Genomic DNA, 144,179 nt, shown 5'->3' with positions numbered 1-144,179 from the left:
GATTTGCAAATCATTGTATTCCGTTTATATTTACATCTAACACAATTTCCCAACTCATATGGAAACGGGGTTTGTATATGCCATCAACGTGCCGGGGACCATGTCTTTGCAAAGAAACACGCCCAGGGCTCCCACATCTTCAGCGTTACACGTGGAAAGCCGTTTGGTGAAATTAATGCATACATTAAACCGGTTCCTGGTGGAAAAAAGGTTGGGGATCCCTGCTCGAAAGAAAATCCACATTTACTTCCCATCGTCTTGTCCCTTAAGATAATAATAAAATGGTTGCGGAAATGTAAGGGTTGTTCTTTCTTTTGTGAGGTACTGTAAATATGTGGGATCTGAGCTGATGATGTCGTTGTGACTTGTGCAGCCCTTTGAGACACTTGTGATTTAGGGCTATATACATCAACTTTGATTGATTTATTGATATGCAAATATTACACAGCTCTAAGTATGATTGCTGCACATACACTGCAAGCCATATGTTGTACTGGATTGCATTAGATTATGCATGAGTATTAATGTTCTCAGGGTGACTCCCCATCACCTGGCATGTAAAGTCCACACCCCTAACAGTGACTAATTGTTTGTTATGTCAGTGCCCGTCGTACCCGTTTGCCTTAATGGAGTTTAGTGTGGCGATCCATCAGGCGGCATGTCACTTCAAGTGGTTGCGTGTCAGTGGGGCGAACATGCCGTCCACATGTGATTTACTGGCTTGCCCATTGTGGTGTGTTGTTTCTTCCATTGCTCTACTTTCCTGTGTTCCATGTACCTCCCCAGCCCAGATTGATTACCGGCGCCGCTGGCTTGCGACACTCGCCATCTTCTGGCAACCTTTAGTGCAATTTTATAGATGTTTAGCGCCCCTCGTTTGGCTATTTATACATCTGTAAGTGGCCATGAAATATAGATTTGTCTTGATGGGTGTCAGCTACGGAGGTGCGGAAGCAGAGCTCTTACTGGCACGTCGTTATTTTAATGGCGCGAGATGAAGAGGCCACATGTCGGGAGTCATTTTCAAACATGCATAAATGGCACTGTTTTTATTTTCAACTAATGCCCAAGCCCATTTTTCACTCAGAGCAATAAGGCAGCTTCTGTTCATGAAGTGTTTATGGGTGTTGGGAGATGGAAATGGAAAGAGGAGACACACACGCACACAATCAGACATACACACTGTGTGATGTATTTTATGTGGATGTTAAAGTTCTCCTCACTAAGAAAAGCAACCTGCTGTGAAAGCTGTCATTCCACACACAGTCTATTCACAGGCAAGGTCTCACAGGTAATTAGGTGCTGGCACACACTCAGTGTGACGTGTCGCCTAATTGAATAGTTAACACATCAGAAGACGGCGTGCACACATCACCAAGCTGTTCTCTTCCAGGCCCTCAACATTTTATTGCCGTGTTCGTTTGGTACAACATGTCAACTTTGGGACAAATCTAAATTAGGGGCAGGAGGCCTGATTGACTGCTGTGCAGCAGGTGAGGTTATAGCTTGAGGGTGCGGAAAGACAGGTGCCCCGTTCTGTCCTTACGTGGAGCTCCAGGATCCTCACTTTCCCTCAGGCCATTTTTACAAGGGGATGGGACAAGAAACTGACAGCTGTGTGTGTGTGTGTGTGTGTGTGTGTGTGTACATGCATGCGTTTGTGTGTGATGGTAGATAGCCCAGTCTCCACCATACTCCAGAGCTAACTATGTGGTGGGACTCAGATGTTTAATTCAATGACATCGGGCAGTGTCAGAATCTTTTTGTCCCTACATATAATGAACATACATGTCTTGTCTGCATGGTTGCACTTTTAGCAAACAGGCCTATCCATCAAGGGCAGCATGAAAGCAGAAAATGTCCACACTGTTGCAGCAGAACCTCCTAAAAGTCACATCCCAGCAGGTCACCAGCTTTGCTTTTGTTACTGCTCCCTTTGTAAGAATGAAGTCAATCTTTTCTGCATCATGAACTGCTGACATGAAAGACAGTTCTAACCAGACTTCACATAATTTAATATACATGGGTGTAAAATAAACACATCTTACCATAATACCGAATTGTGGGAACCCAGATAATGGTCTCCATGGGATCATTTTTGAAGACTTCATTGGTTTGACAGTCGTCACTTATTGAACCGAGTGGGGTTGGAGCATGTGTGTAGTTGAAGTAGAGCTACTGGTATTTTCTTCCATCTATCCATCCATCCATTTTTTACCGCTTGTCCCTCTTGGGGTGTCGCCGGGGTGACTGGAGCCTAACCCAGCTGCATTCAGGGTGAAGGTGGGGTACACCCTGGACAAGTTGCCACCTCATCACAGGGCCAACACAGATAGACAGACAACATTCACACTCACATTCACACACTAGGGCAGTGGTTCTTAACCTGGGTTCGATCGAACCCTAGGGGTTCGGTGAGTCGGGCTCAGGTGTTCGGCGGAGGTCAAAACACACCCGACTCATCGTGTAAATACAAACTTCTCCCTATCGGCATATTACGGATACGGCAACAGCTGACTGGTTTGCAGGTGTGTAATTTGTTGTGAGTGTATGCGCTGTGTTGGTTTTGTTGTTTGAACAAGGTGATGTTCATGCACAGTTCATTTTATGCACCAGTAAAAAAACATGGTAACACTTTAGTATGGGGAACATATTCACCATTAATTAGTTGCTTATTAACATGCAAATTAGTAACATATTGGCTCTTAACTAGTCATTATTAAGTACTTATTATTGCCTTATTCGGCATGGCCTTATTATAACCCTAACCCTCTAACCCTGATCCTAACCCTAACCAAATGACTCTAAATTAAGTCTTTATTACTTAGAATATGTTCCCCTAGTGTCCAAATAACTCTAAATTAAGTATTTGTTACTTAGAATATGTTCCCTATACTAAAGTGTTACCAAAAACATATAACTTTGTCTTGCATTTTTAAAAAAAATAAAAATGTATTTTTCACTAAAGAAGGGTTCGGTGAATGCGCATATGAAACTGGTGGGGTTCGGTACCTCCAACAAGGTTCAGAACCACTGCACTAGGGCCAATTTAGTGTTGCAAATCAACCTATCCCCAGGTGCATGTCTTTGGAGGTGAGAGGAAGCCGGAGTACCCAGAGGGAACCCACGCAGTCACGGGGAGAACATGCAAACTCCACACAGAAAGATCCCGAGCACGGAGATTGAACCCAGGACCTTCTTACTGTGAGGCACCAGCACAAACACCTGGCCCACCGTACCGCCCTGGTATTTTCTTAGGAATGTTAATTTATTTTTGTTTGCACTGTTCAAATCAGCTTTACTTTGCAGGTCATTTGTCAAAAGTGTTACAGACACTAGTGTGGGAAAGAGGCAGAGACATAAAAAGTTTCATTTTTTTTTAAAGGGGACTTATGATGATTTTAATTTACATTTAACACACTTCTTTGTTTTCATGGGGTGGCGTGGCTCTGATGTTTGAGCGGCCGGACAGAAACTTGAGAGTTGCTTGATTGAATCCAGCTTGGGCCTTCCAAGTCACAGCCGTTGTGTCCTTGGGCAAGTAACTTCACCCACCTTGCTCCGAGTGCCACCAACACTGGTTTAAAAATAGCTTAACTGTAGATAATGGGTTTCTCAATGTAAAAGCGCTTTGAGTCACTAGAGAAAAAGCGCTATATAAATATAATTCACTTCACCTTGTGGTCTGGATAATATGTATTGAATATGCTGTGGTGTAAATGTTGTGAAATGTCATATTTAAAACCTAATTTCTACATACGTCTGCAAGATGTTCATTTGTGGAGGTGTTCCCAGATGACAAATGAACACCTCCACGCCCAAGCCTCTTCAAAAGTATCATAATCCATCTTTTGAAAATGTACATAGTTTAAATATATATCTTGAAGACAAACATCACCGCAATTTATTTTACACAGCAAAAAAATTAATGAACAATATATATATTTACTTGTCACAACATTAGGTGCACCTGCACATTCTCGGATCGATACAGAGCCGCATAAACAAGTTGCTCATAGCAGTATATATGTCACTGCGTGTTGCACATCAGTGTTTTTGATTGATTGATTGAGACTTTTATTAGTAGATTGCACAGTACAGTACATATTCCGTACAATTGACCACTAAATGGTAACACCCGAATACGTTTTTCAACTTCTTTAAGTCGGGGTCCACGTTAATCAATTCATGGTACAAATATATACTATCAGCATAATACAGTCATCACACAAGTTAATCATCAGAGTATATACATTGAATTATTTACATTATTTACAATCCGGGGGGTGGAATGTGGAGGGGGTTGGGGCGGGGGTGTTAGGTTTGGTTGATATCAGCACTTCAGTCATCAACAGTTATATCATCTGAGAAATTGACATTGAAACAGTGTAGGTCTGACTTGGTAGGATATGTACAGCGAGCAGTGAACATAGTGAGCTCAGAAAGCATAAGAACAAGTATATTAGGCGCATGCCATGAAAATAGTACTTTACCCTACCTTTTCTTATGGTCCCTCAAACTAAGTATAAATGTCACAACTTTTACTGTCATTTATTAGTGGCTTATACAATGTCATATTGGCCTATCTTGACAAAACAGTGCAGTGTAAAATAAACAAAGACAGAGGTATTTATTTTATAGACATTGGAGCAGGTGGGAGGGCATTAGACAGGAAGGAATAACCCAAAAGGTTCCAGGCAGAAGCCATAACATTTTCACAGCCTGTCCAAATGTCCAAATAAGTACGTCCACCACACTGTAGATACTGTTAAAAAGACACCATGGATGTCCAGATGCATCCAAAACTGCTTGTAAGCTTACGCCCAAATGCATGAACATGATGATTTAATGCTTTGGCATTGTTTAACACAAGTATCCAATATTTTTAAGTCAGAAAAGAGGAAAATCATCATAGGTCCCCTTTAAATAATCCTTAGTCAATGTTTTTTCTCAAACCACAGTGGAGGTAGTAGTTAGCACCTGCCTTACAGTCAGATGATCCAGATTTCAATCTCAGTTAGAACATCTTTGTGGAGTTTGCATGTTGCTCGTCAGGATTTTCACCAGGCTTCCTCTCACGTTTCAAAAACATGCACACTGCTGTACAGTATTTTAGTTGCATGTTTCACACACATATCAGTGTCCTGTGCTGTTCTAGGTTCCATGCTTTGTTGAAGGCCATCTTAGGAAGTTACTGGTATTTCCACAACAACTTGTCCCAATTCCCATATTTCTGTCATGCATTGCAAGATTGCAATCTTCTACCTTTTCTGTTTCAAATATTTTTCTAAGAAGCCCAGTACTAAATGACGTCAGCGGATAGACTCACTCACTATGTTTCCATGCACTAAATTAGTCTGATTTCTCAAATAGTTATTTTTCTTGTATTTTCACAATACATGTGAAGTCCAGGTGTCCATGCACTCTTTCTAATGCGACTATTGGTCATACGCCGGGTGCCTCCCGTTTATTTCCTTTTAGCGCGGATTCTTTTACAGTTGACCAATGACGTCAGACTAATGGCTCCATACAAGTTAGCAGCCTTAGATGTTCGCTGTAATATTGACACAGATTAGAAATAATATGTCTCTAATTTCTATACTGATGTTAAATAGCAAACAGCATCAGTAAATGATCTCGGATTGCGCTACGAACATGAGACTACTACCAAGAATGTATCGGAGCGGATGCAGGTCTGAAGCAAAGAAAGACCGATGGCATTTTTTGGACCGAGAATCATGAAAACAAAAGTTTTGAACGTCTCAGAGTTCATTCATAAGGCAGGAAAGGCTCTTAAATGCGAAGGTAAAGACTGTTCGTGCCCTGACTAACTGTTCCAGTTGCTTTTTTTGGACTATCTTGCCAGTTATGTGAAATACAAAGTTATTGGTAATCAGTTTAGAGTGCACAAATGCTTCATGAAGAGGTTTGTGTACGCTTTATTATTCTCCTTGGGAAATCTAATACATGCTTCATTCTCTTTTATCTCTTTCGTATTTTGTTCGGTAGTCCGAATTAATTCTACATTTCCTTAGTTACCTTCTTATATCTTAGTTTCTTTTTTTTCTCTCATCGATAAACTTGAAAATGTTCTGTTCTTTTAATTTGTGAATCAAATAAACAGTCTCCTCTTCATCACAATTGTTGCCTATTTTTTTTATTAAATAGTATCTGCTTTTAAGTTATATCTTGCACGTCTAGACTGGGGCATGCGTGACATGAAGCATTGCCTCGGGCGCACACACCCCCTCGAGAGATCTGGTTTCCAATCGCATAATCCAGGTTTGTTACTCCGACTTTTCAAAAACCAAATACTCATGCTGACTGGTACACACAAGCTATGGAAATGATATATAGTAGAAAAAAATGCATTTAGTTTAGATAATTGATTGATTGAGTGATTGATTGAGAAGTTTATTGACATCTTAAAGAATTGAATCCATGTAATGCTTTAAAAAGGCAAATGGATGGCACAAAAAGCCAAAAGGCTTGTTGCCATTGTGAGCCATTAAATATTCATCACATTTGATACAATCAATAATAAAAGATATATAACCTGTGACATGTAAATAAAACATTACGTTAAAAAAATGGATACATTATGTACATATACGCAGTATACATGTCAGGTGATTTGAAAAACAATATATACAAAAAATGGGGGGGTATATACACAATGTACATGACACTATGTACATGACTATGCACATGTTGACTCCAAGAGTGTGCAAAAGAGAATGAGAAAATATATATACACTATAACCACAAATAAACCTGTTTGATGCTTCGAAGAGTTGCTGGGGATCAATTTTGGTTCAGATCCGGTACAGGTTGAGCTGAGCTATGATTTTATGGCAGTTTTAAAATTTAGTAGGGAAGTTTGAATTTTAAGGTCTGTTGGTAGTGCATTCCACTGTGTGGTGGCAAAATAGTAGAATGCATTTTTTTCCCATGAGAGTCTTGAATTTGGGGGGAACGAGGTCTGAGGAACTCCCTCTCGTGTAGTACCTGTGAGCATCACTTACTCTGGTGAAATAGTTGGCCAGGTACTTGGGGACAGTTTCTCTGAGTGTTTTGAATACCAGGCACATTGCAATTTGGTGTACTCTTTCCTCAACTCTAAGCCATCCCAATTTGGTAAAGTGGGTTTGAGTTAGATGAGTCCTGTATGGGAGGTTGAGCAGGAATAATAATGAGTCATATAATGGAACATGGGATTCATTATTTAGATTTGTTTTACCTATTAAAGGAACCTAAAATATGGGTTATTTTATCTTTGTGGAAAATATTGGACACAATGTGACAATGCTTATGAGATGTGATGCAAGTGTAAGCCACTATGACACTATTGTTAATTTTTAAAAATGTTTTAATGTTTTTTTTTTTTTAAAGGGCTGTGATGATAATGTAAATGAGGGATTTGTAATCACTGCTATGTTGGAATTCTTATTAATATTGATACTGTTGTTGATATTATTCATTTTTGGATTGTTTTGTGTCCTGTTTGTGTGTCCTCTTAATTGCTCCTTTGATTGCTATTCTGAATGTTGCTGGGTCGGGTTTGGTTTTGGAATTGGAATTGTATAATTATGGTATTGTTGTGTATAATGTAGGTGTATTGATTAATTTAAAAAGAACAAAAAACAAAACCAAAACAAAAACAAAAAAAAACAAATATAATCGGTGTACGGTGTTTCAATGGGTTGTACAATGCTTATTTGGAGCCAAACTATTCGTGAAACCGGACTAATTTAGTGAATATCTCTTTTCCTCTCTCAACATTGAATGCTAACTTGAAGAAAATTTACTGAGGTAAATGTTAACAAAAATGGTTGTAATCATACAGAAAATACATGTATGAGACAGTTAAATGGACATACTAATATTTATTTTATGGTTTTATTATTTGTTTTGTTTATTTTTCCTCATGCCAAGTGAGGCTCTGCCTTACCTGTCTTAACTTGACCACAAGTCCCTGATCTTGAGTATACAGTATATTTGGTTTATGGGTCCGAAATCACAATTTTTTCATAAGCGTTCATCGATCCAATTTAGTAAGATTTTTGGCATGAGGCTTAATACGCTGCAACAAGTGGGGGTTTTTCGGCGAAAACTTTTTCAAACATGTTTGTCTTTTATCATATTACGCCTATACTGGCACTTAAGATGTGACTTTAAGGTTTTACTACTTACGTATAAAATACTAAACAGTCTAGTTCCATCCTATCTGGCTGATTGTATTGTACCATATGTCCCGGCAAGAAATCTGCGTTCAAAGAACTTCGGCTTATTAGTGATTCCCAGAGCCCAAAAAAAGTCTGCGGGCTATGGAGCGTATTCTATTCGGGCTCCAGTACTCTGGAATACCCTCCTGGTAACAGTTAGAGATGCTACCTCAGTAGAAGCATTTAAGTCCCTTCTGTTATTGCTCTGGTAAAGAGAAACTGCCATTGTTTAAAACATTCTTGTCACACCGCGGTGAGGGAAGTCTTGTCTTTGTTTTTTCTCTCTTGTGATCTACATGTTTTATTTTGAAAAGCAACTCCTCTTGTTTCAGATCACGGGTCCTTCCTCTTGTGTCACCAGTCTGACGTCATTCCTGACCCTTGATTGTTTCCACCTGTTTCCCATTACCCTCATGTTCTTTATAAGCTCAAGCCTCCCCTTGTTCTGTGCCAGATTGTCTCGAGCTTTCGTGCCTGTCTTGCGTTCCATGTCCCTGTTCATGTCCATGCCTTGCCTTGTCTCACGTCTACGTCCTTGCTCCCAGAATATCCCACGCTGTAATTTTGAATTGACTTTTTTCCTCCCTCAGAGCGACTTTTGTTATCCTACCTTTTTCTACCGCAGTGGTGAGTTATTATTTTTCCTTAAAGATTTTTTCCTCAAAGTTTGTTGAGTGATTTTTTGTTTACATTGATTAGAGTAGTTAAGTTTTATAGTCTTTATTTTCTTCCTCCTGTTTGGAGCGTTTTTTGTTAAAGTTTTTGATAACAGATAAGGTGCTAATTATATTGTCCTTATTTTTGTATTCCTCCTTTTTTTGGAGTGATTTTCGGTTTTTCCCTTTTGGAACATTTTGTCGATAGTATTTTTGTATTTCATAGTAATTGAATTTACTCGGCTCTGGAGGCTTAAAGAGTATTTCAAAATAAAAGCTTTATTTGGAATCACCTCTCTGCATCTGAGTCCCTTCCTCCGTCCAAGCCTGACAATTCTGGAGCATGATGCAAAAAATGTTGGGGAAAATGAGTGTCTCCATGGTGACAGCAGGCAGCAAATAGGGGCGAAACACAGCAATTTTGCACACAGTCATAGTACCGTATTTTTTGGAGTATAAGTCGCACCGGAGTATAAGTCGCACCTGCCGAAAATGCATAATAAAGAAGGAAAAAAACATATATAAATCGCACTGGAGACGAACTAACTTCCAAACTATGAAAAAAACTGCGACTTATAGTCTGAAAAATACGGTAGATCATCCACAACATGGCCATTATTTTAGTTTGCACACGCTATTTAACCCTAGTTATTTGGGATCTTGGTAGACGAGGCCGTATGAGAGTAAATGCGTCAGACAAAGATCCCGCTCACAGTCCTTTGGGTTGTGTGGGCCAGTTGATCAATAGGCCAATCATTTCCCATGCAATCTGATGTTTAACTTACTCAGCTGAAGTGGGATGGGAGCATCTTAACCAACACCTTAGCAAAGGTCTCATGTTCATTCAGCCACTGGGGCTTGCGGACGATCACCCGCCATCTGCCAATAGAAATTAAGGACGATTTAGTAATTAAGTGATAGGCTGAGGACTAAATTGGGTGTTTGCGGGCTGACGAGCCACCCCAAGGTCCCTCAAGTCATGCAGATAGGGAATTCTAATTGCCAGGAATATTGATTGGGCTGGTGAGGGGTGTGCATGGTGAATGTATATTGATTAGATGTTGCCTCTCACTTATCAGTGGAGAAATACCCTATGCCAGTGTCCCTTTCAGCTACATTCCAATTGCAATATTAAACAACAATATTTCTACATTATTATTGGAAAAAAAAGCACATCCTACAGAAACTGTGGACTCTTTAGCCCTTTATTGGACAAAGAGCCATGTTTGGTAAGCTATAATTACAGTGTTGATTTGAGAAAATATATACAGTAAATATCATCTTTATCATCCTCAATGTTGACCAATAAAAGGTATAATCTTCCCTTTGACCCAGTTCACCAGGATAGGCTCCAATACCCCATGGTCCTGAACTGAACACGCAGTAGAAAACGGCTCAACTGCTTGACATGATTCATCAGAGAAAAGTGAGTCGTCCCTGCAGCCAACTTGTGCTTGTGCTTCAAAGGATTTCAGAGCAGTGTGAAGGTTTTTCCGCACAGTAGTCTCTAACCTGAGTCATTTAGACCCTATTACAAAGCGTCAATATATTGATCGAAGCAAGTGTCTCAGTGTACTCCTCTGTAAACACACGAGTGCTGCTTTTATCTGCTTGAATCTTATCTAAATTTAAATCTTTTCCTCCTAAATTCACAACATTATGCTGCTATAGATGTGTAGCTGGATGTTTGAATAATTCCACCTTAATTCACAAGGGAATTCCAAGATGTTTTTATACGTTTGGCTTGAAAGTTGGTCAGGTTATGTAAAACCCAATCATAAACACAAATAAACACATTTGTAACAATTTTTGTATTGCATAACTCTGACTGGATATTTGACCAGTCATCTTGGCAGAACTGATTGAGTTCATTTAAAAATGTTAAGATTTTATGGAACCACAAACATTACACATGACATATAAAGCAAAAAAAAAGTGTAAAGTAAGTGGGTAAAAGATCATTGATAATATATTTTATCAAGATCAGTAAATGTTTTCATTGTATATAAGAATAATGATGATAAGAAAGCTAGTTAGTTGATTCATAAAATAAGGGGTGAAAGTAAATAAGTTTAATTTCTTCCAACTCCGTTTTGAATATGAAATAAACTAAAACATTATGTATTGTTTTAATTTTTACGTGTTTTCATTGTGAAATATTTTTTTCTATTTCTGTACCTTACTGTGATGTTATCAAGATTATTTCTTTCTTTATTTCACTTCTTTATTTCACTTCTTGGCTTCTATCTACAAAACCAGTGAAGTTGGCATGTTGTGTGAACCGTAAATAAACAGAATACAATAATTTGCAAATCCTTTTCAACCTATATTCAATTGAATAGACTGCAAAGACAAGATACTTAACGTTCAAAATGGAAAACTTTATTGTTTGCAAATATTAGCTCATTTAAATTTTGATTCCTGCAACATGTTTCAAAAAAGCTGGCACATGTGGCAAAAAAGACTGATAAAGTTGAGGAATGCTCATCAAAGACTTATTTGGAAAATCCCAAAGGTGAACAGGCTAATTGAGAACAGGTAGGTGCCATGATTGGGTATAAAAGCAGCGTCCATGAAATGCTCTGTCATTCATAAACAAAGATGGGGTGAGAGTCACCACCTTTTGAACAATTGCATGAGCAAATTGTCTAACAGTTTAAAAACAACATTTCTCAATGAGCTATTGCAAGACATTTAGGGATTTCACCATCCCAGGTCTGTAATATCATTCAAAGGTTCAGAGAATCTGGAGAAATCACTGCACGTAACATTGAATGCCTGTGACATTGGATCCCCCAGGCGGTACTGCATCAAAACCTGACATCAGTGTGTAAAGGATATCACCACATGGGTTCAGTAACACTTCAGAAAACCACTGTCTGTAACTACAGTTTGTCGCTACATCTGTAAGTGCAAAGCGAAAGCCATTTATCAACAACACCCAGAAACGCTGCTGGCTTTGCTGGGCCCGAGTTCATCTAAGATGGACTGATGCAAAGTGGAAAAGTGTTCTGTGGTCTGACGAGTTCACATTTCAAATTGTTTTTGGAAACTGTGGACGTCGTGTCCTTCGGAACAAAGAGGAAAAGAACCATCCGGATTGTTATAGGCGAAGAGTTCAAAAGGCAGCATCTGTGATGGTATCGGGGTGTATTAGTGCCCAAGGCTTGGGTAACTTACACATCTGTGAAGGCACCTTCACATATACATACAGGTTTTGGAGTAACATATGTTGCCATCCAAGCAACGTTATCATTATTATCGTTATTTCAGCAAGACAATGCCAAGCCACATACCCTATTTCCTTGAATTAGCGCCGGGGCGGTAATTAATTTAAAACCTCTTCTCACTCCGGCACTTACCAAAGGCATGCGGTAAATGTAAGCATGCGCTAATTATTTTAAAACCTCTTCTCACTCCGGCGCTTACCAAAGGCATGCGGTAAATTTAGGCATGCGCTTATAAATTTGAGTGTGATGTAAGGATACCATCATGAAAAGCACATTTAATAAAAAAAACGTTATTATGGTCTTACCTTTACTTATAAATGAAGTCCATGCGCCGCTCCTTCTGACCAAAAGCATCGATAACTTGTTTATAGAAGTCTTTCTTATCTTTCTTCAGTTTTAAAAGTCTTTCTGTCTCGATAGAGATCTTCCTTTAATTATTACCTTCTGCTTCGATTGAAAGTCCAGTTTAAAAAACTGTTTTATTTTAGATAGGTAATCCTCCATGTTAAAAGTCCAGGCGAGAGGAAAAAATAAACGATCGCTGCTAACTGTTGCTGCTTGTTGTCACTTCTTCTGCAGCCGAGTAGTCGCAAAAATGCTCCCTGGGATCACTAGCGCCCTCTACCACCATGAGGCGGGAGTTATTTAATGACTAATATTTGACACACGCAGCTACCGGTATATTAATAAATCATAGCTGCTTACTGTTCTTTTTAGCATATTCAATAGCTTGGACCTTAAATCCTACTGAATAGCTTTTTATCTTCTTACCTTTATGCGATTTTAAATTATTGAAATTAGCCTCCTCCATTTTGGAAAATGATGCTTTGAAAGATGAAGTGTCACTCGTGACATGACGAGTTTGACCCGGCGGTAAAACGAGGCATATGCTAATTATTCTGCGAAACGAGTTTGACCCGGCAATAAAACGAAGCATGCGCTAATTATTTTGCTAAACAAGTTTGACCCGGCAGTAATTCTAAGCATGCGCTACTTCTAAGCATGCCCTAATATTTTGCGAAACGAGTTTGACCCGGCGGTAATACGAGGCATGCGGATAATATATACGCGGCAGCAATTCAAGGAAATACGGTATTACAATAGCGTGGCTTCACAGTAAAGGAGTGCGGGTACTAGATTGGTCTGCCTGTGATCCAGACCTGGCTCCCATTAAAAATGTGTGGCGCAATGTGAAGCGTAAAATACCACAACGGAGACCCCGGACTGTTGAACAAGTTAAGCTGTACATCAAGCAAGAATGGGAAAGAATTCCACCTGAAAAGCTTCAAGAATTGGTCTCCTCAGTTCCCAAACGTTTACTGAGTGTTGTTAAAAGGAAAGGCCATGTAACACAGTGGTAAAAATGCCCCTGTGCCAACTTTTTTGCAATGTGTTGCTCCCATTAAATTTTAAGTTAATGATTTTTTGCCAAAAAAAATTACTTTTCTCAGTTCGAACTTTGAATATGTTAAATAAAGTTTGGGGACCCCTGATTTATATACTAAATATATGATGCTCATCAAAACTTTCACAATAATGGGAGGATCATACAACAAGTGCAATGTGATTTATCAACACTCATCACTGTTTTGCAAGCACAATTTTGCATTGTATTTAACACACCTAAAAAATACATGCAAATTGAAGCGCACTCGGACGTCAAAGACATGCAAAGACATACGATTGACAGAGAATCCTCCATAGTCTGTCAAAAATAAAATATAAGAAAAATATTAGATACGTTGTGTATTTAGCAACATCCTTTTATAATTTTATAGCTGCATGCTGGGTGACTCAAGGGGAAAATTAAAACTAATTAAATGTATGCGTTTTGGTGTGTGCTATTGTTTTTCTTTTTTTAATGCTGTTCATTTTTTTCTATTTATAATATATATTATTCACATATCTCCTATATGAAAAACAACTTTTTGAAGTATGCATTTATTTTTAGGATTTAAGCACAGTAAGCACAGCCTGTCTCCCAAGAGTAAAAAAAAAAGTGGGTTCTGTTGTAGATGCACTCAGGTCGGAGCATGATAAAATTAATTTGCAGTAAATGATCAAGTGTCTCTGTGGTGATGCCCCGGTTATTACATGCAAAATCCTTATTAAATAAGGCAGAGTTTTAGGATCTTAGTAAATCAGGTCCCACCACAGATTTGCTCATTTGTTTTGTTGTTTTCTGTTACTGCTAATCAGAATGGCCTGTTAGATGAGCATGCAGTCATTTTGAGTGAGTGACCATTGTGATTGCGAAGGTCATTTCCTCATCTCTAAAATAGGCTGTTTCCATGCACATGTCTTGCAAGTTCACACCATTTACACACCGCTAAGTGTCACCCTCCAGTCATGCTCACAAATTGAATTAGTTTCAGTGTGAATTTACGCTTCCAAACTAGTAATTATATTTTAATCCCAGAAGAAACAAGAGAAATGAATCACATCTTCAGAAGTGGTGAAATGTGGAGATCTATAAATATGCAGCAACCAAAAAGACACACACAATTTACCAACCATTGATCTGTTTGGAAATTAAATTAAGCCACACTTCACATCTTCCAAAAAGTTTGATTGAACTAAAGAGATGAAAAAAGTTTCTCTCTCAATTACCATTCTGAGATGAATCTCTTTAATCCCAATTTGATCTCTTCCATGCGTAGTAAGAGGTATCTTTAATCTGCCCACCTATGCGTTTTAAATCTTCGTCACAGTTAGAAGTGACTGTCAAACTTAGTCCAGCATCTTTGTAAGATTGAGGATCTGATTTATGGTAATGAGGACAAAATCTTTTATTTATTTATTTTTGTTGTCCTGTCCAGCTTCTCAGGCAAATCATATTGTTGATGTAGATGCTCATATCGGCTGTTCAGATTTCCTTTACAAAAGAGAAGTGTGAGATACTTCTCTTGTTTCCTTATTTGTATTTGACTTTATTAAATGGATTTATATTAGCCGGGCCGTAGCAGGAGGGGATAGAAAGAGGAAAAGACATCGGACATCTCTAATAATAAAAAAAAATAATAATAATAATAATAATAAATGAATAAAAGCCTCACAACCTCAGCGAGGTCTCTGCCCGGGAATGGCAAGCCACCAGACTGCCGTCCCCGCAACCCGCGCCGGCCGAGGAGGCAATGAGGGGTGCGCCGTACTCTGGAACTCCAACCCCCCCATGCCTGTGTACAAGGTCCCCAGAGTGTCTATTGTGTAGTTAAAATTAGGAGGTCAGCTGTTACAGCCGACCTCCAGTCCCTATTGATGTGTGTACTGTAGCGTGAGTGAGATATGTATGCTTGTGGGAACTAATAATGCGATTAAAATTGGGGGACATCAAGGTCATAGTGGGTCCCAACCAAGCCGAGCCCCCCAAATCCTAAGTGTCTAATATGCAGCTAAGATTGAGGGATGGACTAGCAGGGGACAAGACAGGAGGACTGGAGCCCCATAGGAGGCATCCTCACCCCTAACCCCCCCCCTGCCATGCCTCCCCGCAGGACAATCCCCAAAGTCTTATATATGTGTGAGTGTGTGTGCTATAAGTAGGAGGAGTAGAGCGCCCGGACATACCCCCCCAGCCCCCAGTCCATGCAGGCGACAACCAGGAACTATGGCCAGGAGCCTCCCCCCCCCCACGACTCATGACCCACATGCGCACCAGACCACTTTAACATGACGCCACGCAAGTCCACCCGCTGTCAAACAAAGCCAGCCCCCGCCCGCCAACCCAACACGGCATAGTCCATACCAGCAACCGAACGCATATATATATATATATATATATATATATATATATTGTCCAAGGTGTACACCACCTTTGGCCCGAATGTAGCTGAGATAGGCTCCAGCGCCCCACGTGACACCGAAAGGGACAAGCGGTAGAAAATGGATGGATGGATGGATATATATACATATATCAGGCACGGTATATTCATGATCATAGGAACTCTAGTAGTTGACAAATGAGCGGAAAACAGGCAAAAAATAATATGTTTTAGGAATCATGTCAATGTCCCACCACTTCTGTCTCAGACAGCTCGTCCACATGCCCTTCGGAGCAGACATCGAAGCAAATGACCCACAAACTGCGAGACCCAAAATGCCTGCCCTCTACATTTTTTAACTTTTACGTGCAATAATTTGGTTTAGAAAATGTTGAATTTAATTGCAAAAAATCCTTGAAATTGCCACAAATGTACCAGGACTGAGACCTACTTGTGACGATCTGTCACTTCACATCTGGTTATGTTTTCTTAGTTGGTGTTTATTTCCTGTCAGCGATCTTATTTTAGTTCCATTTCCTGGATGTCTCCCCTGAGCGCTCGTTCCCTGACCTGTCCCTGATTGGCAGCCTGGCACACCTGGTTGCAGTTGCCAATCAGGCTGTTTTTTATGCCTTCCTCGCCCTCCAGGTTCGAGGATTGTGATTATGTTATGGACTTTTTGCTGCATGCATGACTGCTCCTCTCTCGTGTTGAGTATAAAAAAAGACTCTTACTTGCCTGCCGTCCTGCAGTCTCCTGCATTTTAGGGTCATAACCACCGCAGCCATGCGAGTTCCTGACAGAATCCTCGAGCCGGAAAGTGACCTAGCGGAAAACGCCTGTCAACAACGTGCAGCCGAAGTGCTGGAACGCACATTTCCTGGAGCACATGTAGGCCAGGTTTGTGCGGTCCCAACCCATGGCAGGCTCACTCCTTTTCCCCCCAGCTCGGCCGCCGGCTGCGGCGCACCCTCCGGCTCAACTGCCGGCCCCAGCGCTCTGTTCGGCTCGGCCTCCTCTGCCTGCTGCGCTTTGCCCACTGCGGCCTCCTCTGCCTGCTGCACGAGGATTGTGATTATGTTACGGACTGTTTGCTGCATGCATGACTGCTCCTCTCTTGTGTTGAGTATAATAAAAGAGTCTTACTCGCCTGTCGTCCTGCAGACTACTCCATTTTGGGGTCACAACCACCGCAGCCATGCGAGTTCCTGACACTACTAGAACTGGAGCCATGTACTGTATACTTCCGTAAACCAATGGCACACGTGTGGCGTCATAACGCCATGTCTGCATGCAGATCACTTTGAATTCACATTAGACATTGCCTTTTTTTTGTGATGTGAATGACGACATGAAAAGATCAGATTTGACAAAAATATCTGAATTGGACACCCTGTAGTGTGAACATAGCCCTTGACAGGGCCACAAATATTCTGTCTATGGGTCTCTTGTCTTGTTCCATCTGTTGGCTTTTTAATATATGTGTAACTGTTGTACAACTGTGTTAATATACAGGTATGGTTTTTTTTTACTTTACAGGCCACAGAATGTGGTTTACCAGTGTTGTCCAAGTGTTGCTGAGCAAACTCGGAAGGTTGAAGTTGCCTGGGGTTGTTCATAAAGGTTTGACTTTTTCAGTTAAAATCTTAATTATTGAGATAAAAGATGTGTCTTAGTTGAACTATGATGTCTGCTGAGGTATATTTATTTAATATTATTAGTGGATGCTGCTTATGCTTCAAATATGTCAGTGTACTGTACACATTTTGTTATTCAATTTGATAATTAATAATTTGACATTGATTTTATTATATAAATTGAAAATATCCAACAGTGATTTTTATATCCATTTTTATTAATCTTATGAATAGTTTCCGCAAAGGGTGCCCTTTTTTCTGGCTTGAGCATCTCCCCCGTAAGATGTATGTGCACATAAATGATAAATGATAAATGCTATGGTTTTATGGTTGAAAAGTGCTTGTGAATCATAAAATTTAGTTTGTTTCAACACTTTGCATGTAGTTTACTATCACTTTTTTTTTAACATTGTAAGATTCATGAGCACAATCCAGAGCGGTAATTTTGTTGGTAAATGAGAGACGATGAGAGATTATCATCATTCGTTTACATCTTAACAGGAAAGTGAGTATGTGGGTGAGCGATGCAGTTGACATATAAGTTAGAACGCTGCTCAGGGACAAAATGGATTGGCCAAAATGACGTTATTTGGCCAAAATGCGTGGAAAAGTTGCAAGGCTATGCAAGGATTTGTTGAATTTGTGTAAACTGACGGGATTGCAACATTGCCAATTCTTGGAGGGACAGAAGAAAAAGAGCCTAATCTTTTCTTTGAGCAGCATGCAAGCATTTAATATGACTTTGAGATGGGAAGGGTGCACAATGTCAGCTCCTTCACAATGGATTCTGGTCATTAGCGTGGACAGTACAGCCTCTCTCAAGTCAAGTTGTAACCTCCAGAGGTCACACTGTTCTCTAATTGTACACTACAGGCAGGATTAGATTCTGATGTCAAAAAGAGTACAGACTCTTAGCTTTGCTTTTTCTTTGTGTTTCTAATGCGTTTTAGATAACAAGGTCTTTTTTCCAGGTTGAGGCCACAAGCCTACAATGTTCCATGTTACCTGATGGGATCAACTGGACAGGTCGTATTCTCATTCATTTACAGACCTCGGTATGTCACACAATGTATGGATTGCTGCTCTGATATATAATCACAAACCATTTCATTATGGAAAACCTACAGTTTATATGATCCAGTACAAAAGCTGGAGAAATTGCCATAAAAGCTAAAAAAGTTTTTACAAAGATACCGTTTTGTAGGCATTTGTGGATCGATACTGAATTATACCCTCAATACTAGATCTTTATGCTCTAATAATGATTCTAAATACAAAATATTGACACTTTAATTATTTGAAATATTCTATATATGTCATGATCCGTTGCCCGGATCGTAGTTTGTTTCACTTGTTGGCTTAGTTCTGTTTCAGCACCCCTGTTTTGTGTCTCTTTGGTTGCCATGGCTATTCATTGTTTTCACCTGCCTCTGATTAGTGTTCGGGACGCTCACCTGTTCCTGGGCGCTAATCAGATAGCTATTTAATCCTGCCTTTCGCCACACTCGGTCTGGTGCTTTTGTTTGCTTCCATGCGACAGTTTACGTTGAGTAAGTTTATGTTCTTTGTAATTCCTGCGCTAAGTTCCGCCTTATGCATACTTGTGAAATTATCCCGTTAGATCCCTGTGCTATAGGCATGCTCTTCTTGTGTTTGTGTTGTCCCTGTGTGATTTATGAGGAATAAATCATTTTCCTCATCTGCATTTTGCCTCCGGAGTTTCTGTCTGCATCTTGGAAGAACAATCCGCGCATCACCATGCGACCTCAACGCAACAATATAATTAACTGGAACGTTGTGTAAAGTAGCTAAATAATTAAGATCTGGTCAAAGGCCCTGTTTACACTGCACACCGAATCAGATTGACACATAGATCGGATATTTTTTAATCTTGTGAAAAAGGCTGCATACAAAAGTGCACCCAGGCGTCATACTGAATAGCGGACCTTCATTGCTCCTAACAGCTTGGATCCACTGCCTCCTTACCGTCGGGAAAGCGTGGTAAGATAGGTATGGCTGTTTTCTTGCCCCTCACGAGCAACCAGGAACCGAACAAAAACAACGACGCTGAGACGGAGCCATTTTTGTTACTGTCTAATGTTAGAGCAATAGCTACCGGATGTCGTAGCACACCAGTTCTGGTTTAAAATGCGGAAGTGTGAAAAAGGTCTATTGGTAGGAATATGTAAATATTGTTGTAGCAAATTTTTTTGCAAACATGTATATCTGTGAGTGTGTAATCCAATTCACGTGTGTGCGGGTACTAATGTGTGTGTCTGTATATCAATGTGTGTGTGTGTGCGTGTGTGTGTGTGTGTATGTGTGTGTGTGTGTGTGTTTGTGTGTGTGTGTGTGTGTTTTAGGTTGTCTGTTCCTAATATGATTTGTCTGTGTGTAAAAAAAAATATCTGTCTTTCCGTATTTTGATTGGCCTGTGTGTAAAAAAATAATGTAGGTAAAAAAGTGTGAAACAGGAACTTTTACATGTGACTTTTGCAACACTTATGCCGTGTACGAGTTGTCTGTCTGTACAGTGATTTAAACGTGTAAAAATAATTGTCTGTTTGTTACTCATTTTCTTATACTCACCACGGGTCAGCGCCTTGCAGCCACTCACACTTGTGTTGCTGTTGAAGCCAAGAACAATGGACTTTTCGTTACTTGTTGTACATAAAAGTTAATATTTTAGCAGTAACTTAGTGATCAGAAATATTTTTGTATTTAAATAAGTGATCATGTAATGATACAGGAGCCGAAATTATCACGTTTCCTCCGTCAGAGCTTTGAAAGGCTGCAATCACTTGTATCCCAGCACCATTTAAATAATATTACCTTGAGCAACACAATGAATTTCCAGAATAACAAAAGCTTTCATTGAGGTAGAACTATCACGTCTTATATTATCTTACATCTTTGACAATCTGCAGGATTTTGTAACAGTCCAATTTGTATCAATATGCTGAAGTTTAGCGTACTAAACAATTTCAACATCATTAAAACACAAATTATAAACCTTGCCATGTTTTCAACTATGAGGGGGGATCAAACCCATGACCTTCTGTTTGGCAACTGGGTATTAATGACCATATTCTTATCAGTGACAGAGCATGACGTGGCCAAGAATACGTTTGTGGTAATATTTTATATGAAGTGCCTTGTCATCCAATAATTTACATTTGACGTGTGCTTCTTTATGCAAAGAAAGAACAGAAATTACAGCGTTTCATTTTCCTATATTTGTCAGAGTGGACAAATATATCAAATATACTTGTTAAATAAAGCCTTTGCCTTGTTTTAATGAGTGTGTAGGCCTACTATGCTACTGTATTTTTATGTTGGCCATGGACTGGACTCTCTCACTATTATGTTAGATCCACTATGGACTGGACTCTCACAATATTATGCTAGATCTACTCGACGTCCATTGCATTGGTCGCCCAGGGAGGCGGACATCTGCGGTCCCCTCCAAGGTTTCTCATTGTCATCCCATTGGGTTGAGGTTTTTTTTGCCTTGATGTGGGATCTGAGCCGAGGATGTCGTTGTGGCTTGTGCAGCCCTTTGAGACACTCGTGATTTAGGGCTATATAAGTAAACTTTGATTGATTGACATTATGGTGGAATTTGGAGAGCCAAGTTTTTTTCTGAGGTGGTACTTGGTGACAAAAGTTTGAGAACCACTGATATAAGGAACAAGTAATTAAATTTTGGGTCTTGATACAAATGTGTCAATAGATACAAATGTGTCAATAACCGCTCCCAAAATGATCACGTGTGACTTTGAATATGAACCAAACCAGTCGAACACCGAGTCGCGTTTCTTGACATTCCCCACCCAATATCAACAATCCCCCGGACTATGCCGATGCGACTGCACCCTCAAACCTCTCTGACTTCTCTTCATTTTGTCAAAGCAAAATTTTGTTTTGTATTGGATCTCATCAAATTGTACTTAAAGACGTGGCTGGGAAGTGTGTATCCTTGTTAGTCTCAACCTTCTGCTTCAGCATAAATGTGTTATCCACATGTCAATGTCCAAATCTGTACATTTGTCTACATGTGCTGCCCAGATATCTGAGAGTAATCATTGAACACTGTGTCCTTAACTGCTGTCAATGTCACACGGCAGCCTCTGCAGTCTTTCATTTGGACCTGAAAAACTAACCTTTACATATTGGGGTCACTAAACTGCAAGTGAGACAAAATGTGGCCCACAAGTCTCATATACACTAACACTTTTTACTTGTAGCTTTTAATGATAAATGCTGATGCTTGTGCAACTATTTCAGAGCGAGGGCATTAAAGATATTTACTGGCTGTAAGGAAGCAATATGCTGCAAAGGACAGGATATTATTTTCTTGAACGAAATGTGTGAATGTGAACCTCAATGTTTATTGCTTTTTTATGTTTGTGGTATCAGTTTATATCGAACATGCCTGCAGTTACAATGTGGTGCATCACATTAATTACAGCATGGAGGAGTAGGAAGAAGCAGAGCTTATTCAATCCTTTTCCTATTCTATTTCAAAGCAATTGCTAACACATTTGTTCACTTCCTGTTCTCAATCCAACACAAACAAATAAATACATAATCAATAAAATGCACATGAAGGAATAGTTATTAATAGTTTGGGATCCACATAATTTGCGATGGATAATAGATCATGTCTTATTTTTCTATTAGGTTCAATATGCATCTCTGTCTGGACTGGAGCCTGCAATGCCTCAGACTGGAAATCTCTGCAGAGAGTGGTGAGGACGGCGAAAAAGATCATCAGGACTCCTCTTCCTCCTACCCAGGAGATCGCAAAAAGACGCTGCCTGACCAGGGCTCAGAAAATCTGCAGAAACTCCTCCCACCCCCACCAAGGACTGTTTTCACTGCTGGACTCTAGAAAGGGGTTCCGCAGCCTCTGTAGCAGAACCTCCAGGTTCTGTACAGCTTCTTTCCTCAGGCCATCAGACTCTTGAACGCATCAAAATAACCCCCTCAATTCTCCCCAAAAATGGATTAACTCGCTGGAATATAAAGACAATATAACATGCATCCATAAACGTGGATGGATATGCAAAAGTGCAATATATTTATCTGTACAGTAATCTATTTATTTATATCTACACCTTATTGCTCTTTTATCCTGCACTACAACGAGCTAATGCAACAAAATTCCGTTCTAATGTGTACTGTAAAGTTTACATTTAAATGACAATAAAAGAAAGTCTAAGTCTAAGTCTCTAAGTCTAAATATGTCTATCTTGATTCCTTTTCATTGAATTTTGTAAACACTTTGAGCTTAAACAGTTTCTTAAAATGAATCGTATAAGTATAGTGTTTGATTTATTTGCCTAATCCATAATTTAATTCCACATCCTGATATAGGCATATTAATGGGTTTAAGTGGGAATGTGCCAATCGATCGGCCACCGATCAGTATTGTTTTTATTTTGAGTGACCAGCTAGCAGCTAATTGTGTATCTCCATACGCAGTCTGAAGACATTTCCTTAAGATAATTATAACCACCTCAGGACGGCAAATAAACAGCATTTCTTAGTATCTCAAGTATCATTATCAGGTACTTGTATCATGTATTAGGACACGGCTAATGGATGGATTAACATGTTACACACTGGGAGCAAGCAGGAGCAGATATGCTCCTAGCTGCTAAGGTAGCTTGAAACAACAACAAAAAATATGTACATTGTAAAATTTAAAAAGTGTAGATGAAAAGTAAGCAGAAAATAATAAATGGATAAATAAGAGTCTAAAGAGAAAATAATATAACAGCTCTGAGAGAGGTCATATTATAATTTTTTCCCCTACATTTAAAAATACTTTCCTGTGGTCTATATAAGATGTATTGGTGGTTCTTTGGTCAAAATTTTACATAGTTTATGTTTTGTAGACCATCTTCGAGCCGCTTGCTGGCTGTCCCTTCAGACACGCTCCTTTCACAGCGCATCCTGCGATACGGACCACTCTCTGGTCCGCTGCGAGATGAGGCTGCAACCAAAGAGGATTCATCGATCCAGGAATCGGCGCATCGACATCAGTAAGATATCGCAGCTGAGTCTTGTAAAGCAGTTTACTGCCGCCTTTGAGCAGGAAATGAGCACCTTCCAGCCATGTGACGCCTCTAAAGAGAAGTGGGAAGTACTGCGGGATATTACACATCGCACAGCTATGGCAAGCTTCGGGAAGAAGACCTCGAAATCACACGACTGGTTTGATGCCAAGTCGACCAAGATGTCGCCGATGATCGAAGTCAAGCGCCTCGCCCTTGCCAAATATAAGCAGTCACCCAGCAAGCAGAACCTGCAAACCCTCAGAGCTGCCAGGAGCAAGGCACAACATACTAGGTGTTGTGCAAACAAATACTGGCAGAACGCTGCTGCCTCAGGAAAACATCAAAGGAATGTACGACGGCATCGAGAAGGCACCGGGACCAACAAAAAGCAAGACGGCCCGCCTGAAATCTACCACTGGGGATCTGATCACCGATAAAAGCCAGCAGATAGAGAGATGGGTGGAACATTACATAGACCTCTTCTCCAGGCAGAACACTGTGTCCAGCTCAGCCCTTGATGCCATCGGGTTCCTGCCAACCATGGAAGACCTTCGCGCCGAGCCAACACTCGAAGAGCTCAGTAAGCCCATTGACAGCCTGGCCTCGGGCAAAGCCCCCTGCAGTGATGGTATTTCACCTGACCTCACCAAGAACTGCAAAACTACCCTACTACTTCCACCGCACCAGGTCTTATGCCAGTGTTAGGAAGAAGGGGCCATGCCGCAGGACATGAGGCACGCCAAAATCATCACCCTCTCCAAGAACAAAGGAGAGAGAAGTGACTGCAACAACTACAGAGGCATCTCCCTCCTCAAGTTTTCGCCAGGGTCATCTTGATCCGTCTGCAGAAATTGGCTGAGCGAGTCTACTTGGAGTCTTCAGTATGGTTTTTGTGCCAAGAGATCTACCATAGATATGGTATTCTCCTTGAGACAACTACAAGAGAAGTGCAGAGAACAGCATGTCCCCCTATGCCCCCTTCTACGACCTCACCAAAGCATTTGACCTGGTCAGAGACTTTTCAAGGTTCTCTCCAAGATTGGCTGCCCACCCAAACTCAAGAGGTTGATCAAGTCCTTCCACACAGATAGGGACAGTACATTTCAAAAGCAGCTCATCCGAACCTTTCAGCATCAATAGCGGCGTCAAACAAGGCTGCATCCTCAATAAAACACTTTACGGCATCTTCTTCGCTCTGCTGCTCAAGCACGTATTCGGCACGTCAACAGAAGGAATCTACCTGCGAACCAGATCAGATGGTAGGCTCTTCAACCTCTGCCGTCTCCGGGCCAAGACCAAAACAAATCTCGGCAGAGACATGCTATTTGCAGACAATGCAGCTATAGCAACACACACAAAGCAACAATTATAGTCCCTGGTGATCCGCTTCTCCCAGATCTGCAAGGACTTCGGCTTAACTTCTTAACCCTTAAGAAGACCAACGTCCTTGCAAATGAGTCAAATTCACAGCCAGCCATCTACATTGATGACTACCAACTCGACGATGTCCAGCAGTTCACATACCTCCGCTCCACAGTCATCGATAACCTCTCCCTTGACGCTGAGGTTGACAAAAGTATCATGAAGGCAGCCACCACACTTGCTCACCTTACAACACGAGTGTTGACGAACCCCAAGCTGATTGTTGTGACCAAGATGGTCGTGTACAATGCCTGTGTCGTCAGCACGCTGCTGAATGGCAGCGAAACCTTGACAACTTATGCAAGACAGGAAAAACGTCTCAACACTTTCCATATGAGAAGCTTACGATGCATCCTAGGCATATCTTGGCAGGACAGGGTGACCAATGCCGAAGTCCTATCCTGCGCCGGTGTCCCCACTATGTACACCCTGTTGAGACATCGCAGACTCCGCTGGCTGGGATGGATGACGGAAGAATCCCCAAGGATAGTTTCTATGAGGAGATGAAGTCGGGAAGGAGGAACATTGGGCGCCCAACGCTGTGCTACAAGGACGTGCTAAAAAGAGACATGAAGGCTGTTGGTATGAATAAAAACTCTTGGGAAAACAACGCAGCCAACAGATCCAAGCAGAAGAGTACCCTGACTCAACATCTGAGGGCACAGGAGGAGAAACTGATGCAGACAACAGCAGGAGTGACCTTCAGTAGCGCCACCACTCCTACAGACCAGACACCTTTCATCGCTGTGACCTCTGCGCGAAAGACAGCCAGTCCTGCATCGGTCTCTTTGTGCACAGACGACGCTGTTCAAGTCGAGCAGTCAGCCAAGACTCGGACAATATCCATGGTCAACACTGACTGATGGAGGCCTTGAAGTCCTGTATGCTACTTTTGATATGGTTGTATGTCAACATGACAGAGTCAGAAGCATAGCAAGTACAATGTCGGACACATATTTTTACTAATGAATGCTAAGTACACTCGCACACATACACACACACTACTTCTATTATGTCGGAATAATGAACAACAAATCAACAATTGGAAGTGACAAGCTTGGATTCCTACAATACCCCGTTTCTGGGCAAGAAGATATGGCAGCCATCGAAGCACATTCAAACTCTTTATCAACTAGCGCTAACACAGTCCAGCGTAAAGATTCAACAGAGCTGTCATAACTGCCGGCAAACTGCCGCTGCTAAACTAACAAACAGAGCTGAGCTAAAATACTTTCTCTTTCTATCACAAGCTCTCGTCGACGTCACACATTACTTGGCAACAGGAACTGACTTTTAAAAGCATGCGCACACACTCTGCACTCATAAAGCGTCTCGCAAATGCATATCCTTTTCTTTTTTTTCCCCCAGTAACGCATTAATTACTTTCACTAGTAATTAATTGCATTTATTAAAGAATAATTCTGTTAGTAATTTAATTATATTTTTTGGTAAAGTAACTATAATTAATTACTTTTATGAACGTCTTATCACGTCTTATGTTTCCTTAGTTTGTCTTTATTTCCTGTGTAGCGCTGTTATTTTTGGTTCCTTTTCCTGCATGTCTCCCTGAGCGCTCTTTCCCCTCACCTGGTGCTGATCGGCAGCCTCGCCACAGCTGGTAGTGGTTGTCAATCAGCTGGCTTCTATGAATGCCTGCCATTCGTCACTGCTCGAGGATTATTTTGTGTTAAATGTCACATACTGTCTGGCTCTCCTTGCATGCTGTTTATTGCTTTCATGCACTTCCCTGCTGCACCTCGTGCCTTTTTGTGGACATTAAAAGACTCTTACCTGTACATCGTCCTCCTGTCTCCTGCATCTTGGGGTCACAACTACCGCAGCCATGCGAGTCCGTGACATAATTTTCAGAAAACTGTTTCTCACTATAGCTTCGGTGTGCCTAAACGTTTTTGCACATTTTTGGATTACCGTATTTTCCGCACTATAAGGCGCACCGGATTATTAGCCGCACCTTCTATGAATTACATATTTCATAATTTTGTCCACCAATAAGCCGCCCCGGACTAAAAGCCGCGCCTACGCTGCGCTAAAGTGAATGTCAAAAAAACGCTGCGCTAAAGTGAATGTCAAAAAAACAGTCAGATAGTTCAGTCAAACTTTAATAATATATTGAAAACCAGCGTTCTAACAACTCTGTCCCAAAATGTACAAATGTGCAATCACAAACATAGTAAAATTCAAAATGGTGTAGAGCAATAGCAACATACCGGTAATGTTGCTCGAACGTTAATGTCACAACACACAAAATAAACATAGCGCTCACCTTCTGAAGTTATTCTTCATTCGTAAATCCTTCGAATTCTTCGTCTTCGGTGTCCGAATTGAAAAGTTGCGCTAGCGTGGGATCCAAAATGGCCGGTTCCGTCTCGTAGAAGTCATCGGGAGTCAGTGTCGCTGTTGTTCTGTGAATCCTGCCTTCCGGAAAGCTCGGACCACAGTTGTGACCGAAATATCTGCCCAAGCATTTACGATCCACTGGCAGATGTTGGCGTATGTCGTCCGAGGCTGTCTGCCCGTCTTAGTGAAGGTGTGTTCGCCTTCGGAGCTGTGTGAAAAAAGCCACCCGGCCTCTTCGCGTAAACTTCCCTTAACCACTCGCTCATCTTTTCTTCATCCATCCATCCCTTCGAGTTAGCTTTTATGATGACGCCGGCTGGAAAGGTCTCTTTTGGCAAGGTCTTCCTTTTGAATATCACCATGAGTGGAAGTTAGCATGGCAAGCTAGAACCACAGTGAAGGATGACTTCATTCCCTGTGGAGCGAATATTCACCGTACGTGCTCCCGTTCCACAGTGCGGTTCAGTTGCTGTGAAATACGGTAGTAATCCGTGTGCGGATGGAGAGATTGCGTCTTTTTATGACCCGGATCGTTTAGTAGGAGCCATTTTGTGGTCTTTACAGATGTAAACAGGAAATGAAACGTACGGTGATATCCGCGCGTTTTTTCTTCTTCTTCCGGGGGCGGGTGAAGCGCTTCCTGTTCTATGGGGGCGGGTGAAGCGCTTCCTGTTCTATGGGGGCGGGTGCTTTCCTTGGCGGTTGCTTGCGTAGAAGAAGAAGCGCTTCCTGTTCTACCGGGAAAAAAGATGGCGGCTGTTTACCGAAGTTGCGAGACCGAAACTTTATGAAAATGAATCGTAATAAAGCGCACCGGGTTATTAGGCGCACTGTCAGCTTTTGAGAAAAATTGTGGTTTTTAGGTGCGCCTTATAGTGCGGAAAATACGGTATTCTCACTTACCGTAATTGTGCAATAGATTGCTGTCCAAATAGTAGTGTGGAATTATTCTTGTCTCCCTAAATTGCTCCCCTGTGTGTTTGTGTGTACAAGCAGCACGTGTGGACGTCTGTCCGTTTGTACGGATTAGGGCGTTGAATGCTGCAAGAGGATGATCAGACTGAGAGCACACCAGGATTGCACTGCGATCACAGAGGGATTATGGAGGCTATGGCGCTGTAGTGCATTGCAGCGCCGCATCCAGTTAGGCTCATCTCCGCCACGCTCCCCTCACACACACCACTTTAATTGCCTTTGCTTCTTTCATTACTTTTATTGCCTCTCCTCTGCATTGCGTGCTCCCCGGGCTTGTGGAAAGGTCATTGTGATGGTGGCGCGCACACACACACACACACTTTGTCCCTGACAAGCAGAAATTGGCTGACACAACAAAGGTGGCGGCTAACACACTGAGCAGATTTTAATCACATCTATAATTCACTATTTCATAGTAAGGCGATAAAGAGACCAGAATTATAGTTGTGAATGCAGTCTAAAGAACGGACTCCAGTTGTTTCTGGATGCAGCTTTAGTAACGCCGATAAAAATCACTGCTCCTCTATGGGGATGTGAAAATAAACAAATAGTGGAAAATGTCATTGCCACAAAGGAGGAGCAGTGTTGAAAGGTATTATGTGGGTTGTTGGGATGGCCAACAAGTTTGCTCTGCCAAGTACTCAGATTATTAAAAGTGTTTCGTCCACCACTAATCTTTTAGTTCTGGAGCAAAAAAAAAAAAAACCTTGCTGGGATGTTATTGGCTATGTATATACTTATACTGTATGTGTTTGTGTGAGCAACATTCTAATTGTGGCTGTGAAATCAGCATTTTGTTTTGTTGATGCACATATTTTCATATTTCACATGGCACCCGCTGTAATCACTCATTGAGCATCGTTGGCCATGTTGTGTGGCCTCCCCTGATGGCCAAAGGTTGTTCACACGAGTACTCAGTTGTTTTTAGCTGATGGTCACATATAAAGGGTTAGTTTGAAAATAATATTATTTTTGCTGCGTAAACACTAAGTGCAATTATTTTTGATGTGTGAAGTTTGAATAGTGGTATTTAAGGAAGACACCTTGTTAAATTACCTTGTTTTCACTGGTTTATTATGTAGCTTGCCCAAAGCTGACAAAAAAGTCACAAAGTTGCATTGCCGTTTAGACTGAAGTCACATTTAAAAAGATCAGATTCCAATCGGATTCGGGCTACCTTCTTATGTGGCCTAAATCTGATGTGACAAAAAATTCAGATTTGAAGCACTTTGGAGCAATCTGCGTCACTTTAGTGCATCGAATTCAGATTTGGTGTGCAGTGTAAACGAGGAATAACAAGTAGTGATATCCCATTTCATCAGGACAAATTTACAAGTTTCACATAATTCACCTTTGCTTGAGTCTCTAACCTCCAGGCGTGCATAAATTACAGTTCAGTCTAATAATAGACATAAATAAGTTATCGGTTATCGGGATAGGTCTTGAGAAATAGGAAGTTATCGGTATTGACTTGAAAAATGAAATCAATTGTTCATCCCTATATCTACTTGGTCAGAGAAGATAAGTACAGGCCCACACATGATCCTTACAATTAAATGTGCTACTCACACCTGCCTACTTCAACTTTGAGGATTCCAAACACACTAAATAAATTATGAGTGGCTCACGTTGCCTGAGAGATGTTTATGTGTTGATGGAAGCCTGTCTCATCGTTAAAGCCATCTCAGCAGGACATCACCTCTAAGTATAAGCTAGCTTTTTTCTAACGTCCTCTAAAATGGAAAAGGAGGGAAATCTGAGCTGATTGAGGGGATACTGCTGTTGTGGAGACCGGGTTTGGGGGGGAATGTGAACCCAATCTTCCACATGTTGACTGTACTGATGAGGGGCTTGAGCTAAGACCAGCCTCTCGATCCCATCAGTCCTTGTTTACTTTGAGCCTGACTATCCACACACCGCGACCTGGTCACACTTCTTCCTTCAGCTTTATCAGTAAAACCTGCATCATGAGAGCCACAAGCCCTTTGGATGCTGCAGTGGTCCTATGTGCAAGTTGGAGAATGACATGGGTCTGGTTGTGTTTGTTAATGGAGGAAAAGTAAGCAGTGCATTTTTAGGGTGGTACAGTAGGTGGGATTACAGTTAAGGAAATTATCCTACTGAGTGTTTGTTTGGTGCTGGGTAGAGGTGCCCCTCTGAGCACACTCCCATGTCTCCATTACTTGTCATGAGTTGTATTTTCAGAGACCCACCCCCTGCCTTTGTCAGATAGTAAGCCATGCATATGCATGTATTTTTGATCCCTGTCATCCACCTCTGAGGAGGGGAATTTAGGCCAGTGAGAAGAAGAGTAAGGGGCTTAAAAGGAGCACCAGTGTCTGACCTTAATGGCAAAGATGGAGCTATTATTCCCGCTAACTAAAGGGCTGCGCTCATGCTTGGATCGCTGTGGTCTATTGTGGTGTCACACAGGTGATCAACATTGCGAGAGGGTCACATTTTATGACTCTTCTGGGTCGTGTGCACTAACATCCGTGCGTGAAAAGAGATGAGACGCTCCCCTGCAGAGATGTGTTTTTAATTCCACACAGTAATACGATGATGCCATTTTAAAATGTGCATTTCTCGCTAGACGGTTTCATTAGCAGTTTACTCTTCCGCATCACTTACGTCGCCTGCGCCCCCTGATTGATGGGGGGCTTGTTTATTTGTATATTAGAGAATGCAATATTCATGTTGCACGCTTTTCTGAGCAGACGTTTGCTAGATTCAGTGGAATGGTATTTGGGATTAGATTTTCACAGCAGATTGCTGTTATTAAAGGGGGGAAACTCCTTTGAGCGGTCCTCTTCCAGGGGAGGCAATCATCCTCGCCGCCAGAGTGCTGGACCATGGCTTTTAATGCACTGAAGCAAAAGAGCTTTGGTCCGCAACCTTTCACGCCTTCATCTGTCCTTTTTGTGATTGAATAGTTAATAACTATATGTCGCTTCTAAAAGCCTGCTCCTCTTCGTTTTGTCTGTTTGGCCACTGCACCTGTCCAAGGCATGTCTGGCTTTCTTGTGGTCCTGGTGCAGATGCCAAGTCAACTGATAGGCCACCAACTACTCTTACTTCCACCTTTTATATACCTAACTTTTTTGACTTAACATTCACAGTCTCTGAAGACAGCAAAAGTAGCCACAAACAAAACAAACTACAGTGGAACTTCTGAGCTTGAACACAATCTCTTCCGAGGCCCTCTTTGACCATTGAGTTGTTAAGATGTTAAATACATTCATTCCGAGCCATTTTGTGTTTTAAATCTGTATCTTTATTGCTAATGTGTTTGTCTCTGACAGAGTATGTGGCTCCAAGGATAACTATTGTGTACTTCAGACTCTGTAGCGCTGAACCTCTAATGTAGTAGAGGTCATATATCACATACAACAACGTAACATTAAAGGACCCATTTGTAACCCAGATGACAAAACCCCATTAAATATCCTTTCTATTTATTTTCGTCGTCGAAGCTGTCCTTGCGTGCGTCATTACGTCACGCGGTCACGTGACCTAACGCGGCTATCAGACTAGCATAATACCCGGTAGTGAGCTGCTACCAGTAAGAGCGAGAGGGACACGCTGTGTGAGGTTGCTGCAGGTATGTGACTCGGTTTTAAGCTTTAATTATTAACTAAGCCTTCTAAACTGAAATGTAATAATGTCGAACTGTAGGAGCCGACTACCGGAGCCGTGGGTCGTCGCACGAGAGTGTTTGAGTGTGAATTATCTGCGGAACTGGTGAGTTGCATTTGTGTAGTTTTACGTAGCCTAACCGCTGCAGTCGTTTTGAATAGAGCTGTTATCATCTACTTATATGCCCGGTTTCTCTGAATATAGTTAACCTAATGAATGAAACGTTATCACTGTCAACAATTGTCTGATTGTTCCTGGTTTGTTTTACTTGCTTTGATGGTTATCAGTGCTATGCATCCAAGGCACTTTAGGATGCAGTCCAGTTAACCACTGTCTGCTATGCACCTTATTTGTGGATGCAGTGTTTACATTTTGATACCATTAGAGAAATGAATATTTTGATATAACAATTATTATATTATTTAGTCTTATTGGATTTATGAATTATTTATTGTACAATATTAAGGAATATACTTTGCTATTTGAATTCAGTAGTATTATTTAGTATTTAGTATTTGAATGTATTTTCTTTTGTGTGCGCACTGGAAACTTGACTGGCCCTGCCCTTTTATACAGGCCAGGTTGGATGGCGAGCTTAGAGCCCTGAACTAGAGTCTGAAGCTTTATGCCTGGAACCAAACCACCTGAACTGAACTGAATCCACCCAACCGAGCCCCAGGCTGGTAGGAGGTTCCTCAGCAGCCGCCCTCTGTTTTCTCCTTTTCTTTACCAAAACGCAACGTGTTCATTGCGGTCCTCCTGAACATTCACTTTCCCCCCGTCCCTTCACTAAAACCTCTCTGGACACTGCCACCACAACGTGGACTTTGTGGGGCCCGTTTAATGAACTCTGAACTCGTGTTGCGCTTATACCATCGTTGGTAGAAAACAAGGACTGAATCAAGAACACTGATATTGTAAATACTGAACGTTCTGTGAATTGTTGAATATGTGAATGGCCATTCGAATTTACAAAACCTGTGTTCAGTCTTCATTACTCTCCATTCTTAGAGCCGAGTTTAGTTTCTTCTGATCTAGCCCAATCATATCATTCACTGTTTTACTTAGTACTTGTACAGTGCTTTATTAGAGTAACATACAGGTTACATAACGTGGCGAGCTAGCCAGGAGTGGAGAAAAATAACTGAACAATTTTTTTGTGATACTTATATTATTGTTTTGGAAAAATGGAAATATTCGAGAAACGTGGCAATAAGATTCCAAATGCAGTTTTGATCGAAGACGCGACAAAAACTAAAACCGACGACAAAGTAGTTAATTTTTTACAGCAGTACGGGTCTATTTAAAAAAAAAAAAATTATAGATGAACCCGAATCTGATTTTCATTGTTCGATAGTTGTAGAGTACAGCTCGGGCGCCACATTGGTTGTGTTACGTCCACTTCTGCCGTATACGTATGTGTGCGATACGGAAAAAGTGGCTTATGAAATTTCAGACCTCGCTACAGTCTGCGCGGACGAGTTAGGGAAGCGAAAGACCAATGATTACCTCTTCGAGCTAGAAAGAGTTGCGAAACTGACCGGCCAAGATTTTTCGGTCATTCTAAGTGGGGTGATGTCTCTGCTTGGTCAGAAGGTCAACAAGCTCCACACCACCGCCACTGAGGACGAGGCTCTTTCCGAAGACAGTAAAAAGCATTCGGCTGATCTTGCCGCTTCGAACCAGCACGTGGGACTGTCGCCACGAGTCCAGCCAGATCCTACAGCCCAAACCGGCGCAAGACCCCCTCTGCCAGCCATGTTGCACGGTAATCTCAACCCACCTGAAGTTCAACGTTATGTAGTCGAACATATCGTGAAGAACGACGATAGCGTTATGAACCTGTCAGCGCAGCGTCTCAGAGCCTTCTAAGGAAGATCGCCCAGATCTCCAACAGAGTCAGATTGTGACACATGGCGTTCCGGGGTAGAGCTGCTACTTACGGATCCTGCCGTGTCCGACCTACAGCGCTCACGCAAGATCTTTGATAGCTTGTTACCACCTGCTGCGGATATGGTGAAGCACCTGAAACCGGACGCTCCTCCAGCCGTGTATCTACAGATACTTGACTCAGAATACGGCACGGTCCAGAATGGTGATGAGCTATATGCCAAGTTTATGGACACGTTCCAGTATGCTGGAGAGAAACCATCTAAATATCTGCAACGTCTACAGGTGGCGCTGAACCAGGCTGTGAAACGAGGCGGGGTACGGAACAAAGACTTTGAAAGACATCTTCTGACTCAGTTTTGCCGTGGCTGTTGGGACAACTCCCTAATAACAGAACTCCAACTGAAACAAAGGAAAAATTACCCCCCAACATTTGCTGAATTTCTGCTCTTGCTGCGAACTGAAGAGGATCGTGAAGCAGCCAAAGCCATCCGCATGCAGCAACATCTCGGCTCTTCACGCTCCAGAGCTGCAAACCATGCGCAGTAGGCCTACACAAATAGTGCAGAGAGGGGAGAGATTGCTGCTCTCACTAAAGTTACGCAGCAGCTCGCTAAACAGCTGGCCGACGTCCAGAAGCAGCTCGCAACACTCACTGCTGCCCAGTCAAGCTCCAGTCAGTCTGCTGCTTTCAAGCCCACGCCTGGTGGTATGTCGGGTAAAGGCCAGGGGGTGGGCAAGCAACCAAAGAACCCGTCTTCTGTTCCCAAGCCTGGCTACTGCTATCGGTGTGGTGAAGATGGCCACATAAGAACATACTGTGATAACCCCCCGAACTTTGAATTTGTCGCTGCCAAGAAGAAACAGTTCGCAGAAAAGCAACAAAGCTGGCAAAGATCTAACTCCTCGTCCAGACCATCTTTAAACTAGAGTCAGTTCCAGTTGTGGGGCAAACCGGAACTGTTGTAGACCCACAATGTCCCAATCCGAAGAAGAAATATGTCAAATGTCAGGAAATGACCCAAAGCACTACTGCTGCTCCATCCCGGTTACCTAAAGGCTTGGTCGGATCCTGCTGTACAGAAAACATCAACATTTCTGGCAAAGAATTCAACTGTTTGTTGGACACCGGATCGCAAGTAACTACGATCCCAGTCTCGTTCTACAACAGGCATTTTGCGGACCAGCCGGTGAAACCCCTGCGTGACTTACTCCAAGTTGAAGGAGCTGCGGGACAGGTCGTTCCGTATCTCGGATATGTGGTGATGGTGGTCACCTTTCCAAGAGAGTTCCTGGGAGCTGATTTTGACGTCTCAACGCTAGCACTGGTTGTTCCTGACGTCAAAGCTCATCAGTCCCAGGTGTTAATCGGCATTAATACACTGGAGCCGTTATACAACCAGCATTTGGGGAGTGACTTCTCCAACTTCCAGCCGACGGCAGATGGCTACAGAGCAGTGCTGCAACTACTGCAAATACGCCACCAGCAACAACAACAAGGCTGCGACGGAGTTGTGAGGTTAGCCAGTAAGTCGCCGGTCCTCATCCCTGTTGGGCGCACCACCGTCGTCGATGGCTCCATCCCCCGCTGTCTCCATCCCCCGCTGTCTCTCGGTCAGTGGGCGCTTGTGGAGCATCTCGCCTCACCACTGCCAGGTGGGCTGTGTGTCAAAAATTATTTGATTATGCCCCAAAGTCAATCCCACAAGAAGATTCCAGTTATCCTGAGTAACGAGTCGGACCAGGATATGACCATCCCACCTCTCTCCACCATCGCAGAACTTGCTGTGTCACCACAGATCTTGTCGCACAGCGTGTCAACAAGCTGTTCACCATCTGAAAGTCCTCGCATCAATCTGAAGCTGAATTTTGGAGAGTCACCTATTCCACCGGAGTGGAAGGCAAGAATCACGGAGAAACTCCATCAGATCCCGGACGTCTTCGCACTCGGTGAACTGGACTTTGGACGCACGAACAAGGTGAAACATCACATAAAGCTGGATGACGAATCTCCGTTCAAACACAGAGCCAGACCCATTCACCCTCATGACATCGAGGCCGTCCGACAACATCTCAGAGACCTGTTGGAGGCTGGTGTCATTCGTGAATCAGAGTCGCCATTTTCGTCACCAATCGTCGTGGTCCGTAAGAAGAATGGGGACATACGCTTGTGCATCGATTACAGGAAGCTGAACTTTCAAACGGTTAAAGACGCCTACCCTTTGCCAAATCTGGAGGAGTCTCTTTCTGCTTTGACCGGTTCAAAATGGTTCAGTGTTCTCGATTTGAAATCTGGATATTACCAGATTGAAATGAATGAAGAAGACAAAGCTTAGACAGCTTTCGTGACGCCCATCGGATTTTGGGAGTTCAACCGAATGCCCCAAGGGGTAACAAACGCTCCATCCACATTTCAGCGGTTAATGGAGAAAAGCATGGGGATCTCCATTTAAAGGGGAACATTATCACAATTTCAGAAGGGTTAAAACCATTAAAAATCAGTTCCCAGTGGCTTATTTAATTTTTCGAAGTTTTTTTCAAAATTTTACCCATCACGCAATATCCCTAAAAAAAAGTTTCAAAGTGCCTGATTTTAACCATCGTTATATACACCCGTCCATTTTCCTGTGACGTCACATAGTGATGCCAACACAAACAAACATGGCGCATAGGACAGCAAGCTATAGCGACATTAGCTCGGATTCAGACTCGGATTTCAGCGGCTTAAGCGATTCAACAGATTACGAATGTATTGAAACGGATGGTTGTAGTGTGGAGGCAGGTAGCGAAAACGAAATTGAAGAAGAAACTGAAGCTATTGAGCCATATCGGTTTGAACCGTATGCAAGCGAAACCGACGAAAACGACACGACAGCCAGCGACACGGGAGAAAGCAAGGACGAATTCGGCGATCGCCTTCTAACCAACGATTGGTATGTGTTTGTTTGGCATTAAAGGAAACTAACAACTATGAACTAGGTTTACAGCATATGAAATACATTTGGCAACAACATGCACTTTGAGAGTGCAGACAGCCCAATTTTCATCAATTAATATATTCTGTAGACATACCCTCATGTCAGCAGGCCAGGGAAGCTAGGGTCGATATTCTTCTCTTGATCATCTTCGGTGGCATAAGTGACGGTGTGAGCTACCGAGGTCCTTTGTCCCTGAATTGCTCACACACTCCGGCAGATTCAATGGGGGTCTGGCGGCAGATTTCTTTGACTTTATCGTTGGAAATGCATCTGCTTTGAGTGTCACAGGATATCCACACATTCTTGCCATCTCTGTCATAGCATAGCTTTCGTCGATAAAGTGTGCGGACCAAACGTACAATATCTTGCCACTTTCGCATCTTTGGGCCACTGGTGCAACTTGAATCCGTCCCTGTTCGTGTTGTTACACCCTCCAACAACACACCGACAAGGCATGATGTCTCCAAGGTACGGAAAACAGTCGAAAAAACGGAAAATAACAGAGCTGATTTGACTAGGTGTTTGTAATGTGTTTGAGAAAATGGTGGATTGCTTCCCGATGTGACGTCACTCCGAGAGCGAATAATAGAAAGGCGTTTAATTCGCCAAAATTCACCCATTTAGAGTTCGGAAATCGGTTAAAAAAATATATGGTCTATTTTCTGCAAAATCAAGGTATATATTGACGCTTACATAGGTCTGGTGATAATGTTCCCCTTTAAAGGAAGTTCTGGTTTTCCTCGACGATCTCATCGTGTTTTCGGATTCGCTGGAAGAACATGAGCGGAGGCTGCTGCGGGTAGTGCATCGTCTAAAAGAATATGGTCTGAAGCTCTCTCCCGAGAAATGTAAATTTTTCCAGAAGTCTGTCAAGTACTTGGGACATATAGTTTCGGAGAAGGGAGTCGAGACCGATCCGGACAAAATCCTTGCTTTAAAAACCTGGCCAATTCCAAGAACTTTGAAGGAGCAAAGGTAAGTCGTTCCTAGGATTTGCTGGATATTACCGGAGGTTCATGAAGGGGTACTCCGTCATCGCCAAACCTCTCAATGATTTGACGCGGGGCTATACACCTACTTCCAAGTCCCAGAAGAGCTTGAGTCCAGCAAATTTTCAAGACACGAAACAGTCCTTCGGAGAGCGATGGACGCCTACCTGCCAGCGAGCTTTCGAAACACTCATTGAGAAGTTGACCAGTTCCCCAGTCCTTGGCTTCGCCGACCTAAAATGACCATACATCTTGCATACTGACACCAGCACCACAGGGCTTGGAGCGGCTCTTTACCAAGACCAAGAAGGCCAGCTGAGAGTAATCGCTTACGCCAGCCGGGGCCTGTCAGCGAGCGAATCGAGGTATCCTGCACACAAGTTAGAATTCCTTGCGCTAAAGTGGAGTGTGTGCGAGAAGTTGCATGATTACCTGTACAGGGCCCACTTTGTGGTAGTGACTGACAACAACCCGCTCACTTACCTGTTAACATCGGCAAAGTTGGATGCCCCAGTCATAGATGGCTTGCTGCCCTGTCCACCTACACTTTCAAGCTGCAGTATCGCGCCGGTAAGCAGAACCTCGACGCCGACGCTCTATCACGCCGCCCTCACAACCAGCCTGCTGACCTGTCAGTGCAGAAGGACTGGGACCTGATTAACAAATTCACGGAAGAACATGTTGTTAAACTAAGTGAAGTGGAAGAACTCGACCCAGACATCGTATCTGCCATCTGCCACCGCTGTCTTGTCACCAGTCAGCCCAGCAGTTCCGCAGGAAGTCAGATTACCCTGGTCAAGTCTCTGAGTCTGTCAGCCAACGCAGTCCCTGACTGCTAAGCCAGTGAAGACCATCATGGCCTACCAGTTGTTCCCGCCCTCTCACATCTGGACCTCAAGGAAAAGCAACTGACTGACCCAGTTATCAGAGAGGTCATTCACCAGATGGACACTAGGGCAAAGGTTCCCCCAACTGCAAGGAGCGAACTCCCGAACCTTGCGCTGTTGCTAAGGGAGCTGAATCGTCTCGAGATACAAGAGGACATCTTGTACCAGAGGAGGCATGACGGAGAACAAGTCTCTTTCCAGCTGGTGTTACCAGAGGAGTTGAAGTCCATAGTCCTGACAAGCTTGCATGATGACATGGGTCACCTGGGCATCGAGCGGACTTTGGACCTCGTACGCACCCGTTTTTTCTGGCCTCGTATGGCAGCTGACGTGGAGAATAAGATCAACACCTGCAATCATTGTGTGAGACGCAAGGCACTTCCTGAAAGATCTGCACCACTCGTTAACATCAGGACGAGTCGTCCCTTGGAGTTGCTCTGCATGGACTACTTGTCACTCGAACCCGGTAACAGTAATATTAAAGACCGTCTGGTTTTCACCTACCACTTTACAAAGTTTGCAATAGCCATACCCACCGCAAACCAAAAGGCGAAGACAGTGGCAAAGTGTCTATGGGAGAACTTCATCGTGTGCTACGGAATACCTGAACGTCTCCACACGGATCAAGGACCCGACTTCAAGTCTAAATTGATAAAAGAACTGTGCCAACTCGCTGGGATCGTAAAGACCAGGACAACCCCTTACCATCCTCGGGGAAACCCAGTTGAGAGGTTCAACCGGACCCTACTCAGCATGCTTGGGACCCTTGAGAACAAGAGGAAAGCCAAATGGAAGGAACACGTAAAACCGTTAGTACACGCTTACAACTGCACGAGAAACGATGTCACCGGTTTTACGCCGTACAAACTGATGTTTGGCTGTTCACCGCGACTCCCGGTAGATCTGGCCTTTGGCTCACCTGTGCGGGGAAGACAAGCCGCCTCTCATTCCCAATATGTTGAGAACCTGCGGTCCAGACTTGAAGAGAGTTTCGAAATTGCTTCGAAGAATGCTGCTAAATCTGGCAGAAGGAATAAAACTTGTTTCGATCAGCGAATCACTCCGTCGAGTCTGGAGGAAGGAGATAGAGTTCTCGTGCGAAATGTCAGGCTGCGTGGCAAGCACAAGATTGAAGACAAATGGGAGCAGGATGTTTACGTTGTTGTGATGCGTGCCGGGGACCTGCCAGTGTACACAGTTCAGCCTGAGAACAGGGCAGATAGACCCAATCGTACGCTCCACAGAGATCTACTCCTCCCATGCTCCTTTCTGCCAGCCAGTGGTGGTTCAGATCCATTGCCAGTTACACCACCACTTCGCCCTGTAACCCGGAGCCGGAAGCCAGTAACCGTTGACCAATCTGAAGACCTGGAGGAAGAGGAATGGAATCTACCTCAAGTTCTGATTCCGCCAACCACTTTTCAGTTCCAGAGTTCGCATGTTGTCGAACCTTCCGCTGAACACCACACTCAGCCGCTGCCCAGGGCTGTGTATTCCTCACCTGTGCCTTCAGTCATTCCTGTCGATCCTGTCTCGAAACTGTGCACTTACCTGCCGATGGAGAGTCCTCTGCTGAATCCGAAGCATCAGCAGGAGAAGAACCTGAAAGCTTACCTTCTGATGGGGAGTCCTCTGCCAAATCTAAAGCTTCTTTATCTGTAGAAGAAGAGTAACCCGAGCCTGGTGAAAACCCACCTGAGCCTGTCGAAACACCACCAACCGGTCTATTTGAAGAAGACCCACCTGTGAATGAACCATAGCTCCTTGACCAAGCAGAGGCATCACCCTGCCAAACCGAGCCGTTGCTCAGTCAAGCAGAATCACCACCTGAAAGCTGCGAACTTGCCTGATCGTGTCGTTGAAACTACGCATGTGATCAGTCGTCCTAGTCGACAGCGTCAACTTCTTAACTGCTTTCAATATGCGGCGTTCGGTAATCCTCTCATTTCCGTTGTTCAGACGCTATTTCATGGTTTAGTCGATGCCTATGACGAAGCGTTCACTACCTATGCATCAAACAACCTTTTGAAATCGGATGTTCGCGACGTTTAGCATGCATCAGGAGTTGCATGATCTAAAGGGGGGAGGATGTAACCCGGATGACAAAACCCCATTAAATATCCTTTCTATTTATTTTCATTGTCTAAGCTGTCCTTGCGTGCATCATTACGTCACGCGGTCACGTGACCTAGCGCGACTATCAGACTAGCATAATACCCGGCAGTGGGGTTTGGTGGTAGCGGGGTTGTATATTGTAGCCCGGAAGAGTTGGGGCTGCATGGGAGTCTGGGTATTTGTTCTGTTGTGTTTATGTTGTGTTACAGTGCGGATGTTCTCCCGAAATGTGTTTGTCATTCTTGTTTGGAGTGGGTTCACAGTGTGGCGCATATGAGTAAGAGTGTTGAAGTTGTTTATATTGCCATCGTCAGTGTAACCTGTGTGGCTGTGGACCAAGTATGCCTAAAATGATAGCTACAAATCACACTCCTCTAGGTTGATCCGTCCCTTTTTGAATCGATGAATCAATAAATTTGACTAAAGAGTTCAATACTTTCCGCACATTTCCTTCATTTGGAAATGTTTCAATTCGGGATAAAGATGCTACCACAACACGTACCACACAGTATGAAATTGCCTCCAGTCGTCTGTAGTTTACACCAGCAGGTTGATGCAGGCACGCCCACATTTTAGAGGTAAAAGTGTGTGTTCCAAAATGTGCTGAAACTTGTTTGAAAACAATCACTACTGTGTCTATTTTGAGGGAGTTTTACCTGTAGACATATTTATAGGTCCAGAACTATGAAATAAGAGCCAAAGTTGTCAGTATTACTAGTACTACCATTACGGTCACATTTTAACAGCAACATCATCATCCTAAATTTGCCTATTTGCTGAAGATAATCCAATTTATAGCTCCCTTTTACAGGTATGTAGCTGACTGATGTAGAGTTGGCAGGGCTCCAAGCTTTACTTTAAGATGAGTAGCAAAGCCATTTTCTTTCTTAGTTGTTCATGAATGAAGTTGGTTCTCTATGAAGTTGTCGGCATAAACACTGGGTAGGCTCATGTAGCTAAGGGTGGGTAAAAGGTGTGGTTGCCAACTCCCAAAAAAAAAAAAAGAGGGACACCTTGTTGGCAGTGCTGGTTTTTGTTGCCTTTTTTATTTCTGCGAAATAAAGTTTAGTTATGGTTTGGAGTAGGGATGTCCGATAATGGCTTTTTGCCGATATCCGATATTCCGATATTGTCCAACTCTTTAATTACCGATACCGATATCAACTGATACCGATATCAACCGATATATGCAGTCGTGGAATTAACACATTATTATGCCTAATTTGGACAACCAGGTATGGTGAAGATAAAGTACTTAAAAAAAAAAATAAATAAAATCAGATAAATAAATTAAAAACATTTTCTTGAATAAAAAAGAAAGTAAAACAATATAAAAACAGTTTCATAGAAACTAGTAATTAATGAAAATTAGTAAAATAACTGTTAAAGGTTAGTACTATTAGTGGACCAGCAGCACGCACAATCAAGTGTGCTTACGGACTGTATCCCTTGTAGACTGTATTGTTATATATTGATTATAATGTAGGAACCAGAATATTAATAACAGAAAGAAACAACCCTTTTGTGTGAATGAGTGTGAATGAGTGTACATGGGGGAGGGAGGTTTTTTGGGTTGGTGAACTAATTGTAAGTGTATCTTGTGTTTTTTATGTTGATTTAATAAAAAATAAAAAAATAAAATAAATTTAAAAAAAACGATACAGATACTAAAAAAAACGACACAGATAATTTCCGATATTACATTTTAACGCATTTATCGGCCGATAATATGGGCAGGCCGATATTATCGGACATCTCTAGTTTGGAGTAATACAAATACATAGGAGCCAAATATATTTGTTTGCGCAAAAAAAACAACATTGATTGATTGATTGATTGATTGAGAAGTTTATTGACATCTTAAAGAATTTAATCCATCAAATGCTTTAAAAAGGCAAATGAATGGCACAAAAAGCCAAAAGGCTTGTTTCCATTGTGGGCCATTAAATATTCATCACGTTTGACTATGCACATGTTGACTCCAAGAGTGTGCAAAACAGAATGACAAAATATATATACACTATAACCACATATAAACCTGTTTGATGCTTCGGAATGTTGCTGGGGATCAATTTTGGTTCAGATCAGGTAGAGGTTGAGCTGAGCCATGATTTTATGGCAGTTTTAAAATTCAGTAGGGAAGTTCGAATTTTAAGGTCTGTTGGTAGTGCATTCCACTGTGTGGTGGCAAAATAGTAGAATGCATTTTTTCCCATGAGAGTCTTGAATTTGGGGGGGACGAGGTCTGAGGAACTCCCTCTCGTGTAGTACCTGTGAGCATCACTTACTCTGGTGAAATAGTTGAACAGGTACTTGGGGACAGTTTCTCTGAGTATTTTTTATAATAAGCCATCCCAATTTGGTAAAGTGGGCTTGAGTTAGGTGAGTCCTGTATGGGAGGTTTAGCAGGAGTCTCACCAGCTTGTTTTGGGAAGTTTGCAGTTTTGCTTTTAGGGGCTTGGGGATACTGGTGAACCATGAGGTGCAGGCGTAGTCAAAATGATACTGTATGAGGGCACCGGCAAGGGTCTTAAGTGTATCCCTGTTGATAAACGCAGAAATCCTGCCCAAAAATCTAGTTTTATTATTGATCTTGGTGATTGCTTTTAATGCCATTTTTTCACCCGAGAAAGTGTTGTCCAATATATAACCTAGGTAAATTACCTTGTATTTGCTGGTGATTATGGTATCACCTGCTTTAATCGTAAAGCCCGGTGATTTACCTAGGTTGTGCTTGGACCCAAATAAGATGGACTCTGTTTTACCCAGGTGTAGTGACAGTTTGTTATCGGAAAACCAGAGACAGAGATTACTTAGTTCGGTGCTGAGTGCACTTTCAACATTCAATTTGTCCCTGTCCGAGTCCAGGATCGCAGAATCGTCCGCGAACAGGAACAAATTGCTGTTACATGCTGATTTCATGTCGTTAGTGTAAATAAAGAATAACAATGGTCCCAGAATGCTCCCCTGTGGGACACCACAGCTCACCTTGAGGGTAGAGGACAGTGATCCGTTCACCTCGACCATCTATTCTCTATCCTCAAGGTAAGATTTCATCCAGTTTGTGGCTATTATTAACATAATAAAATGTATTTATTCGTAAAAAAATGTTCCTTCTTAATTTTAACAGACTAAAACATGATATTTGTTCTCTAACAAACTTAAACCCTAACACTAACTCTCGAGTGGAGACAGTCAATGACTGAACATCCATGGCATCATGCTCCAAGCCGGGGTGTTTTGCTAAATTGTGGAACATGCAGCACACAACTATAATCTGTGCCACCTTTTCTGGGAAATTGGATGCACTCACACAATATCTAGACAGCTACACAGATTTTAGCACGCCGAAGTTGCGCTCTGAGGGATGCTGTGTTGTGCCATAAAGCGGTTGTCTGCCAGGCACTAACTATGATGGTGCACTACCTATAGTGTAATATCATAGAAAAAACAGGAAGTAAACCGATCATCAGCAAGCAGTTTTGCAGAGAGATGGAAAAGGAAACATATTAGATTAGTTTATGCGTCGCCTTACTTATTTTCAGATATGATTGGATAGTTTGTTTTACTTGAATTGTGCATTACTGTATTATGTATTGCATTGTGTATTATTGCATTCAATGTAAATAATTGTAAATATTTTTCTCACTTTGGTGGTCATAAACAGGCTCTGGAGACACTGTTAGAACATCATTAAAAAGTAAAATGTGTACAATGGGGGCGTTTAATAGGGTGAGAGATTTCTGTGTGTCTGTAATGTATAAAGTACATCTTTTATGTATGATTGCGATCCAAGCTCATATTTGCAGAGCCCAGAAGACAACATATGTTTAGGATTGTAGACAAATAATTGTATTTTTTAAAATGTTGTCAGCCTGCATTCAACACACAGACGCACGCGCGTGCACACACACACACACACACACACACACACACACACACACACACACACACACACACACACTCACACACACACACACACACACTCGAGGACAGCTCATTAGCCCGTCCCACACTCACAGCTCTGGCAGAATGTGACCCTGCCTAATTGTGTACCGTGCTCATTTGTTCTCCCTGCATGATGTGACGATTGCTTATTTATTCTCCTCTGGGCTCCAATCCCACACTAAAATGATGGGCTCACTTCATCCACTGCACAATTTTTTCTAGCTTTATTTGATAAGCACATTTTCCCCCCGGCGCTCAAATGCCTCCATTTTCCGTGCTTTGGAAAATGTGTGTTTTACTCTAGCACGTTATTGCTCAGATTGTTTCGTGGACTAATTATCTGCAAATAAAGAAGAACTTTTTGCACGTGTGATCCTGTTTATTCTAGTTGAATAGAGCAGCACAAAAGGTGGCCGACATTAATGATGCTGTGTGAATATTTGAGGAGGCAATTGTGTACACAAAGCTGGCAGACGTGCTCAACAAGAAGCTTAAAAGGGATTTGGACACCACCGAGGCTCGGGCCGAATTAACAGACCAAATTTGCATTCTTTTCTGATTTATTTTCTAGTTAGAGGCTTGTTTCACAAATAAGTCATTTTCTTTGGTTCCAGTCATGTAATAAGGGAGTGGCGAGGAGCAGAAAAGAGCAAAACATGGACTGCCTGATTGGGAATTTGCTTAACATTGTTATGTGGCTCTTTTTCTAGCTGACAGCCTGTCTTCTTTCCCTCCACCGACCTTTTAGGGACGCACCCTGGTGACATCATTACTGTTTTTACTGGTGAGTAGCTTTTCAATGGATGTACATTTTACTCACTGCTTAGTAATAACACATTTTTGTTCTTATAATATTTGGCATAGTACACTTTGGTCCTGTCCACACTCACGTATTGTATCGTTCCGGCCTTTCGTCCACATGGCAACGGCGTCCTGCGTGCCCTGAAGCAATTTTCTCACCAGACCAGGTTCCACAGTGGGAAAAATGCCGCTTTGTAGACACTCTCCCCACTCGCAACAACCGGTAACAAGAACAGCAATGGACAACATAACTGTTTGTGCTGAAGTTGCTGCTACGAACCCCGCTTCCATATGAGTTGGGAAATTGTGTTAGATGTAAATATAAACAAAATACAATGATTTGAAAATCATTTTCAACCCATATTCAGTTGAATATGCTGCAAAGACAACATATTTGATGTTCAAACTGATAAACATTTTTTTTTGTTGCAAATAATCATTAACTTTAGAATTTGATGCCAGCAACACGTGACAAAGAAGTTGGGAAAGGTGGCAATAAATACTGATAAAGTTGAGGAATGCTCATCAAACACTTATTTGGAACATCCCACAGGTGAACAGGCAAATTGGGAACAGGTGGGTGCCATGATTGGGTATAAAAGTAGATTCCATGAAATGCTCAGTCATTCACAAACAAGGATGGGGCGAGGGTCACCACTTTGTCAACAAATGTGTGAGCAAATTGTTGAACAGTTTAAGAAAAACCTTTCTAAACCAGTTATTGCAAGGAATTTAGTGATTTCACCATCTACGGTCCTTAATATCATCAAAGGGTTCAGAGAATCTGGAGAAATCACTGCACGTAAGCAGTTAAGCCTGTGACCTTCGATCCCTCAGGCTGTACTGCATCAACAAGCGACATCAGTGTGTAAAGGATATCACCACATGGGCTCAGGAACACTTCAGAAACCCGCTGTCAGTAACTACAGTTGGTCGCTACATCTGTAAGTGCAAGTTAAAACTCTCCTATGCAAGGCGAAAACCGTTTATCAACAACACCCAGAAACGCCGTCGGCTTCGCTGGGCCTGAGCTCATCTAAGATGGACTGATACAAAGTGGAAAAGTGTTCTGTGGTCTGACGAGTCCAAAATTTCAAATTGTTTTTGGAAATTGTGGACGTCGTGTCCTCCTAACCAAAGAGGAAAATAACCATCCGGATTGTTATAGGCGCAAAGTTGAAAAGCCAGCATCTGTGATGGTATGGGGGTGTATTAGTGCCAAACATGGGTAACTTACACATCTGTGAAGGCGCCATTAATGCTGAAAGGTACATACAGGTTTTGGAGCAACATATGTTGCCATCCAAGCAGCGGTACCATGGACGCCCCTGCTTATTTCAGCAAGACAATGCCAAGCCACGTGTTACATCAACGTGGCTTCATAGTAAAAGAGTGCGGGTACTAGACTGGCCTGCCTGTAGTCCAGACCTGTCTCCCATTGAAAATGTGTGGCGCATTATGAAGCCTAAAATACCACAACGGAGACCCCCGGACTGTTGAACAACTTAAGCTGTACATCAAGCAAGAATGGGAAAGAAATCTGTGTTCAAAGAACTCCGGCTTATTAGTGATTCCCAGAGCCCAAAAAAAGTCTGCGGGCTATAGAGCGTTTTCTATTAGGGCTCCAGTACTATGGAATGCCGTCCCGGTAACAATTAGAGATGCTACCTCAGTAGAAGCATTTAAGTCCCATCTTAAAACTCATTTGTATACTCTAGCCTTTAAATAGACCCCCCTTTGGACCAGTTGATCTGCCGTTTCTTTTCTTTTCTCCTCTGCTCCCCTCTTCCTTGTGGAGGGCGGGGGCACAGGTCCGGTGGCCATGGATGAAGTGCTGGCTGTCCAGAGTCGGGACCCGGGGTGGACCGCTCGCCTGTGCATCGGCTGGGAACATCTCTGCGCTGCTGACCCGTCTCCGCTCGGGATGGTGTCCTGCTGGCCCCGCTATGGACTGGACTCTTACTATTATGTTGGATCCACTATGGACTAGACTCTCACAATATTATGTCAGACCCACTCGACATTCATTGCATTCGGTCTCCCCTAGAGGGGGGGGGGGTTACCCACATATGCGGTCCTCTCCAAGGTTTCTCATAGTCATTCACATCGACGTCCCACTGAGGTGAGTTTTTCCTTGCCCTTATGTGGGCTTTGTACCGAGGATGTCGTTGTGGCTTGTGCAGCCCTTTGAGACACTTGTGATTTAGGGCTATATAAATAAACATTGATTGATTGATTGATTGATTGAAAGAATTCCACCTGAGAAGCTTAAAAAATGTGTCTCCTCAGTTCCCAATCGTTTACTGAGTGTTGTTAAAAGGAAAGGCCATGTAACACAGTGGTGAACATGCCCTTTCCCAACTACTTTGGCACGTGTTGCAGCCATGAAATTCTAAGTTAATTATTATTTGCAAAAAAAAAAAATCAAGTTTATGAGTTTAAACATCAAATATCTTGTCTTTGTGGTGCATTCACTTGAATATGGGTTGAAAAGGATTTGCAAATCATTGTATTCCGTTTATATTTACATCTAACACAATTTCCCAACTCATATGGAAACGGGGTTTGTATCAGCACTAATTACAACAAAACCTTGCCTTCTGATTATTTTAACCCCACCACAATGCCAAGCCCGAAGGGCCAGCAGATGAAGATTTTGGGTGAGACCTGAGAGAACGAATGCTTTACTGTTGTCTATTTTAATATTTTATACTACAGTGGAACCTCTGTTTACGAGCCCTTCATACCAACGTTTCGATTTATGAACCACAGACCGAAAAAAACATGCTTTGTTAAACTAACCTTGTCTCTCTGTACAAGCGTTTCATCCACCTATCGTGTGCCTCGTGGTGCCGCCATTTTGTGCCAGGAAGCAAATCCTTTGTGGGTGGACTGATCGATCTGCGGAGCTCATTCAGACAGCACAGCACTGCTGTCGTTAGCTACTCTAATACTTTCTGTGCTTTTAAGTGTTATTTAGCATTCTTACATGATGTTTCTAGTGTTGCTAGCTAAATATGAGTCCAAGGAAATCAATGGACAAGCAATGTTTGAAGTATCCACAGCGTTGTGGACATTGTCTTCCTCCCCTACCCCTTTCTTCGGCTACACAAGTAGAAGATTAACCAACAAGATAAAGTGGATTTTATTGTTTTATTCCCAATCATTGTAGCGAGCTGGTCGCATGAAGTTAAGGAGTTTTGTGATTTCAAACTGTAAGTGCACCACAGGGCTAGTGACAGTTAGTGGGCTGGGCTTGTTCAATTAGTTGTTGTTGTTTTGGCTTTGTTATTAAATAGAAAGTTGATCCATCACCCCCTTATTATAAGAACAAGAAGATCTTAATTGTTATTGCACAAGTAAAATGAAATTTCATTTTTCCCACAAACCCGTTCAAGTTTAGACAAACATTGTACAGAGTAACAGAACAGTGATGGGTCACCCCCGTAAAAGGTGCAAAAATGACAATCTCAGACTGCGCCCCTATAGGGGAGGGGGACAGACTGGGGCCAAGGGGGAAAAAAGTCGGTAGCTGATTAGCACATATACACATGTTGACACAGAAATCACAAGACTTGCAAAAGGAGGTGAGGGGTTGGGGGGCGGTCATCCAGACAGAAGCTTCTAGCCACTAGGGGCGTTGCTCCATTTTCCCTCATACCACGTAGAGTGAAGCATCGAAAGCGTGGAATGGGGTGTGGGGTATGTGCGTGTGTGTGGCGTGTATTTTCCATGAATGCATATGTGTGTGTAAGCCTGCGCCGTGTCTCTGTTCCGCAACCTTAGTGCTGTTGCAAACATGATAACACAGCCAGTCAGTTCAACAACAGTCAACAACAACAAGTGTACCTGTATGTTTATGACAGACAGAGAAGGAGTTTGTTGCGTCTTCGCTGCACTGTCTTCGAGGGAAATCTTGAAGCAACAATCTGCAGCTAGGAAAAACAATCCATATTAGAATTTCGTGTTTGAACGAGCGAAAACCAATTTTAACGTTTCACTCTAATTAATTCATACTTGCCAACCTTGAGACCTCCGATTTCGCAGGGGGGCGTGGTTGGGGGCGTCGCTAAGAGGGGAGGAGTATATTTACAGCTAGAATTCACCAAATCAAGTATTTCATTCATATATATAGATATATATATATAAGAAATACTTGACTTTCAGTGAATTCTAGCTATGTATATATATTTATTTTATTATATATATATATATATATATATATATATATATATATATATATATATATATATAAATAAAAGAAATACTTGAATTTCAGTGTTTATTTATTTACACATATACACTCATCTACTCATTGTTGGGTTAAGGGTTGAATTGTCCATCCTTGTTCTATTCTCTGTCACTATTTTTCTAACCATGCTGAACACCCTTTCGCAGGTACCCAGAAAGGTTTTGAGTACCACCAAAAAAACTGAATCTCTGAAGACAATATAAAAATCTGTGTTAAAGGTGTACAAATACTGTTTGTATAATAAGCATGTTATTGTTTACAAATGAGGGTTAAGAGTTCAGTACTAAAACAAGAAAAAAGAATGTGGCTTATGTACAGTTTTTTAATTGAGCTGCTGCATGTTTTGGTTGGGTTGTTTATTTATTTAGAGTAACTTCTACATTTCTAAAAGGGGAGGAATGTAATAGAGTGATCTATGTTTGTCTGTTGCCATCTCCTGGTGAATGTTGGCTATAGCGTACTGGGGTTACTTTTTGGTTGGCCAACGATTTATGTGGTGTTGCGCACTTGATGTCAAGTGTGTGAGTTTGGTCTGAAGTCTACAGTAAAGAGACATACTTCATCACCTCGCCTGGTTATTGCCTCCAACTCAATATATTACAACAACATTGCTGTTTACGGCAGACAAACTGCTTTACGGTAGAATAAAACATGACTGCTGTTGTTGTGTGTTGTTACCGCGCTGGGAGGACGTTAATGAAACTGCCTAACAATAAACCCACATAAGAAACCAAGAACTCGCCCTCGATCATTCTACAGTTATAACGTGTTTGGGCAGGCACGCTGTTTATATTGTGGGAAAGCGGACGTGAATACAGGCTGTTGACACGTCACTCAGGTCCGCATGGAGCTGGAGGGGGCGTGGCTTCCAGCTCCGCCTGAATTTCGGGAGATTTTCAGGAGAAAATTTGTCCCGGGTGGTTTTCGGGAGAGGCGCTGAATTTCGGGAGTCTCCCGGAAAATCTGGGAGGGTTGGCAAGTATGCTCTAATTATTTATTTTTGGTCCTCAAATTCATCATACTTTGCTATGCACAGTAGACAGTGTTTCTAAGACAAGCTTGCAATTTAGTCCAAAATCACAAAAGTCTGAGTGCCCGGAGCTCTGCCCGCATCCTCCAATCATTTGTGGAAACTTTAGGGTTCTTTGACGCTTTCTCCAATCAGCAGATGTCCTGTTGTCATGGCTCCTAATAGGTAGATATCTTCAACGTCCTCCACTGAAAGGATTGTTTAGATTTTGGAGAGCAGTGCAATAACAAATTACAAGAAAGTTATGACAAGGCAAACAAAGAAGTGAGCAGGATCGATAAAGGACAGGGAAAGAGAGTTTCTGCCTTCGATGAGTGCCAGTGAAAAATGTATGTTTGTTTAATATACAGTAATACATATTGCTTTATATTTTGTTCAAAGTGTACAAACTTTCATTAAAATATGGACTTTTGTCGAGGGAGAACCCATTATGCATGTTTACAATGTTTCTTTTGGAGAAATTTGCTTCAATATACCAACTTTTCTATTTACGAACCCTGTTCAAGAACCAATTATGTTTGTAAATCGTGGTTTCACTGTAGTTCCTTTTACTATTTCAACTTAAAGTGTAGATGTAGTTGTGTGAGTGCCATGTATAAAGAAATAACTGCAACCTTTTCCTGCATATCTTCCTGTGGACAAAATCAGATTTTCCAAAATGTGAACGTGCAAGAAAGAATCATCATCTGCCATATCCCAGCTTTCAGGACCTGATGGGATTGTGGTGATTGCCAGCGATTGACCCCAGAATTTCCCCCAAATTTCGAAAGATATTAGTGACCACTCAGACGCCCGGACCCTGTCTTATTACTGGGTTCGATCCCCGGTCGGTATAGTGTCGGGAAGGATCGTAATTGTATATAATTATGTTGAATGTATTATTTGACAATAAAATACTACACTATTGAACAATTTATTTCTCTTTAATTTGTTATACTACAAGACATGCATCTCATTACATTAAAGTTTGATTAAAATTGCTTTTATGCCAACAAAAAAGTGTAAATACATTTTGTAATTGGGGCCCTCCAAATGAAATTTGGCCCAATGTTTCAATAGTGGCAATTAGGTCGACTGGTAGAGTGTCACTTCACATGTTAAAAAATAGTGTGTTCAATAATTGAGTTCTCCGAATTGGAGGATTTTTCCACGTTTTCTCCTGTCAATAAAGGGCTTGCACTGTCCCAGAAAGTGGAAAACTGAAAAACTTAAGCCCCAGCAGGACACCATAATATGAGGAACCCCAACTCTAACTTGAAACCGGTATTAGAAACCCTTACTCTAAGTCTGGGTAAATTGGGCTTAGTCATTTTGGGTTATAATTAGGGCTTTGGGTTTAAAGGATGTGGTATCACCTTAGCATTACATGTATTATTGTTAAATTCAATAAAATAACATTGATTGGGAACATGTATGGAGTAAAATTACTGGCAAAACGCTACAAAAACACAAAAATGTTTTTACTCACAGCCAACGATTGGCAATTAAATTTGTTTTTATCTGCAAATAAAAAAAATGATTGGCAAGTATACAAACAATTTTCTTCAGGTTAAAACTTTTGGCAGTAAAATTCCACACTGCACGATCCACACACTTGCAATAGGAGTAACTATAATTGACAGTCTACAACGACAGGGGGTGCTGCTCAGTCAATTTAAGTCTGTCAGAGCAACTGTTACTTGTGCATGTTGCCATCCGCCAAAAATAACAAAAAAGATAATGATTTACAATAAGGGGATAATGAAATAAATGTGTTAACTTACAGGTTTAGCTTGTTTCCCATCTCCTCTGTCCGCCATTTTACTCCCCACCCAGCTTCTTCTTCTTTGTTATTTGGGGAGTGTGGAGTGCAAATTATGCCACATTTGCATGTGAGTGAGGGCCAGTTCTAGGCAGTCATATATGAGGGGGCAGTCAGAAATGTGAAGGGGGCATCATGTGTGCACGCCGCTCCATCATGCTACAGCACTATTTTTCTGTGTTAATACAATAGTAACATTGCCTTCTTCATTACATTTAGCTGTTAGCTACAGTACGGGTCTGATTTACTAAGATCCAAATACCACGTGCTAAACAGCGTGTGCAATCTATAAAATAGCATGTGGGCAGGTAGCGTGTGATTTATTAAGACTGTGTACAATTGTAAAGTGGTGCAGACCACCTTATTTAAATGAGGATGTTGTGTGTACGGAGCATCACCTCTGAGACACTGCACATTCATTCAAACATGCAGGAGACATCTACCACTTTTTAGGGCCATTTTAGAAGCAGTGCATCTACATTGACACCTTTTTTTTATTATTTTATTTTTTTACCGCTGAAGTTGCATGTGCCTGAAGTGTTGCAGTGTTGGCCAGAAGAGAGCATTAAAAAAAATGTATTTAAAAAATTGTATATACAAAAAATGACAAAATGTTAAACATTCTAATAAAATAAAATAGAGCAACCCTAAAATAAATACAAATATTAAGATATAACATATAAACACTCAAAAAAAAAAGGAAAAACCAAAACAACAGTACAGCAAAAGTATCAATAGCAATAATGATATCTGTAATATTTTAAGAGTTTATTCAAAAAAAATAATTTTTTGCAATCGATTCTTGAAAATTGTGAAGCGATTTAGACTTGAAATAAATAAAAATTGCGATCTGTATGTGAATTTATTTTTTTGAGCAGCCCTACTGAATAATTACTAATTCAATTTGCTGCTTTCTGACAATAAAAGGACACAAGCTTCACAAAAGGAGGCTGATATACCAAAAAAAAAACACTACAAGTGCAATTTGATTTGCATATTAGCTGATTTAGGTCTTACACGGATTCTTGTTAAAAAAAACCAACTAAAACATATTTGTTCTTTTCTGCCCTTAATTACTTCAATGGTTTGATTCTTCTATTGTTTTGTTGGGAATACAGAGTAAAACATGTTTTTTTTTAATCAAGTTAGCCTTTGTTGAGTTCTACCAAACTCCTGCTTCCACACACTCTGACAAGGCAATGCAGCCAAACTCTTAATGAAGACAAGGAATCACAGCCAAATAAAAGAATAATAAAGGCATCCAAAGCTTAACAAGTTTGCCTTTGTTCTTCCTCTCCACCCACTGAGCGAATAGCAGGCAGCTCTGAGGGCAGCTTGGAGAGTTCCATGCCCATCGGCTTTCAATCACATGGGATGTCTGGATTTGACAGTAGAAAGTATTTCTTCTAAAACAAAATAAAAGCCCTAAGCAATGGTGGATGAGCTGTTAGCAAGCATGGAGTCCATGGGGAGGGAGACTAAGCGTAATAGTTCACTGTACACAAAGTGTTGGTTTGGGATCAGACAATGGACCAGGAAAAGAACACAGGATGCTGCAATACTCTTAACTTTTTCCCACTATTGTTGTTTGTGGTATGCTACCGACATGCAAATGTAATAAAAGTGAGGAGGAGATGACAAACATGAGAAAACTCCAAAGGGCTAAATCTATAAGCAGCATTAGCACTCGCATGGCTGTCAGTGTGCTCCACGTAAGGTGAGAGGTTAACAGAAAACTGGAAAGGATATCAAATGAGCAGTCCATCACCATGGCAACATGTCACCGCATGAAAGCCTCCAGCTGTGGGTGATGTTTAACAAACACACGACTGACACTTCAGTCGATATTTCAACTTAAGTTAATATTAACACATTGTGTTTTCTTTCCAGTAACAGGCTGAGTGTGTGTGTCTCATGGGCTCTTCTATAAACGACAGTGTTGTTATTTGCGTAACAAAGCGACTTGTCCAGGGTGGACTCCGCCTTCCGCCCGAGTGCAGCTGGCAACCCCGGGAGGGACAAGCGGTACAAAATGCATGGATGGATGAATGCCCAGTGTACTCAGCTTTTTACATGGACTTGACTCTAGGTCTATACCCTAAATTCCGGACTACTTTTTTCCTCCGCTTGGCACCTGCGGCCTATAAAACGGTATGGGGATTTTACTTTGCTAATACCATCCATCTATCCTGCTTTCAACAGGATGCACAAGTGCCGTTTCGTCTTCTAGTCGTCCATGGCGTTTCTACTAGTATGAATTCTTCATTCATCATATCAAGCAACATTTGTAAGTTTTACAATAAATACATTTTACTTACTAAACTGTCCCGTGTGTGAGTGTTTTCATGCATATTTGTACGTGCTATCATAATGTAATTAAGCTAGCATCGTTAGCATTAGCTAATATGCTAAAATAGAGAACGCTCAAATATATTCCAGGAAAATATGTAGAAATAAGGGATTTTCCATTTCATCATAATGTGCTGTTAAAAAAAATTAAGTGTGAAAAAAAAAAAAAATGCACTCCACGGGACTTGAACCCTATCATCAACCGCTGCGCTGTCAGTTAGCTGGGAGTGAAAATAAAACAGATTTTAGCTCCCTCACGATGATAATAGTTGAGTAAGTTTTTAATTTCATTTTTTTTCCTCGATATTACAGAAAACATTAGACTGTGAGAGCAGTTTCTGCTTTTCTGTATATAATATTAGATAATAGTAACAACAGTGCTCCATTTTTCAAGATTTTTCTACAAAGTTTACATTTTTGGCAGAACTATTTTTGTTGTCTTCATGTCCGTCCATCTCTGTCACATTGTTGATTCGACCGAATCCCGTAACCTGCAACCTGCCGTTCTGCTACGACATGACAATGCATCTCCCGAATGTTCAAGCGGTCCCAATTGCGCCAGTGTTTGTGAGGATTTGTTTTTCACACGGAGAGCAAAATCCTGGAAAAAGACAAGACTGGGAAGACGCTGGAAAATAAGGACAAAAAACAGGATTTCCCGGCAAAAACGGAAGGTGGGCAGGTATAGCTACAGCTAGCCAAATTAAAAACGGACGCAAGTTGCGCAATTTTTAGTCTAAGCGCATTTGTATAAATGTTTTATCTCTGTGGAAACAAGTAGCTGCATCTAAGGCCAGACAAAATTAATTCAATCACTCAGTCTGCAAGTTTCACTGACTCATGGGTGCAGTTTCCAGGACTGTACAGTGCGAGCATTTTAGTAGCATTTGCAACTAAGAATAGGTTGTGCGAGTTTTTGAAAAAAAAATACGCCCACGTGCAAATACAGATTTTAACCGTTTCATCGCATTTTGCTCCCAAAATAAATCCATCCAAAGTTGATCAAGCTAAAGTAACATTTTTGCTTATTTGTATCGCATGTTTGAAATATACTTAAACCTAGCCATAACCTAATGGTCAAGTGATTGGGGCGGAAGAGCTCTGTCCCCCTTCTCCTTCTCTATGCACAGAGGGGAGCGAAGCTCCAGTAGTTCACACACATCTTAAAAACGGAATAAACAAAGTCTTAGTTGGAGGAACTGGCAAGTAAAATACCTATTTTTTTCACCACCTTAAAACTTGACTGCACGGGGTGCTAAACGAGGGTTAGTTAGTTTTAGTTTATTTCGAACATGCAATACAATTACAGCGTAGGGAATATTGAACAACAAATCACTGATTGAAGTGACAAAACTTTTCATCCAAACAATACCCCGTTTGTTGAGAAGAATTTACAGCCATAGAAGCACATGTAATCTATTTATTAGGCGGAGGTAACACAAACCAGTGAAAGATTCAAAAGAGCTGCCATCAGGCGACAAACTGATGCTGCTATCCTGCTGAGCTAACAAAAACAGCTCAAACTACAGAGCGTATACTCGCTGATGTCACACATCACTTGGCAACAGGCGCCACCTTTTAAAAGGCACACACACAGACGTATACACAAATTTATCTCCAGATATTAGATTTTTTTTTTTTAAATGGCGCCATTACCGAAGGCAGTAGGCCAGCAAGAGTCATCGTTGTGACAGCATTAATGTTGCGGCTGCTAGAGCAGTGGTTATTAGTAGCTTGTTGACAATGAGTCAGAACTTTGAATTTTATAAGGAAATGATCGGACCTTACTTTAGTGTATGGGAGTATCATAACTTTAGAGGTGGTGACACCCTGGACAAGGACTAGGTCTATCTTCTTATTGTTGCGATGCGTGGGTTAATATTTTTATTTTTGTAATACCACAGCTGTCAATTATAGTCTGGAGCGCCACACACAGAGGGTCTGATGGGGTATTCATATGGATATAAAAATCCTTCATTATATTTATATCATCACTAGTTCACCCACAAACTCTGAAAATTCACTGATAAAATCCAAATAGGGCCCGGGGTGGTGGTTAATACCAGTTAGCTCGAGAGGTAGCGGTGTGACAGATCTCATAATAAGCACCTCAAATTATTTATATTTATTACTAAGGTTAGGGGTAAGGTTAAGGTTTTCATTGGATATTAGTGCGACCCCTCCAACCCTTTTAAGGGGACGGGCCATATGTGCATTTGTATAGATAGGAGGAGATGCCTCATTAAACGGGAAAAATCTATCTGGTTTTAGGTAGGTTTCGCTGAGACCAATGACATTAAGATTGTTGTCTCTAATGACCTTATTAACTAATAACATATAATAATCGGACAATGATCTGATGTTTACAAAGCCCATTTTAGAGTTAGTGGGCTGTTTTGAGGAATTTTTATTAATGGTATCCGTAGGAGTGATATTAATAACGTTACATTTATTTTGTGTAGTGCGCCTTAAATAATTTTGATCACATCTAGGAATTGATATGATGTGGATCTTGAGATTATTTGCTTGGTGCTGCGATAAATTGAACGCGTCCTAATTTTCCACCTCAGTAGAATGCATGTTCACCTCTGACACAGTCACTACAGAAAAAAACATTATGTGAGTTGTGTATTATTCTAGGAGAAATGCTATGTGTGCAGGAATTTTTCAGCCTGGCGCTGGTTAGTTCTCTTAACTGGCTCCTCACTAACAAACACTGTAATTGCCTGTGTCCGAGCTCGCTCTAGTGTTAGTCAAGTGTGTCTCAGCCAGTAATCAATGTTCCAAGATAGAGTGATGGCACCTTCCCGGTTAGGCTGAAGGCCGTCTCTCTTCAGCAAGCCCGGTTTGCCCCAGAAAAAGGGCCAATTATCAATAAACGTTAGTCCCTGTTCTATAAAAACTAGCCAGCCACTTGTTAAGCGAGACTAATCTGCTATATTTCATCCTTGCCTCTTGCAGGCAGGGGGCCAGAGACAAGTACCCTATGCCGAGACATCTTTCTAGCGAGATTACAAGTCCTAGCTATGTTCCTCTTTGTATTCTCTGTCTCATCCTAGTGTCATTGGAGCCAACGTGTACAACTATGTTTGCGTAGCTAGTGGGGTGATTAAGCTTGTCGTACATGTTTACTAGGCCTGTTGCGATTTAGCTCCCTAAGATTAGCTTGAATGTCAGGTGCTCTGGCCCCGGGAATACACTTAATTATGGCTGGTTTGCTAAGCTGTATGTTTCAGTTGATGTGGTCCCCTATGACTAAGGTGTGGTGCCATACTTGCCAACCTTGAGACCTCCGATTTCGGGAGGTGGGGGGTTGGGGGCGTGGTCGGGGGCGGGGTTGGGGGCATGGTTAAGAGGGGAGGAGTATATTTACAGCTAGAATTCACCAAGTCAAGTATTTCATATATATATATATATATATATATATATATATATATATATATATGTATATATACATATATATAAGAATTACTTGACTTTCAGTGACTTCTAGCTATATATATATATATATATATATATATATATATATATATATATATATATATATATATATTTATTTATTTTATTTTATATATATATATATATGTGTATATATATATATATATATATATATATATATATATATACAAATATAAAAGAAATACTTTAATTTCAGTGTTCATTTATTTACACATTTACACACACATAACACTCATCTACTCATTGTTGAGTTAAGGGTTGAATTGTCCATCCTTGTTCTATTCTCTATCACTATTTTTCTAACCATGCTGAACACCCTCTCTGATGATGCATTGCTGTGTGACACGCACAAAAGTGCTTTCATCAAATGCGCTAGAGTCTGGTATCTTCCATCTCTCCCTAGCGTGGCCCAAAACCAGTCAATCTTTGCTTCCTAAGGAAGATATTCACTGCCAAGCACTTGGTAGTCCACTACTTCTTCCCGGAGGCTATCCAGGTCCAATCGCAGCTGCGGCCTGGAACTTACCAGCGTATTTCTTCAACCTACTCGTCGTCGGCGTCGCCACGGCTGTATCTTCCTCGTTCTTCTGCTTTGTCTCCTTGTTGTGTGCGCAGTTGTGCACTGCACTCTCTAAAAGCCATAGATGTTATTGTCACATATGCATGTCCAGTAGATGGCAGTATTGTCCTGTTTAAGAGTGTCACAACATTGCTGTTTACGGCAGACAAACTGCTTTACAGTAGGCAAAAACGTGACTGCTGTTGTTGTGTGTTGTTGCCGCGCTGGGAGGACGTTAATGAAACTGCCTAACAATAAACCCACATAAGAAACCAAGAACTCGCCCTCGATCATTCTACAGTTATCACGTGATTGGGCAGGCACGCTGTTTATATTGTGGGAAAGCGGACGTGAAAACAGGTCAGGTCCGCATGGCGCTGGAGGGGGCGTGGCCTCCAGCTTGGCCTGAATTTCAGGAGATTTTCGGGAGAAAATTTGTCCCGGGAGGTTTTCGGGAGAGGCGCTGACTTTTGGGAGTATCCCGGAAAATCCGGGAGGGTTGGCAAGTATGTGTGGTGCCCAGTAGACTGGGGTGTAGGACTAGCTAAAGGGCTAAATCTATTATGCATCTCAACCGGTTCACCATTGCTTGTAGGCTGCTTAGGGCTGCTACAAGCTGGGCTAGTCAGATCGCTACAGCTAACGCCAGCAAATGTGTCCGCAGCGTCTAAAGTTACGACATTACTCTGCTCTAGTTGGCAGACACGGTCCTCTAGTAGGGCCAACCTATCCATGAGAACGTTGCACAAAGAGCAGGGAGCCAGACTTACGTTGTTACATTCACCGAGTCGAGTTCTTGCTGTCTTCGGAGAAGTGGCCGCAGTGTGTGGGAGCCAATTCCTTAGAACGTAGCTGCCTTTGCCGCGCCGGGCTTAGCTTCGTTAGCTTAACAGCTAGCTAGCTGAGAAAGGGGTGGTGAGACAGAGAGTGGGTGGTTTGCAAGTTTGATAAGACTACTTAATATGTTTCGGACAATGGGGGAAACAATTAGAAGCACACAGATAGAAATATAATACTTTTTTTTGCGGAAACAGCAAGCACTCACTCATGGCAAAAAGCCACAAGCGAGCAGAAATGGACAAAAGAAAGTCAACCTTATGGAAATATCAGGTTCAAAGCCATGGCAAGTTGTTCTCCCGACAGGAAAGGACTCTTTTTCGCCATGAGAAGAGGCGACATCCCTGCAGGAAACACCTGCTGCGTGCGCAAAAAGAGGTGGGTGGTGCTTCACTGCCATGTTCAGATTACGATTAAGGTGCAGTGATAACATAACATTTTGATTGTTACTGTGACTGATTTAGTAAGTAAGATGACATACATATAAAAGCTCAACGGAAATTAAAGACTTTTATATTGCAAACAGTCGACCCGACATTTAAACATGTCAAGACACGCTCTCAAACTAATCACACACTTATCCGGCTTCAAAATAAAAGCGCTACGCTATACTACTACATTTAGGATTTCTCTTTAAATTAATTCATATTAGCCGCCACACCTAACAAAATAAAGTAATATAATGTATTGTAGCGTCTTGAAGAAAACAAAGTCTGACTTTCTTTTCATCTTTTATTGCCAATTTAATGCTAACGGGCCCAATTCCAACAAGTATTTTCCTCCGCGCACACACCATCTGTCTCAGTGCTTCACTTCAAGACACACACAACTTGTTAATTCTCTGCCAACACGGTGTGTTCACAGACCATGGGAAAATGACCACCATAACACACTAACATACACATTAACACCAGCAGGTTTTTACAGTATCAATGGCTATTTATAGTTTATTATTTGCGCACTATCGACTAATTTGGCCGGAAAAAGACGACAATTTTTCCGGAAAAAGACGTACTTTAATCACCGGAACAGTGCTCCCGAAACCGATATTGTGATGACGTAAGCCAGGGGTCGGGAACCTTTTTGCCTGAGAGAGCCATGAAAGCCAAATATTTTACAATGTATTTTCGTGAGAGCCATATAATATTTTTTAACACTGAATACAACTAAATGCGTGCAATTTAAAGTAAGGCCAACATTTATATAATATAAATATATTATATAATAAGTCTCTTATTCTTTTTAATAACATTGTTATTCTGAAGATAACCAATAATAAATAAAATACCGTATTTTTCGGACTATAAGTCACAGTTTTTTTCATAGTTTGGCCGGGGGTGCGACTTATACTCAGGAGCGACTTATGTGTGAAATTATTAACACATTACCGTAAAATATCAAATGATATTATTTAGCTCATTCACGTAAGAGACTAGACGTATAAGATTTCATGGGATTTAGCGATTAGGAGTGAATGTATAGCATGTTCTATATGTTATAGTTATTTGAATGACTCTTACCATAATATGTTACGTTAGCATACCAGGCACGTTCTCAGTTGGTTATTTATGCGTCATATAACGTACACTTATTCAGCCTGTTGTTCACTACTCTTTATTTATTTTAAATTGCCTTTCAAATGTCTATTCTTGTTGTTGGGTTTTAGCAAATAAATTTCCCCCCAAAATGCGACTTATACTCCAGTGCGACTTATATATGTTTTTTTCCTTCTTTATTATGCATTTTCGGCCGGTGCGACTTAAACTCCGTAGCGACTTATAGTCCGAAAAATACGGTACCTCTTACCATCAATGCGACTTCTTGAACAGGCGCGGTAGAAACGGATGGATGTATTAAAATGCATGAGAATGTTTTAGATTTTGAACGTTATTTTTAACACTGTGATTACCAGCGGAATTATTCATTAATTATTGTGTTAGAAATGTCAGCTAAGATTTATCTGAGAGCCAGATGCAGTCATCAAAAGAGCCACATCTGGCTCGAGAGCCATAGGTTCCCTACCCCTGACGCAAGCTATACGCACGGAGTTGTCTGGAGCCAAGGCAGCGCATGTTATATACCCGCGTAAAGTGATCTTCACAATTTAAGATGACACTGACAGGTTTTAATGCGAGAAAAGCTCCAAGCAACGCGAAGCTAGTGTTGCGTCAGGCTCACTTTTCGTTACAGACATGGCGCAACACAATCTAAACACTCTCTAAACACGAGTACAGTCTCCAATAACACCATAAATAGATGATAGATGTGTTGCCAGTCCTTTTTATTAAAGAAAAAGTGACTAAAAAGATTGGAAAAATCTCAACAAAAAAAAAATTATAAATACCTTCTCAACAAAGATAAGCAGCAACAATTTAAAAATAGAACAAAACAATATTATATAAGAAAAAGTGTATATGTTAATACTATACTATATACTATAATAATAACAGATTTTTTTTAAATGTATATTCGCTTATTTTTGCCTTTTTAAAGAATATATGCATCCTAGCAAATCAAGTGATGACATCATCTCGACCACGCCCCTAACGACACCCCCGCCGCCACAGGTATTTTGGCAATTTAGGGGGAACCCTGACATTGACAAAATAAAAATGTCTTACATTACGATCATGCGTTGTCAAAGATATTTTGTAATGTAAAGAAATGCTAGTACATCATCAACATTGCTGGCTGAAATATTGTGGAAATTATTTTATAACATGTTCTGGTCGAGTCCTCAATTACAAAAATGTTAGCAAGCTGAATATTACATTTTAATAATTAATAGAGAATATTAAAATATTGTAATGCGGCAATATGAAGACCATTAAAGGGGAATATTATCACCAGACCTATGTAAGCGTCAATATATACCTTGATGTTGCAGAAAAAAGACCATATATTTTTTTAACCGATTTCCGAACTCTAAATGGGTGAATTTTGGCGAATTAAACGCCTTTCTAATATTCGCTTTCAGAGCGATGACGTCACAACGTGGCGTCACATCGGGAAGCAATCCGCCATTTTCTCAAACACCGATTCAAATCAGCTCTGTTATTTTCAGTTTTTTCGACTGTTTTCCGTACCTTGGAGACATCATGCCTCGTCGGTGTGTTGTCGGAGGGTGTAACAACACGAACAGGGACGGATTCAAGTTGCACCAGTGGCCCAAAGATGCCAAAGTGGCAAGAAATTGGACGTTTGTTCCGCACACTTTACTGACGAAAGCTATGCTACGACAGAGATGGCAAGAATGTGTGGATATCCTGCGACACTCAAAGCAGATGCATTTCCAACGATAAAGTCAAAGAAATCTGCCGCCAGACCCCCATTGAATCTGCCGGAGTGTGTGAGCAATTCAGGGACAAAGGACCTCTGTAGCACGACAAGCAATGGCGGCAGTTTGTTCCCGCAGACGAGCGAGCTAAACCCCCTATCGACCCTAGCTTCCCTGGCCTGCTGACATCAACTCCAAAACTGGACAGATCAGCTTTCAGGAAAAGAGCGCGGATGAGGGTATGTCTACAGAATATATTAATTGATGAAAATTGGGCTGTCTGCACTCTCAAAGTGCATGTTGTTGCCAAATGTATTTCATATGCTGTAAACCTATTTCATAGTTGTTAGTTTCCTTTAATGCCAAACAAACACATACCATTCGTTGGTTAGAAGGCGATCGCCGAATTCGTCCTCGCTTTCTCCCGTGTCGCTGGCTGTCGTGTCGTTTTCGTCGGTTTTGCTTGCATACGGTTCAAACCGATATGGCTCAATAGCTTCAGTTTCTTCTTCAATTTCGTTTTCGCTACCTGCCTCCACACTACAACCATCCGTTTCAATACATGCGCAATCTGTTGAATCGCTTAAACCGCTGAAATCTGAGTCTGAATCCGAGCTAATGTCGCTATAGCTTGCTGTTCTTTCCGCCATGTTTGTTTGTGTTGGCTTCACTATGTGACGTCACAGGAAAATGGACGTGTGGTTAAAATCAGGCACTTTGAAGCTTTTTTTAGGGATATTGCGTGATGGGTAAAATTTTGAAAAAAACTTCGAAAAACATAATAAGCCACTGGCAACTGATTTTTAATGGTTTTAACCATTCTGAAATTGTGATAATGTTCCCCTTTAACTTGTACAACATGTAATGTACAGAATGTCAGAAGCATGTATTCAAGTAGAAATATCACAGATTACAGCTATATATATATATATATATATATATATATATATATATGCATAAACACACATAGTATATATATATATGTGAATGTGGTTCGTATGGTCCACAGTCTGTAGGTGTAAACAAAAGCAGTACAGCGTGCCTTGTTTCCATGGTAGACCACATGTGGTCTTCAACACAGGTGACGTGACAGCAGCAGAGGAGGGGGTTTAAGGGCTGCATGTAACATTCAAAATTCAATCAAGTGAAGGCCGTGTCCTGCAGGTTTACAGGGAGGAGAGGACAGGGGGTGTTGAGATGAGCTGAAGTTTCCATAGGACATGCTGTGCTCCTAATGTAGCCTTGGATGTAATGAGTTCCCAGTTGGCTCTTCACTTGTGGGAACGGGGAGACAAGGCAACACACCACATAAAGCGCAAGGAGAAAAAATTCTCCTGCAGCATTATGGGACAGGAGTTAATTAAAAGAACGCCTCCTCAATCTCACATGTGCGTCTGACTGAAAGGACGGGAAGTGTGTTTGAGCAAAACATAAGCCATCATCATAATCCCTCAAGCAAATCTTGGGTTGCTCGCCATGTGCTTGCTCTTTCTTTGGGGGTACGGCAGATGAGCCAATCCAAGAGGCCTGGCCTTTCACCCTAATCCCTGGACTGCCCCGGCAGGCCATTTTAATTTCCTCCATCATTACAGGGACTCCTCAAGGAGAGCTTTGGGAAAAGGTGACTGCTGACGATGTCATTCAAACAGACAATTTTCAAATGTCAGCCTGTAAGCTCACATTTGTCTCATTAAAATCGGTGCAGTTCGTCTGGTACGTGCCGTACACCCCCTCACTGCATTTCAATCCACACCACTGGGGGAACAGGAGGGAGGGACCACTCATAATCAGGAGTATTTGCATGAGTGGGAGTGAAAGACAGTCCATCAGTGGACAACAAGAAAGAAGTAGAGAATAAAAAAATCACAAGCAGATCTGAATTGATGCTTTAGTCAGGAGGAAGATCAAGAAATGTCAACATGCCTTTTTGTTCAACAGTCTTGTGACCTGAAGATTTCCATAGTTTGAATGGAGGCCAGCCCTTCATCTAAAGCACATCAACGTATTTCGCCGCTGAGGGGCTTCAAAGCAGAACATCACTCATGTAGATGTGTGACTTTTTTTTGCAAACTTCCAATTCCAATCCATGAATATGAGTTCAATTTAAATTGAGTTTGCAAGCAGGAAGTAGAATTAAAATTCCAATGATAATTTTTAAGGAATCTATAATCAACTATAGAGGTATGGCAGTGGTGTGCCGTCAGGGCCAGCAAGGCCTTCTCTGCTGGCCTAACATAACCAGAAATCATGATCATAAATAAAGAGAAAAATAATTTATATTTAATTTCCCTAAATATCTAAAAGTATTCATATTCTCTTCATGTCATATTATGCTCCTTCCAGTGCTGTTGTTTTTAGGTTATAGAGTTTTTATCCAATCAGAATTCAGCTAGCATATGTTGCCATGCTGTACCAAATCTGCCTGAGCCTTCAGATTCAGCAATGCGGGCGTCTGTCCACTGTAAGTGATCAAGGACATACAGTGACAGACAGTTAAAATAGCCAATCAGATCACACGTTGTTGTCAGTAAGGCCTTCTAGATGGCCTAAGGCAGATATATATTAAAGTTAAAGTACCAATGATTGTCACACACACACGAGGTGTGGCGAAATTATTCTCTGCATTTGACCCATCACCCTTGATCACCCCCTGGGAGGTGAGGGGAGCAGTGGGCAGCAGCGGTGCGGCGCCCAGAAATCATTTTTGGTGATTTAACCCCCAATTCCAACCCTTGATGCTGAGTGCCAAGCAGGGAGGTAATGGGTCCCATTTTTATAGTCTTTGGTATGACTCGGCCGGTTTGAACTCACAACCTACCGATCTCAGGCGGATAGCGATGTTATGAGCTAGGTAACATAAGAGCTCCATTACCCAGCATGACACAGAAGTGTAGAGCATGCGCAGTAGCCCCGTTTAGGTTGTTGCCGGCAGCTGGATGTTATTGATGAGCACGCTGTGGAGTAAACTTTAAGAACTCAGCCAACACGCCTCGTCTGCATCTTTTATGATTAGACAAGACAACACATATGTTTGCAAGGCCATTTTCAAGAAGGATATTTAAAGAGAAACTACATCTTGTGCATCTCGGCCAACTCCGGAAGCTAGCTCAGCTGTCGATGAAATGTGAGTTCAGATATTTTATTTCTTTATTTTTTCACGTTTAAAATGTTTTTGGCCATTTTAATTTTGACAGTACCACATAAGATATGTTTTAACTGCTGAAGCGGGTATATTGATTTTTAAATGCGCCAGAAAATAACCCGTTTTGTACAATGCCCTGTAGTGCTTAAATGTGTTTCTGTATAGTATTTCTCCAGCAATGGTCATGTGGGGACATCAATTATGGTATTTTGAGAGGTAATCATTGAAGTCGGTCATCACTGAAGGCCTAGGTGGGAAACGCACGGCCCGCCACTGAGGTATGGTGGTTGATTTGAGTCTTTATTGCCAAAAAAGAAAAATTCTACACTAAATTTATGTAACTGATTTTTTTGCATTTAAATAATGCTGACTGTTATGAACTCGCGTGGCTGTGGTAGGAGACAGGCGGACGACATGCAGGTAGGACAAGTTTGAATAATTCTCAAGACAGGATTGATTAGCAGCATGCAACTAACAGTCAGTAACAAAACAATCCTGGAGCCCTGACTGGAGGGCGAGGCAGGCATAAATAGAAGCCAGCTGATTGGCAACCACGACCAGGTGTGGCCAGGCTGCCTATTGGCGGCAGGTGAGGGGGCAGACAAGACGTGGAACTAAAATAAGAGCGCTGACCAAGAAATAAACACAAACCAAGGAAACAACAGAACATGTGACACCTGACATGACAGATGGTCACACTGACAATTTCACTGAATACAAATTTGCCACCAAAATGTGTGTTTAAAATTTCAGTTTGTTAAAATACAGTCTTTTAAAATTCAGTCTATAAATTCAGTGCAAAAAAAAAAAATTATAATAATAATAAAAAACAAAAGCCTCACTGACAAGAATGGAATTTCATTTGACCACATTACATTTGTTAAAAAATATAATCCTAAAAGATTGATAAATGGCAGCCCAGCCCAGCTTCTTCAGCTTGTTAAATCCTGTGTACAGGGTGAACAGATGGAGGAAGTTTCTCTAGGCTTGATGCTCGCCGAAAGAAACTTCCTGGTTCAAAAATGTAATACAAACACATAAGGAACTCTTTGAATTTAGATAAAAGTGGTCCACCAAAGGCTGTTGCGTTCTGGAGGAACTATTTCCCTAATATTGATTCCAGAAAAAACAATGGACTGAACATAATAGATTTATCACCCTAAAGTTAAAGAGGTAGATGTCTAAATATTTCACAAATCTTACCCTTGCAACTCATATCTGTCCAAATTCATTCAGGATGTTTCACCAGAATGCTCATTTTGTCACGTTGAAAATAAGTCAATTAACCATTCTTTTTTTGAATGTCCCATCTCCCAATTATTTTGGATTGAACTGGATTTTGTTCAGTACTTACATTTAGATTCCAAAGTAGAAATGTATTTTACCTTGTAAAATTCATCAAGACTTGGAGAATGAAGTCAAACTGGTATGTCTTCTAGGAAAATTCCATATTCATATATTCATAAATGTCATGCAAACCAAATATGTTTGCTTTTTTTCTGAATCACTTATAATGGCCAAGGAAAACAAAAAGGTTATGATGACCTCCCACATTCTAAAAGATATTACGATTAACATCAAAACAAAAAATTTGATAATGTGAAGCTTGATATTTTTATCTGCTTTTTATTAGGTTTTTCGAGCGTTATGCCTCTGACATGTTTACTGTTCATTTTGTTTTCTTTTCTTTCCTTATATTTGTGTGTTACAATTTCTGTGGATGGATGGATGTTGAAATTATTATTTCCTTGGTAAATTAATGCGTTAAAATGTTGTTGAAATAAAGTTGGGGGGAAAAAAAGAGACTCAAGATTCCAATATTTATTTTTCTTTCTTTTTTTTTTTTTTACAGCATTTTAGGATTTCCTTTAATTTCACTAATGCACAGCAACCTCCACATTTTAAAAGTGTTCCTAAAAAAGCGATCCAAGCACATACAGCATATTGCATGGTCAGCTGTGGTGTGCAGCTGCATATTGCCTCATTGTCTTCTTTGCAAGACCCATGTCACGTGACTACAAACTTGCCACCTCATTGGCTGGTTCTGAGATACGATTGATCGCTTCGGCCTCAATGTACGAAAAGTGGAACTTGCATTTTGAAGCAAAAAATATTTCTGCAATGAATTTTCTTGCACTGAATTTTTATAGACTGGATTTTAAAACATTGGACTTTTACAAAGTACATTTTTAAATGCACACATTTTGATCTAAATTTTTTACTCAATGAAATTGTCAAAACTTGTTGAACAAATTTACCCAATTTGAACTAAATTCAAACACAAAAAATGATGTCATATATATATATTAATCATCAAAAAAATGACCTCCATTTAGAGGCTTCTCTTATTTATCGTGGTTAATTGGGACCGGTCATGACCATGACAATTAAAGGGGAACATTATCACAATTTCAGAAGGGTTAAAACCATTAAAAATCAGTTCCCAGTGGTTTATTTTATTTTTCAAAGTTTTTAAAAAATTTTTTACCCATCACGCAATATCCCTAAAAAAAGCTTCAAAATGCCTGATTTTAACCATCGTTATATACACCCGTCCATTTTCCTGTGACGTCACATAGTGAAGCCAACACAAACAAACATGGCGGAAAGAACAGCAAGATATAGCGACATTAGCTCGGATTCAAATTCGGATTTCAACGGCTTAAGCGATTGAACAGATTACGCATGTATTAAAACGGATGGTTGTAGTGTGGAGGCAGGTAGCGAAAACGAAATTGAAGAAGAAACTGAAGCTATTGAGCCATTTCGGTTTGAACCGTATGCAAGCAAAACCGACGAAAATGACACGACAGCCAGCGACACGGGAGAAAGCAAGGGCGAATTCGGCGATCACCTTCTAACCAACGATTAGTATGTGTTTGTTTGGCATTAAAGGAAACTAACAACTATGAACTTGGTTTACAGCATATGAAATACATTTGGCAACAACATGCACTTTGAGAGTGCAGACAGCCCAGTTTTCATCAATTAATATATTCTGTAGACATACCCTCATCCGCTCTCTTTTCCTGGGGGTCTGGCGGCAGATTTCTTTGACTTTATCGTTGGAAATGCATCTGCTTTGAGTGTCGCAGGATATCCACACATTCTTGCCATCTCTGTCGTAGCATAGCTTTTGTCGGTAAAGTGTGCGGAACAAACGTCCAATTTCTTCACACTTTTGCATCTTTGGGCCACTGGTGCAACTTGAATCCGTCCCTGTTTTAGTTGTTACACCCTCCGACAACACACCGACGAGGCATGATGTCTCCAAGGTACGGAAAACAGTCGAAAAAACGGAAAATAACAGAGCTGATTTGACTCGGTGTTTGTAATGTGTTTGAGAAAATGGCGGATTGCTTCCCGATGTTGCTCCGAGAGCGAATAATAGAAAGGCGTTTAATTCGCCAAAATTCACCCATTTAGAGTTCGGAAATCGGTTAAAAAAATATATGGTCTTTTTTCTGCAACATCAAGGTATATATTGACGCTTACATAGGTCTGGAGATAATGTTCCCCTTTAAAGAATTAAAACAAAAACAAAATTTTTATTATTAACCTGTGTTGTCATTCATAGGTACAGCCTTTATTTTGTGGTGTGTCATGACATTTTTCTAGTATGTTGGCTAAAACATTCATCCATCCATTTTCTACCGCTTGTCCCTTTCGGGGTTGCGGGGGGTGCTGGAGCCTATCCCAGCTGCACACGGTCGGAAGGCGGGACACCCTGGACAAGTCGCCACCTCATCGCAGGGACAACACAGATAGACAGACAACATTCACACTCACATTCACACACTAGGGCCAATCAATCTATCCCCAGGTGCATGTCTTTGGAGGTGGGAGGAAGCCAGAGTACCCGGAGGGAACCCACGCAGTCACGGGGAGAACATGCAAACTCCACACAGAAAGACCCCGAGCACAGGATCGAACCCAGGACCTTTGTATTGTGAGGCAGACGCACTAACCCCTCTTCCACCATTTTTTAAAATAATCATTTAAAAACATTTAAAACAACTTTTTTTTGTCCAAAGATATTTGGACAAATAAGTGAATTACATTTTTATAGCGCTTTTTTTTTTTTTTTTTTGCCTTTTGGTTCGGGACCTTTGGGACTGTGTGACAAAGGGTGGCACTTTCATGACTTCTGCTGTGCTTTTTTGTGAACGTCAGGATCTGCCTCCCAGGAGCCTTTTGGCCATGGAGACCAGTATCGATCAATGGCTGGTGTCAGATGTGTCTCTGCCACACCAGAGTCCGTTTGGAGAGACTGGAGGAGATGCAGATGAAGAGACACGGCTGCGGAGCTGCCGCTGCGCGCCGGGACCATACTTGCCAACCCTCCCGAATTTCCCGGGAGACTCCCGAATTTCAGTGCCTCTCCCGAAAATCTCTCAGGACAACCATTCTTCCGAAAATCTCCCGATTTCCAGCCGGACAACTATATTGGGGGCGTGCCTTAAAGGCACTGCCTTTAGCGTCGTCTTTCACCTGAAAAGGAGACTATTATATATGTCTCCTTTATCCATAGGTTTATCTATAACCCATAAAACGGTGGCCGAATGGATATAGTCACTCATGAACGGTCAGAGAAGCACAAGGCTGGCCACAGCCCAGTATTATGGGCCACCTTGCAAGCAACATCCCATTCTCATTTGCAGATGTTTTCAACAAATCCGTGAAGGATATGTTCTTGGATTCAGAGATCGCTCGCCAGTACTCACATGGCAGAACAAAAGCTACTCAAATAGTGAAAGGTAAGTGTTATTTTTTTTTAAAGTAAGCAGCAAGTACAGTACAGTTAGTAGAACTGTGTTTTCATTACTGTACTATATATGTATACTGTATATATATATATATATATATATATATATATATATATACACTTATATATATATATATATATATAATAAGAAATACTTTAATTTCAGTGAATTCCAGCTATGAATATACTCCTCCCCCTTAACCCCGCCCCGCCCCCCACCCCCAATCTCCCGAATTCGGAGGTCTCAAGGTTGGCAAGTATGGCCGGGACAGACAATCTTCACAGTGTCGTGGCTGAATGAGCAGGTATCGGACACCTCGGTCTCTTTGGACATATCCTCACTCATCCATGCGGACTGGACACTGGCCGAGAGTTGGTGGGCGGCCGAGGGTCACTTTGTTGGGTATGCTCCTGTCTCTGGCCATGCTCCCCCCACCCCAGCAGACGATGGCGTGGAACTCCGCAGAGGCCACCACAGTGTGTATGTTTTTGTTTTGTTGTTTTACTTTTGTGGCTGGTTGCATCAGCTCATGTCTTTACTGTCCTTTGTGTTCTTTGATGTTTTCCTCTTACAAACACATTCGTGTCCTTTGTGTTCTTTGATGTTTTCCTCTTACAAACACATTTGTGTGCTATGGCTATGAGTTTTTTTTTCCTTGGCCTCAGTCTGGACCCCTCTCCAGGGGCCCAGGCTTAGACTGAATTTTTTCCCCTCCCCCTCCCCAGCGTTTACCTGTTTCTCACCTTTTTTGTAAGGGGTGCCAGAAGTTGGCAGACCTGTCAGCGATCCTGTTCTGTCTCCCTGTAATGTTTGTCTGCTTTTGAATGGGATTGTGCTGAAAATCTTAATTTCCCCTCAGGGATTATTCAAGTATTTCTGATTCTGATTTTTCTCAAGTGACTCAAAGCGCTTTTCACTGAAAAACCCCATTACCTACATTCAAGCTACATGTACACCAGTGTCGGTGGCACTGGGAGCAAGGTGGGTGAAGTGTCTTGGCCAAGGACACAACAGCAGTGACTATGATGGCTTGATTTGAACCAGGTACCCTCAAGTTTCTGGCCAACTGCACTACCGTCTGAGCCTCACTCATGCATAATTTAAACATCATTACATGAGATGCTTTCGATGCATATAAAAGACAACATTTGCTTGGTTTACAAAAACAAATAGCTGACATTTATTTTTTCCATTTTACAAAAATGGTTGCAGGAACATTCAGTCAATATTACCCCGATAAGTCACGAAAAAGTGAATATGACCTTCACAGAGCTGTAGGCTAGACCAGTTTATATGGAGCCCAGTTTGTGGGCAGCACGTGATTCATTATTCATCAACAGAAACATTCACGCACACAAACAACTGATACTACTCTTGGGCGTGAAAATAAAAGTGTTGCTGCTTATTGTGCTGTGGCGACGGTGCAAAGCTGAGCGACTTCACATTGCACACAAAGAGGAGGCAAAGGTAACTGTGTGCAGCACCGAGCACGGCGACAGAGGTGGAGAGAGCAACCACGTTTGTACACAAGTACAAGAAGAACAGTGCTTGAGTGTGTGGAGCAGCTCTTGATGGTGCTGTGGTGGCAACAACACAGGATGTTGCAGCTGGTAAATACAAGGACTCCCAAAGATGACCAATATGAAAACTGTATCAGATCTTCTGACAAATGGACACATTTTAATTTCCCCCCTTGTATTTACAAGGGCATATTTTAAAAAAGCCCTCTGTGACAGTTTAATATTGTAACCAATATTAATGTACAGATTCGTTATTGTACAGTTGCTGAAGGAGCTGGCCTTGTCTTATACAAGTTCCCTCCCTAGTGGCCTGTACATGCACTGCAGTTAAAACTACACATGTATGCACTGTGCTTGCTCCTCCGATGGCGAGTCGGGAAGACCTGTGGAAGGTGCTTTACAGTCCAAAGCGGGAGGGAGTGCGTCGAGGTGTCATGGGGGCCTCTTCTCGTCTTCCCGGTGTGCAGATTCTCACAGACCTGAAACAGAAAAGCTTTGAATGGAAGTGTTTACTCCTTGTTGTTGGTTACGCAAACAGAGCTATGCTAATAAGCAGGAGACGTCCCACTGGGGTGAGTTTTTCCTTGCCCTTATGTGGGCTTTGTACCGAGGATGTCGTTGTGGCTTGTGCAGCCCTTTGAGACACTTGTGATTTAGGGCTATATAAATAAACATTGATTGATTGATTGATTGATTGAGGAGGATAAAAAAAAAAGAAGCGAGCATGACTGAAAGACTGGCCAGAGTAAGACACGTGAGAGCCTGATGGCATCAAGGAGTGATGAGAGTGAAAGAATGAGAGGATGAAGCCTCTTGAGAGGATCATCAATCATCTTTAACCACACAGCTTGACAACCGCGTGCACCAACACATATGTGCATGTTCTCAGGGTACCTACAGTACATTAGTAAGAATATACACAAATATGAAGCAAAACTGTTTTTTTCCTGCTCAAATACATCTTCTTTAAGAGCAAGAGCATATTTTACCGCAAGGTAGGGCATAAAAAAGTTGGAAACAAGCTGGCAACACATATTTGACCAAGTGTGATGCAACAGACTTACATATGTAAGCACTAAAGACCTGCATTTATATGATTGATACAAACTACTTTCAACAAACTTGGTGGGGTGCAATTTAAAAAATAATAATAATGAATTGTATTCATAACACACTTAATATTTCTAAAATCTCAAAGTGCTACATAGGGGAGAAAAGACAAGCAAGAGATAATCAAAATGTGATAAATGAATAAAGATACATCATTTTTAAAAAGTATTATATAGCAATGTCAAAGGTCAAAAGGGGAACCGACAGAGATTTGTTTTTTAATTATATATATATATTTTTTTAAAGATAGGTTTTTAAGTTTTGTTTAAAAACAGCTGTAGTCTGTGGGGCCCTCAGGTGGTCAGGGAGGGCATTCCACAGTCGAGGGGCAGCAGCGGAGAAAGCCTGATCAAATTCAATTATAACATTTTACTGTGAATCCAGGATTTTTTTTCTTACCTATGATTGTACAAATCAATGAAAGCTCACAGACATGGCATAATAATTAATTATATAACACTTTTCTATGTAATCAAAGATGCTGAACTAAAAAAAAGCGGTAAAGAGAAAAGTACAAAGGTGTTTCTCCTTTAATTGTAAACGCAAGTGTCCTATAAAAAAACGTGTAGTTTGAGGATAAAAACAAGAAAATATATTTTTAAAGTGGATTGGACAACCTTGTAATGCATTTACGGTGCATGCTATATCACCACCTACAGGACTGCTGTGAAACAACATTGAATGCATCTTCAGCCTGCTTTCTCTGATGTCATGCTGTAAACGTCCAGGTATTTTTGTTTGAGGCATGTGCTTATTGAGTTGATATGGTTGGAAAAACTTTTCATTGTGCTTTTCACACAATTTCCAAATGAATCCTTACATAAGCATGTGTCAGTAGCTCAAAAATGTTTATTAAGTCTTCTTGTTAAATATACTTCTCAGTTTATTCTAGTCACACAAGATTTGGTTTAATAGATTTAATTTTTAACCTTAAAATATGATTGTCTGACTGGAAGAAACTGAAAAGTACATAACCATCTACCATAAATATACACTGATTACTGCAGCCAGCCAAAAACATGTTTTAAGGGGACCGTTTATTCAAAACCAACTTTTCTTACTTATTGGTACCTTTTTTCATGTATTTAGGATCCGCATAGGTCCTGAAAATTCGAAATCAAACCATGGCAGAGACAATGAGCCGTTTGAATTTGCTCCAATTTGTAACATTTTTTCCCAAGTATGACGTCAAAGGATCTCTCCATACATGGTAGAAATTTACCCAAAGTGCTTTGCGCGAGTCTGCCATTGTAGTCTGAGGCTGTAGTCAATAAGCTCCTTCTTTTTATTTTCCTCTTGTTGTGGGGAAGTCTTGTCTCATACATGCACATGCATCCTTTGCTGTTGCCATTTCGAATACAAAGTAGCGTATAGTTCTAACTAAATATATCAGTAGACTCGCTATGGAAGCACTAAAAACAACTTGGCTGAAGGGGAGAAGAAGAAGTCGAAGTGGAGGCAAGTAGGTAAAACCACCCACAAAACGGCGCATCCTGAAGAGACTGTCAAAAAGATGGTCTGTAAAACATGATTTATGTAAAAGTTTGACCAAAAGAACCCCCATTGCATGTTATGTAAACCACAAGCAAGTGTTTTAAATGTAAAAAAAAAGAAATCATAACTGTATTTGTGAATTGATGACTATACTGAGATGTGAGCATAAAAGAAAGTTGGAGGTTGATGATAGTTGCTTGCAGCTGCACTTTAAAGTGTCCCGTGTTACTAAAGGACCTAACCTTTCACTTCAGATGACACACACAACAAGAACAGACTACTTCATATCATTAATGTGATGTGAGTAGCAGCTGACAGGTGAGGAGCAGCCATATTATGAAGGCGTACAAAGTATTAGGAAGTGGTAAAAAATAATAATACACGCTAGTCAGTTACTCTGGGCTGGTGAGACCCAGGAGATCCCACCACAGTCATTATCACACATCCTACCTCCTACCTAAATCTAATTCTTAATCCCTTTCCTCTAGTGTGATTATTTTCCACTGAAATGTGGTTACATCTATGCAGATAAACTACCTTGTTAATTAACAATAAAGTTCTTTTTAAATCTCTCTTTAAAACCGTATTTCTCTCTGTAAAGCCCAGGAATGGGTGTGAAATTAATTTTTTGCTCTAATTTGAAAATGAAGGTTCCCCTGCTTTTCTGCGCTTTGCTAGGTCCCAATTTAAATTGCTGCAGTAATGGGGGTCAGCCAGGAGTCAATATTATTTCTTTTTGTCTCGTCTGCGGGGACCAGAGGTGAGAAAAGCTCATCATGAAGAGTGAGAGAGTTAGAGGAGAAAGGAGGCTGAATACGGACTGGAGGGCGAGGTGGCTAAATGAAACGGTTCCATCTATCTCAACCGCACACAAAGAATGGAGGGGGGTTATACGGAACTATTGTTGAGGAAGAGCGTCAGTGTAATGGTCGCGGACTTACTTTACAGTCCCAATGTTCTTCCTCTCCTGCTCATCTCGGCGGCTTCGTAGTTGCTCTTGAGCCAGCAACATCTCTTCCTCCATGTTGGTTATCTCCTCCTTGGCACGTCGACGGTTTTCCTGGAGGTGGTACACAAGAAGAAATGATACAAAGAACAATAGGTAACACAATGATAGCAAGCCGAATCAACTCTTGATAACTTTAAAACTACTCAATGGAAGATGATACAGAATTGGTTTCCCCTGTGTCAGAGAAGGCCTGCCGGCTCACAACCTCTGTTGTTTATCACAAAAGGTTTTTGATGCGGTTATGGTCAAGGCTCTCTTGTTCTCCAACACCAAACTTCTGCAAGCCCTACCATTGTGGAACACTCTGTCTGCACTGGGAACAGAAAAGGGTATTCCCCTAACTGTTCCCACAAAGTTGAAAGGATAAAGTGTTATTGCAGTGGTAAAGAGATAAAACTGAGGAGGAACTAAGTCCTGATTGATTGATTTTATTTAATTAGAACATCAATACTTATATCCAAACTAATGCACAAATATGAAAGCAAGAGCTATAAAGAATAACAGAATATAATTTCAGAAACAGACTAGAAATACAACTAGCACTGAAACTGTTTGTATGGCCTTACCTGTCTGCTTCTTCCAGCTTGTTTGACACTATAAAACATTGGTCCAAGCTCTGCCAGCCACTCTCCATCCACTGCAGTCACACACTGCATGTACTCCTACAAGACAAATCACAAGAGTTGAAAACCCACACAGAAAATGTTAGATGAGACCTATGATGAGTTTATTCTTTTCTGATTTACAAATGTTAGGTGGATACCCGTGTTAAACAATGCCAACACATCAAATTATAATGTTCATGCATACGGACATGAGGCTGCAAGCAGTTTTGGATGCCTCTGAACGCTGTGTTATGGAGTATTTTTTTTAACAGTGGGCAATTCGTGACATCACAATGTGACGGGCAAGGGCATTCTAGCACATGCTCTCTACCTGCCTCCTCCTCTCTCTGCTCTCTCCACTTTGCTGAGACTGTCGGCTGCATACATGGCTTAGGTATTATGATTATCTTACCATGAATTGATTTACGTGTACCCCGACTTAAACAAGTTGAAAAACGTATTTGGGTGTTACCATTTAGTGGTCAATTGTACGAAATATGTACCGCATTTTCCACACTATTAGCCGCACCTAAAAACCACAAATTTTCTCAAAAGCTGACAGTGCGGCTTATAACCCGGTGCGCTTTATATATGGATTAATATTAAGATTCATTTTCATAAAGTTTAGGTCTCGCAACTACGGTAAACAGCCGCCATCTTTTTTCCCCGTAGAAGAGGAAGCGCTGCTTCTTCTACTGTAAGCAACCACCAAGGTAAGCACCCGCCCCCGTAGAAGAAGAAGCGCGCGGATATTACGTTTCATTTCATTTGTGTGTTTACATCTGTAAAGACCACAAAATGGCTCCTATTAAGAGACACGCATACAACGCAGAATTCAAACTCAAGGCAATAAGTCATGCAGTAGAACACGGAAATAGAGCAGCAGCAAGAGAATTGAACATAAATGGTGCGTAGGTAGAGGAAGCAACAAGATGACCTGCGCCACTAAGACAGGGAGACAGCGCCGGACGACATACGCCAACATCTGCCAGTGGATTGTAAATGCCTGGGCGGATATATCGGTCTCAACTGTGGTCCGAGCTTTCCGGAAGGCAGGATTCACGGAACTGCTGGACAACAACAGCGACACTGACTCTGATGACTTCCACCAGACGGAGCCGGCCATTTTGGATGCCGTATTCGCCCAACTTGTTAATTCAGACACTGAAGAAGAATTCGAGGGATTTATGGATGAGGAATAATTTCAGAAAGTGAGCTTTAAATGTTTATTTTGTGTGTTGTGTGACATTAACGTTCGAGCAACGTTGAGTTATTGATGTTGCTATTGCTCTGCACTAATTTGAGTGTTACTATTTTTGTGATTGCACATTTGCACATTACATTTTGGGGGTGAACAGAGTTGTTAGAACGCTGGTTTGTAATATATTATTAAAGTTTGACTGAAGTATCTGACTGTTTTTTTGACATTCCCTTTAGCGCAGCGTAGGCGCGGCTTATAACCCGGGGGCGGCTTATAGGTGAACAAAGTTTTGAAATATGCCATTCATTGAAGGTGCGGCTAATAACCCGGGGCGGCTTATAGTGCGGAAAATACGGTACTGAACTGTGCAATCTACTAATAAAAGTTTCAATCAATCAATCTAACCGTGGCATGCACACAATAACTGCAATATTCAACATGCAGTGAGACATGCTATGAAGTTTATTTTCGACAATGTCTAGTTGTGATTAGGGATGTCACATATGAAAATGTCTTATCACGGTTCAAATGACCAAAATTATTAGGGTTATCATTATCATCGTGGTATTTTTAAAAGTAATACTTATACTGAAATATTTTAACAACCACAAACATCCATCCATCAATCTATTTTCTACCGCTTATCCCTTTCAACATATTCAAAATGATTTCTTAAGAAGAAGAAACATTATTGTCAACACTGTTTCATGTACCTCAAGTAAAAATTTAATGTGCAGGCATTATAGTAATACAGCAGAAACAAAATAATAACAAATGAATGTGAAAATTGCGCAAGATAGCACCTTATAAGAGATAAATAAAAACACATGTAAGAATTTTGCAAGATGGCACCTGATGGCAATAAGACGTAACTGCACTTTTTGTCTATATGGTTAAAATAGTGTTCATATATAAGATCTATTCTTACACAAAGGGCTGCACGCTTATGGCTAAAATAATAAAGATTAATTTTGATCAATATTGAAATCACGATTAATCACAATTATTCATTATGTTAGGTAAAGAGAGAAGTATTTTTTTTAAAGTTATGCACATTTTGTGTACATGGACATATACAGTACTAAATGTATGTATATGTACATGCTGTATTGGGACAGATCCATTAAGTGTTTGAGCAGAAATATGTCATAGGAATTAACTATCGATCTATCCATTTTCTACCGCTTCACTGCCTGTGTTCAATACTATGAGATCACATAACATTTTAGCTCGTATTGATGTTTTTGTAACACTGACAAAGTTAGCAGTTAAATAAAGTACGAGTGACCATCCCAGTAAACAAACGGCAAGACTTTATAAACAAGTCGTGGCAACGTTCCCCACCTGCTGCATGGAAACTCTCAGTCACAGCAGCTCAGTGAAGGACGGTGTGTGGAGAAAATGATAGCAACATCAAATATTTTTCTCCTCCGCTGTATATTTTTTGTGTGGGACAAATGTGTCTGTCTCCAATATTGTCCACACCTGTCGCCATCTAATAACAGCAGTGCGCTCTTAAACACACGCCGAGACTCCATGGAAATGAAGAGTGAAATGGAGTGAAAAAAAATCGATTGGCATCGTTTACTCGAAGGGAAAATGTCAGGAGCAAGGTCCATGGAGTTGCTGCCATGTTTTCTACAGTCAAATGGCGCAAGTGCGCATGCGCTGCTGCAACTCTGTTTCAATCAGTGTTGCTTAAAATGCATTAATAAATGACATTTTTTCGGTTATTAAAAATTCAAACCATATTACTAACCATCTGGAATTTTACAGCGGTTTATCACTATACCGTGTACTATTACATCCATAGTTGTGATGATTGTCTTCAATATATATTTCAACAGTGTACAGGGGCGTGGCATAGGCATTCATTTGCAGACAGACACACTTGGAAAAAAAAAATGTGACCGGGGCAAAATTTACACCAAAGCATACACAATACATATTTTTTAGACCAGAGGGAAGTGTGTTAAAATCGGATTAGAATCATCATAAGTCAAGTAGTTCTATACACTGTGGAGTTCATTATGAGATGAGAGGTTTCACCTTGGTGGTCATCACAAGCTCGTGGTAGATGATGTAGTCGGGTGTGTATCCCATACCAAACAGGGAGCTGGTTGGGTGAAGGTGACATGGCATGCCAGTCCTCACATTGACATATTCACCAATGCCCTAGGAGGTAAGACATTATATAGATTAGAGCAAATAATGTGCATATTTGTCAAACAAAGAAACCAGGAAGAGTAGATATGAAGTGTATTTGCTATTTCATCAAAGGTAAAGTGGAATTTATTTGTCTTTCTGCCATAAATCTAAGGAGCAAGTAAAAGTCAACTGATCATGAGTCATATTTTAAGTCAACTTGTGAATCATGGTTTGGCATTTTAACAGCACTATGTAATCATGGTTGCTGTAAATTTGGCAAAATTAAAGCTGTTGCACCTGATGAGAAAGAACCAAAGTACCTTGAGCTTGGCAGCTTGGTGGAAGTAAGCAGCACAGATGCATTTCCTGATGATGTCCCAGTCTGAACCACAGGATATCAGGTTCATCCTCTGCTGCACCATTATGTCTTTTAACTGAGAGCGCACTTCACGCACCTGTCACAATACCACATATTTGATAATTCAATGTTGCTAGAATGTTCTCACAGTAATTAAGATAATGTGTCTCTTTAACACCTTATAAACATTTTTTCTGCATTTTATATTTTAATTATTTTACAAAATTCTTCTGGTTGCTACAAAAGTGACTTCTTTGAAAAATGAGCATAGTAAAATCTTTACAGAATTCATTTTCTACATTTAGATCAGCTTTTTAATGTCATCACAAACTGTACTGTGTTACCGGTACACAAAGGAAAACGATTTGTTGTGAACCTGAGCAGAGTGTTTGTGTGTGAGGTCAGTGTGCCTTCATTGTCACATAATAAGTGGGAGTCTAACCTTTCGCATAGCCTTGGTGTGAATAAAATGATCGTTGCACCAGATGCTGGAATAATTGTTGTTTTTCCACTGCATGTAGACATTGAGGTATGTCAGGTGGTCACTCTCTGGCACGGAGAACTTTTCTCTGACCTGGTCGCTCTCCTCCTCACGGCCCTACATATAGCACAAACGCACATACAAGCTATAGATATAGTAGTAAGCAGTTTTAGATTAACTTTATTTATTACTAAAAAAATACAAATTATTTTACAAACATCCACTGCAGGCTATCATTTAAAACTGCAAAAGAGTTATATAACTACTAAATGAGGTGTAATCAAAACTACAACTTAATAGGTGTTGAGTGTTTACAGAGAGAAATGCTGGTCGATCAACCAGGACTTATAAGAGTCCACAGATACTGTACTATGCAAATGAGCCTTCTAGTGGCTGTAAGAAGCGTATGGAATGACAGTGGAATCTGATTGGACAACCACTTTGAGACAATTACTGCTACATATTTCAATTTCTGTCCAATAATGCCACTTTTGGACTAAGTTTACATGCAATAGGTGAATTATTCAACAACAAAAAACTGCAGTTTCAAACCTTAGGTCTGTAAAAGATTGCTGGCACAGACAGCATAGAAACAATGATGAGGATGTCAGCGCTGCAGCCCATATCGCAGGACACAATCAGCATCTTGGACAGGGCTGGGTCGAGGGGGAACTCCACCATCATACGGCCGGTTGGTGTCAAGGAACCTGAGTGCATAGTCAGGAAGTCACACTTCCAGAATGATTAAGTTTATGACATGTGAACGTGGGACAAGACCAATTTTAAGACTGTTTTCCATCAAAAGCATGCTAAACATTGGAAAACGGAATAATCAGACTTATTTTTTAGCATACAAGAGGGGGATGAGCTAACACTGCAGAATACTCGGAACTAGAAAACGGAGTGAGATTAAAGAAAAAAAACGTTGGCTGTTCTGATTTGAATGATTTGACGACGATGTCTGAGAAGCTTACACAGAGGAGAAGCAGGGAAGCAGAGCTGCCGAGTTGGGGCAGGTAAGGCTTAATCAGCGATAATCTGCTGTTAACACACCATACAGGGAATCATCAAAAGTACCTCCTTATCCACAAATCCCTAAATCCCTTGGAATCTGGCTAAGGATGAGACAGAAATGAGGCCAGAGCAGTCGAATCAAACACAGCATCAGTTACCAGGCAATTACTCCAATGACTAAACCTTCAACTAGCTCATCTAGGCTTGCTTGCAGACTCTATGTTTATACCAGACTCGTCAGTGACAAGACGTAGGGGCTTTGAAGCAGCAATGAGGGAGAAATAATAAAAGACATTAAAACACAAAACAGTCATGATTGAATTTCATACTAGGGAGCTAAAGAACAATCATTAACGGTACTAGTTCAGCATGCTTCACCAATTCCAAGTCAAATTCAAACACATGGTGTTTGAAATATCATAATAAATAATTTAAAGAAACCAATCACTTAAGGATGGAAATAGGATGGCATGAGATAATTATTATGTTGGAGACAAGTCTGTAATCTCACCACTAGATGTCACCGTTTATCACGGACTCCACTTTAACATTTCAATACTTAATCAAAATCAAGGTAAAGAATGTATGACACTTTCTTCAATTTGCTAATATTTTAAGGACTGTAAAAAATATAATTATTATTATTACATTAATGATTGTACTAATCAAGCTAATTGTTTTAAATGTAAAAAAAAGAGTATTTTACACCAACTACTATTATTTAATTAATTGGCCACAACATAAGTAGACCAACAGAATCTAATTGTTTGGATTCAAAATTATGTCACGGCCGACTTAAAGAATGCGTGTGGTGGCTAAGCCAGCGTCTATTATCAATGGGTACTAGGCGCCATTTAGCCTTTCTTGAAGAAAAATGCCCTATGCTTGCGTTGTTTTCGACTGTACAAACTGTTTCAACCGATTTCTTCCCTTCCGGGAATAAATCACTTGTTGGAATACCAGCAATAAGAAAAATGCAACTAAGCTACAGTATATTGAATGTGTAGTCCCCACCAGTGTTATCGAGAGCTCCCAAGATCCAGAGCTGGTACATGGAGTTAAGCATGTTGTCTTCAGGTGGCGGATCCATGAAGTGGAAGAGAAGCAAATCCTGAACACCGAGTGACTTCAACAACAGGACTACGTTGGCCAAGTTGGTCCTCTGTATCTCTGGTATGGTGGTGGTTAGCATCTCATTCTTATAGGCACTTTGAGTGTAGAGCCTGATTAGGGAGACATGGTTGAATATATTATTATTACTGGTAATCATTCTTGACTATAGCTCTTGACTAGGTATGAGCATATGCTGCATAGTATGTAACACTAACACATTAGTAAATGTGTAAATAAAGAGTAAAAGCTGCGTGGCATTTCATTTTGTAACAAGTTGAGATTGCAACTTAAATGGGTCATATTATGATAGTTTTCCTACATTTAAAATACTTCCTTGTGGTCTATATAACATGTAATGGTGGTTCTTTGGTCAAAATTTTGAATAGATCATGTTTTAGTGTCATAAAACCTGAAATCTTGAGTGGCATGCATTTTTAATATATCATGGCTGTGTGGGCTCTTTGGAACCCAGTAAGTATATAAACAAAAAAAGGTTAAAGTTGTTTTATGCCATCTTAAATCGAACATGTGAGGTGGTATACTCTTTCTCCACCACTAAATGGCAGTATAATGTCCTTGAAAGTGGAAACCAGGGTCTTGTAGAGAATGTTGTATCGTGGTCCACACAACTAAAAATGTGATGCCCACATATGCGGATGCCAGGTCCAAGCAGGTTAAAGACCATCTTCATACCAGTCTCTTAAGTATGCGCCGTTTGGTGGGCAATCTTATTTACGTGCCTGCACTTTGATTGCATCTTCTCCGCGTCAGCCATGTTGTAGTTTTTAGCGCCTCCATATTGAGTCTACTGACAGAGTTCGAACTATACACTAATTTGTATTACCTTCTACCATCCTAGTCACGTCCGTTGTGTCCTTGGGCAAGACACTTCACCCCTTGCTCCTGATGGCTGCTGGTTAGCGCCTTGCATGGCAGCTCCCGCCATCAGTGTGTGAATGTGTGTGTGAATGGGTGAAAGTGGTAATACTGTCAAAGCGCTTTGAGTACCTTGAAGGTAGAAAAGCGCTCTACAAGTATAACCCATTTATCATTATTTATTAGAAATCGCAACAGCGGAGGATGCATGTGCGTGTAAGAGTCAGTCGACCCTACAACAAGATGATAGAGAAAAATAAGGAACTTATCGACTACAACTTATCGAACTTGTGCAAAGCTCTTTTAGTAAACCTTGACCGTATGTGGATATATCCGCTGACATCACAAGTTGTGCAAACCCAAAACAGCTTGTTTGGAGTAAGTTTGAAGAACGGCACGACTCCATGGTTTCATTTCAAATTTTTGGAGCTTATGCATATTCCAAATACAAAAATAGCGGTACCAATAGGTAAGAAAAGTTGGTTTTGCATATTAGGTCCCTTTTAAGTGCATATAGCAGAAGTCACAGCTAAAAATTAAGCATGCTCTCAGGTTCAAGCACCTGTTCCAACACCTCTATTGTAGCATTAGTTGACAAATAATGGACTATAATTTGTGTGATCTTTATCATATGACTATTATATTCATGAAGACATACCTTATTGGGCATTAACAATGTAAAATGTACTGCAATATGCGTGTTTGTCAGTCAACAAATAGTCAAGTAAAATCTCTTGACAGTAAAATTTGTGTTTCCTTGCTTTAAAAAACAATGGAGAGGAGGATTCAATACCTGTAACACTGTCCTGGTCCTGTACGCCCTGCTCTGCCAGAACGCTGATTTGCATTTGCTTGACTGATGGGATACACTTGTAATGCGTCCATTCCAATGCGAGGATTGAACACCTGTTAATATGTGCATAAAACAAAAGGCTCATCACAATTGTGAAATACAATATATTTTTAGCCAGAGAGTTGTAAGGCGGCTGGAAGCTCGGAGTACCTTAAGTTTACAGTATCCTGCATCCACAACAAACATAATCCCATCCACAGTGAGGGAAGTCTCAGCAATATTTGTTGCAACAATACATTTCCGAACTCCATCTGGAGCCTGAAAAGGGTGGAGAACATGATTTGTCACTAATGATGATTACACAACAGGTTATTTGATAAGGGAAACTCCTTTAGGTAACCCAAACTATGCAATATGATGAAAAATAAATTAAAAAAACCTTCTGGAAGATTTTGGCCTGGAGGTCAGAGGGTAGCTGAGAGTAAATGGGCAGCACAGCCAGAGCAGGCGCATTATCCAAATCCTCCAATCGCTCCACAATCTGATCGGATGTCACCTATGAGAACAAGATTATATCTTAATAAATAACAGAATATCCTATCCATCCATCCATTTTCTACCGCTTATTCCCTTCGGGGTCGCGGGGGGCGCTAGAGCCTATCTCAGCTACAATCGGGCGGAAGGCGGGGTACACCCTGGACAAGTCGCCACCTCATCCTATTGTATCTAAAATTCTGCCCGTACAAATGATACTTAGTTTTGCTCAGTCAGAGATGTATAAATCTAGCAAAATGATTATTATTGTGGTCTTCCAAAAAAGATCTTGATAACTTTAAAGTCAAATGTTCTTCTATTGCATTTAATTCAATTAAATAGGCAATATGCCTCGCCCTGTACCTTACCTCAATATCTTCCTGACCAGGCATGAAAATAAGGATGTCTCCCATCAACCCACTGAGGTGGATCTGCAGTGCCTGTTTTACTGCTGCCTCCACATAGTCTTCCTGAGGAGTCTAAACAAGAACAAACAGAACAAATGACTGCAAAAAAATACAGCAATTATGGTGTTGAAAGGTAATAGAAGTGTAACAATTATGGAACAAAGGAGCAAATGCCCAATAACACATACCTTGCTAAATAATATGTCAACAGGAAATGTTCTTCCTGGAATGTGGAATATAGGTACATTGCCAAAAAAAGATGCAAATTTGTCAGAGTCCATTGTGGCAGAGGTGACAATGAGTTTCAAGTCTGTGCGTCGTGATACAACCTAATAGAAAAAGACATGTCAATAACAAACCTTCATATCATGTACCGGTATTCAGAGTAGAGAAGCTCTGGGAAATACAAACAGACCTCACGGAGCAGGCCAAACAGCACATCAGTATTTAGTGAGCGCTCATGAGCTTCATCCATGATAACGGCACTGTAGTGGTCCAGGTCAGATTCCCTCAGTGACTCTCTCAGCAGAATACCATCTGTCATGTACTTGATCATTGTTTTCTCACAAGTGCAGTCCTCAAAACGAATTGCGTAGCCCACCTGCGTCACATAGGATTGCAGTTTTTTTTATCGATTGAAATAAGAAGTTTATTGGCGTTAGCATAATCAATTATCAATTTCCATGTCAACATTCTACCAAAACCAATTCAGTTGATATGCAGTTTTACACTGTATATCATCCATCCAAACTTTGGAAATAAAGTGCCAACAAAGGCATTGATGTCAGCAATCAATATTTGTTTTAGTTACTGGTAAATGCAGCCTTACATTGTAATTCATATTTTTGGTAGATACATTTTCATTTTATGATTTAATAATGTGGACAAATCCAAATTAAACAAGTCAAAAACGTAAACTGTGATATTTCTATCTACACCTTATAGCCAAGTGTGTAGTCAGTTCATCTGCCTCACCTCTTCTCCAAGGTTGGTGCCGATCTCCTCACTGACTCTCTTGGCCACACTCATGGCAGCCACTCGGCGGGGCTGTGTACAGCCCACCATGCCATAGCTGGTGTAGCCATCTTCATGTAGATACTGGGTCAGCTGAGTGGTTTTCCCACTGCCCGTTTCACCAACAACAATTACTATGCTGTTGTCTCTGCAAAACACAGACAGACACAGTTGATCATGTAATTTCAGTGAAAGATGTGGAAGGTTTTGGAGCCGTTGAGTGGTATGAAGTGTCATTAAGCATACCTTATGATGTTAAGAAGCTGCTGCCTGACAGCAAAGATAGGCAAGTATTGTCTCTGCTCTAAAATGCTTTTCTTCTTAGCAAACTCACTGCTGGCTTGGCTCTTTTCTTTCATGTGATCGGCAAATTTCTGCTCTGCTCTATAATGTAAAGAGAGATTATAAAAAAAAATACTTGAATGAAGACAAAGGGTAGAATAGATGGATGTTACAATTGTGTGGGTAAAACTACAGCATAAACCAGTTAAAAGAGCTAGACTGACTTGTAGTCTACTTTGCCATCCTCGCCAACCTCTTGCTCTCCCGCACCTTCTTCCGTCTTCTTGATGCCCATGATGTCCCCCAGCTTAGTGCCTGCCAGTTCCCAGTGTTTGTGTTGGGCCTAAAAACATATTCATCATGTCATTAAACATGATTCAACATTCTTTGTTGCATGCACCAGTTTTAATTAAAGCGTTACTGGGAAAATGACCGTTTAGTTTTATTTATTATTTAATGACATGATTAGGTAGTGCAAATACTGGCAATATCAACAACAACAACAACAACATAATATCTTGTAACAAGGGTTACGGTAACCTCTTTAACACAAAATTTAGGATTGTGAGTGAATGAGTTAGATCTCAAATTAAAAGGTATTTTGGTGCTTTATCTGATTATTGTAGGTATATTACATGTATTCTACAGTTGTCCCTCACCTCGTTGTGGTTAACTTACTGTACTACAGTCTCAGTGTATCACATATTATTTAAATTTAGAAAAATAGGTATTTTATATACAGTACATGTTTAATCATAACATCTATTTAATATTATAAGTCGTCTATTCAGAAGTGAAGCTGCTTTGCCCACGTGACACCGTACACAGCAGGTAATGGCTAAACAATTTCTTTATTTATCCAAACACAACAACAACACCCAGCTTAACTGTCAATGTGTCCGCACGCACACAAAAGTCCCTTTGGTGCGCAGCACTCCATAATGTTACCAAACATGGTGCTACCAAAAAAAAAAAAGGAAAATCCTTTTACATTGTCTCCTTGAATATTTGTGGCATTTGTAGAACAGTCTAGTCTGGGAGTGGTAAACATGCTTATGGTCACTTTCCAGCCACAGCTAGTGTTAGCACAAACTCCGGTCCTCCATTGGCTTTTGTTCTGGTTCTGCTTTCTCCTTTGCTGTAATAAAGGCCCCCTCTGGCATATTTTTTACAAAAAAGTCCGGTTTTGTCACAGTTAAAAACTTGCTTAGGTAGAAATCCCCCCTCATCCAATAAAATCCCTGAAGCGGCAGCTTTGTCTAAGCAGCCTCGCTATGGTGCACCAACGATGTGGATGACGGCTCCTCTTTTTAAAGTTTTCCAGACACCTGAGGCTTGCCTTAAATTGTCCTTTCTTGCTTGTTTCCAGCATGGTTATTTTTGGACATCAAGTTTCCATATACAGCAGGTTGGAACAGGGTTTAGTGTTGTTGCCTCACAATAAGAAGGTCCTAGGATTGATCCCCGGGCTCAGGGTCTTTCTGTGTGGAGTATGCATGTTCTCCCAGTGACTGCGTGGGTTCCCGCCAGGTACTCCAGCTTCCTCCCACCTCCAAAGACATGCACCTGGGGATAGGTTGATTGGCAACCCTAAATTGACCCTACTGTGTGAATGTTGTCTGTCGATCTGTGTTGGCCTAGCGATGAGGTGGCGACTTGTCCAGAGTGTACCCTGCCTACCGCCCAAATGCAGCTGGGATAGGCTCCAGCCACCCTTGCAACCTCGAGAGGGACAAGCGGTAGAAAATGGGTGGATGGATGGGAGTTGCCATACAAATGGCGAGCCTTCTCTCAAATGATAGCCTCGGAAATGCTATCGTCGGCTAGCTGCTTCTCATTTATCCACAAAAACAACAGCTCTTCGGCCTGGTCTTGCACTTTCTCTCCGTCGTCGCAAAGATATGTAATCCCTTCGGCAAAGTCAGCAACATCCTTTTTTGATAATGGTTGCAATTGTGCACTTGTTTCTTCCATATTTGTGAGCCAAACCATGTGCCACTGGCGCCACCGCCGCCTTCTACCCCTTGCAAATATGTAAGCAGGATGTGATGTGGGGCCCCGCCTCTTCAAAATAGCGTGCTAAAGGAAGCAATGTCATTAAAACGGCAGTCCTTGTAAAGTTTCCAGCGACACACACAATGAATAAATAAATGAATGAAGTGATTGTACAACCAGACATGCATCGCACACCGAGGCATATTTGGCTCGATCTAAACGTCCGTAGACCGAAAATAACACAAATAGAGGCGTTCGTGAATTGAGGTTCCACTGTATATGTGATTTGGCGGGCTAGCAGTGAAAATAACCAAAAAAATATTTATTTTCATGAGCTATGTACTAGTATTGTATGTCTGGGTGGGGGTCCTACTTTGGAGATAAGTTGTACCGCTTTCATTGATCACATTTGTTATATCATGAGCAAACTTTAACTATGTTACTTAAGTTGTATTATGACGAAAGAGAGAGAGCGCGAGAGAGACAGAGAGAGAGAGAGAGATGAGAATCTGCTGTTGATATGAAAGATTACAAAGTTGGTTTTGGCATGGTTTTTTTATGGCAAAATTTGGCCAGTTTTGCAAGATTGCATTTTTTGCGAATAATATTTTGGTGTTTTGTTCGATAGAAGTGGTTGATAGACATCTTGTCCTCCTTAAAGCGTCTCAACCGACGTAATAATAATTGAATACTGTTGAAGAATATTGTTTTATCTGTTGTGGCCACTTGTTGTCACCTGTCACTCACAAAGTTGCATTGCAAAATCACACAGAATAATTTGTTATGTTTAGTGTGTTTAAAGTTTAGGTTACCGTATTTTCCGCACTATAAGGCGCACCTAAAAACCACAATTTTTCTCAAAAGCTGACAGTGCGCCTAATAACCCGGTGCGCTTTATTACGATTCATTTTCATAAAGTTTCGGTCTCGCAACTTCGGTAAACAGCCGCCATCTTTTTTCCCGGTAGAACAGGAAGCGCTTCTTCTTCTACGCAAGCAACCGCCAAGGAAAGCACTCGCCCCCATAGAACAGGAAGCGCTTCACCCGCCCCCATAGAACAGGAAGCGCTTCACCCGCCCCCGGAAGAAGAAGAAAAAACGCGCGGATATCACCGTACGTTTCATTTCCTGTTTACATCTGTAAAGACCACAAAATGGCTCCTACAAAACGATCCGGTTCATAAAAAGACGCAATCTCTCCATCCGCACACGGATTACTACCGTATTTCACAGCAACTGAACCGCACTGTGGAACGGGAGCACGTACGGTGAATATTCGCTCCACAGGGAATGAGGAGTCATCCTTCACTGTGGTTCTAGCTTGCCATGCTAACTTCCACCCATCCAAAAGAGACCTTTCCAGCCGGCGTCATCATAAAAGCTAACTCGAAGGGATGGATGGATGAAGAAAAGATGAGCGAGTGGTTAAGGGAAGTTTACGCGAAGAGGCCGGGTGGCTTTTTTCACACAGCTCCGAAGGCGAACACACCTTCACTAAGACGGACAGATAGCGCCGGTCGACATACGCCAACATCTGCCAGTGGATCGTAAATGCCTGGGCAGATAGTTTCGGTCACAACTGTGGTCCGACCTTTCCGGAAGGCAGGATTCACAGAACTGCTGGACAACAGTGACACTGACTCCGGTGACTTCGACGAGACGGAACCGGCCATTTTGGATCCCGTATTCGCCCAACTTTTCAATTCGGACACCGAAGACGAAGAATTCGAAGGATTTACGAATGAAGAATAACTTCAGAAGGTGAGCGCTATGTTTATTTTGTGTGTTGTGACATTAACGTTCGAGCAACATTATGTTGCTATTGTTCTACACCATTTTGAATTTTACTATGTTTGTGATTGCACATTTGCGTACATTTTGGGACAGAGTTGTTAGAACGCTGGTTTTCAATATATTATTAAAGTTTGACTGAACTATCTGACTGTTTTTTTGACATTCACTTTAGCGCAGCGTTTTTTTGACATTCACTTTAGCGCAGCGTAGGCGCGGCTTTTAGTCCGGGGCGGCTTATTGGTGGACAAAATTATGAAATATGTAATTCATAGAAGGTGCGGCTAATAATCCGGTGCGCCTTATAGTGCGGAAAATACGGTACAAATTATTTTGTGCAAGGCACGGATTTGCTGTGCGCAGACAGACCAATGCGGGCTTCAGGCTTCTGGCACTGAATCCAAGCCCCAGAGGAAGATGCTTACCTAAAAAGGTGAATCTATTTGCTATGCTAAACAAGGTAGCTTAATAACAAGCTATTATCTGAATCTTCATTTTGCTACATAAGGGAGGTTAAAAGGAATATAAGGACGAGGACAGCAGTGTCTATTAAAAAGACTTCAATAACTTTCCATAACTTTGTTCTTTACTCAAAAGAACACAAGAGTCATGCCGCCACTGCCGTCTTCACCGCACAGCTAATTTTCCATTATCAACATTTTTAAGTAACATTATTTTATGTGTTAGAATTACATAATAGTTTAGAAAGTGTTCAAGAGCGTAGCGTTTATGATGTGTTATGAATGTGATACATTTTTCGGCAATTGTTGTGTTTTAAATTAACCATCCTACCTTTTTGCGTTCTTTTTGTTCACGATGTTTACGAACCAGCTGACTGCCCTTGCGGGAGATGATGGCCATGTCAGAGGTGGCATCTTTCACAGGAATGACAGGCTCTGGCTGCAGCGACAGGACAAATGCACAAAGGCAAACAAACATTTAGGACAAACTCTTTACTTAAATAAATGTATACATTGCTCAACATTGTTTTGGATTTATTACTGTAACCTTACTATACCTGTTTAGTGAACACAATTCTCCCATCCAGGAATGGCGGGACTAAGTTGTGAACCAGCAGGTGAACCTTTGCTGCATTGTCCTCCTCGAAGTCTTCATCCACCTCCAACCTCTGCACTACACCGCTGGTCAACATACGATTGGTCTCCCATCGCTCATTGTCCTATTAACGGAGAAACGTACTTGTTAAACATAACACACAATATAAACTCCACACTCGCGGTGCAATAGAATATAATTACCTCGTTGATTTGACGTTTCTGAGCAGATATCCTTTTCTGAGTCTGCTTCTGAAGGATCTGCTCTCTCTTCTTGATATACTCATCAGATGTGGACGTAAAAGGGTTGTGGAACTCATCATAGCCTTCATCCATCATGTACCAGTCTCTGTCTGCTTGCTGCAAAGTGTAGGTCAAAAAGGTTAATGGGGACTATGAGCAATTTAAGGGAACATACTGTATTCGATTGATCTTGACTCCTACCTTCTGATCTTCTTCCCATTGCTCTTTCTCATCCCTGTTTTCAAATGAAATTCCACCTTCACCATCTTTTTTACCTAAAGTAAACAAAGTAAGGACCTTTAGCAGAGGTCTTTCGAGATAAACTGATTTTGAAAGTCTCTTTGTGTTCACCTTATGCCATTGTTTAATGATGTAATGCAGGATTTCCCTGTATTAAATACTGGCACTGCAGCACCCTCAAGAAAGTCAAGTTATATTATTTTCCTTTTTATATAGTATGAGATCTCAAAAGTAGTATTTTAAGGATACTCAACAGTCTGGTTGCAGTGTAGATGATGACGTTTGGAAATCTGGTGTTTGATTGCACCTTGCCATTTGCAATAGCTAAAATTGAAAGCCATTAATACGTGTCTGCAAGCCTGCGATTACGGAGGTGTTATTGAACATTACTTTCGGCATGTTTGCAGTAAAGCTTCAAAATAGCATTAGCGCCTCGGTGCTACAAAACATTTAATATAATACAGGTCTATACATTGTTCTTTTTCTTAAAACCTGCTGTATGTCACAGTTACGAAGGTGTTTAGAGAATCTGGGTATCATTTGTTTAATATTTTTTTAATATAAAACTAAAACTAATAAAAACTAAATAACTTGTTTTTACAAGATTTGGTTCCAGACCCAAAACAAAAAAAAGGTTTTCCAATTTCCGATTTTGTGCACACTTGGAAAATGGACAAAACGAATAACAGACAATTTAACTTTAATTTTGCAAATCCAAATGACACACCAAGTTTACCCGGAAGAAGTCTTACGTGGACTTGGGCTTGCAGGTAAACAAACATAGCAGAAGACAGGAGGACCCATTCATCCATCCATTTTCTACCGCTTGTCCCTTCGAGCGGTCTAAATCAAGTTAAAGTTATGGGATGTCTTTATTTTAAACTAACCAAATATTGAAGATGTAATATAAATACAAAACTGGATAATACCTTGATACACATAATCGTGTCATGATGAGCGTGTTCACAAAAAAGGCGGGCTTAGCGGCAATCACAGATCACAATCATTTACGTCACTCAAAGTACAATAATCTTATGAAGATAATAGATACATTTATATATATATATATATACATTTATATATATATATATATATATATATACATACACACACATTATATATATATATATATATATATACATATATATATATATATATATATATATATTAATTACACACACATATATACACACACACACACACACACACACACACACACATATATATATATATATATATATATATATATATATATATATATATATATATATACATATATATATATATATATATATATATATATATATACATATATATATATATATATTGTTTTATACTTAAAAAAAAACATGGTTACAGTTGAAAAATGCTACTAAGAAGACTGGTTGAAAACCACACACTACATTAATACCTAAACCTGCACATCATTGGTAACACATATGACCGCCAACATCAATATGTGAATGTGGACTGAATGAATAACAGTTTCTTAATTCTCACTGTAAAGCTCTTTAAGCATCTAAAAAAGCGCTATATAAATTAAATGTATTATCATTATGATTACATTATACAGTATATTGCAATACTACTCTATTTTAATGATGTAGTTGATCATTTTAGCTTTATTCTTTCAACATGAAAGTGCCACAACACACTAGTGTGCCGTGGGAATGTTGTCCACTTCATCTGGGGCGGCATGGCGTAGTGGGTAGAGCAACCGTGCCAGAAACCTGAGGGTTGCAGGTTCGCTCCCTGCCTCTTACAATCCAAAAAATCGCTGCCGTTGTGTCCTTGGGCGGGACACTTCACCCTTTGCCCCCGGTGCCACTCACACCGGTGAATTGAATGATGAATGATAGGTGGTGGTCGGAGGGGCCGTTGGCGCAAATTGCAGCCACGCTTCAGTCAGTCTACCCCAGGGCAGCTGTGGCTATGAAAGTAGCTTACCACCACCAGGTGTGAATGATTGATGGGTTCTACATGTAAAGCGACTTTGGGTACTTAGAAAAGCACTATATAAATCCCAGTTATTATTATTATTATTATCTAAATGGTAACAAAAAAACGCTTCGTTGCTGCAAATAATAAGTTTGCCTTTGAGTGCAGTTACATAACCTTCCACTAGACTTTTGACAAAAGCAAGAAAGTTTGATCATATTACACCTATACTGGCTCACCTGCACTGGCTTCCTGTGCACTTAAGATGCGACTTTAAGGTTTTACTACTTACGTATAAAATACTAAACGGCCTAGCTCCATCCTATCTTGCTGATTGTATTGTACCATATGTCCTGGCTAGAAATGTCCCAAAAAAAAGTCTGCAGGCTTTAGAGCATTTTTATTCGGGCTCCAATACTCTGGAATGCCCTACCAGTAACAGTTAAGAGATGCTACCTCAGTAGAAACATTTATGTCCCATCTTAAAACTAATTTGTATACTCTAGCCTTTAAATAGACCCCTTTTAGACCAGTTGATCTGCTGTCTCTCTTTTCTGCTCTGCCCCCATTTTCTGCATGGAGAGGTTATCAGATGACCACGGATACACCTCCACAGATGAAGCGCTAGTTGTTCAAAGACGGGACCCAGGATGGACCACTTCTCTTTGCATCAGTTGGTGACGTCTCTGCGCTGCTGACTTGTCTCAATTCAATATGATCCCCTGCTGGTCTTCCAATAGACTTGACTTTCACATTATTAACTGTATCCACTTGGTATCCATTGCACCGGTCACCCAGGTGGGGATCCACACATCTGCGGTCCCTTTCAAGGTTTCTATTTGTTCCCATTGGGTTGAGTTTTTTCTTGCCCTGATGTGGGATCTGAGCAGAGGATGTCGTTGTGGCTTGTGCAGCCCTTTGAGACATTTATCATTAAGGGCTATAAGTAAACTTTGATTGATTGATTAATGGCAGCAGGTACCTAAGGGCCTTGTTAATTACACAATATAAAGAGTGAATTTAGAATCACTCAAAGTAGCAGTAACAAATGTGGATAAATATCTGAAAAAGGAAACATAAAAAATCTGAACTGGAATGCTAAAAAGGCGCTTATTTCTATCTCTTTAAAAGGAAATGGTAGTGCAACATAATGTCTTGTTCCATATGGAGTTTCGCCGAATATCAGGGCTATATCCAGACAAACATGGATTGTTTAAAAATGCATACATTTCTATTTTTGTACTGCATATACAACATTTTCAATGTTTGGCTAGGTAAAAAAAAAGGCATCCCATAACTTCAACTTCATTTAGACATCAGTCCTCCTGTCTTTTTCTATGTTTTTTTTTCTCCTGCAAGCCCAAATCCACCTAAAACTACTTCCGGATAAACTTGGTCCCTCAATTGAATTTGCAAAAAATAAGTAATATCGCCCATTATTCATTTTGGCCATTTTCCAATTGTGCACAAAATCGGAAATTGGAAAAAGCAACGTGTTATTGTTTTTTCGTTTTGGCCTGAAACCAAATATTGAAAAACAAGTTGTTATTTTGTGTTTATAGTGAAAAACGAATGAATGAATGATACAGATTTTAGAGGGTGCTGGCGTTCGATCATTGTGACCCGCTCTCTCCAAGTACAAACTTCCAGGATACGCATACGCATTGAAAAACAGTACTAGGCCACAGCGCAACGACGGTGTTTGGAGTGATTTATGGTCTTGCTTACCTGTTCGAACTCTACACGGTGCCCATTGCATCCGTTTTTTAATTCTTTCATAAACTAAGATATCTCTTGTGGGTGGAGGCAAATTAAAGCTAATATTGATGTTAATTTGTGTCTTCATTACAAAAGCTTTTTTGGACACTGAATTTATTTTACTGAATTTTTTGCATTTGAATTTTGGGAACTGAATTGTTTTACATCAAACAGCTGACAATTTCATTAAAAACAATTCTGTGTTTTAAAATTCAGTGTCTAAAAACTCACTGTTAAAAAAATTCCATGCTGAACAATTTGCTGATTCAAAAAGCAAGACATAGACATCTTTTATATGTCATGTAATCATGTCATTATATGCAAAGGGTAAAAAACAACTACTTATTTGTAAAAATATGACTGTTCTGCAGAACTTTGTTGTAAAAATCTGCCTTGGTCTGACACTCGCTATCAGGCTTTTTTGCTCTGTCAACAAGCTCTGTTCGTGCCTGGTCTGCATGAAGCAGAGCTTCATTTCATATGTCACTCAAAAGTGCAGATTCTCACCATTTAAATCATTCCTATAGTTTGAAAATATTCAGCGGGCCGCGTTGAAATGTTAATTATGTTGTGTTTTGCCCAGGTAGCTCAGTTAGCTGCCTTGTTTATGCTGTTTTGCAAGACCTGTGTCACATGACTTCAAACCCGTCTTAATTTACCGTAAGTGAGCCTTGCTTTTTGAAGCAGAACATTTTTCAGCACTGATTTTTTTTTTACACAGAATTTGTATACTTTTTTTTCAATGAAATTGTCAGCATACAAATTCAGCTCACAAAATTCAGATGCAAAAATATAGTTAAATAAATTCAGTGTAACACATTTTTTTTATTTGATCTGTGCGTGTTTCACCAAGCTTAACTTTCTGATTGTCACAAAAATAGACATTTACCTATTAAATATATTCTGTTATTGTGGAAAAATTTAACTTTAAACAAGTTGCAAACAGTCCCTTTAAGTAGAAGTAATCGCAATAATTCAATGACATCTTAATTTAGACTGAGAACTAATTTAAAGTCCTCTGTTCTTTCTTTTTCTGAAAGTTTGTGAAATGTTACTGTGTGTAGTCTCTATCCCGCCCCGCCCTCTCAGTGCTGTCCAGCTAAGGGGAACCACAGTGACAGTACCTTTTCCTTGAGATAAACGAGGGGTGGAGCCTAAATGCTTCCTGTCATTGGCCCACTCGTTGTACTTGTAGGATGGAGTGGGCAGAGGTGTGTCATCAGGATAACGGCCTCTCACTGACCTAAGTCAGAGCAACAGCGACAACACTGCATTAGCTTCAGGGAATATGTGCAAATTACATTTACGTGAGAGTGCAGACAATGTCAATAAATAAAGTGATATACCCAATGTCACAATACAGTATGCATCAACACAGCCGAATAAAAAAAATAAATAAAAAAAATCAAACAAGGGCTGCACGATTTTCGGCCAAAAATAAAATCCAATTGTTTTACTATGAATACTTGATTTTTGATTATGAGCTTTTTCTCATTACACTTAGCCCTTTCGCGCTGTATTTCTATTTTGGATAGTTGTTTTGTCTATTTTTTTTTACAAAGTTTTTATGGGTCAATTAAAAAGCTGTGTTCCACAAAAGGCCCCATGGCCACACTTTGAACACTAATGGTTTACATACCGGTATATTTAAAAAGTGTTGCCACTTGACCGAAGAGTCCATCTAAGTTGTGTCTTCAAGTTCTAACACTTATGAAAGTGATGAAAGGTTAGGTTGCCCCTGGAGTTTTTCTGTGTGTTGTTACATGTAGAATAACTAGATTACTCAGAAGACTTAGTGGTAAAAAGTCGGAAGTACAGACAAAAGTACTAGCAGTGTTACAGTCAAGGAGCGAAACTCCTGCAGAGTTGAAAAAAAGGTTTCTGTGTTGCATGAAGCTGCTGTTCCTGCGTTACTGAAACAAGCAACAAACATACCATTCCACACATAGTTATATGCATGCTCTCTGGGCTTTTAGAGGGAGAGGATCTCAGCTGACACAGCAAATAGATCGCCTTTTGTGTACGCTTTCGTGACGTAAGACACACTTATGGAAGTTAATTTGTGTCTTTATTACAAGCTTTTTTGGCACTTAATTTATGTAACTGAATTTTTTATGTTTGAATTTTGTGAACTTAATTTTTTTACATCAAATTATGCTGACAATTTCATTGAAATTAAATTCAGTGTTTTAAATTTCAGTGTATAAAAATTCACTGCAAAAAAAATTCTTTATATAAAAATTCTGTGTAAAAAATTCTATATATAAAAATTCAGTACCGGTACATTTCATTGTGAAAAATTTCAGTGTAAAAAAAATCCGTGCTGAAAAATTTGCTGCTTCAGAAAGCAAGATGCACTTCTGGCAAATCAAGACTAAAGCAATCGAGCATGTCTCAGAACGAGCCAATGAGGTGTCAAGTTTGAAGTCACGTGACACGGGCCTTGCAAAATAGCATAAAAAAGGCAGTAGACAGGGCTACCTTGGCATAATACAACATGATTAAAGGCCTACTGAAACCCACTACAACCGACCACGCAGTCTGATAGTTTATATATCAATGATCAAATCTTAACATTGCAACACAGGCCAATACGGCCGGGTTAGCATACTAAAGTGCAAGTTTAAATTTTGCGCGAAATATCCTGCTGAAAACGTCTCGGTATGATGACGCCTGCGCGTGATGTCACGGATTTTAGAGGACATTTTGGGACAGCATGGTGGCCAGCTATTAAGTAGTCTGTCTTCATCGAAAAATTCCACAGTATTCTGGACATCTGTGTTGGTGAATCTTTTGCAATTTGTTCAATGAACAATGGAGACAGCAAAGAAAAAAGCTGTAGGTGGGAAGCGGTGTATTGCGGCAGGTGTTGTGCCGGATAACGCACCTCTGCCGTAGAATGCACCCCTTAACGCGAGTTGTGTGGTCCTCTGTTGTCCTCTGTGTTTTTAAAATTTTGATTTCTATTTACCCGGTACTGTTTTAATTGGTTTTACCCTTTAAAATTGTTTTTAATCATATTTATTTTATATTGTTTTAATTGTGTTTAATATTGTTGTGCAGCACTTTGGAAACATTTTGTTGTTTAAATGTGCTATATAAATAAAGTGGATTGGATTGATTGGATTAAGTGTTGTGCCGGATAACACAGCCGATGTTTCATTGTTTACATTCCCGAAAGATGACAGTCAAGCTTTACCATTGGCCTGTGGAGAACTGGGACAACAGGGACTCTTACCAGGAGGACTTTGAGTTGGATGCGCAGACGCGGTACAGTGTGTACGCATGCAGCTGCGGCCTCCAAACATTTGATCGCTTGCCCGTACGTGCGTGCCGCTATGTGCATGTCACGTACGTAACTTTGGGGAAATATATGTGCTGTATGAACTTTGGGGAGGTGAACGGTACTTTGGGCTGTGGGATTGAGTGTGTTGTGCAGGTGTTTGAGTTGTATTGGCGGGTTATATGGACGGGAGGGGGGAGGTGTTTGTTATGCAGGATTAATTTGTGGCATATTAAATATAAGCCTGGTTTTGTTGTGGCTAATAGAGTATACATATGTCTTGTGTTTATTTACTGTTTTAGTCATTCCCAGCTGAATATCAGGTCCCACCCGCCTCACAGCATATTCCCTATCTAAATCGCTCCCACTGCCCTCTAGTCCTTCACTCTCACTTTCCTCATCCACAAATCTTTCATCCTCGCTCAAATTTATGGGGAAATCGTCGCTTTCTCGGTCCGAATCGCTCTCGCTGCTGGTGGCCATGATTGTAAACAATGTGCAGATGTGAGGAGCTCCACAACCTGTGACGTCACGCTACTTGTCTGCTACTTCCGGTACAGGCAAGGCTTTTTTATCAGCGACCAAAAGTTGCGAACTTTATCGTCGATGTTCTCTACTAAATCCTTTCAGCAAAAATATGGCAATATCGCAAAATGATCAAGTATGACACATAGAATGGACCTGCTATCCCTGTTTAAATAAGAAAATCGCATTTCAGTAGGCCTTTAACATTTCATGTTGTATGGATATTTTCTAACTATAGAAATTATTCCAATGGTTAAGATCTACACTTCTGAGTGACATTCTACGTCATGATATGCAGCTAAACTGACTGTGATACACAATGTGACCAGCAGATAGTGCTGGGTAATGATGTTCAGGTAAAGGTAAGAAGACAACATGTTTTGATGCATTCATAGAGGGAGGAATAAATGTTTGAGCATAAAAACTTGTTCACAAGACAAAGTTTGGTCATTAATAGATGAACAAGTTACAACACACTACGGTGACCATAGGAACAGTAATATTATATCGAGTAAGTGGATGTTTTTTAATCCTTTTGCCTTTATTTTTTGCCATGTTTGTTGCTCTTGCTTGATTATAAAAGATGTCGGGTGGTCTGCAGTAGAGGAACAATGTTCATATATTTTAAATATTTAGTGTTTTATTGTTCATAGTTAATATTGTAAATCCCACATTCTGTATTTTTATGTACATTTGAGTGTCTTTTTCAGTAAAAAAACTAAACAGACTATCTCAAAAACGGAATGAACTTTAGTTATTTTACTGAATTATATGAATGTATATAAAAATATAAAACGTGGGATTTACAATATAAATGATTAACAATAAAACACTGCATATTGAGAATATGCGTTGCTCTCCTGCAGACCACCTCCTTGATCGACAGCTTTTATAATCGTGCAAGAGCAACAAACACGGCGAAACATAAACACAAAGGGTAAAAAATATACACATATTCAATATATCACTGTTCTGCCAAACTTTGCTGTCGAATTCTGCCTCCCTTTGACAATCGCTATCAGGCTTTTTTGCTCTGAAAACAAGCCCCGCCCATACTGCCCCACTCTGTTCAATGCCAGAGCTTCGTATGTCACTCAAAAGTACAGATTCTAACCATTGGAATCATTTTTATGGTTTGAAAATATCCAGCAGGCCGCATTGAAATGTTACTTAGGTTGTATAATGACAAGATAGCCCAGTTAACTGCTTTTTTTATGCAGTTTTGCAAGACCTGTGTCAAGTGACTTCAAACATGACACCTCATTGGCTGGATCTGAGACAGGATCGATTGCTTCTGTCTTAATTTACTGGAAGTGAGTCTTGCATTTTGAAGCTGCAAATTTTTCCACAATGGATTTTTTTACACAGAATTTTTATATATTGATTTTTTTACACTGAACTTTAAAACACTGGAAATGATTTTCAATTAAATATTTACAATAATTTAATGTAAAAAATTTCAGTTCACAAAGTTCAAACGCAAAAAATTCAGTTACATAAATTCAGAGTGAAAAAAAAAGCTTTTGTAATGAAGACACAAATTAACCTCCATACACACTCCTCTTTCACTGTTAATGCATACCTCTCCTTGCTAAATATACGGTAATGTTAAAGTCGCAAATTGGCTCAACAGAGCCCTTCTGTTACGTATTCTCTGGCAAAACAGGAGTGTATGCGGTGTGCTCTGTGTTGTAAGTAGTTACAACGCACACACTGTCATTATAATTTGTTTATAAACAAGGGTGAACCCAGAAGCACCAAATCCGCATTCTGGGGTTAATTTGTGGGCACAAATACATGAACGACTCAATGGCGAGTGTGTATGGAGAGCCATATACAGTCGCGATCAAAAGTTTACATACTCTTGTAAAGCACATAATGTCATGGCTGTCTTGAGTTTCCAATAATCTCTACAACTCTTAATATTTTGTGATAGAGTGATTGGAGCACATACTTGTTGGTTACAAAAAACATTCATGAAGTTTGGTTCTTTTATGAATTTATTATGCGTCTACTGAAAATGTGACCAAATCTGCTGCGTCAAAATTATACATACAGCAAGCAAAGTTAATATTTGGTTACATGTCCCTTGGTAAGTTCCACTGCAATAAGGCGCTTTTGGTAGCCATCCACAAGCTTCTGGTAGAATTTTTGACCACTCCTCTTGACAAAATTGGTGCAGTTCAGCTAAATTTGTTGGTTTTCTGACATGTACTTGTTTCTTCAGCATTGTCCACACGTCAGGACTTTGGGAAGGCCATTGTAAAACCTTAATTCTAGCCTGATTTAGCCATTCCTTTACCACATTTGACATGTGTTTGGGGTCATTGTCCTGTTGGAACACCCAACTGCGCCCAAAACCCAACCTCCGCCCTGATGATTTCAGGTTGTCCTGAAGAATTTTCAGGTAATCCTCCTTTTTCATTGTCCCATTTGCTCTCTCAAAAGCACCAGTTCCATTGGCAGCAAAACAGGCCCAGAGCAGAATACTACCAACACCATGCTTGACGGCAGGAGTGGTGTTCCTGGGATTAAAGGACTCACCTTTTCTCTTCCAAACATATTGCTGTGTATTGTGGTCAAACAGCTCCATTTTTGTTTCATCTGACATCACATGGACAAAGATAGGACCTTCTGGAGGAAGTTCTGTGGTCAGACGAAACAAAAATTGAGTTGTTTGGCCACAATACCCAGCAATATGTTTGGAGGAAAAAGGGTGAAGCCTTTAATCCCAGGAACACAATTTCTACCGTCAAGCATGGTGGTGGTAGTATTATGCTCTGGGCCTGTTTTGCTGCCAATGGAGCTGGTGCTTTACAGAGAGTAAATGGGACAATGAAAAAGGAGGATTATCTCCAAATTCTTCAGGAAAACCTCAAATCATCAGCCCGGAGGTTGGGTCTTAGGCACAGTTGGGTGTTCCAACAGGACAATGACCCCAAACACACGTCAAAAGTGGTAAAGGAATGGCTAAATCAGGTTAGAATTAAGGCTTTACAATGGCCTTCCCAAAGTCCTGACTTAACATGTGGACAATGCTGAAGAAACAAGTCCATGTCAGAGAACCAACAAATTTAGCTGAACTGCACCAATTTTGTCAAGAGGAGTGGTCAAAAATTCAACCAGAAGATTGCCAGAAGCTTGTGGTTGGCTACCAAAAGCACCTTATTGCAGTGAAACTTGCCAAGGGACATGTAACCAAATATTAACTTTGCTTGCTGTATGTATAATTTTGACGCAGCAGATTTGGTCACATTTTCAGTAGACTCATAATAAATTCATAAAAGAACCAAACTTCATGAATGTTTTTTGTGACCAACAAGTATGTGCTCCAATCACTCTATCACAAAAAAAATAAGATTTGTAGAAATTATTGGAAACTCAAGACAGCCATGACATTATGTTCTTTACAAGTGTATGTAAACTTTTGATCGTGACTGTATTATGCAGACTGGAGTGGAGCACGCTCTCGGTTGAAGGAGTAGCTTCGCTTAGAGGCGCAAAACATGATAGAGCGGAACATTGAATTAACAATGTTCTTTATTTTTAAAATCATCATAATTAAATAATCCGCATACGATTTTGAAATCGCTTAATCGTGCAGCCCTAAATCAAACATATAAATAATGAAAATTATTTCATAGAATACATATTTTGATATAACATTTTACCGGTCTCTTCTTTCGCTCTCTCTGCCAGTCAGGCGACCGCGCTCTGAGCGGTCGGAGTCTCTTGCAGAAGGAGCAGGAGAAGGAGACTCCCATTGGGAATGCCGTGAACTGGCATAACCACTGTCATCCTCTTCCCAGTTGGAGCGGGAAGGCGTGCAACCATCTATGTAAGAAAAAACAACAATGACAGGCTATTCAACCAGTGAAAATGGATAGAAGTCTGGAGAGATGTCATTCCATAATTGTGTGAATGAACCGATTAGCCTACTTGACAATATTACCTCTGGGGCGTTGTTGTGGGGTCGGGGGATCATCCCGCCTGCTCCCCCGGCTGATGCGGTCTGACCAGCCATCTCTCTGTGAGCGCTCAATCCTCTCACTGCGGTGTGAGTGGCTGCTGGAACTGCCTTCTCGTGTATCTAACAAAAAAGGCCGTTACCATAAACTACATTGACAACCAAGATTCAAAATATGACTACTACGAAGCATTACAAATCTGAGATGTTCAGAATTACCTCTTTCATTCTTTCGATCTTTGCCCTTATCTCTATTCCTGTCCTCTTTAGATGAGATGAAGACGCCGTGCTCACGTCTGTCTTTCTCTCTTTGCTGGTGCCGACGCCGGAATTCATCACTGACTCCTCCAGGACTGGAAGGTGTCTCTGAGCCGCTCATACGGTACTTCCTACTGATATGCAGAAAGGTGTAGATAGTACAGATACTGTCAAATGGTACAGACTAGGGTTGTCCCGATACTGGTACTGGTATCAAAATGTATATTGATACTTTTCAAAATAAAGTGAACTACAAAAAATGTCAATATTGACTTTATTCTAACAGAAAATCCTACAATACAATGAACATATGTTTCCTATTGCACTCAAATAATTTTTTTTTACAAAAATCAAATATAAATTAAAGGGCATTAAACACATTGGGCTTTTCTTGTTGCACTCAAAGAACAATTTTCCATATTACATATAGTCTGCCATAATCAAGTATTAGGTTAGAATAGAATAAAAAGCTTTATTGACATTATATTAAATGCTTCATGATTTATGGTTGACACTACTGGTCTGTGCTTTAAGAAAAATACAATTATTAGTAAACACTAGAAGCAAAACTATGGATAAATGTACACATAAGCCTTGTATCAGGTAAAACACACATTTGTTAAAGATAAAGCACTAATTGTAGCAATTTGTTACAAAACTGTCATTTCACCTGCATCAGTTGACGCTTATTGGGCGGTATTAACACTGCTAATATTTGGCATCAAGTCAAGCAGCCGTGTACCGGTCTATATATCTACATGTGCACAACAGAGGAGCTGGTTACCTTATGAGAGTAGCGTATGTGTGTTTGTGAGAATGGCATCATGTTGGCTGAGTGATGTCAGTGAGTGAGTAAGCGGGTAAAGAGAGAGAGAGAGGTAGCATGTGCACTGTGCATTATGATGAACGGTTCCGGTTGTGTCCTGCAAACTAATAATAAAGCAAACAGGTTGTCATGAATCGGCGGACTCGTCAGTCTGACTCGAAAGCGGAGCTTAGCAGATTCATTGCCGGGTAAAGTGAAGGGTGTTACCCCCGGCGAAAACATCCGCCGTCTGCTCCTCAACTACGGTCCGCACCGGAGCCGAACAGCAGGACAGGTGTAACAACTACATTATTACATGTCACTATTTATAACTCCTTGTGCAGATCTGAATGCCTATTATTTAAATGTTTACCTAAGTTTGAAACAAAGATGGTAATACTAATTGCCACATTTTGCGAGGCGTGTTTTAAAGCAACACTTGCAGTGCGGTGCTTGCCTGTTAAAAGCGTCACACCTCCCTGTTAAAAAGTGTCATTTTTATCGTTAATTTTGAAGCCCCAAACCTCCATATTGCGCTTCACGCACCTCCTTTATTAACCAATAGAAATTTATTTTTTTGCCATTCTTCCTCTCCAAGATGTTATTGCTCGTATGCCCTTTGTGTGTGCGTTTTGACACATTCAACGTCGTGCGCCTCGGCTCTGTAGTCACCGCTGCACAGGGGCATTCGGATGAAAGCGCGGTACCGTCCATCCATCCATTTTCTACCGCTTGTCCCGTTCAGGGTCGCGGTGCCAGTATTTTTCAAAGGCAATATAGTACCAATTTCCATTAATTGGTATCGCGGTACTGTGATGAGGTGGCGACTTGTCCAGGGTGTACACCGCCTTCCGCCCGATTGTAGCTGAGATAGGCTCCAGCGCCCCCCGCGACCCCAAAGGGAATAAGCGGTAGAAAATGGATGGGATGGATGGTATCGCGGTATTTTATAAGTACCGGTATACCGTACAACCTTAGTACAGACACAGACAAATATGTCTGTATGTACTCACTATAAGGTACTTACTTCTCTTTTTTATCTTGTGAGTTCTTTTCATCATCTTCATCATCATCTGACCCAGAGTCACTTTTATTTTCCTCCCAGTCTTTGTATGAAGACACCTTTGATTTTTTTCTGTCCCTGTCCTCACCACTGCCATCATTCTGTTCTTTACTCTCTCGTTCTTTCCTTTTCTGAGCTGCCAGCAGATCCAAACCCAGCAGAGAGGTTCGAGGTGTAGGCGCCCGAAAAACATGGTTTTCTGCAGCAGCACTCTTCTTCTTGACTATCAGTCCCCCAACTTGTTCTTTGGGATCACTCCCTTCCAGTCGGTGCATGGACTCATCGTCATTCATTATCTGTGGGAAAGAAATGGGAAAATATTTAAAAGGTAAAATACCCCATGCCCTTTTATAGGGCAAGGTTTAAACCTCTAAACAGAAATGGCCATTAGGCAATATAATTGTGTGTTTTGTCTTAGACAACCAACAATGAATGGTAATGATAATAATGAACATTGCATTATTTATTCATTATCAACAATGTTTATGCCAGTCATTATTGAGCACATTTCGAGACCTTTCCCACGCACATTCACACCATCACTAAGTGGGAAGTAGGAACTGTATCACAATACTGTCATCCATCCATTTTCAACCGCTTTTCCCTCTTGGGTTTACACTTGGACGGAAGGCAAGGTACACCCTGGACAAGTCGCCAGCCTATCACAGGGCCAACACAGATAGACAGACATGCATCACACACTAAGGCTATGTTTACACTAAGCCGGATAACCCCTTAAATGAATAATTATTTAGCCTAAGCCTCATCTCAGCCACACTAATCTATCGTTTAAGGTCCCCCTCCTTGGACAATTTTACACGGGTAAGTGCACTGTGTATTTCTTGAATCTCCGGCTCTTAGCTTTGTATGGACTCATTGATCGTTTACAAACTGAGGTCGGAGAGGAAGTGACGCCAGAAAGACCACGCCCACACAGGAAGTGACGTCAGAAAGAATACGCCACAGCCAACTTCATAATAAAGCGGCTTAGTAACTCGGAGCTAACCACTGGAAACTTGCCCATGTTTTTCCTTCCGTCTGTACAGACGCTTGTGGAAATCCCACATGAATACCTTAAGAGAAAGTGATTGCAGCTATTTGGGATACAACACTTCTCTGACGGCAAGAGAACTTTCCAATTTCCAGGTCAGCTGTGATTATACATAGTGAAGAACTTCGTCCACTTGTCGAAGGAGAGTCAACAAGAATGCGAGCTCCCGTGGATGTGATAAAAAAGGTAGCGTGTGCTTTGTATTACCTGGCCGTCGAGTGAAGACTACGGAAAACAGCGAATGCATTTGGACTCGCAAAGCAGACTGTATCAGTTATTGTCCGCCATGTATGTCGCGGACTCAACGTCTCGGTCCAGAGTATATATAGTCACCGAAAAAACGAATGGACAATGAAGGTGAAGGCAAAAGAGTGAGGAGTGTCCTGACCAGATATCTAGATCCCTAGTTTGATTGATGTAAAATGTTCTTTATCACATTGTTTACGTGTCTAATAAAGATTTGATTAATTTATGATGGCTCAGGTGTGATTCACTACAATAGAGCCCCACAGCACACTAAATTCCAGTTAACTGAAATACCACAACGCTGGATATTGTTCAGATAAGTAAAATTTAAGAACTTGCACACAAAGCAACACTGGGGGTAACTATAACATGCGCATTTTCCGCGCTGCGCCATTTGACGAGGGGGGGGGGGGTCTTAAACTGTGGCATTGTTGTGTGTGTGGACACGGATAAAGTTCGGTGGGATTTACCCTGGATATACCTTTAGTGTAAACGGGGCCTTAAGTGTTGCCAATCAGCCTATTTATCCTTATGTTTTTGGAGGTGGAAGGAAGCCGGAGTACCTGGAGAGAACCCACGCAATCACGGAGAGCACATGCAAACCCCATACAGAAAGACCCTCGATCGCAGGAATCAAGCCAGGGACCTTCTTACTGCCCGTAATACTATCAATAAATCCGAAACAGTTATTAGCTCAAAAGTGGTTTTAATATGTAAAATAGATAATGTGTGCAAAAATTCAAATTTGATTAAAATCCGGAAGCTATGTTATTCACTAACAAAATATACAAAACATTTAATTTATTCCCGGTGCCTCAGATTAAATGTAGAATTGTTTGGCGGTAAACCGTTTATGTTATGAACATTACTAACTGAGTTCACACATACACAGTAGTTGTCTAGGTGGGTTAAAGTATGACTTCCCAAAACATGTTTTTACTAATGTTAAAGTTATAACAGCGACCTAAGATAATAACACTTACCTCAAGAAGAGTGGAGTTTGTTAGCAGGTTAGCTACAATCCTGACAAGACAACGCAGCAAGCTGGCCAACGTGTATTTCTTTCAAGATTGACACTAAAAACTCTCACTTTAAAAGAGCTAATATCATTTTACGAGCAAAAACACGTAGTATACTCTAACCCACGTGGCTATTACCCAACACAATGTTTTAGTGTATATTCGTACACTCAACGCGAATGTTTACAGCCGAGAGAGTCGCCATTGCTATCCCAGAATGCAACGCAGGTGGCATTGGCACAAGGGGGAACTACCTTTATTTAAATAAACTGTGACAACAAAGACTTCAAACTGTTAAAATAGCATTGGCATGAAAAGAGAAAACTATATCAGAAAATGTATTTGAACTGTAAATGGCCAACGACGACACATAATTTCGGCACGTTTTACAAAATATTGTTTTGTTCCTAATATTTCACTATGAAATTACTAACAGCTCTTTAATTAATGGAAGTGAAAACGTAAATTAAGATTTTCTGCTTGCTGCGTTACTGTCACAAATGACATATGCGCAAAAACAGCGCAGGGTTGAGGATTGTAAGGAATGTGGTCATCAAGTAGTTGATTTTGATTGGCTCTTCCTTAAAGAGCCACCATTTGATTGGCTAGCTGTTGTTGCTGCGCATGCTCGTCAAGTAGCACCGATGCCATTGGTAGTGTGCCTTATCTGCTGATATCGCGGGGCTTCGGGCCAGGTCAGGGGTGTTACTCCATCTACTGTGGATGTTTATCCAGTTATATGTACGACCTGTAACGCTGCACACGCTCTTGCGCGTAACTCGTGGCGTGGACTTGTCTCGACAACTAGCTTACTTTTACTTGGCGCAGTTGCTACAACTGTCTTCTTTGCAGCAATATTAAAATGGGCGAGGGAATTAACGCCGATGAGAGACCGGCGAATGACTCTGGTGTTGAAGAAAAATCCAAATCGTTAGAAGATGATGTCAAGTATTACACATTAGAAGATATTAGAATCCATAACATGAGCCATGACACATGGCTCATCATCCACGACAAAGTTTATGACATCACGAGTTTCCTTGAAGAGGTAAGGCACAGCTTTTCAATTTGATTAAACTATTATCATGATATCTACGCTATTATTTTTAAGTTTTTGTTGCGAGACTCGGGTTGCATAATATGTCGGCTAAGGCTACTTCCTGGAATTAGCCGATGGTCGTGCGCGTCATCACATGACGTGGAATGGCTGTGGAGTCCAAACTACGCATGCGCGCGTACCACACATTGCGGACAAATGTACTTCAAGTCATATTTTGTTGGTTGCGTTTCCTTTCAAACACTTTTTAGTAGTGGGTGTACAGGTCTAGATAAATAAATTGGAATATCGTGGAAGAAGTAATTAGTTTTAGCATCAAGGAAGGATTTTCCGTTTTTTGCAAAGTGCCACAGCAGTAGTTTACCATTTAGTTTACTTTTTAATTTAGCAGTTTTTGTTAGCTGCATGTTATAGTCATCAAAATTATGAATAAATGCATTATTAAAATATATAATATCCTGCAAGTGCTCTGAGTCAGTGATAATGAGGTTCACATTTTGAATTTACAGTTAATTTATTAACGTTGACCCCGACTTAAACAAGTTTGAAAAACGTATTCGGGTGTTACCATTTAGTGATCAATTGTACGGAATATGTACTGTACTGTGCAGTCTACTAATACAAGTTTCAATCAACCAATCAATCAATTGAACTACTACAATAAAGTATATTTATCCACAATATTTTGAGTTATTGAAATGCACCTTTAATCTGTCCAATGCAGGCTGTAATTTAATAATGTAAATTGTCCACAATATTTTGAGTTATTGAAAGGTGTCTGACTTGACTTCCTGTTAACTGACGAGCACACTCTGTGAAGAAAATCTTAACAAATTGGTAAATTTTTATTATAGAAACATTGTGTATGCAGTGCTCATTATTTTAACATAACACATTGTAATGCAGTTGCACATGCATTTTAATTTGCTGTGTGAATTACTCAGAAACTGTCTTTTGAATCCAATCCAATTCACATATAAACCTGCCACTATAGGTTCTTGATTAACAGTGCTTGCAAACCAATCTGTTTAACATTTGCTGACTTGAGGTCCTATTCTATGATTGCAGCATCCAGGCGGTGAAGAAGTTTTGTTGGAGCAGGCAGGTTCAGATGCAACAGAGAGCTTTGAGGATGTGGGTCACTCTACAGATGCCAGAGAGATGCTGCAGCAGTTCTACATTGGGGAGCTTCATATGGTAGGATCAAACATCTTGTAACTCTAAAAGTCCCTGCTTTCTGTTACAATACAAGACAAATCATTTTCTTTGTGTTATTGAAACATAAAATCATGGCGATCAGACTTACAGACAATGTCTAGGGAGGTTTCTAATCATTTTTCCATTGTTTTGGGGCAATTTATTAGCGCTGAATAATATTATGCAAAGTACAACCACAGCAAAATTGTATTAATGCCATTTTGACAATGTCATTCAAAAGTGGATGTTAGTGAGTGAGTGAGTGAGTGTTATACATTACATTTGCTACTATTCAATTTTGTCTTCTATACTCACGGTTAAAGATGTGCCAGTCGATAGCCACCGGGCAGTTGTCGGCCGGTTTTCGTGAAAAAGTATTTTATCGCCATTGCCAATTAATGCCAATCACAAATGGCAATCCCCTCTGGCTGACACTGTATTTATTTACTCTCTAATATCTCCACACAAAGTGTGGAGCCGCTCCCTTAAGTTGATAATAATGACCTCCATTATGGCAAAAAAAATTGCGTTTCCTAGTGTCTTAAGTATTCTTATCACTGGATGACGAGGCTTAACATGTTACACACCGAGAGCAAGCTCGGAGCAGGCATGCTAATAGCTAAGCTAACCATTAAGCTAGTTTTAAACAACACCAAGAAATAAGTGCTTAATAAACTTTAAAGGGGTTATTTTATTATTTGTTTTCCTACATTTAAAATACTTATTTTTAGTCTACATAACATGTAATGGTGGTGATTTGGTAAAATTGTTTGCATAAATCATGTTTTACACACCATCTTCAACCCTCTGGCTGTCTTTTCAAGATGTGTCATTTTGTGGGCGGGTCTTACTTACATGCTAAAGTCCTCATCCAGGCCAAGCCCCTTTCAACTGCGTCTCCACCCCATTAGCCATGTTGTAGTTTCTCGCGTTTCCATATCGAGACTACCTTATGGCTGGACGATTATACGATCGTGATTGCAATTCATTTGAGTTTGATCAAGGTGATCAGCAGTTGGCATATTTCCTCTATCAAACATTGAAGAAACATCTGGTAGAAGTTACCGCAGTAGTAAACAGTAGGGAAGCAACGATGCTTGGTATAATCCTGCACGAAACATCCATCCACCCATTTTCTACCGCTTGTCCCTTTCGGGGTTGCTGGAGCCTATCTCAGCTGCATTCGGGCGGAAAGCAGGGTACACCCTGGACAAGTCACCACCTCATCACGGGGCCAACACAGAGACAGACAACATTCCCGCTCACGTTCACACACTCGGGCCGATTTAGTGTTGCTAATCAACCTGCCTTTATTGACCGTGATCCTGCGTGTGAATGTGTGTGTGTTTGTGTACGTTTGCGTGTTTTTGTCCGTTTGAGTGAGCGGCCTCCTGTTCCACCTTGGCAAAAGTCAGTCTCCTCACGACGTAATTAATGTTCGATCGCGCTGTGCCTCTTCCTCTTACACAGCTGGAAGTGCAGCCGCGAAGAACAAAATAAAGAAATATGACTAACACTAGCATAGAAGTTGAAATGCATCATTGAGAAGGGGCAGCAACTTCAGTGACACACTTTACTTTCACTATCTTCTGCAACCCACCAGGACCGGTAATCCTGCCCTGAATGAAGACTTGCAGGCACATATAGACAGAACGTCTCTGTCACTGTATTGGTCGCGACTTAGAGAATCAACTCACCCACTAATTTAATCAGAAAAAGGCATTTTTATATATAAATATTTTTAACCAGATTTTTTATGTGTCTGCAAAGATTCAACTCCTGTGATATAACGCACTAAAAAAATCTCTGCAGACACTTTTTGTTCAAATCATTTTTGAGTTTGTGGATAAAAAACATTTTGTTCCTGAAATAATATGAGTTGGTATACATTATTTTGCATCCATTCATCCATCCATTTTCTACCGCTTATTCCATTCGGGGTCGCGGGCAAATTAATGATTACTTGTCTGCGGTTTGAACCAAGTACCCCTGTATTGGGAGCCCACAGTGTTGACCATTGAGATATCCTGGGTCCCACACATTATTTTGCAGTACCTCATAATTCCAACTGCACTTTAATGTGTTGTCATTCAACATAAGGTATAGAGTTTGAGTTTTATAAACTCCACAATGTGGGTCACTGCTTGCCGTTTGCCAAAGCACTGGTGAGAAGCACTGTTGTATACAAGTGATTAAAGAATACAAATAATAATTTACCATTTGAAAGTGTTTAGTAAATGTTAACTTCAAATAAAAGTCTCATAGTATTCACTACACCAATGATACTTTATTTACTGCAGAATGTTTGTGATGACTAGCAAAAAAACAAAATAACTTTGAGAGGAAAAAGAGTTGTTCCCCCACAAAACATATGGAGAAAGAAGCAAAACCAGGTAAGGACTGCAGCGTGGGTTACTTGTACTGTTGCACCTCTAGTAAACACAAATATATATATGAAACAAAATGACAGGGGTCAGCTGTTAGCATATATTACCTCAATCAAACATGGTGGAAATGTCTGTTACAAGATACAGCAGTACGAATGCGGTACTCGGTATAATCCTGCAAGGGACAATCCGCTATAATAGTAATAATAATAAAAAAATCAGGATATGAATCGAGTTCGGATGATGTGAAAAAATGATTTGTGATCATTTTGTTTACCATATCGTCCAACCCTAGTCTACCGTACCGAGTCTACTGACAGATACAAGTTAGAATTAAACACTGCATTTTATTATAAATGGCAACAGTGGAGGATTTTAACATACATGTGCATGTACGAGCCAGTCTGCCCCACAACAAGAGGTTGAGGAAAATAAGGAACCTATTGACTACAGCTTTGGACTACAACTAAATAACTTGCGCAAAGCTCTTCAGGTAAAACTCTACCATGTATGGAGATATCCGCTGACGTTACTAAGTCACAACCGTCTCTAATTCTAAACGGCTCGTTTGGAAAGAGATAAACGTGTTTTATTAATATCTCCGTCACGCCTCCATGGTTTGAATTAGGGCTGGGCGATATATCGATATACTCGATATATCTCGAGTTTGTCTCTGTGCGATATAGAAAATAACTATATTGTGATATTCGAGTATATGTTCTCACACAGTTGCTTTTAGCTGCGGGGCATTAAACTTCATGCGTTTCTCACTCTTTCCTGTCTATCCTTCTCACAGAGATTTAAAACAAGCACACCTTCTTACATATGTCACATACTGTCACGTGAGCAACGTCACACGCTCCTGCGGAGCAGACCGGTAGCGACATGGTAACGTTAGCTGTGATGCTAACAGCTAACGGTGTGGTTTGAGTGGTAATACGAGAGAAAGAAGGTGCAAATCTGGCAACAAATGGAGGAATAATTAATTCCCAAGAAAAACAGCACGGGGTCCATCGTCTGACGGTGGTTTGGCTTCAAGCGGGAATATGTCTTTACATGTCAACATCTCCGTTCGGTGCCACACCAACTAAATGCCGAAGCAACTATTTCCACATCAATACCATAGGACATATACTTTTTGATATGCAGCTAATTGTTATGTGACACTTATTGAAATATCTTGTATGACATCATGTTTTAAATTATTGTAGTGGCGTTCTGTACAAAAAGTGCACTTTAATTTAGTGTTGTTTTGATAAGTCATCTTAGTGACACCATGCACAAAAGTGCACTAATAACGTGTTTAAAATGTCTCTGACAATCTTTCACTTTCTGTTTTGAAATGACATGAATGTTTGTGCCAATGCTTAATAACTGTTTAATAAATACAGTTTTGGTAAATTGACTTAGTTGTGATTTCCCTCTCTGCATGAAAGTTTAAAATGAGCATATATTAATGCAGTATGAAGAAGAATGTTTTAATGTAGACACATAGAATCATCATACTGGTGATTATATGTATCAAGTGTTCATTCAAGGCTAAGGCAAAATATCGAGATATATATCGTGTATCGTGACATGGCCTAAAAATATCGAGATATTAAAAAAGGTCATATCGGCCAGCCCTAGTTTGAATTACAATTTTCGGGAGTTATGGGGTTCCCAAATACACAAAAACAGGTGCAAATAGGACCTCTTTAAGATGTGTTAAGCAGCTATTAACAGGGCATTCACAAGTTAATTAATTAGTTTCTGGAGATAATAATAAAATAAAAAACAACTGTTGGTGTGTCCGCATTATCATAGCAGTACATTACACATTAACATAAATTGGTGGTGTCGATACCAAGGCTAGTATCAGTATATGATAGATACATGAGTGATTAGGTGGCCAATTTTATTTTCTCAAAATATGTTGTGTTTTATGTCCTAATGTTCACATACACACTTAGGGAATAATTCCCTGGACAAAGGAGGACTTTGACGGCAAAAAACAAAATATATGGTTGTGGTCCTTCGATAGCACTTGTGATTAAGGGCTATATCAATAATTTATGTGATTAATTTAAATGAGTAGTAGATCATAGTTTTTGCTATCTACTGGTTAGTTATTGTGTGCTACTGACTTAGTTTTTCTCAAACAGTTGTATGTAATAAAAGAGAATAAGGAACTAGTTTATTGTGTTGATATTGTTGAACTGTCAACAGCACTCACCATGAATAAATATAAAATATTAATTAATACATGTGATTGGTTTTGAATCAACTGCATAAAATCCTGCTCGGAACATCCCTAGTCATGGTCTACATAAGCAAGAAAAACTGCTGGTTATTTGCATAGAGGCAAACAACCTTAAGCATTAACAGTGGTGGCTGAAGGCAACCTCCACATATACGGTAGTTTTGTGTTAACTCCTCAAAATGCCAGTAGCTGCATTTGAAGTATCACGAGTGGTCATCACACAGCAACTGTATCTACCGCTGCCAACACTTTAAAAAGGTGGTTGTGTTACTCAGTTATTGGTGTGAAACGTGTGTTGCACTTGCCGTACTGTTATTTACAATAAACTGATTATGGTAATAATGGTGGCCGTGCAGTTTTGACTTCTTACCAGACAGTGTTACAAGTTTCAACATTGGTTCTGTTGCTGCTGTGCAGTATAGATGTTAATACATGACCATGTGGTCAAGGAGATACATTTTCTTCTCCACTTACTTTTGAACTCCAAAGTCCAAACCATTCCAGTTAGAAAGTTAACGTGTGTGTATATATGTATTTATTTTAACATTTCAAAAATAACAGCGTCTCGCTAATTATTGCTTCCAATTAATGTCTCATCATCATTGCGGTTTATGTAAATAAATGCCAACTAATAATTAGAGGATTCACAGTTTGTACTTTTCTTGTAAGCTTGTCAGCCACTAGTGATGTAAAAGTCTTATTTATCTTTGCAGGATGACAGAAGAAAGGACAACCCAAAGGTAAGACTATCCATCTCATGCTATACTTTGTAACTTCTAAAGAAAGTTGTATGTACCGGTACCAATGTCTTAATTTTCTTCTCCTACTTGATGCTGCAGAACATCCTTGCTTCAGATTCAGCAGAATCAAGGTAAGTCACGATAATGCATGCCATATGTCAATCACTTAACAATTATATCATGTGTTACAATGATCTTAATATGGATGCAAATTATGCGCATTTGTCAGGTTTGTGTTACTATTTACTAGAATAAGGAACAATGCTTGCATGATTTCCTTATTGACCCAAATGTACACTTTTTTTTTTCCTAGAAAAAATGTTCCATATATGTTGATAAAATGTTGATATATGTTTGATAATACAGATGTGATTTATGTTTTTTTTGAAGGGAGCCGTATCTTGAACAACCGTTCCTTTCACAAAGTTTTTATAAAATAGTGGCTCGTTATTTTAAAAAAAAAGTATTATAAAATAATTTGTTTCTATAAAGTAAAAAATTGCTGGTAACACTTATAAAATAACAATTGGATCAGAATAATTCAACATCAATTAACATATCTCTATTGATGAGAATTATTCTGAAACATTGATAATTGAATTTAGTTTTCATTGGGAACATTCCACAATGTAGTGTATTGATAATGAGATCCCTATTTTGAATGTTCCCTCACCTAAAAAAACGTTGCGAAAATACTGCGTAAGAAAATATACAAATAATAAATACAAATTTGCCTATATGTATAAAAAATGAAGACAAGATAAATATGAATGTTAAATTGTAATATCCTACCTGCTGTGTGTACACCTGAACTACTTTACAAATCCACATCAGAACAATTACCCAAAATGGTGAGTCCGAATGCGGCTACATTTTCTTTGACTCTAATTAATTTTTCTGTCCAGTCGGGTGACGCGCATATGCCTGGCAATTTTTAATAAAATGACTCGCAACTGTGAATCTGTTCTTTTAGTCCACTCAAATTGAATCTGCACTTTTTGGGGGGAATTTTACTTATCATATACAATCCTTATAAGACAAGAACACATGTTTTTTTTCTTTTTTTTGCATTTTCATTTGTAATAATCATCTTGTTGTAGGTGTCTGGCAATACTGCTAATGGGAGAAATCCGTTCTGCCTCCAAATCACTCTAAAAATGCATCTAAAAACCTTCAATAATACTTAATTTACGTTCTGTAACATGAATAATAACCAAGTTGTAGCAACATTGTTATTGTAAGCGCAAACACTAAAGTACTGTTTTCTTGTTTATAACACATCGCCTTGCAACGGAACGCTACGGTATTAGCCATAAGCTAGCTTCTGCGTCAGCAGTTGAATCCAACACCAATCTGCACTGACTGAAAAACTATCAATCATATTACATTATAAAGTATTAGCCCATATTTAATGTTTTGTTTGTACACAACTAGCTCGACAGTTGTAATAACAAGCATGATGTGTTGCATGTATCATGATCAATATCATAGTGACTTACTCAATGGACAGTTGTCAGTTTGTTCCAGCTGGCCGGGGACATTTTTTTTCCCAATTTATTTTGGAAAAGCACTCCTTTTCTGTTGGCATAGCTTGGCTCCAAGTTCCACATTTCCACCGCCAAGTCACGCCGGTCCTGACTCTCTCGGCTTAAGTCTGCGCCAACACTTTACCCTTTATTCGTGCTCGCTGAGCTTCTCTAACCAGCAATTCATCTTCCGTATGTTTATTCAGGTTCAAAAAGATAAGGTTGTGAATGATCAAAAATAGTCATCTTGGTCGTCTCTTAAGATATCTCCCAAGGTTAGAACACACACGCATTTTTTTGCCGTAAGCCGGAAGTGTGCTGGTATGGAAACGGAAATAAATGCGCCCAGGAAATAAGTTCCGGCAAAGCTAAATATGACCAAAATACGGTAAATATTGTGTTGTACATATGACATATTGTTATGAACGTGTCTGTTCCTACAGTATACGTACATACATATAAATATATATGTTTACTGGCTGCGCGTATATGATGAGGGTTTTGAGGCCACCTACTCAGTGGCCTAGTGGTTAGAGTGTCCGCCTTGAGATGGGTAGGTTGTGGGTTCAAACCCCGGCAGAGTCATACCAAAGACTATAAAAATTGGGACCCATTGCCTCCCTGCTTGGCACTCAGCATCAAGGGTTGGAATTGGGGGTTAAATCACCAAAAATGATTCCCGGGCGCGGCACCGATGCTGCCCATTGCTCCCCTCACCTCCCAGGGGGTGATCAAGGGTGATGGGTCAAATGCAGAGGACACATTTCACCACACCTAGTGTGTGTGACAATCATTGGTACTTTAACTTAACTTTAACTTTAAGTACAGAACCCAAAACCAGTGAAGTTGGCATGTTGTGTAAATCATAAATAAAAACAGAATACAATTATTTGCAAATACTTTTCAACCTATATTCAATTGAGTACACTGCAAAGACAAGATACTTATTGTTCAAACTGGTAAACTTTATTTTTTGCAAATATTAGCTCATTTGGAATTTGATGCCTACATGTTTAAAAAAAGCTGGCACAAGTGGCGAAAAAGACTGAGAAAGTTGAGGAATGCTCATCAAACACTTATTTGGAACATCCCACAGGTGAACAGGCTAATTGGGAACATGTGGTTGCCATGATTGGGTATAAAAGCAGCTTCCATGAAATGCTTAGTCATTCACAAACAAGGATGGGGCAAATGTGTGAGCAAATTGTCGAACAGTTTAATAACAACATTTCTCATTGAGCTATTGAAAGGAATTTAGGGATTTGACCATCTACGGTCTGTAATATCATCAAAAGGTTCAGAGAATCTGGAGAAATCACTGCACGTAAGCGGCAAGGCCAAAAACCAACATTGAATGCCCGTGACCTTCGATCCCTCAGGCGGTACTGCATCAAAAACCGACATAAGTGTGTGAAGGATATCACCACATGGGCTCAGGAACACTTCAGAAAACCACTGTCAGTAACTACAGTTTGTCACTACATCTGTAAGTGCAAGTTTAAACTCCACTATGCAAAGCGAAATCAACAACACCCAGAAACGCCGGCAGCTTTGCTGGGCCCGAGCTCATCCAAGATGGACTGATGCAAAGTGGAAAAGTGTTCTGTGGTCTGACGAGTCCACATTTCAAATTGTTTTTGGAAACTGTGGACATGGTGTCCTCCAGACCAAAGAGGAGAATAACCATCCGGATTGTTATAGGCGCAAAGTTCAAAAGCCAGCATCTGTGATGGTATGGGGGTGTATTAGTGTCCAAGGCATGTGTAACTTACACATCTGTGAAGGCACCATTAATGCTGAAAGGTACATACAGGTTTTAGAGCAACATATGTTGCCATCCAAGCAACGTCTTTTTCATGGACGCCCCTGCTAATTTCAGTAAGACTATGCCGAGCCACATTCTGCACTTGTTACAACAGCGTGGCTTCATAGTAATCAAATCAAATCAAATCAAATCAACTTTATTTATAAAGCAAAATAGTTTGGATACTAGACTGGCCTGCCTGTAGTCCAGACCTGTCTCCCATTTAAATTGTGTGGCGCATTATGAAGCCTAAAATACGACAACGGAGACCCCGGATTGTTGAACAACTTTAGCTGTACGTCAAGCAAGAATGGGAAAGAATTTCACATGAAAAGCTTCAAAAATTGGTCTCCTCAGTTCCCAAACGTCTACTGAGTGTTGTTAAAAGGAAAGGCCATGTAACACAGCGGTAAAAATACCCATGTGCCAACTTTTTTGCAGTGTGTTGCTGCCATTAAATTATGTTAAGTTAATGATTATTTGCACACAAAAAAATAGTTTTCTCAGTTCAAACATTAAATATCTTTTCTTTGCAGTCTATTCAATTGAATATAAGTTGAAAATGATTTGCAAATAATTGTATTCTGTTTATATTTACGAACTACACAATGTGCCAACTTCACTGGTTTTGGGTTTTGTAGTTTTAGAGGGCTTTGAAGGCTACAATAGTGACTCAGCCACTTTTTGCAAGCATTTTTTTAAACTTCAGAATCCTAAAAAAAACAAAAAGACATGCGTGTTCTTGTCTCTCATAATGATTGTGAATGGTAGGCAAAATTCCCCCCTCCTTTAAAAGAGTCATTCAAAAGATTTGGTGAGTGGATCAAAAATAGAACAATTATTTGGGGTTTGTCTTTAAAAATATAAAATATAGATCGCCTTATATTTGCATCAATATTTTGTTTGTGATTTGTACAAGAATATATTGAATAACATATGCAATTAAAAAAACAACAACTATACACAACAAACAGATTATTTCTTGGATGCATACAAGGTTCCATTAGAATAAATCTTATGTTTACAAATTCACTATTTGACATGTTCATGACATCATTATTGAATATCTATTAAGCTGTAATGTGTTTTTTGTCCTGCCCAGCAACTCTTGGACCACATGGTTGATACCCGCCATTGCTGCAACCGTCATTGGTGTCTTGTATCGCTTCTACGTTTCCTCTTGAGTGCTGACATTCCTATCTCACGTCATCCTTTTTCTGTTCATCTGGAGGCCTTGAAATGGTTGACCAAAACCACCTCACACAATCTAGCCGTCGTATCCTTGGCTACGAGGCACTTTGGTTGAATGTTTGCGTCCTCGTCAGTCGACATCCATCAAGTTCACCCAACAGAAACTTTGTTCAATTGACTGCATCCACCTTCTTGATTTCTTTGTCTTTTATCTGTGTAGGTAGTTATGTTCAACTATGCATCTTTTTGATCCAGTTTGTCAGTTATTTGTCCGCCCCAGTTAGAAACTAATTTCAATGAAGATGCCATTTTTCTATATTGCATTTGAAACATATGTTACTGCTTTGTCGTCCAAATGAAAAGCAATGGTGTCAGGCAGCATTTGATTGCATTACTCTTTTGTTTATTTAACCATTGGCATTACATATCTTGTAATTTCCTCTGAATATAGTAGTACATTTTAATGCAAATCAAGGTAGAATATAATGTTATATGTCTATAACTTGCTCTCCTGTTTTCTTGTCGGGATCGTATGAATAATGAGCAAAACATGTATGATACAACAATATTTTACTACTTAAATAATGGAAGTAGAAATGTTGATTTGTTTGTGAGCAAGCCATATTTTTTAAATGTGTATTTTTTGATAATTAGAATATCGGCATCTGTCGACTTAAATCGCAATATTTTTTGTCTGCCAACTGGGGGACTTGAAAAGATGTCTTCTCATGTTAAAATTCGTTGTTCACTTCATCAAGTTTTGCATAGTGGGATCACCCATTCTTTTAGATTTTCATGTCTGTCATTTTCTGTAACGCTACTACTTTATATAGCATTTTCTGCAACTGGAAATCCATTACCTGCCTTTTAATTCCCAATAGTTTAGAAATGAACAACTATTAACCTGCTGCTGCCTTTATTGTGACCATAATGCACCTGCAGGCATCCACATTGTGCTGACAGCTCTTTTGAATTTACTCCATGTTATTTAAAGCCTGATTGAAATAAATATTTCCAAAACATGAATGTCTAATAACTTTATTTCTGCTGACATTTTTAACAAAGTGGTGCATTTGAGCACCAGAGGTTGTCATGGTTGTGTATTTTGCAGACAGTTAATATTTAATGCTTAAAACTGATCCCAGTACAATAATCAAACATTAACATAAGTTGTGTTGTCTAACTTGGAGATTTTAATTATTACAACGTGCGTTATCCAACTGGAAGTTCAACTGAAACATTTCACACTTGACGCCAAGGGATATTTGCCTCCGGATAATTTTTTCCATAAAATTGTTGACCAAATTTTTGCTGGTCCTCGAGCGCTCCCAAGAGGGCTGCCAAAAAATATCTGTTTCTCAGCTGTGGTTCGTAGGGGCCGCAGCGGTACTCATTTGTAATACACTTTTCCACCACTTATGGCAATAATGACAATAACAAAAAACAGAAAAAGTCTAGCTAAATTCAAAGAGAAGGTTCTTAACTGAAAAAAATATGACTAAAGTGGTGGAGCTGTATTTTCATTTGCACTTTAATTTTATGGACAGTTTAGTCACATATTTTTGTTAATTTAGTTTATTTGAGCACAATACATATTTGTATGTAAATGTATTTTTCGTCAGCTATTTATGAGTCCCTTCTTATGCAGCATATTTGGTTAGTACTCATTTTTCTAATCAGCCTGACGAAGGCTAAGGTTTATGTGTTGGATAAAATATGTGTGATTAATGCATTGTTTCATATCAGCTGACAAGTTTGTAAACTGTAAGTAGATTAGATAAAATGATTGAATATGATTAAAATCAAGAGTAAGATGAATAATTCAGTGTAATTATTTGAGTGAGTCCTGGGCCCCTTTGTAAAAGCTGGGCCCTGAAGTCAAAAAGGTTAAAAACCCCTGGTTTAAGGCACTTTATTTTTTTAATACAATAACAACCACTTTGAAAATCAATCCATCCATCCATCCATCCATTTTCTACCGCTTATTCCCTTCGGGGTCGCGGGGGGCGCTGGAGCCTATCTCAGCTACAATCGGGTGGAAGGCTAGATAGACAGACAACATTCACACTCACATTCACACACTAGGGCCAATTTAGTGTTGCCAATCAACCTATCCCCAGGTGCATGTCTTTGGAGGTGTGAGGAAGCCGGAGTACCCGGAGGGAACCCACGCAGTCACGGGGAGAACATGCAAAATCCACACAGAAAGATCCCGAGCCCGGGATTGAGTAATGAAACTTTATATTAGGAAATTAATTTATACAAAATCCTCTCTATTTTATTGACAACAATAATGATGATGAGCAAGAGAATGAATCCCATTTGTTTTGGTGATGATCTGCCCTTTGTTGCAGTGTCTGGAAATATTGCCCTTCCAATGTCAGCCTTCCAATGGTTTGCTCATGTTTAACCTTTCAGTTTGTAAACTTCTGCTGAAATTAAGAAGCCAATGTAGACTTCAAAATCAAAAACACCCAAGTGTCCTCGTACAAACTCTTCCCCGCTAAATGTGTAATGTCAAGAACAATACTTTCAATCCATCATGTCGAGAAGAGCGCAAAAGATAACTTGATTTTTCACAGGTATCAAACTCAAGGCCTGCATCCCATTCTGAGGCCCGCCAAAGCCTGAAAATAATGTGTCTCAATAAAGCACCTATGATTTTTGATAAATGTATTAATTCTTAAAATGTTGACATAAAACTGTACTGCATGCATTTGCATAACTTTTAAACTTTAATACTATCTGGTAATGCAACAAGATATTCTAAGCCAGTGTTTCTTTCAATATTTTCACCAAGTACCATCTTAGAAAAAACTTGGCTACCAACACAATGAGCAACATTAAAATACAGTAGCGTAGTAGGCCTAAGTGTTCATTAAAAACAAGGGAGAGGTTTTATTTAACAAGTATATTTAATATTTTTGGCCACTGTAACATCACTCACAGTTTGAACAGTAACACTGTGTATAAATGTAGGTCAATAAAAAACTGTACTTTCATCAAATGATTCTTTGTCATACCAGTTTGAGAATCACTGTTCCAAGCATTGTTTTTGTTAAAATAAATACCTAAATATCTGCTTGTCACCTTGTCTTATGATTTCAAAACAAGTTATCGAACAGTTTGTTAGTAAAAAAAATATATATAATAATTTATTTATTTATACGTTTATATTCTTAATATATTTTCGGAATACATGCGGTCCTATATCTAAAGGGCAGCAATAATTGCAATGTGGCCCAGTATGAAAAGGAGCTCAACACTCCTGATCTAGATGAGGGCTGCCATGCAAGTGTTTGATGCTCCTTCATTTTGCATGAACTACCAATGTTCTAAGGGAAATACTCTGCCCTCCACAGCAAGATCAGTTCATTGGCAGCCGTGAGACATGAATAGCAGGTCACAAACATATTCATGCCCATGGTGAAGGAAAGTTTGCATGATAATACGCTGATTCCTAGTATCAGATTTATTTGCACTGGAAATGTGATTAGTACCTCAGTAAATTGTATCAGTATTTTCATAATATATTTCCTATTTTATCCCCTAGTACTGTTTTATTTGATAGTCATTTAGCATATTTTAACATATGCTTAATGTTATGTGTATTTGCTTATATGTTCACTGCTCTATCCATCCATCCATCCATTTTCTACCGCTTGTCCCTTTCGGGGCCACGGGGGGTCGCTGGAGCCTATCTCAGCTGCATTTGGGCGGTATAGGCGGGGTACACCCTGGACAAGTCGCCACCTCATCACATGGCCAACACAGATAGACAGACAACATTCACACCAGTAATTATAATCCGCAAATAAAGTGCTGTTATTGAGTGTCGGTGCTGTCTAGAGCTCGGCAGAGTAACCGTGTAATACTCTTCCATATCAGTAGGTGGCAGCAGGGAGTTAATTGCTTTGTAAACGTTGTATCCAATGCTTAAACCAAAAATAAACAAAAGGCGAGTGCCCCTAAAAAAGGCATTGAAGCTTCGGGATGGCTATGGAAAACGAAACTATAACTGAACTGGCTACAAAGTAAACAAAAACAGAATGCTGGACGACAGCAAAGACTTACAGCGTGTGGAGCAGACGGCGTCCACAAAGTACATCCGTACATGACATGACAATCAACAATTTCCACACAATAAGGATAGCGTCCGCACAACTCAAATAGTCTTGATTGCTAAAACAAAGCAAGTGCGGGGAATAGCGCTCAAAAGAAGACATGAAATTGCTACAGGAAAATACCAACAAAACAGTAAAAGCCACCAAAATAGGAGCGCAAGACAAGAACTAAAACACTACACACAGGAAAACACCAAAAAACTCCAAATAAGTCACAGCGTGATGTGACAGGTCGTGACACTTACTAAGAGCTATATTGATGCATGGTTGGTTATGGTTTGAATTCATAGCCAACAATTGCAACAATGACTTTTTACTGTCAATATCAACTACCGAGTTTACATTTTTTATGTTTTCTGCTGGTGGTGTGCCTCCGCATTTTTTCAATGAACAAAAATGTGCCTTGGCTCCAAAAAATTTTAAAAACACTGGGTTAAGTCATACACAGGCATAAAAAGTTGTTCATAGCTCCAAAGAGCTCAGGGGTCAAATTGACCCTGGAGGAACACAATTGTGTGCAAGATGTGTTCAGCACATTAAGAAAATGTCATCATGATAATTTATGCTTCAATAATTGTCCATCCATTTCTTACAGCTCATGCTTCTCCGAGTCGCGGGGGTGCTGGAGCCTATCCCAGATGCACTCAGGCGGAAGGCGGGGTACACCCTGGACAAGTCGCCACCTCATCGTAGGGCCAACACAGATAGACAGACAACATTCACACTAACATTCACACACTCGGGATAATTTAGTGTTTCCAATCCACCTATCGTACCCATTGTATTAGAACAAGTCATGATGAAGCAAAAAAACAAAAGTGAACTATTAATTTCTGAATGATAAACATTGAATGCGGTCACACTGACCCAAGGGATGTTAGCAGGGTTAACTTAGTATAACAGTAGCAAAGTCACCCTGCTGCTTATTGGTACATACAGTACAGTACTTCACAAACCTGGAAATCATCTGCAGAGAGGAATTTGATGGTTGAGCAATTGCTTATAAAGTTTTTTTATTTTATAATATAAAAAATAATGTTTATTTTACCGTTACATCTAATGTCAGAAACGTATTATCCGTAATTGTATCATAAAATGTCTGCAATTGCAAAATGCTACACGACTAACCATTGAGGAACCCATCCATTCATCCCTTTTCTGTAATGGTACAGTGGAGAAGGAGACGGCACTGAGACAGGAACATCGCTTAGCTTGCAGCGTATTTATTAGTACAATAGAATGACGTGTGTAATTAATCCAAATACGTGTGGTGTGACAATGTGAAGCGATTACGTGGTGAGTGTTACCGGGAGGTGTTGAAGGTGCGTGTTAAGAAAGATGCGGAAGTCCAGAAAGGGCAAGGCAGGCTCGGAGGTCTGTGGGCAGGCAAGTGGTCAGGGGCTAGAGCGAGGCGTCGAGATCCACGGAGGCAGCAGGAAGTCCAGAGGGAATCCGGGGAGACAAGACACACAGCTCGAAACCAGGGAACGGAGAGGAGCTGCGGGATGACGACACAGGACAAGACACAATGAGCACAGAGGAGGGGAAACACGTAGAGCGAGGAAGCACATAGGGCTTACTATACAATACAGGTAGCTATGTTTTGGCACTGGAACGCAGGACACGCTGGCTAAAGAAGGACCTGGAGATTTCATCAGCGCCAGGTGTGTTGATTGCAGATGGAGTGCAGCCGCAGTAGGAGAGGAACGCCCGTGGGTGTGTCCAGAGGTGCGCTCAGAGAAGCGCACAGCAGATTGTGTGGCTGCAGGTGCTTGAGCCGTAATATTTTCTATTGCTTGTCTCTTTTGGGGTTGTGGGGGGTGCTGGAGCCTATCCCAACTGCACTCGGGCGGAAGGCGGTGTACACCCTGGACACCTCTTTGAATTAAAGCTGAAGGTCTACACTTTAATTACCTTCATGAATATATAATAAATATATAATTACCTTATTTGTGCAATAAGGCAAAATCATAAAATAACTCACTGTGCACTTGTATACAAAAGTCCACTGTGTCACACTGATATTTAAAGGGTTTTTTTAAGCTCAAAGTGATAGGTGAACAAGACACATTTAAGCACTTTGGGTCTAGATTAGGCAGCACGGTGGAAGAGGGTTTAGTGCATCTGCCTCACAATACGAAGGTCCTGAGTAGTCCTGGGTTCAATCCCGGGCTCGGGATCTTTCTGTGTGGAGTTTGCATGTTCTCCCAGTGAGTGCGTGGGTTCCCTCCGGGTACTCCGGCTTCCTCCCACCTCCAAAGACATGCACCTGGGGATAGGTTGATTGGCAACACTAAATTGTGAGTGTGAATGTTGTCTGTCTGTCTGTGTTGGCCCTGCGATGAGGTGGCGACTTGTCCAGGGTGTACCCCGCTTTCCGCCCGATTGTAGCTGAGATAGGCTCCAGCGCCCCATGCGACCCCGAAGGGAATAAGCGGTAGAAAAGGGATGGATGGATGGTTGGGTCTAGATTATAATCTTAGTTGTGGTACAAAGGATTTCTGTCATCGAGAACAAAGTCAAAAAGTATATATTAGGGCCTACAAAGTATAACTCCATTTTGCTCCACACATCCTTTTTGAATTTACTGAGCTTCCAGCAAAGGGATGAATTCGCTCATACATCCTCTGTGGTCACAACTGTGAATTTATCACATAATTCATTTTACATGCAATCTGCAAGCAGCTGTGTCAATGTCAATATATCTGATCCATACTGTACATCCAAAAGGAAGAATGCACTGATAAATATCCTCTGTTATGCAGTTCTCCCTTTGCTTTATTTACTCATAAACTTAAAAAAAAGGACCGTACTGTACACCACGACTGCATGTGGTGCTAATTTGAACAGTTTATGTATTTTTCACCTTGTGGTCAGCAAGGAAGAACCAAACACACCAATGTGTGCTGTAAATGCATATTTCTGATACAATGTAATGGTAATGCGCATGCACAAAATTATAATGAAGAATTTTACGTTGACACTTGGTACGGTTAAACATGCGTGAAAAGGAGTAGGAAAAAGCAGAGCTCAATCCTCCACTTACTCCATGTTTCAGCAATTACTGACTAGTTTATCGGTACTTCCTACGTTTTTTCACACTTACAATAACGTATGTGTTTACAATTTTCTTTAGAGGAAAGACAAAGATCAAAAAATGCAAATGTAAAAAAAAAAAGCTTATCAACTATTATATACAAGAGTAAATACTGACACAAAAATTGTAAACTGAATGATTAAATAATGAATCATCCATAAATGCAAGAATAATAAATGTTTATGCCTAAATGCACCTTATAATTAACAGCGTGTTTGTACTGATTTTTAATCAGGCACATATTATTACATCGCCTGAGTTCTTAACTGACTTCTTTCCATATTTTACTCCACATATTGATCAGATTTGAGCTTTTTGCAGCAAAATGGCACTCAGTAATTAGAAAATGATAATCGTTATACCAATAAAATATAGTTCCATTACAATATACCTTGCTTTTATTATACCTCATTAAATATGTTTTATTATTATGATTAATTGTTTATTAATTGTCGTGTTCTGCCTTTTTGTAAGTTTTTGTGCTACTTTTTTAATGGACCCGAGTGGTGGAATATTAAAATCTAATAAAAATGTTGCTTAAAACAAATATAAATATTAAGAACCCAATGTAGTGAGAGCAGCTGTCCAAAATAAGGGAAGATGATTATGCTTGTTCGCACTTTATTACAATACACATTAAACCGTCCAGTTGTCCCATCCATCCATCCATTTTCTACCGCTTATTCCCTTCGGGGTCGCGGGGGGCACTGGAGCCTATCTCAGCTACAATCGGGCGGAAGGCGGGGTACACCCTGGCCAAGTCGCCACCTCATCGCAGGGCCAACACAGATAGACAGACAACATTCACACTCACATTCACACACTAGGGCCAATTTAGTGTTGCCAATCAACCTATCCCCAGGTGCATGTCTTTGGAGGTGGGAGGAAGCCGGAGTACCCGGAGGGAACCCACGCAGTCACGGGGAGAACATGCAAACTCCACACAGAAAGATCCCGAGGCCGGGATTGAACTCACGACTACTCAGGACCTTGGTATTGTGAGGCAGACGCACTAACTCCTCTTCCACCGTGTTGCCCGTCCAGTTGTCAATACTAAAAGGTTGTAAATCCTCATTTGTCCAAAAATAGTCGTCTTCATTGTTTGTTACCAGGTCTGCCATGATTAAAACACACACACGTTTGTTGCCCTAAGTCGGAAGTCTACCATGAGCTAATGCAAGGAAATTTCGTTCTTATCTGTACTGTAAAGTTCAAATTTGAATGACAATACAAAGGAAGTATAAGTCTAAGTCTAATTAGAACGGAGACCGAGAGCCAGGCCTTCTCCACCAACATCAGTGTGTGACCTCATCAATGAGCTTTTAGAAGAATGATCGAAAATTCCTATAAACACACTCCGCAACCTTGTGGACAGCCTTCCCAGAAGAGTTGAAGCTGTAATAGCTGCAAAAGGTGGACCGACACCATATTGAACCCTATGGGTTAGGAATGGGATGGCACTTCAACTTAATTTATGAGTCAAGGGAGGTGGCCAAATACTTTTGGCAATATAGTGTATGCACACAATACAATTTGTCCAAAAATTAGGGGGATGCGGCTTATATTTAAGTGTGCTCTGTAGCCATGAAATTATAGTTTAGTCCATTCCTTCTTGAGTCTCTTTGCTCATGCAAAATGAAACACGACTAATATAGATAAAAAATGTGTGATATCCATCACAATTAAATGAAATTAATCCACAGCAAGTTTGACAGAGCTTAAGAAAAGCGCAATTATCTCCTGTGTGATGTATCCAAAAGAGGTCTGCCAGAACATAATGCCAACAGATACCAATGCCAATGAGTTTGTTTTGCAGCTCTTGTAAAGAGACTTTCCACCGTGGACATTTTTGCCCATTCATCCAGAAGAACATTCGTGAGGTCAGAGGTCACCTGAGAGAGGGTCACAATCTCTGTTCTCCTTCCTACCAAAGGAGTTTGATGAGCTTGAGTCACATTCCTCCACACAAAACGCATCGAAGCAAAGCATGCCTTTATGTACCTTGCTTTGTACACAACCATGCTGAAACAGAAAGTCTATTTTGGACAATTTTTGCTAATATAACTGTGGCAAGAATAACATATGATGCAGGTCTCTTTATGTCCTTATTTTGTAGCTCTCTTTCTTCAACATATAGGTTGGAACAAACACAAGGTGGCACTCTTACCCCAATATGTGAAGTCTGCTCCACACCTTTAAAATGCATTTTTCAAAAAGCCACTCAAATGGAGACAAATAGGCACAATAAATTCAGTGCTGATAATAATAAGCAGCAATTGGCAGATGTTTTTGTATTGGTTGTGTAAAGTGGGATGGTTAACTATAAAACATGAAAGACAAACACGCAGATATATGGCTTGTATTTCACATTTACATTGTTTCCAAATGATGTCTCCTATTTAGTATTTAAGTGGTGATCATGGCCCTATAGACGGATGCAGCCCTGTCCGAAAACACCCATGGGAGACTGCGAGGCGCTCAGATAAACATCACTGCCTGTCAATTATTTCGACGACAGCCGAGGCTGCTAATGCACATCAGTCCTGGGAGAGTGGTCGCAGCAAATATCACAAATGACTGGAAAAACACTTACGCGTGCGGGAAAAAAACAAAAAACCATGATCTTTGAAAGGTCAGCTATTCAGAGGATACATGTGCACCCTGATTAGTTTGTTCTCGATGTTGAGATGATTGGTCACATTTTCTGTGAGGGGCCGTGTGAGTTCAGGACACATCAAGAGGAGTTGGACAGATTTTATGTCTGTTAAGAAAAATCCCAGGGGTTTTATAAAAGCTTTGGCAAGTGCCTAAAAGGTTCACTAAAACACAACACTTCTCCCTCAAAGGTCATTTGGGAAAATTATTTCACTCACCAAAAAGTTATTCCCACTGTGTATTTGTTCTCTTCACTTTATGCATGCAGCAATGCACATCTCGCTCACATCCTGTTTCTTTTTTTAACTCTCATCTTCAAGAATGATCAAACATGAAGGTACATTTTCACAATGCAAAAAGTTCAGTTTTGACTATCATCAAGATCCAACGACAGGAACGCCTTCTGACCAAACTAATTTGTTTGTGCTACGTTTGTGCTGGTTGGTGCTGTAAAAATGTTAAATGTCATCTATAAGTACATTTTCTGACTAGTGATGTCGTCCAGCCCCCGCCTTGGCAAAATCTCTCCAAACTTGTTTTAAACGTTGGTGCTATGTTTGTGCTGGCTCTGCTGTCAAAAATAGACAAAACATTTGAACTATTATGGTTTTAAAGGGGAACTGCACTTTCTTTTGGACATGATGACACATTCATTTTTTTAAATGCATTTTAACTTGTTAGTAATCTTAAATAAAAGTCCGCCCATAAAAACCCAATATATAACGACCCAAAAACCGTCAAGAATACTCCATTTATATTTCACGACTTGAATACTAACCAACTATAAGTGATATTGTTTTTATACGTGCTAACACATATAGCGGCGCCGCGATCACTAGCTTATGTGGCTATCAATCAATCAATCAATGTTTATTTATAAAGCCCTAAATCACAAGTGTCTCAAAGGGCTGCACAAGCCACAACAACATCCTCGGTACAGAGCCCACATAAGGGCAAGGAAAAACTCACAACCCAGTGGGACGTCGATGTGAATGACTATGAGAAATCTTGGAGAGGACCGCATATGTGGGTAACCCCCCCCCCCCCTCTAGGGGAGACCGAATGCAATGGATGTCGAGTGGGTCTGACATAATATTGTGAGAGTGCAGTCCATAGTGGATCCAACATAAGAGTCCAGTCCATAGTGGGGCCAGCAGGAAACCATCCCGAGCGGAGACGGGTCAGCAGCGCAGAGATGTCCCCAACCGATGCACAGGCGAGCGGTCTATCCCGGGTCCCGACTCTGGACAGCCAGCACTTCATCCATGGCCACCGGACCTGTGTGTCTCCCCCTCCACAAGGGAGAGGGGGGAGCAGAGGAGAAAGGAAAAGAAACGGCAGATCAACTGGTCTAAAAAAGGGGGGCTATTTAAAGGCTAGAGTATACAAATGAGTTTTAAGATGGGACTTAAATGCTTCTACTGAGGTTGCATCTCTAACTGTTACCGGGAGGGAATTCCAGAGTACTGGAGCCCGAATAGAAAACGGTCTATAGCCCGCAGACTTTTTTTGGGCTCTGGGAATCACTAATAAGCCGGAGTTCTTTGAACGCAGATTTCTTGCCGGAACATATGGTACAATACAAACGGCAAGATAGGCTGGAGCTAGACCTATGTTTACATCATTGGCTGATGAGCTGCTTCCTCGCCTCAGTGCTCGTGAAAGTTCATGCTAGACCATAAATCATGACTCTCACCTTGATAGTAGAAGGATGAGGACATATTCCGAAAATGTGGTACACTTGGACAGCCAATTTAGACCCAGGAATGGTGAGAAAGGCACGGAAAGACACTTGGTTCCACCTCCCTTTTCCTCGTGAGGGTTATGAGTCATTTTTCATCTAAACAGGAATATACCAAGATGCTATCAGTCATCATCCTAATGATAGCAGACCTTGCATAGTAAGTGATGTTTTATTATGTTTGTTGGCTCTCATGAAGTCTGCAGTGAACATTAATCAGTGATGTTGTTGAAGAAAAAAGAGAACGTCGTGATGCGTTTTTTAAATGAATGCCCCACGTATGCTTAAAATGAACAATATGTAAATATTAAATGAGATTATAAATGTGCCTGTTACTTTATTACATTTATACTTACATCAGTTAACCTTAATGGAGGTGTTTGGATGTTTTTAAAGGCTTTATATGCAGAATAGAATGACTCCCATAGGCTCCATTGTATGCAGACTTTTGATTGCATTTATTTACTCGTTAGAATGCATAAAAAAAGAAAAATATCTGTGTTTTTGTCTTACATAAGGATTGTGAATGACAGGCCAAATTCCAAAAACGTGCAGTTCTCCTTTGATGTTATTCATATTTTACCATTCATATGGAGATATTTGAACAAGGTGGGTGGGCTGCATATGAATTTACATTAAAACCATAATAGTTCAAATGTTTTTTGTTTTGTTTTTTACAACACAAACCAGCACAAACGTTCAAGACAAGTTTGGAGAGATTTGGACAAGGTATGTGTGAGGGGGGGCTGGATGACATCACTAGTCAAAAAATATTCTTTAGAATAACTTAAAAACTTTACGGCACAAATAAAAATGTATACGGCACAAACCAGCACAAATGTAGTACAAACAAATGGAAGGGTTATTTTAATAATTGCAACGACAAAGAAGACCAACTTCACACAGCTGCAGCATTGGTACACCTGCACAATCTATCAGTACGAGACACTTTAAAAAATCCTGCTTTTACAAAAATAAGAGGACTCAGCCGAATAGCATACACTTGCCAAGGCCAACCGTCAGTGCTGGAGATGTTTATCTGAGATCTTCACACAGATAGATTTTCATTTATTACCAGTATAATCATATATGTAGGATAACTGATGCAGGAAACAGCTAAGTGCACATGTTTGTTTTAAATTTAAGTTGTAGCCTTGCTATACTAAAAAGTTTGTATTTTTCCTTATCTTTAATGCGCATAAAGATAAATAGAAGCTGACTGCAATATAACAGAAGGAGAAACTGCAATTTTAAAATGATATATTGTATAAAATATTCCGCCCTTATCACAATCTGGACTGGTCAAAGTTTAAATTTTGTATTAATTTGTGTATGCACTTATATAACAACACCTATGTTCTCAATATGGACAAAAGAGTAGCTAAATTTGTAATTATGCCAAAAATATTAATGAAATAATTTACAATGCGCCCATTTAGTGCAGCAACTACTCTAATTAATAACGGCGTGACGCGGTTGGTAGAGTGGCCGTGCTAGCAACCTGAGGGTTCCTGGTTCCATCCCCAGCTTCTACCACCCTAGATCTGTCCGTTGTGTCCTTGAGCAAGACAGTTCACCCTTGCTCCTGATGAGTCGTGGTTAGTGCCTTGCATGGCAGCTCCCGCCATCAGTGTGTGAATGTGTGTGTGAATGGGTGAATGTGGAAATAGTGTCAAAGTGCTTTGAGTACCATAAAGGTAGAATAGCGCTATACGAGTATAACCCATAACCCATAATTGTCCTTTCATCCCAATGTGCTTTTATACCAGATGTCACATGGTACTGTATCTACATCTACGTCTGCTAGTCTTTGTAAAGGCAACATTTCTGAACAAATTATTATATTGCCTCTCATTAACGCTATACCATTGACAATATAGTTGTATTCTCTTTTAGAGCTGCAGCTATCAGTTACTTTAGTAATTAAGTAATCTATGATTAGTTTGTTCGATTAATCGAGTAATCAGGTAAAACACATTTTAAAACCTCAATGCGTATTTTTAAGGAAAATAGTTGATATTAACAGTTTTTCTGCTTGCCATAACCTTCATTCTTCTTCTCTAAAAAATACACATCATAAACATTGCAATTGAACTTTTAACATATGTACATTAATAAATAAAAAATAAATAAATATATAAACCCTCAGCACAACCACACGCCACCTCTCTTATGTGCGCTCCATTGCAGCAGCCCGTAAGGAAATTATGTCCGCTTATTTAAAGTTTTAGTTCATCAATTTTCATTCGTTACGCTCATTTGGGGCAGCGTGGCTTAACTGTGACCCTGCCAACAACTTGAGGGTTCCACGTTCAATTACAGCTTCCGCCATCCTAATCACTGCCATTGGGTCCTTGGGCAAGACACTCCACCCTTGCTCCCAGTGCCACCCACACTGGTTTAAATGTAACTTAAATATATTTGATAGGTTTCATTATGTAAAGCGCTATAAGTCTCTGGAGAAAAAAAACGCTACATAAAAATAATTCACTTTATTAAATAATCAAAGTGCCAGAATACAAATCCAAGTTTTTTCATTTGCCACCCTATTTTACTTGATCAAATAATGCAGAGTAAAACAATGACACAGTGATAAGTGTGTCTTTCTTACAGTCAGAAGTAGGGATGGGTACCGAATCTGGCACTTTTTTTGGTACCAACCAAATCCCGCTGGTTCTACCGGGCACCGGTTCACGTAAAATCCAACGATGCCTTATTATGTTACCTGGCTCTTTGCATTTCGGCACTTGGTGATCACTCCAGCAGCACTGAGAGCGGACTCAGCCGAACTACCTCTAGATCAGGGGTGCCCATTAGGTCAATTGCGAGCTACCAGTCGATCGTGGCGGTGTGTCAGTCGATCGCGAGGCATTGAAAAAAAATAGACCTAAAAATGACCGATAATCAATCTTCACTATGACGTCACTTTCGTCACTTGATTGGCATTCACTTTTTAAATTTCAACAGACTTTCTCTTTGTATCGACCGTCAAAAGTGTAAAGACCGACCACACAGTTCCTGTCTTCACAATAAAAGTGCTGCTCCATCCTGCCTCCGCTAACAAAATAAGAGCCTCAGTTAACCACAATGTATTTCATGTAAAGGGAATAAAAAGGAGCATGGAAGCTTGACAAATAAGAAGCTAAAAAACAACCACTTGTATGTGGTATTGGACAGAGAGGAGGACTATTTCCCTACACAATGTAAATTCAAAGTTGTGGAACTTATCCGCACTATTGTAAATCCTGTCTGATTCCAATCAATGCAAGTCATCAGAATAAGGTAATACACTAACTTGTGTTCTTGTCTTCATGAAACAAGGGAATCTTACATCACAATTTCTAGTTTCTCTTTTCAACATGTTCGAAAAGGAGTAGGAAGAAGCAGAGCTTTTCCATTTCACAGTAATTGCTAACATTTTTGTTCACTTCCTGTTCTCAATTTGTACACAATTTACTACATAAATAATGAAATTAAAGAATAAAAAATAAATAAATAAATAATAAATAGTGGAGTAAGTTGTATTTCATATAGTGAAGGACAAGCGGTAGAACATGGATGGGTGGATGGAGATGAATAAGATTATTAATAGGTTCAAAATGCTTTGTACTTTGTAAACACTTCGAGTTTGAACAGTTTCTTAAACTGGATCATGTTAGTACTTTGTTTGATTTTTTTACTTAATTCATTCCAAAATGTAATTCCACATGCTGATATACTAAAGGTTTTAAGTGTTGTACGTGCATACAAATGTTTTAAGTCACATTTTTCTCTGAGGTTGTATTTCTCCTCTTTGTTGAGAAGAATTGTTGCACGTTCTTTGGTAGCAGGCTACAGTTTGCTTTGTGCATAATTTTGGCTGTTTGCAAAACTATATGGTTGAATTTCAGTATTTTTGATTCAATAAATAAAGGTTTGAATGTGACATTATGTATTATTGTAATTGATCTTTTTTATAACACGGTTAGTGAATAAAGTGTATTCTTGGAGTTATTTCTCAATATTCCGACACAATGACTCAGATATGGTAACACTAGCGAGCAGTAGAGAATATGAAGTGATTTGTTTGTCCAGTGCATATTTTGCTTGTTTCAATGTGTACTCCGTCTGTTGGTATTTGTGTTTGACTTTCCCTTCTGCTGTTACCAAAGAGTATTATTTTTGTTTTACCGAGATTTAAAGATAGTCTGTTTAAGTCAAACCATCTATTTAATTGATTAATTTATGGAGTTATTATTTGTATTAGCTTCTGTGTGTTCTCTCCTGAACAAAACGCAGATTGAACAATTTTGGCCTGAGTATTGATCCATGTGGTACGCCAGAGGATAAATTTAGACGTTTGTTTGCCTATCTTCACATATACATTTCTGTTGTTTAAGTAGTATCTTACCAAGTTCAAGACCAACCCTCTGATGTCATATCGTCCTAATTTGTTGATTAAAATATTATAATTAATTGTGTCAAAGGCTTTAGTTAGATCCATAAAAACTGGCACTGTGCACTGTTTACCATCTATTGCATTTGTAATCTAGTATGTAAGGCAACATTTTTCCAAAAATGTGCTAGCTTGATGCTGATATACATTAAATACCAGCAACTTGAGGGTTCCAGGTTTGATCCCCGGTTCCGCCATCCTAATCACTGTCGTTGTGTCCTTGGCCAAGACACTTTACCCACCTGCTCCAAGTGCCACCCACACTGGTTTAACTGTAACTTAGATATTGGGTTTCACTATATAAAGCGCTTTGAGTCACTAGAGAAAAGTGCTGTATAAATATAATTCACTTCACTTCACATTGGCTTTACTATTGACATGTTAGTGATTAGCATCAATGAGGTCAACACCTCAAAATGCAATTATGAAAACTACAACTAAAGTGCATGTTACAATCAAACATCTTACATCATGGACTTGCAACTCTAATTGCAATTTAAAGATGTAACAACTGTTATATCAGCAGTTATAATCAGCTCATAATCAGCAAATTTTTAAATGTTGCAATAACATTTTGAATTTATCATCAAAAACATTTAGTATTTATTAACCCACACAGAAGAACTGAAAATTGGTATCGTTGAGTACCGGTATCGGTTCCCAGCTGGCATTGTATCGGTTTAAATGTGACGATTCCCAGCCCCAGTCAGGAGATCTAAGTTTGAATCTCTGCTGGACTATTTCTTTTTTTGCACCTTATCTGTGCTTGTGTGGGTTTTAGCAGATATAGTTTTTTTAAATTAGTTGTATGCTTATATGTACTCTGTGATTTGAGTGGTGCCCCACCTCTCACAACGAAATCAGCTGGCATAGGCTCCAGCTCACCCATGACCATTATGAGCACAAGGAAATGGAAAATGAATGCATAAATACCAGGGCTGTCAAATTCAGCAAGTTAACATGTAATTAATCAAAAAAAGGTTTAGCATTAATCATGTATTAACGCGTGGCAGCACAGGGTAAGAGGGGTTAGTGCGTCTGCCTCACAATACGAAGGTCCTGGGTAGGGATGATGTTTGATAAGAAATTATCGAGTGAGCCCATTATCGAATCTTCTTATCGAACCGATTCCTTATCGATTCTCTTATCGAATCCAGATAGGTTGTTGTATATGGAAAAAAACACACAATATTTGGTTTAACAAAAGCTGACTTTTGTTTTATAATAAAAAAAATAATAAAAAAATATTGACTGTTGTTACCCCCCTAAAAAAATAAAATAAAAAATAAAAATATTGACTGTTGTTACCCAAAGTATATTAAGTGGGATTTTTCAGAAAAACAAATATATACAGTAACACAAAAACAACCTGTCTCTGTGATCACTATAGGTGTATAAATAATAACATAGTGTTAAATAAAATCAGTCCCTTGGGCACAAAACTGAAAATAATACAGCTCTCCAGAAAGTGCACTTCTGCTGCTATTGGAATATCCTTCTGGGGTCCATCAGTGTGGCCTCCTCCAGGAATGACTGCACGTCCTTGTCCTGGAGGGAAAATGAGGGACAGACACAGCATAGAAGTAGAGGGGAAATTAGCTGAATGTGAAGACTAGGGTGTCTGTTATTAAGTCTTTAGCATTAGTATGTGGAAATAAATGATGGAATGGATTAAGTAATGAAGTTAAACATTGTACTGATATGATCCACTTTTAACAGGTTGTTCAAATTAATAGTGCTTACAAAGTACAAAGAAGAATTATGAGAAATACTTTCAACCTTATTGAAAATAAGATATTCTTCATCTCAGTATATTAACAATGACTGAATTAATTAATTACATATGACAAAACTGTTGTATATACTAATTCACAGATGTTATTTTATTATAAAAAGGTCAGTAAAATATGTATATATTTGTAAACGCTCTGAAGTGGGAAAAGGGTAGGATTAAATAAGCTTTACTTCTTCCTACTCCTTTTCGAACATGATGTAAAGTGAAATGATATGAAACTGTGATATGTTATGCTGTAAGTGTGTTCATGTACGAAATAAACTAAAGACAGAAAGAAAGCACTAGTTTATTAGACAGACCTGCAATCTCTGGAGTGGTGTAGGCCAGTGATTTTCAACCAGTGTGCCGCGGCACACTAGTGTGCCGTGAGAGATTGTCAGGTGTGCCGTGGGAAATTATGTAATAGCTCCTAATTAACCATTGTTGGGTGTCTGTGCTATAATAAAGTGCGACAGATAATGTAATACTCTTCTATTTCAGTAGGTAACAGCAGAGGGCGATAAATACCTGTAAAGACAATCAAGTTAGAGCTGCGCGACACGTGAAAGTGACAGTTTGGGATCGCAGCAAGAGGAGGCGAGCAAGTGACAGTGATGGAGAAGTTTTTGAGAAGGGAAAATGCAAATGCCGAACAGGGTCCTGGACAAAATTCTGACCCAGATGAAGGCCCTAGTATGAGTGGTTGACAAAATAAAAAAGACAAGACGGTGAGCTTGAGGCAATACAGCGAAAGCTATCTTGCATTTGGATTTACTTTCACCGGGGATGCGACAGCACCGCAGTGCTTGGTGTTTTTAAAATTTTGATTTCTATTTACTGTTTTAATTGGTTTTACCCTTTAAATCGTTTTTAATCATATTTATTTTATATTGTTTTTAATTGTTTTTAATATTGTTGTGCAGCACTTTGGAAACATTTTGTTGTTTAAATGTGCTATATAAATAAAGTGGATTGGATTGGATTGGATTGGTGTGTGGTGAGTTTTTGATTGATTGATTGAAACTTTTATTAGTAGATTTCACAGTACAGTACATATTTCGTACAATTGACCACTAAATGATAACACCTGAATACGTTTTTCAACTTGTTTAAGTCGGGGTCCACGTTAATCAATTCATGGTAAAAGAAAGGAGCTATCCAATAGTGCCATTTTGCCAAGCAAGCTTAAACGCCATCTCCAAACGAAACACCCTTCCGTTCAAAACAAGCCGATTGACTATTTTTTACGCTTACCGGTACGTACAAACAATGAGAAACAGGCAACTTTTCTGAGAAAACCCACAAAGCTAAACGAGAGAGCCCTCAAAGCTAGCTACCTTGTTGCTGAACTCGTAGCTAAATAAAAAAAGTCCCACACTGTGGCAGAAACATTAATACTGCAAGCTTGTAAAGCCATTGTAAATTAGATGCTCAGGCCCAGGTTTCACACTAGGTGAGTATAAATACATTTCGAAACTATATTATTAACTATATGTATTATATACCGTACTGTGTTAAGAGTGTCATTTTGGTTGGTGGTGTGCCGCAGGATTTTGTAAATGTAAAAAGTGTGCCGCGGCTCAAAAAAGGTTGAAAATAACTGGTGTAGGCTACAAGATACCGTTAACGTTATCAGGCACATACAAAAAGGCTAACGTTAACGTTACCATTAGCCACTGACCTAGGTAATGTTAGTCTAGCTAACATTACTAACATTAGTCTAGCTAACATTACTGCAGTCCTGGTTGACATAAGAGGTAAAGTATTTTAGCCTAAAGGCTACGAGTGAGCAGATATGGAAATTAACCGGCAACAGTTAATGTTAGTTACTCACCAGCACGATCAGTGGAATTGGCGCTGCAGGTTGAAGCAGAGGAAGAGGGGCGTCCTTCGTCATCTCTGTCGCTGCTTCTCCACGACACCTTTCTCTAACCTTCAGGTTATGTACGGCCAGAACATGTTTCATCATGCTTGTTGTACTTCCCCCCCTTACATGAGAGCGAAGCCTGGCAATAATTGCAGATAGCCGTTTCCTCGTCGTATTTTTTTGTAAAATGAAGCCATGCCTTGAGGCGTTTTTCCGGTCCATTGTTGTTGCTGCTTCTGTATCTGCCGCCTAATGACTGAGCTACGTCATTTCCTGGGACGTGCCACAGGGCATTTCCTGTGGGACGGGATTCGTTCCCAGGGATTCGAATAAAGAACCAACTCTTTTTCTTTAATATAGTGGCCTCGATAACGGGAACCGGTTCTCAAAAAGGGATTCCAGTCCATGGAATCGGTTCTTTTCTTATCGAACAACCGGTTTCGAACATCATCCCTAGTCCTGGGTTCGATCCTGCGCTCGGGATCTTTCTGTGTGGAGTTTGCATGTTCTCCCCGTGACTGTGTGGGTTCCCTCCGGGGTACTCCGACTTCCTCCCACCTACAAAAACATGCACCTGGGGATAGGTTGATTGGCAACACTAAATTGGCCCCAGTGTGTGAATGTGAGTGAATGTTGTCTATCTGTGTTGAGGTGGCCACTTGTCCAGGGTGTACACCGCCTTCCGCCCGAATGCAGCTGAGATAGGCTCCAGCACTCCCCGCGACCCCGAAAGGGATAAGCGGTAGAAAATGGATGGATGGATGGATGTATTAACACAGATTAATCACCCAATTTACACATGCTCCTTTTCCTTAATCGTGCATGGTTGGTTACCTGCAAGGTAGTTATATGGTCAATAATCAGGTCAATGCATACATACAAGAGAAAAGGTGAGTCAGGAGGCTCCGACTGGTGTGCTCTGTGACAAATGTCACTTCAAAATACACCCTGACTGGACTTCAGATTAAACTGTTACCAAGTTCTTAGCAAATAAATTGTGTATAAACACGAACAAATGCATATGACATTCTGACAATACAATTGCATGTGTGTCAACTATTGGGGTATTTTAAATTAATATAAATAATCCAAGCAAGTAATTTTCTGTGACTAATCATGATTATTCACAATTCAAATGTGATTAATCAGATTTTCAAAAATAACCACTTGACGCACTAATGCATACACAATCCAGATGTTCCTAATAATGTGGTCAATGTGTTTTTCCAGCATTCACTTCCTGCAAATACATTTTATTAATAAGAGCACTCAAACAGCACAGAACTTCAGCAAGGACAATTTGTTTAACATTTTACTTTTGTTTGCGTGCATAATATAGTCCAAATTACTTTGCTGATTTTCTTGAAACTTTGTGGAAGGAAAGGCGAGACATGAAGGAAAAAACAATTTGATGCTTGATTTTACAGTTTGGCCTTTCCAGTTTCTAGTACCGTATTTTCCGCACTATAAGGCGCACCGGATTATTAGCCGCACCTTCTATGAATTACATATTTCATAATTTTGTCCACCAATAAGCCGCCCCGGACTATAAGCCGCGCCTACGCTGCGCTAAAGTGAATGTCAAAAAAACGCTGCGCTAAAGTGAATGTCAAAAAAACAGTCAGATAGTTCAGTCAGACTTTAATAATATATTGAAAACCAGCGTTCTAACAACTCTGTCCCAAAATGTACGCAAATGTGCAATCACAAACATAGTAAAATTCAAAATGGTGTAGAGCAATAGTAACATAATGTTGCTCGAACGTTAATGTCACAACACACAAAATAAACATAGCGCTCACCTTCTGAAGTTATTCTTCATTCGTAAATCCTTCGAATTCTTCGTCTTCGGTGTCCGAATTGAAAAGTTGCGCAAGCGTGGTATCCAAAATGGCCGGTTCCGTCTCGTAGAAGTCATCGGGAGTCAGTGTCGCTGTTGTTCTGTGAATCCTGCCTTCCGGAAAGCTCGGACCACAGTTGTGACCGAAATATCTGCCCAGGCATTTACGATCCACTGGCAAATGTTGGCGTATGTCGTCCGAGGCTGTCTGCCCGTCTTAGTGAAGGTGTGTTCGCCTTCGGAGCTGTGTGAAAAAAGCCACCCGGCCTCTTCGCGTAAACTTCCCTTAACCACTCGCTCATCTTTTCTTCATCCATCCATCCCTTCGAGTTAGCTTTTATGATGACGCCGGCTGGAAAGGTCTCTTTTGGCAAGGTCTTCCTTTTGAATATCACCATGGGAGGAAGTTTCTGGCCATTAGCATGGCAAGCTAGAACCACAGTGAAGGACGACTTCTCATTCCCTGTGGTGCGAATATTCACCGTACGTGCTCCCGTTCCACAGTGCGGTTCAGTTGCTGTGAAATACGGTAGTAATCCGTGTGCGGATGGAGAGATTGCGTCTTTTTATGAACCGGATCGCTTAGTAGGAGCCATTTTGTGGTCTTTACAGATGTAAACAGGAAATTAAACGTACGGTGATATCCGCGCGTTTTTTCTTCTTCTTCCGGGGGCGGGTAGAAGAAGAAGCGCTTCCTGTTCTATGGGGGCGGGTGCTTTCCTTGGCGGTTGCTTGCGTAGAAGAAGAAGCGCTTCCTGTTCTACCGGGAAAAAAGATGGCGGCTGTTTACCGAAGTTGCGAGATCGAAACTTTATGAAAATTAATCGTAATAAAGCGCACCGGGTTATAAGGCGCACTGTCAGCTTTTGAGAAAAATTGTGGTTTTTAGGTGCGCCTTATAGTGCGGAAAATACGGTAATGCTGTTTTTTCCTCATATGTTGCAGCTTATGCAAAGGATTGGAGCATTGTTTCAGACTAAGCAACTCACACAGTTCAAAAGGCATAATACTTTATTTATTAGATCATTCATAAACCCATGTTTTCAAAAGTGTAATTCATTGTATTACAAACAAAAATAACAAAATCATTTTCAGTGTTTCAGCTCACACATTGACATTTATAGGATGGAGATGTAAGAGCTGATTACTACTTTGTGGGGACGGTCAATTGAAGTTCCCCATGATGGCCCATGGTTAAAATGTTGCATAAAATAATTCTAAATGTTTCATTGTTGAACGCCTCATTTTGCATTACAAGCAGCCTTCTCTGATGCTGTTCCCTCTCTGGCACACATGAGATAGAGAGATGAGCAGCGTCATAGCAAAACAAACAACCTCAGAAGTTACCCAACTTATCTTCTGGCAGCAGACCTGTGGTGACCTTTCAACAGTGTCGCAGCTTAATTACTTTTCTCCTTGCATATGCTCAAATGCTGTGACTTAAAGGTTAACTTCTCCCAGCTGTTATACGCCAATGTCATCCATGCACTTCCAGTATTAAAAATGAGGAACAAGTGGATAGCAAAGATGCGTCGAAGTGCTTGCAATAACAATTGCCTCACAAAAATGTGTAAATATCTTATTTGGGATTAACTGATTGATGTCAAATGAATTGACTGCAACAAACATTCAGAATGTGATATCATTAAAAACGGAGTTTGTAGCAGTGTGTAAAATAAGGTTTGAAAATATGGGAGGTGTGGAAGGGGGCAGACTAGGCTGCGGCATTACTCTAAAACTACTAAAAGGTGGTTTAAGAGGTGTTCAATGAGAGTGCACTCAATCTTTGTGTGCAGGGGGTAAAACAAAAAACAAAAATATCCACAGACATTAGAAAACGAAACAAAAGTTCATAAAAAGTAAATAAAAAGGAAGCAAACCAAAAAGTACATACAATCATATTTAAATTATACAGTGGATATCTGCAGTTATTTCATGCACTTTTCATCCTCGCCAAGTCCGGGCGTCCAACCATTTGCAAAGCAACTTGGTGGCCCATAGCGCATGTCCCCTTTCTATGCACCACCGAGTGAAGTAACTTCTGTCTTATAAAAGCACTCTCCAATGCTGAAGAGCTGCTAGGCCAATGTCATCACTGTACAGGTGGAAGAAACACTGGCCGACCGCTCATGGACACTATTGTTGTTATTCAGCGTTCCTGATGGAAATGGAGTCTCTGAATGGCTGCAGCGACCCAGTGGGTTGACCAGGGCCGGGCAGAGGCCACGAGCCAGCCTCTCTAAAATCAGGTAGAATTTCCGA

At 40.3% G+C, this 144,179-nt stretch overlaps 3 protein-coding genes across 4 annotated transcripts in view; 1 reads left to right on the top strand and 2 right to left on the bottom strand.

The window, feature by feature from the left end:
- Positions 1 to 72,201: 72,201 nt before the first annotated feature.
- On the bottom strand, positions 72,202 to 108,470 carry dhx38 (DEAH (Asp-Glu-Ala-His) box polypeptide 38). 2 transcript variants are annotated; one of them, XM_061964034.1, is made up of 27 exons: positions 108,205 to 108,470; positions 105,889 to 106,220; positions 104,018 to 104,187; positions 103,784 to 103,921; positions 103,503 to 103,665; positions 97,148 to 97,266; positions 92,289 to 92,362; positions 92,049 to 92,204; positions 91,808 to 91,969; positions 91,582 to 91,689; positions 87,229 to 87,347; positions 86,969 to 87,106; positions 86,684 to 86,870; positions 86,124 to 86,309; positions 85,897 to 86,037; positions 85,670 to 85,780; positions 85,207 to 85,323; positions 84,978 to 85,085; positions 84,768 to 84,880; positions 83,000 to 83,208; positions 81,524 to 81,678; positions 80,933 to 81,088; positions 80,453 to 80,587; positions 80,034 to 80,159; positions 76,745 to 76,840; positions 76,111 to 76,229; positions 72,202 to 73,044 (listed from the first exon to the last, which is right to left on the bottom strand). In XM_061964034.1, the coding sequence occupies exons 2-27, from the start codon at positions 106,215 to 106,217 to the stop codon at positions 72,963 to 72,965; spliced, it is 3,717 nt and encodes a 1,238-aa protein (XP_061820018.1). In that variant the 5' UTR covers positions 106,218 to 106,220; positions 108,205 to 108,470; the 3' UTR covers positions 72,202 to 72,962. The 2 variants fall into 2 exon arrangements, with proteins under 2 accessions (XP_061820018.1, XP_061820017.1); XM_061964033.1 differs by having other exon boundaries at positions 104,018 to 104,190; positions 108,205 to 108,469.
- Positions 108,471 to 108,876: 406 nt separating this feature from the next.
- cyb5b (cytochrome b5 type B) lies at positions 108,877 to 121,410 on the top strand. The gene is made up of 5 exons (XM_061964032.1): positions 108,877 to 109,288; positions 110,366 to 110,494; positions 115,837 to 115,863; positions 115,963 to 115,994; positions 120,296 to 121,410. Exons 1-5 carry the CDS (start codon positions 109,103 to 109,105, stop codon positions 120,375 to 120,377), a joined length of 456 nt encoding a protein of 151 aa, XP_061820016.1. The 5' UTR covers positions 108,877 to 109,102; the 3' UTR covers positions 120,378 to 121,410.
- Positions 121,411 to 142,910: 21,500 nt separating this feature from the next.
- Positions 142,911 to 144,179, bottom strand: part of LOC133608317 (histamine H2 receptor) — a 12,623-nt gene continuing 11,354 nt past the window's right edge. The window contains exon 2 of the mRNA XM_061963521.1: positions 142,911 to 144,179. This exon is cut by the window's right edge and continues 112 nt beyond it. Within this exon, the coding sequence (XP_061819505.1) occupies positions 143,996 to 144,179 (184 nt within the window). The 3' untranslated portion in view covers positions 142,911 to 143,995.

Source organism: Nerophis lumbriciformis, linkage group LG06 (assembly GCF_033978685.3).
Source record: "Nerophis lumbriciformis linkage group LG06, RoL_Nlum_v2.1, whole genome shotgun sequence".
NCBI classification, from domain to species: domain Eukaryota; kingdom Metazoa; phylum Chordata; class Actinopteri; order Syngnathiformes; family Syngnathidae; genus Nerophis; species Nerophis lumbriciformis.
The sequence above is the reverse complement of the archived record's forward strand: the minus strand, read 5'-3'. Positions and strand labels throughout refer to the sequence as shown.

Excerpts from the sequence above, each read along its gene's own strand:
- cyb5b (XM_061964032.1), top strand. The coding sequence starts at position 109,103 with ATGGGCGAGGGAATTAACGCCGATGAGAGACCGGCGAATGACTCTGGT. Across the intron at positions 109,289-110,365 it reads TCACGAGTTTCCTTGAAGAG|CATCCAGGCGGTGAAGAAGT; the intron begins GTAAGGCACAGC and ends CTATGATTGCAG. Across the intron at positions 110,495-115,836 it reads ACATTGGGGAGCTTCATATG|GATGACAGAAGAAAGGACAA; the intron begins GTAGGATCAAAC and ends TTATCTTTGCAG.
- dhx38 (XM_061964033.1), bottom strand. The coding sequence starts at position 106,217 with ATGAATGACGATGAGTCCATGCACCGACTGGAAGGGAGTGATCCCAAA. Across the intron at positions 85,324-85,669 it reads CTGGTCAGGAAGATATTGAG|GTGACATCCGATCAGATTGT; the intron begins GTAAGGTACAGG and ends TTGTTCTCATAG. Across the intron at positions 85,086-85,206 it reads AGGCCAAAATCTTCCAGAAG|GCTCCAGATGGAGTTCGGAA; the intron begins GTTTTTTTAATT and ends CACCCTTTTCAG.